Source organism: Anolis carolinensis, chromosome 2 (assembly GCF_035594765.1).
Source record: "Anolis carolinensis isolate JA03-04 chromosome 2, rAnoCar3.1.pri, whole genome shotgun sequence".
Lineage (NCBI taxonomy): Eukaryota > Metazoa > Chordata > Lepidosauria > Squamata > Dactyloidae > Anolis > Anolis carolinensis.
Genome location: NC_085842.1, coordinates 167,937,892 through 168,054,603, shown reverse-complemented (window position 1 = coordinate 168,054,603; position 116,712 = coordinate 167,937,892). Strand labels below are relative to the sequence as shown.

Below are 116,712 nucleotides of genomic sequence, written 5' to 3'. Positions count from 1 at the left end.
TGTCTTCTTTGATTTGCAATTTCCTTAGCTCTATATATACTTAAAGAAGTTGGAGGGGCTGCAGATCATGTGACTGGTTCAGTGACAGTTTAGAATTTTCAGTTTTAAAAGAAATGACAGTTGGGGCTTGAGTCAGTTAGAGTAAAGAAGCCAGTGTTAGAAGTTAGAAGAAGTTGAGGCTTGAGTATATTCGTGTGCAGAAGTCAATGTTAGAAGCTAGAAGTCAGTTGAGACTTGTTTTCTTGGAAGTAGACTGTTGTTAAAGAGAGCTGTACAAAGCAATGTAGTTTTTGAAGAGACGGTTAAGGATTATAAGTTAAAGATACGAATTGAAATGTTTTAAAGTTTAACCTGACAAGAAATGCACCATATATTTAAATACATGAAGTTATGAGTAAAACAAATATATTGTTTTAAAGAAGTCTACTTGAATCTTTACCTGCTGAAAGCATCGAATAGAAACAAAATATCTACGTGTCCTGTGATTATCCATTACTCAATAAACTAAAGGAACACTTCCTGAAACTCTGTTACCCATTAGGTTATGATCCTAACAGGTCATAATCCATCATCCCAATAGGACATCCAAGAAAATGGGAAAAATACAAATAAAAGAGGCTGGGTTTTTAGCTGAGGAATTTCTAGGTCCTCCAGTATGACTCTATGGTCAACTTCCATCAGAGTCATACTGGAGGGTTCGGGGTTTCCTAGAGAGAACATTTTGATCAAATCCACAAATAAAAAAATCTAATTTTGAAAAGTCAAAACTGTAAATATGTAATGCCAACTTTATTTTACAAATGATATATTGCTCTTAAATAATTCTCCAAGGGCATGTAATAAAACCCCCCATATTATAACAATGTCTTTTTTTGTTATGAGCTTCATCCCATGCTGGTCCAGACTATCATTGATGGATATTTTGATTTTAGTAAAGAAAATGAAGCGGAACCGAGAAGCAGACAATACATTTACCCTTGATGTAAAACTGGTGTACTTTAAAAAATGGAATATGATGGATGGGCTAACGTTTCATAAGGAAACGAGATAGTCTGCCATGACCATTTTCTCAAGGTGGACAGTGGAAGAACCTTTTTACTGTAAGAGTTGTTTGACACTGAAATGGATTGCTTCAGAGGGTGGCGACATCTTTGAATATCTTTAAACAGAGGCTAGATGGGCATCTTTCAGGGATGCTTTACTTAATGGCAAGGTGGGAATAAATAGGTCTTGAGGTTCCTTCTATGATTTTCTGAAGGTCCTGTTCTAAGTGAACATTGTGAAAGAGATTTAATTCTTAAAGTCCTGGAATGCCCTGGTTGCCCTTCCTTTGGCTGAACTTCCCCTTTCTCTTTTTAAGGAGCAGCAAACAGGAACTAAATTGTCTTGCTTTCTAAAAAGAGTTACTCAATTTGTTGCCCATGTTATAAACACCATAAGGAAGAGAAACTTGAAGACAAAAGCAAGATGGTTCAAGATACTGTTCCTTACAAACAACAGGAAAACACAGACCAAGAATCTCCGGAGGGAACCTGGACAGTCATGGAACCAGGAATAAGATGTTCACTATGGATATGACTTGGGCTTAAGGGTGAGGACCAATGTATTGTAAGAAGGGGGAGTTTTGATGTCTGCATTAAGCCCAGACAACATTTTTAGCTTCAAAGTTGAACTGTGAACTGTGAACTTGATGTACTGCCTCATCAAGAAGCAGTTTGAAAAACAAAAAACAAGTCTGTTCATATGCCTTTATATTCTTGACTTTGGCGGGCAATCTGTTCTGTAGGTTGCTCTTATAGCAGCTTATCCCCAGTTCTTATCAGGAAATTCCTCATCTGGGAATATGCATTTTGCCATTTCCTTTAAGAGCATAGTTCTTCTGTTTCTCTCCCAAGGCATTTGCCTCTGTAAGCAAGATTTGTGACTTTCTTATATACCTTTTATGAATTGCTGCTAAAGTATTTTCATGAGCAGTTTCATTTGGGCTTTTGTCTCTACCTCTATAGATCTATCGTCTGTCTGTCTGTCTATTTGCTGCATTTATGTGCTACCTGTCCCCCTGTTTGGGGTCCATGCAGGGCCAGCCCTAGGTAATTTTCAAGTGTAAGCGAACAGAATTTTGGCACGCCCCCCCCCAAACCAATCACTGAAAAATAAAAGCTTTGGATAAGTGAAAATATTGGATAATAAGGAGGGATTAAGGAAAAGCCTATTAAACATCCAGCTGCTTCACCCGGCAGGAGGCAGCCTCGCCAGAAGCGGTGGCGCATGCGAACAAAAAGTTGGCTTTAGGGCACTTGGAGGCATCTCAAGAGATGCCTCAACTGCGCCCTCCAAACGATGGCGCCTGAGGCAACTGCCTAAATTGCCTTACGGTTGAACCGCCCCTGGATCCAGTTCAAACTGTGGCAGCCAGACTAGTTACAGGTAGTTACTAGTTACATCCAGGAGTGAACATATCAAACCCATACTAAAGTCATTCCACTGGCTGCCAATTAGTTTTGTACCTTAGTAGATCCAGGAGCATATGAGAGAGAGGTAAACACCTGATGGAGCTGCAAAGGTTTCCATCAGATCTTGTGAGTAGAGTTGGAATCACACAATAACAGAGTCACCTGCTAGATTTGGTCACCAACTTTCATTATTTTCATGTTTCCCATGTATGGGCATCTTAATTTGTGCAATGCACATTATAAACATCCTTGGTTATAATTCCTGTGAGCTTTTGTTGTCTTCTTTCCACATTCTGCATTCATTCTCTCCCAAAAAAAAATGATCTTACCATGTGTCTTACTGTAGAAAATCACCTCAACAGAAGTTCTTCTCCAGCATGAGAATGTGTAATACATGTCAGAGTTATTTCTCTGTTGCCACCTGCTGGCATTTTGCAAGAAAGCACTCTAACTCTTTCTAACACCTTCTGCTCTCATGAACTGTCCATTAGGAGCCTCTGATGGCGCAGTGAGTTAACCCTTGTGCCAGCAGGACTGATGACTTGAAGGTTAGATTACTGATCTGAAGATTGTTGGTTCGAATCCAACCTGGGGAGAGCGCAGATGAGCTCCCTCTATCAGCTTCAGCTCCATGTGGGGACATGAGAGAAGCCTCCCACAAGGATGGTAAAAACATCAAATAATCAGGGCATCCTCTGGGCAACGTCCTTGCAGATGGCCAATTCTCTCACACCAGAAGTGACTTGCAGTTTCTCAAGTTGCTCCTGACATGAAAAAAAATTGTCCATTTGCTATATAAACAAAGTTGTTTGCATTTTTATTTTATTGTGTGAAGAAGCTTTCATTACTTTTCCTATTACACCTTCCTGTAATCTGTATGCCAGGCAGACCTATTTCCATCTCAATATGAAACTCTAAATGTTGTCTTCTTTTTTGTAATTCAAATGATCTCCCTAGGTCTCGCTGCTTTCTGACTCACAGAACTGTTTCACAGTGGATTGTATAGCCCTCTGGTTCTCTGTGTGAGCCTATCTGCCCCTTGTTTTCTGACTATGATTTCCATACTCTTTTTTGTAATGGCTGAAGCTGCTGCAGAGAAAGCAATTTGCATTTGAATGTTTTCCTTCCTTTAGAGCTCAGTGTGATGCCTTTCATTCTATTCATTTCTACCTGGTTCCTCTGACTAATTTTTTTTTCTGCTCTTTTATAACTGCAATCAAAATGGAAGAAGATTTTGGATTTCCTTATATACCCATTCCAGAACCAGTTCTTACCTTTGGCTGTGGTCATAATGCTACTTTGCTATCTTATATAAATATTTTTAAAATATATTTTGATAGCTCTTAGAAATATTAACATACTCTTCTCTGTTTTCACAAATTTTGAACCAAAATGAGAGGGGGACATCCTTAGTTTGGTGTGAATATTGCCAGTTCCTATATGTAGTATTTCTGCACTATGGTTTCAGTAGCATCATATCTGTACATAAGCTGAAAGTAAGGCTGTGAGTACAAACCTGCTTTTTGTATCTCGATGACCATATTATTATTGTATGATACAGCAAACAAGATAGATATGTGGATTTCGTATCACAAAATCACAAGTCGAACACTTCCCAAGTGTCTAGGACTGTGTGATGTATTTTCGGATGATGCGTGCAGATCCCAGTAGGGTGGCCTTTTGCAGTTGGCAGATTGTAATTTTGTCAATATCTATTGTTTCCAAATGCCGGTTGAGATCTTTTGGCACGGCACCCAATGTGCCGATCACCACCAGGACCACCTGCACTGGTTTCTGCCAGAGTCTTTGAAGTTCAATCTTGAGGTCCTGGTAGCGGCTGAGTTTTTCCTGTTGTTTTTTGTCAATGCGACTGTCACCTGGGATGGCAACATCAATGATCCAAATCTTTTTCTTTTCCACAACTGTGATGTCTGGCGTGTTGTGTTCCAGAACTTTGTCAGTCTGGATTCAGAAGTCCCACAGTATCTTTGCGTGCTCATTTTCCAATACTTTTGCAGGTTTGTGATCCCACCAGTTCTTTATTGCTGGGAGGTGGTACTTGAGGTGTAAGTTCCAATGAATCATTTGGGCCACATAGTTGTGCCTCTGTTTTGTAGTACCATATTATTATTATTATTATTATTATTATTATTATTATTATTATTATTATTATTATTTCCATATTTATACCCCATCTTTCTCAACCCCAAAGGGGACTCAAGGCGGTTTTAAACATAAGCAATTATTCAATGCCTTAGAATAGCGTTTCTCAACCCGGGGGTCGGGACCCCTGAGGGGTCGTGAGGGGATGCCAGAGGGGCCGCCAAAGACCATCAGCTTCTCAGTTGACCATGTTGGTTGTGTGCCAAGTTTGGTCCAGATCCATCATTAGCTGAATTCAGTGCTCTTTGGATGCGGGTGAACTACAGCTCCCATATGCCAAGGTTAATTACTCCCAAATCCCGCCTGTATTCACAGTTGGCCACATTGGGTCTCTGTGCCCAATTTGGTTCAAATCCATCATCGGTGGGGGTCACAGAGTTCTCTGGATGCAGGGAGAACTACAATTACCATCATGTTGGGTCAGCCCCCCCCCCAAAACCCCACCAGTATTCAAAGTTGGTCATATTGAGTATTTGTACCAAGTTTGGTCCAGATCCATCAGTTGGGTGCACATTGCACTGTCAATGTGGGTGAACTATAACTGACATCAGCCCTCTCTAACCCAACCAGTTTTCAAAGTTTGGCATGTTGGGTATGTATGGCAAGTTTACTAGTTCCATCACCAGTTTGGTACAGAGTGCTCTCTGAGTGCTGGTGAACTACAACTCCCAGAATTCAAAAACAGCTCCCCCCCCCCCCAACCCCACCAGTATTCAATGTTGGCCATGTAGGTAGTGTGGCAGGTTTGGTGCAGATTCATTGTGAACTGGGTCCAGAGTGCTCTTTGATTGTAGGTGAACTATAAATCCCAGCAACTAAAACTTCAAACAACATAGAGTTAAGGGAAAACTGCATACCAATATATACATACGATATAGTAAGCAATCTCAATTATATACATAACAAATAACTAGTATAGGAGGCTTGTAGAAGGTTGCTACTTCCAACAGGCACAGTGTCAGAAAGAACTGGAACCATTCACCCCACATGGACATCCTACAATAGCCAATTTGAGGCCAGAGAGTGGCAAGTCAAGGCCTACAGTTCCATTCTGGCCCAAAAAGAGAAAAAGAGACCATAAGTAGACTCCTGATTTCTTGGATTCCTTCCACCTCTCTCGCACGCTCTTTGTCCCACAACATTTAGATTGTAAAGTTTGCACTTTTCTCAGAACATCTGTGTTGCTTCCTTCCCTCTTTTCCCCAACTTGTTTCATACACTTTTGTCAAGATTTTTTTCACTTTCATTAGCATGTTTATTTTTCTTTTCAAAGTTTCATAATAGTTTTTCATGGGCACATGTATTTTTTTTTTAAACCTGCTCTGTTAGACTAGACTTACTTTGGTTTTGACAACATCCCGGTAGCTTGAGAAACTTGAGAACTCACTGAAGGACATACTGGGTTCTTGAAATCAATATAAATTCACTTATTTGTTTAAACCATGAGTTTTTTGTGTGTCAGGAGCAACTTGAGAAACTGCAAGTTGCTTCTAGCATGAGAGAATGGGCTGATGTTGCCCAGGGAACCCCTGTATGTTTTGTTCTTTTCCCATCCTTGCGGGAGGCTTTTCTCATGTCCCCTCATGGGGAACTAGAGCTGACAGAGGGAGCTCATCCACTATCCCCAGATTCGAACCAGCAACCTTCAGGTCAACAACCTAGCCTTCAGGTCAGCAGTCATACCGGCACAAGGGTTTAACCCATTCTGCTACTTGGGGCTCCTGAACCATGATTATATCCTGTTATTTAAACTGAAAGCCTTTTCCACAAAAGTGTCTTTCCTCTGTTTCCAATCCATTTGAATTCCCATCTAAGTACTACCCAGGCCTGACCATGCTTAGCTTCCAAGATCACACAGGATCCCATATCTTTAAGGTATTTTGGCCCTGAAGGGAGCCAAATTTGAATACGCCTTGAGTGACTGCCTGGCTATGCAAAAAAGTCTTTTAATGGAATATGATGGGTCCGTTTGTTATTTTTCATGAGATGTTTTAAAAAGACATTAAATTGATTGTTTTAACATGGCTCATTTTAATTCTTTTTATTAATCAATCATTTAATTTATATCCCATCTTTTTCCAAGACTGGGACTCAATACAAGTTTTGTTGTTGTTGTTGTTTTTAAAGATATTGCTTATTATAATTCAAGCTGTTGTCCAACTTGGGCCACATGTCCAGAGAAAGGCAGAAATCCAATTAAATAAGTGTTCTGATTTAGATCCTCCATTTCCTGATAAGCTGTCTCAATTTTCATATTATAAAGCCTCTCAGGATAGGGGAAGTCAAAGCACAGAGAACAATGGCTTCCCTCAGCACTAAAGTAAAGCAGCATGAAGTACATCATGTTCAGCTGGTAGAAACCAAAACAATCCTATGTTATAGACAAGGAAAAGTTTGACTTGATCTACAATATGTACTGAAGGCGTGGGTACATATATTGCATGTATTTACTTGTTTTTTCCCCATTTTACCTTTTTAAAAAATCTACTAAATTCCAGTTTCTCTGTTTAAAACAGTAAAAAAAGAAAGAAACCAAAACAAACCTGGCACTTTGAACAGCAGATAACAGTGTCAGGTTGTCTCAAAGCTCTGTAATAAAGGGAAAAGCGAAAAACTTGCAGAGCAATGAGGCAGTGGCATCCTAATTGCAAGTAAAGGGATTCCACCTGAACATTAGGAAAAACTTTTTCACTGTAAGAATTGTTTGACAGTGGAATAGATAGGAGAACTCTCATCTGGAAGTCTTTCATCAGAAGTTGAAATGACATATTTCTGGAATGCTTTAGTTATTTATTCCTGCCTGGCAGGGAATTGAATCCCTGGTGGCACAGTGGATTAAACCCTTGTGCTGGCAGGACTGATGACTTGAAGGTCAGGTTGCTGACCTGAAGGTTGCCGGTCCAACCTGAGGAGAGCACGGATGAGCTCCCTCTGTCAGCTCCAGCTCCATGAGGGACATGTGAGAAGCCTCCCACAAGGATGGTAAAAACATAAAAACATCCAGGCATCCCCTGGGCAACATCTTTGCAGATTGCCAATTCTCTCACACCAGAAACAACTTGCAGTTTCTCAAGTCGCTCCTGATACGAAAAAAGGGGAAATTGAATTTGATGACCCTTATTGTCTCTTTCAATCCTATGAATCTATGGTTCTGTTATTTATACTGAGCTAAATGGATGGATGATGTGATTGACCAGAGTGAAATTTTGTGGGAGAATGCAAAAACAACAACAACAACAACAACAACAACAACAACAACAACAACAACAACAACAACAACAAAACAGCTTGGCAAGTCAGGTATGTGTCATGATTTCCCATATGTGTTAATCGACAAAAAAATTCCATTTGCTGAAATTTTTACCCCAGCAGATGGCAGCATAACCAAAACAATGCCCATAAAGGATGGCCATTTCCCTTGGTTTCTTTTTTATCATAGTTATTCAGAATTTAGCACAAGGCCAGTGAAAACCCACTGACTGGCCTTGGGCAAGTCACCTTCTCTCAGCTTCAGAAAAAGCCAAAGCAAAACACCTCTGAACAAATTTTGCCAAGAAAACTCCATGAAAGGTTTGCTTTAAGGTCACCATATATTGGAAACAACATAAAGGTAGAACCTGAAGGTATCCAACAAAAAGTTTGTTTGTATGCATAGTTGCCACCTAGCCAATCCAAAAGGTCTGTTCAGTTGGCCAATTGCAAAAACTGGTGTTTAAGGGGAAAGATCATGATTCAGGGGGCAGATCACATGTTTTGTTGATACTATCTCGAGAAACTCCAATTAGAAAGGAGGAAAACTCCTACTTGAAACATTAAAAGCCCTTCAGTCAGGGAAGGCAATACTGATGAACTAGCTCTTCTGACATTTATACTTAAACCTGGAGCACATTCATCTCTCTGCTGAATCTGGAGTCACCAAATTCCATTGACCAGTGGCCAGGGAGCCTTTAAGAACCACTTGTTTCTCATCCCTAATGTAAACAAACACACATGGAAAAGGTAATTAAGCAACTTGGGACAAGTTGTATGTGTATGTTGCTACACCATTCCTCCTCTGTCAGAGTTTTCTTAATTAATTAACACCATGCTGTCTACTGGTGCATCTACACTGCAGAATTAATATAGTTTGACACCACTTGAACCACCATGATGTAATGCTATGGAATCATGAGGAGTTGTAGTTTTCAAGTTTTTAGTTTTCTCTACGAAAGCATTTTGGTGCCTCACCAAACTAAAAATCCCAGGAGAAACTGAGATGTTTTAAAAACAGCTGAAAAGGTGGCATGGCAGAGGAATAATCTAGAATTTCCCTGCTAAAAACCAGGAAGGTTGGATGGTACGTGATTTTAGTGAGTAGGTAAAGTGTGGGCCATTCAAGTGCAGGCCATGCAGAATAGAAAATCATCTGAATGCACATTAATGGCAGGTACCACAGTGTCCTTAGCCCCTCCCGGAGAATGCCATAGTGTTTGTGATACCTCATGGCCCTGAACTGATGGCAATATATGTCAAGATGCAGAGCCAGGGGTCAGGGTGCGTGTTGGGTGGGTTTCTTCAAACACCATCAATCATCTGCTCCGCACCAGCACCCTGATGAAATTGGTGAAACTTCTGCCCTCACCAATTCCTCTCCAATGTCAGACTCAAAGACACCTGCAGTCTGAAGTTCAAACATCTATTTAATATTTACAAAGATATTTACAAACCGCAGCAAAAGCCATCGCTCAAAGCTGGCATTTTTCTTTTGCCTCTCTGCACGGCAAACGCAGCTCAACAGACATAAGAAAGCACATTCCTTAGTCTGAAGGAAGTTCCGACCTCCAAGGCCGGAATTCATGTCTCATAGGTCACAGCAGGCTGTCAGTCAAACTGGCCTGCTGTTAACTGTTTCATTGCTGAAACACACACTTGCAAAACAGCAGAAACACTTGATTTACATTTCATACACACACAACCAAAAATCCAACAATATAATCCTTGCTTTCCAGGGAATTATAAGCGCAATTGTTCTACAAGGAGACATAAGGCATCCTTGAACAGACAGCACTCACTAGTTAAACAAAATTAATATCTTAAGACTACTTTGGTGGAATCAATGAAGTTCTAGTGTGGTATAAAGGCAAATTTATAATAGACCAAAATCATGCTGTAGTACTGTAGGACTAGCATTACTTATTTGTTCCTTTAGATGGCAGTAGAGGATCATCTGCCTCCACAGCTCATAATACACTTACAAGGCCTAGGACTGGTATAATGGTCAAAAACTGCACATTCTAGGACACTGGAAACAATGTACCTCAATTTGCAAATGAATCCATTTTGTTCTCATAGTCCTCACATCATAACGCATATACCCACACACACCTACACACTTCTCCCTCCAAGATGCAGCAAAAATACACTTGGCATGAGATGCTGGGTTGGAAAACATGTAACTGGTGAATTCTGTTGACGGAGGCAGAAGTGGAGTTGTGCATTAAGAATGCAGACAGCAGTTGCACATAGTTCACTGCTCTGTGTGCATCATATACCAGCCTTCATTCATTGGCCTGTGTTGTGCAAAGTTTTTATTCTGCATGAGGATTGTGTTGTGTCAACATAATCTATCTCTGGATGTGGATATAGTTGGTCCTTTGTATTCACAGAGAGTGCACCATCCTCCACTTGAAAATATTTTTGAAAAATTAAAACAGCTATTTTTGCCTTTTTATATAAGAAACATCGCTGTATAGAGTGGGACTTGTGCCTCTATGGATTTTGGTATCTTATGGGGGTCCTGGAACCAAATCACAGCAGATACTGAAGTCCCACTGTATTTACACTATGCTGAAGAGGATGTTGGATTGGAGCCAAATAATATAGAACAGTAGAGTATTCATGATGTCACTGCAGGGAACAAATACTTCCTCCATTCAGCCCTTATTATTTGTAATTATCTAGTTGTCAATATCACATTTTTCAAGTCAATGCCTCTCTCCCTCTCTCTGTCACACACACACACAGAATGTTCTCTCTTGAAATCACCACCTACAGTTAAGCAGCATTGTGGGACTGGCAAAAGATCAGGCAATTAATTTTCCAGACACATTAAGATTTCCAGTTTATAAACCTTTATTCTGATCCACAGAAATTGCACTGAATCTTGACTCAAATTTAGAAGCTCTTTCAGATGAATTAAAACCAAGAATATGGTTATCGGGACATATATGACACTAAAAGCTAAGTACAGCCTGTTTCCTTTCCCCAACACTACTAAACACATTATTTTATTTCATTTTACTTTTCGTTCTGGCTTGCAGAATTTGCTCTACTCTCAAGACTAGGAGGGCATGGCTTTGGATCAGACTCACCAGTGAAGCAATCGAAGGACAATGAAGATGGATTGATGGCAGTGCTTACAAGCAGCCCTGTGAATGGCCTGAATCTTATTAATAATCCTAACTGAAGTAGAGCCATTTAATTAATAAGTTTGCTTTCTTTTGTCTTGCCTCAAAGTCGTAGAATTATGGCATTGTAGGGATTGTCAGTGACATTCAGTCCAACCCCTGTACACAGGAATACATACCTGAAGGACTTCTGAAAGATGCCTGCCAATCTTGTTACAACTTTCAGTGAAGTGTCCACTATCCTCCAAAGTCAATCTATTCCCCTGTTGAAAACGTCATATCACCATTAGGAAGTTCTTAATAATGTTCAGGTGGAATCTCTTTCCCTAAACAGTGAACCCATTGGTTCATCTTCTAGTCTTTGGACAAGAGGAAAACAGGCTTACTCCATTTTCTGCAGTAATTCAACAGTTGGTTTAAAGGGTCTCTTCTAGTTAAGACAAACCAAAGACATTAAGGCCAATGTTGTGAAGGATGCATCTTGTAGAATGCTAGGTGCTGAGGAAAACTGTGTTTTTTAGGTTTGAAAGACAGCGAAAATAATAGTTTTATCAAGATTTTGTTATGGGCAAGCTAGCTGTCAAGGGTTGGCATAGTTTGACATGTACTGAATTGAGAGATCCATAAGGCAATCCAGAAGTTAGATCTTTTTTATGTTTAGGTCCACCTCACTGCTGTTGCCAGCTATTTTCCATTCCACTTTCTAGCTCAAAAGAATGAGCTAGTGGCCATCCAAGAAGAAATAATAGAAAACAAAAACCTGCTAGCCCCCTAAGTAATCACCACCTTACTCTCTGTCAATGTGCATAATAAAAAGCCATATTATTTGAAACTACCCACTTGGAGTTCAAATTAAGTGGGGAAGATACAATGATGCATGTCAGAGATAGAGACCTTTTGTACTCCAGATCTTTTGGGCTACATCTTCCAGAAGCACCACCCAATATAGACAATGATAAGCAATTTTGGGAATTGTGGGGTGGTTTATTTGTTTGATATATGCTAGTTATGATAAGCATGGCATGTGTGCTAGCTTTTTTGGAACTTCATGGAAGAAAGGAAATGGAAAAAAAGATAAGAGAGCAATAAACTAAATTTGGGATACATCTTGACACAAATGTACCAATGTCTTCATTCTGTTGGACCACATTATAAATGGATATTACAGACACAATAAAAGTTCTAAACATTTAGCAGATCTCTATACACCATTTTTGTGGGGGAAATTGTAATATTTTTGCTGAATCTGGTACATATACAGTTTCAGCATCCCAGAAAACACCATTGTAAGACCTACTTATACAAGAAATCGTACTGCTCCATGATTATTGGAAGGAACCTCAGAGTCCCTCCCACATGCTAAATGATATAAAATAGACATGAATAAATAACACACATTCCACCAAAGGGAATTTATTCTTCCTTTCCCTCTGGAAGAATCCAAGGTGAACACCTAATTTATATTCTTAGCAAACAGCTTTCCTCCACTCCACCCATACCCTGGTAGTCCTTTCCTTAACATTCCCACAAACACTGAAAGAAACCAACAAGGCATAAAGGCTGCAAGCTTCCATTTAAACTTCAAAGGAGCTATCCAATGTGCTGAACCATGTCCCCAAAAGGTTTACTACCTTGGATAGTTAAAGTCTAAACCAGTGGTTCTCAACCTGTGGGTCCCCAGGTGTTTTGGCCTACAACTCCCAGAAATCCCAGCCAGTTTACCACCTGTTAGCATTCCTGGGAGTTGAAGGCCAAAACATCTGGGGACTCACAGGTTGAGAACCACTGGTCTAGACCAAACTTGAATGACATAGAAATCACCAACTGCCACTGAATATCACATTATATGAGACAATGCCTTGCTTCACAATGTCTGTGTATAGCCCTAGATTTATCCCACTCCCTCTCAATCTTCAGTGGTAAGCAAACTCCAAAGAGGTACATTAAACCAAACACTTCATTTCATTCCAGCCAATCAGTAAGTACACTTTCACATTTGAATCCCTGTTTCAGCAGCTACAGGCAGAAGCAAAACACAATATAGTAAATCCACCAAGAAGCAGAAAAAAGAAGATAGCAGAAGCAACCTGATTCATAGATGGAAGATGGTCAAGCATTTATTGCTTCAAGCATGAGAGAGACAGTGCATTTTATTTATTTATTTATTTATTTATTTATTAGTTTCTACACATTTAGAATCTTCACATCACACATTACAACTATATTACAAGTACAAACACTTAATACAATCCATTACACGTGGTAATGGATTGTAGGAACTGAAGTCCAGCAACACCTTGAGAATCACCATCTCAGTCCTTAACTTAAAGCATAAACTTCCTCAAATGGATAGGTGGACTGCTTAAACAAAAGTTGCATTCTTTATGATCTACAGATTCTTTCAAGATGGCAGACATAAAACCACATTTCAAAACCATAACCCCCATTAGTAGATACTTGGGACTGCAGTTAATTTCAAATGACAAGAAAGAAGGTTTTGATTAAACATTAAGAAGAATTATCTCACAGTAAGAACAATTCTAGTGTGAAACAGACTACACCAGAATGCAATGGACTTGCATTACTGAAGTTTTTAAAAACCAAATGAAGTTAAATGTCTGTAACAGGTTTACATTAGCTAGATGTTGAGAATTCAAATTTTGTGCTGACAAATTGGAAAGTAGTGTCTCAACAAGTCATTTGAAAGAAAATATTCACTTAGAAATCGTTGCTACACAATGGGGCCTACAAACACATTGTACATACAAGCATTAACATTTCTACACACCTTACCCATTAGCATTAGCACAAACATTAGCTTTAACCAACCTAAGAGCAAGTGTTCTGTAGCGATTTGTGCCTCTATTTCTGGTGACCTGGGTTCAAATTCGCACTTGGCCATAGAAACCCACTGGGAAGGAGGCTGAAGCAACCTCACACTGAACAAATCTTGCTTAAAAAGCCCTGTCATAGGGTTACATTAGATTAGTCATATGTGAGAAATGACTTGAAATGAAACAACAAAAACAACAACAACATCTCACGATCCCAGGAACACAGAATCTTTCATACTTGTACTTAGGACTATGATTTCATTTTAACTGCCATGACTGTATCCTATGAAATCCTGGTATTGAGGAAGAACCATTTAGAATCCTTGGCCTGATGACTCCTCACCAAACCACAAATCCTAACCCAGAATCCTATAAGATGGAACCATGGCAGCAAAGTGCAATTACAGCACCACAACCATATTGCCAGAGTTGAGGGTTCCTAAAAAGAGGTTGGAGAACCATCTGTCAGAAATGCTTTAGCTAGGGCCTTCCTGCATTGGCAGGACACTAGCTCCCTGGAGTACCTTCCAACTCTACAGTTCTATGATTCCATGATAATCATTTATTTCCACAGCAAGTATCTAAACATTGGAATTCACAGCCAGGCTAAGGAATCTCCACCCAGTGGATGGTGTCTCCAAGGTCTGGTGGGTAAAGGATCTGTAGAAAAATGTTAAACCCTATACCCCAAAAAGTTTCACCATAGAATCATAGAGTTGGAAAAGACCTTGTGGGCCATCCAGTCCAACCCCTTGTCAAGAAGCAGGAAAAATGCATTCAAATCACCCATGACAGATGGCCATCTACCCTCTATTTAAAAGCCTCCAGAGAAGGAGCCTCCACCACATTCCAGGGCAGAGAGTTCCAGTGCTGAACAGCTCTCACTGTGAGGAAGTTCTTCCTAATGTTCAGGTGGAACCTCTTGTTGGATTAAAGACTAGGCTAAAGCCCTGAGTACATTCAACTAGCCCACTTCCTCCAGCTCTCCAGATATTTCCTGTTACAACTCTAAGCTATTCATGTTATGGCCATGCTGTTTAGTGCTGTGCAAGTCAGAAGCATCAACATCAACACAGCCAAATATTTCTTTCCTCTGCTGCATTCTTTGGAATCAACAGGTCTTGCTTATGAGTACAGTGTTCCCTCACTTATCGCTGGGGTTAGGTTCCAGGACCACCTGCAATAAGTGAAAATCCGCGAAGCAGGGACACTATATTTATTTTAATATTTATACATTATTTTAGTAGTTATACACTATTTTAAGTCTTTATCAACCAATCGTGTGTTGATACATCACCTCTTTTTATTGCGTATTTATTTGATGTTGACATTATTTGCCATACAGTCAATTTCAGTTAAGGCAAACCAATGGATCAGACAGCATGGCATAGTAATTTGAATGTTGGGTTAAGACGCCAGGAGACCGCATTTCAAATCCCAGCTCAACCATGGGAGCCTACTGGGAGACCTTGGCAAGTCACACTCTCTCAACCACAGAGGGAGGCAATGTCAACATTCCTCTGAACAAATCCTGCCAAGAAAATGCTGTCTTCTTATTATTCTATGTCCTCAAGTTTTCCAACTGAGAGTTAATTTGAAAGCAAGAAACAATGAATGAGATTTCTCCAAGACACCCTGTTCTTATCAGTCTTGTTCAAATATTATAAAGCTAGGGCTGTGGTTTCCTTGAATCAATTCACCTATAACAGTGGTTCTCAACCTGTGGGTCCCCAGGTGTTTTGGCCTACAACTCCCAGAAATCCCAGCCAGTTTACCAACTATCAGGATTTCTGGGAGTTGAAGGCCAAAATATCTGGGGATGTTTCAATTGGCCACCTTGATTAACTTTGAAAAGCCTTTCAGCTTCAAGGCCTGGCTGCTTACTGTCTGGGGGGATCCTTTCTTGGGAGGTGATTAGCTGGCCCTGATTGTTTCATGTCTGGAATTCCCCTGTTTTCTGAGTGTTGTTCTTTATTTACTGTCCTGATTTTAGAGTTTTTAAAATACTGGTAGCCAGATTTTGTTCCTTTTCATGGTTTCCTCCTTAGAATTGTCCACATGCTTGTGGATTTCAGTGGCTTCTCTGCCATGGTGGTTGTTAGAGTGGTCCAGCATTTCTATGTTCTCAAATAATATGCTGTGTCCAGGTTGGTTCAATGTAGGAGAATTCTTTCCCCCACCCTGGACCTTCCGCAGATATATAAACCCCATTTGACTGGTTTCCAACAGACCTCATAACCTCTGAGGATACCTGCCATAGATGTGGGCAAAACATCAGGAAAGAATGCTTCTGGAACATGGCCATACAGCCTGGAAAACTCACAGCAACCCAGTGATTCTGTTCATGAAACCTTAGACAACATTAGGAATTGAGCATTTGTCTCCATGTCTCTAGTTCTGAAATACAGCCTAGAGAGCACCTGATGATCTCCCATCCCAGTACTAACCAGGGCTCACCCAGCTTACCTTCCAAGATCAGGCAGGATTTGGTGCCTTTAGACCAGAGAAATATTAGAGAAATAAAATGGTGAGGGGGGTGGGATAGTGATGGAGCGAATCTGAAGTCATTATGTTTTCATTATTATTTAGAAGGCCAAATTCCTACATATAAAACCAGCCTACAATAAAGTTGGGTTGCTGTGAGTTTTCCGGGCTGTCTGGCTATGTTCCAGAAGCATTCTCTCCTGACCTATGGCAGGCATCCTCAGAGATTGTGAGGTCTGTTGGAAACTAGGCAAGTGGGCTTTATATATCTGTGGAATAATGTCCAGGGTGGGAGAAAGAACTCTTGTCTGTTGGAGGCAAGTGTGAATGTCGCAGATTGTCACCTTGATTAGCATTGAATGGCCTTTCAGCTTCAAAGCCTGGCTGCTTCCTGGGGGAATCCTTTGTTGGGAGGTGTTAGCTACAATAAAGTTGATCTGACCCTCAGTTTTGCAGCCTGTGTTCTCTCCTCTCTTAAGTGTTCTGTCTGGAATGGGCCTGGGTGCGTTTCCATGCAGGTGAGTGAGTCCCAACCTGGCCCTGATGGGACTGACTCCGGATCAAGGTTGCCCCCGCCCTCCCTCCTTCCCTCCTTGACAGGCGGGTCTGTCAAGGGGAAAATCCCCCGTGTTGTGTCTGGTGGGGGATCCACTGTGCGTACACTTCCCTTCTCCACTCGGATGTTAGCTTGAGACAATAGAAGAGAGGAGGGAGGCTCGCCCACCCAGCCTCTTCGCTCTCTCCTCCTCCTCCTTCTCTCCTTCCTCCTCCTCCTCCTTCTCCTCCCGGTCTTTTCCTCCGCCGACGGGACTCAAAGCCAGCCACGAAGCTCGGTAGGTCGCGAGTGGGGACCCGAGCAGGACGGTGGGGTAGACATCGGGGAAAGGGGAGGTTTGCTCCGGTATAAGAAGAGACGTAGAAGGAGTCGAGTGTGAACACTTGGGATTCCTCCGGGATTTTTCGCTCCTCCGCGACACAGACACGCGTGGGCTGCTGGCTCCTGAAGGGCGAGGGAAAAGCAGCCTTCTTCCTATCCGAGCCGTGGGTTTTGAGTCTCTTCCCGGCCGTCTGGTCCTCAACCTCACAGGTTAGGGAACTGAGCCTTTCTTTTCCCACTTCTATCGCGCGTTTCGGTTCAATGTTACTCTCTGGCTTCTACCCCAATTGCTTAAAATGTGTTTTTAATTCGAGGAAGGATCTGTCTTGTTTTGCTAATAAAAAAAATGGATTTCTTACTGTCTTCCTCCCTTTCTCTCTCTAATGCCTCTTTTACACTGCTGTATAATCCAGATTTTTTTTTTTCGTGTCAGGAGCGGCTTGAGAAACTGCAAGTCGCTTCTGGTGTGAGAGAATTGGCCGTCTGCAAGGACGTTGCCCGGGGACGCCCGGATGCTTTGATGTTTTATCATCCTTGTGGGAGGTTTCTCTCGTGTCCGCGCATGGAGCTGGAGCTGATAAAGGGAGCTCATCCGCGCTCTCCCCGGGTGGGATTGGAACCTGGCGGCTTGCAGATCAGCAACCCAACCTTCAAGTCACAAGGCTTTAATCCACTAGGCCACATTATTGGGTTGCTGTGAGTTTTCCGGGTTTTATGGCCATATTCCAGAAGCATTCTTTCCTGACTTTTCGCCCACATCTACGGCAGGCATCCTCAGAGGTTGTGAGCTCTGTTGGAAACTAGGCAAGTGGGGTTTGTATATCTGTGGACAGTTCAGGGTGGGAGAAAGAACTCTTGTGTGAAAGTGTGAATGTTTCAATTGGCCACCTTGATTAGCATTGAATAGCTTGGCAGCTTCAAGGTCTGGGTGCTTCCTGCCTGGGGGAATCCTTGTTGGGGGGTGTTAACAGGCCCTGATTGATTCATGCCTGGAATTCGCCTGTTTTCTGAGTGTTGTTCTTTATTTACTGTCTTGGTTTTAGAGTTTTAGAGTTTGGAAGCCAGATTTTGTTCATTTTCATGGTTTCCTCCTTTCTGTTGAAATTGTCCACACATCTTGTGGATTTCAGTGGCTTCTCTGTGTGGTTGTGAGAGTGGTCCAGCATTTCTGTGTTCTCCAACAATATGCTGTGTCCAGGTTGGTTCATCAAGTGCCCTGCTTTGGCTGACTTCTCTGGTTGAGGAAGAAACCATGAAAATGAACAAAACCTGCCTACCAGTATTAAAATAAAACTCTAAAATCAAATTAAGACCACCACTCAGAAAACAGAGGAAATCCAGACAGGATACAATTAGGGCCAGCTAACACCTCCCAACTGGGCCCCTGGCGGCACAGTGCGTTAAAGCGCTGAGCTGTTGAACTTGCAGAGGTCCCAGGTTCAAATCCCGGGAGCGGAATGAGCGCCCGATGTTAGCCCCAGCTCCTACCAACCTAGCAGTTCAAAAACATGCAAATGTGAGTAGATCAATAGGTACCGCTCCGGCGGGAAGGTAACGGCGCTCCATGCAGTCATGCCAGCCACATGACCTTGGAGGTGTCTACGGACAACGCCGGCTCTTCGGCTTAGAAATGGAGATAAGCACCAACCCCCAGAGTCGGTCACGACTGGACTTAACGTCAGAGGAAAACCTTTACCTTTACCTAACACCTCACAACAAAGGATTCCCCCAGGCAGGAAGCAGCCAGACCTTGAAGCTGAAAGGCTATTCAATGCTAATCAAGGTGGCCAATTGGAACATTCACACCTGTTTCCAACAGACAAGATTTCTTTCTCCTACCCTGGACATTATTCCACAGATATATATAAACTTCCCTTGCCTAGTTTCCAACAGACCTCACAACCTCTGAGGATGCCTGCCATAGATGCGGGCGAAACGTCAGGAGATAATGCTTCTGGAACATTGGCCATACAGCTAGGAAAACTCACAGCAACCCAGTGATTCCGGCCATGAAAGCCTTCGACAACAAATCCAGATTAACTACTTTGAACTGGATTATATGAGTCTATACTGCCATATAATCCAGTTCCAAGCGGATAATTTGGATTTTATATGGTAGCATAGAAGAGGCCTAACTCCTAGGCCTAAATCTGGGAGGTATCCCAAAGGCACTCTGGAGTGTCAGGGAAGGGGAGGGAGGGAGAGGGAATAGGCGCGGAATTCACAGCCAAGACTGCAGAGTGAAGCCACTTGAACTGCTCTGCTTCCATGGCACCAGCCGTCTTTGGCAAGGAAGGCTCCAACCCTTGTGAAACTACAGCTCTCGTGATCCAGTAGTATTGAGCGAAGGCAGTTCAAGTGGGGTCAGACTGCGTGCATTCCTCCACAGTGGAGATGCGCCCAGCGACTGGTTGAGGAGATGCTTAGGAAAGAGGCGCTCCGGCCAGCTTCATTGTGCTTCTCCAGAGCCTCCAGCTCCCACACTGCCATGGTTCCTAGATGACCAACGTTGAGGGGGAAACCAATTGCCAAACCCAAAACTCCTATTGTGTTGATTCCCCTGCGATTGTTGTCTGCATTCAGGCTGGAGGGAGACCCTACCGTGGGCTTTCCTTGGCAAGAGTTCTTCTGACTGGCGTTGCCTCTGCCTTCTTCCGAGTGGCACCCACCCAAGGGTTTCCATGGCTAAGGGGTGAATTCAAGCCTGGTCTATTATTCAAACCCATACCCGCCCCTTATGGGGTTTTCCCAGGACCTGACCCTCACATTTTCAGTAGGAACTCAGCCCTAAAAACACGTAGGGAAATGTACGCTGGCAGAACTTTGGTTTAGCTTTTTGAGAGGAGAACTCTCCTTTTGTTTTGTCGAAGGCTTTCATGGCCGGAATCACTGGGTTGCTGTGGGTGTTCCTGGTTGTATGGCCATGTTCCAGAAGCATTCTCTCCTGACGTTTCGCCCACATCTATGGCAGGCATCCTCAGAGGTTGTGAGGTCTGTTGGAAACTAGGCAAGTGGGGTTTATATGTGTGTGGAAGGTCCAGGGTGGGAGGAAGAACTCTTGTCTGTTGGAGGCCATGTTGTAATTAATCACCTTGATTAGCATTGAATAAGGAGCCCCAGATTCAAACCCCGGGAGCGGCGTGAGCGGCCGCTGTTAGCTCCAGCTCCTGCCAACCTAGCAGTTCGAAAACATGCCAATGTGAGTAGATCAATAGGTACCGCTCAGGCAGGAAGGTAACGGCGCTCCATGCAGTCATGCTGGCCACATGACCTTGGAGGTGTCTCCGGACAACGCCGGCTCTTCGGCTTACAAATGGAGATGAGCACCAACCCCCAGAGTCAGACATGACTGGACTTAACGTCAGGGGAAACCTTTACCTTACCTAGCGTTGAATAGCCCGACAGCTTCAAAGCCTGGCTGCTTCCGTGAAAATCGTTGGGACTTATTTCAACTGCAAGCGCCCTCCACTCAAAGCAGACTCTGTCCTTTTACTTCCTTTGCATCTCTCTGTCTCTTTCTCATCTATCATTCTATCATATCTCTCTCACCTATCAATCATCCATCTATCTATATTCCATCTCTTTCTCTATCACCGATCAATCTATCGCCTGTATCTGTCATCGATCGATCAATCAATCTATCCCTAATCAGTCAATCGATAATCTCTCTATCTCTTTCTGTTTATTTATTTATCAATCATCTATCTTCAATCAATATCTATCGATATCAATCTATCTAACATCTCTTTCTCTGTGTGTTCATCTCTCATCTAGCAATCTATCTATTGATCTGTTGTCAAAGGCTTTCATAGTCGGAATCACTGGGTTGCTTTGAGTTTTCCAGGTTGTCTGGCCATGTTCCAGAAGCATTCTCTCCTGACGTTTCGCCCCCATCTATGGCAGGCATCCTCAGTGGTTGTGAGGTCTGTTGGAAACTAGGCAAGTGGGGTTTATATATCTGTGGAAGGTCCAGGGTGGGAGAAAGAACTCTTGTCTGCTTGATGTTGCAATTGATCACCTTGATTAGCATTGAATGGCCTTGCAGCTTCAAAGCCTGGTTGCTTCCTGCCCGGGGAATCATTTTATCTATTTATCCTCTCCCTCTCTCTCTCTCTCTCTCTCTCATAGAATCATAGAGTTGGAAGAGACCTCGTGGGCCATCTAGTCCAACCCCCTGCCAAGAAGCAGGAAATAGCATTCACCTCTCATCTCTCTATTACCAATCTATCGATTATCTCTCCATCGATTCATCTATCATTTATCTATTCTCGGTCAATCATCTCTATCTATATCATTGATCAATCTATCCACCATCTGTTCTCAATCAATATATCATCTATCTGCCTGTCCTCAATCAATCATCTCTCTATTTATTTCTATCATTGATCAATGGATCCATCAACTATCTATTCTCAGTCAATATATCATCTATCTATCTGTCTACCATCTATCTCTCTACTACCATCGATCAATCTATCATCTCTCTGTCTCATTTACCTATCCAGTATCTATCTAGCTCTTTAACTACTAGGAAGAGGGAAAGGCACCCTGTGCATTACCTTGGACTGCTCTGCCCCTTGAACTTTTGACTTGGACAAGGAGACCAAGTCTGCCTCGCCTCAGGTGCCAACAGGGCTTGGGTCGGCTCTGCTTCGTCTCCTGTCCTTTTTTCAAGCGAAGTTCCTTCCAACTGGAAGGAGCGAAGTAACGCCCTTCCTCCCGTTTTTCTCTCACTCTTTGTGGTTGGGACTTGGGGAAAGCAAGGCGTTTGAGGAGGAAAGAGGCTGCCGCCTGTTTGAAGCTCCTGCTGAGCCTCACGGGAGGAGGTTTACTTGAAAAGTAGGGTGGAAGACCCAGTCTGTTCTGTCAAGACGAGGTGGGACTTCTTGAAGAAACATAAGCCCTGGGGAAGGTGAGTTAGTTGTGCGTGTGTTTGGTCGGCTGTCTTTCTTTCAAGGAAAGAACCTTCTTCACCACCTCACTTTACATTTTGAAAATATATATAGATATAGAAGATAGATAGATAAATAGATAATAGATAGATAGACAGACGAGAGGGAGATATATAGATATACATAATGGATGACAGACAGACAGGCAGGCAGGCAGGCAGACAGGCAGACAGACATAGATTATATGTGTTGTCGAAGGCATAGATTATATGTGTTGACGTTTCGCCCACGTCTATGGCAGGCATCCTCAGAGGTTGTGAGGTCTGTTGGAAACTAGGCAAGTGGGATTTGTATATCTGTGGAAGGTCCAGGGTGGGAGAAAGAACTCTTGTCTGTTGGAGGCCAGTGTTAATGTTGTAATTAAACACCTTGATTAGCATTGAATAGCTTCAAAGCCTGGCTGCTTCCTTGAAAATCGTTGGCACTTACTTCAACTGCAAGCGCCCTCCACTCAAAGCAGACTCTGTCCTTTTACTTCCTTTGCATCTCTGTCTCTTTCTCATCTATCATTCTATCATATCTCTCTCACCTATCAATCATTCATCTATCTATATTCTATCTCTTTATCACCGATCAATCTATCGCCTGTATCTATCATCGATCTATCTATCTATCTATCTATCTATCTATCTATCTATCTATCTATCTATCTATCTATCTATCCCTAATCAGTCAATCGACAATCTTTGTGTTTACCTATTTATTTATTTATAATCTATCTTCAATCATTATCTATCTATCGATATCAATCTATCTAACATCTCTTTCTCTCTGTGTTCATCTCTCATCTAGCAATCTATCTATTGATCTGTTGACGAAGGCTTTCATGGCCGGAATCAGTGCTGTGAGTTTTCCGGGCTGTATGGCCATGTTCCAGAAGCATTCCCTCCTGATCTTTCGCCCACATCTATGGCAGGCCTCCTCAGAAGTTGTGAGGTATATTGGAAACAAGTGGGGTTTATATATCTGTAAAAAGTTCAGGGTGAGAGAAAGAACTCTTATCTGTTGCAATTGGCCACCTTGATTAGCATTGAATAGCCTTTCAGCTTCAAGGTCTGTCTGATTCCAGCCTGGGGGAATCCTTTGTTGGGAGGTGTTAGCTGGCCCTGATTGATTCAGGTCTGGAATTCCTCTATTTTTTTCAGTGTTGTTCTTTATTTACTGACCCGATTTTAGAGGGGGGGTTTTTAATTAAAAAAATACTGGTGGACAGATTTTGTTCCTTTTCATAGAAATTGACAGTTTCAACAGAAAGGAGGAAACCATGAAAATGAACAAAATCTGGCTACCAATATTAAAAAAAAAACTTTACAGGACAGTAAATAAAGAAGGACACTCAGAAAACAAAAGAATTCCAAACATGAATCAATCAGGGCCAGCTAACACCTCCCAACAAAGGATCCCCCCCTGCAGTAAGCAGTCAGACCTTGAAGCTGAAAGGCTATCCAGCCCAGAAAACTCACAACAACCCATAGATGATATGGATGGATGAATTGATGAATAGGTAGACAGAGCTCATTATATGTGCCAAGAAAATGTAGGGGGGGGGGGGTTGGGGGGGGCTGTTCGTTTAAAGCAAATTTATTTCTATTGTAAAATGAAATAGAGACAAATAATAATGATAATAATAATAATAATTTGTTTTCATTATGGGAGGAAAATGTTTGTTCAGTAGTCATCATAGGATCCCAAATACCCCAAAGGCACCACATTCCGTCCTTTTCGGGCGCTCAGCAGGGTCAGCCCTGGTTAGTTCTTGGATGGGAGACCCCCAAGAAATCCCTGGTGCCATAAACTATATTTCAGAGGAAGGAACTGGAAAATCCCCCTTTGGGTATTCCTTGCCTAAGAAGACCCCGTGGGGTGGCCATAAGTCGAGAGGAAAAGTGAAGACAAAGAGAGAGAAATGCTGTTCAATATCTGAGTATCATTGAACTTTCATGGCCATAGTTTTAAAATGGGAAAATAAGTTGCCCAAATCGTTGGCATTTCTATGCTATGCCATTGTGTTGCTATAATTCCTCGCTCAGTGGCTGTATTTACAAGCGGCCGCCGGTTCGTTTTCTGGAATGTCGGATCAAAATTAAACCAGAGCTCCAGTTATGTTCATTTTTTAAAGCTTTTGTGCGCATTTAGAGATGCAAGTCCCAGGGAAATCCATTAGGGAACTGGGCAATTCCCACTCTCTCAGCCTCAGAGGAAAGCAAGGGCAAACCCCCCACCACCACCCCACCCCACCACCCCTGAAGAAATTCCTCCCAGAAAAACCCAAAATAAGTCGCCATAAATCTGGAGTGAAGGGCACACAAACATGCACCCAGGGCTGTAGGGTTTCTAGTTTTAGACTTCACTCCATGTAAGCAGCAGCATTTCACCTGACGTGACAGCATGCGCGATGATTCCAGTTTCTGCCACTCAGTCCTCACTGAACTTGGTGTTTTCGAGTGACCAATAACAAAAAGGAGAGCAATTCTGAGGGACAAGTTTCCAGCGAGGCTTCCCAAGCAATTTTTCTATATCTCCCCATAAATCAATGCCGCACAACTGGATGGTACACAACAACAACAAATCAACAAACTACTCGTGGAAGTTGTTGTTGTGATTCGCCCGGAAAGACTTCAATATTTACTAAACCCACCCCTCCTTAAAAGGTTCTTCCTCTTCTTCTCCTGTTGGCCTCCTCCTCTTCCTTCGTTTTCTTCCTTCTTCTCCTCTTTCTTTCTTTCTTTCTTTCTTTCTTTCTTCCTTCCTTCCTTCCTTCCTTCCTTCCTTCCTTCCTTCCTTCCTTCCTTCCTTCCTTCCTTCCTTTCTTTTTCCTTTCTACCTCTCCTTCTTTTCCTCCTATTTCTTTCTTTCTTTCTCATTTCTACCTCTCCTTCTTTTCCTCCTATTTCTTTCTTTCTTTCTCCTTTCTACCGCACCATCTTTTCCTCCTCTCTCTTTCTTTCTTTCTTTCTTTCTTTCTTTTCTTTCTCCTTTCTACCTCCCCTTCTTTTCCTCCTATTTATTTCTCCTTTGTACCTCTTCTTCTTTTCCTCCTATTTCTTTCTTTCTTTCTCCTTTCTACCTCTTCTTCTTTTCCTCCTCTTTCTTTCTTTCTTTCTTTCTTTCTTTCTTTCTTTCTTTCTTTCTTTCTTTCTCCTTTCTACCTCTTCTTCTTTTCCTCCTCTTTCTTTCTTTCTTTCTTTCTTTCTTTCTTTCTTTCTTTCTTTCTTTCTCCTTTCTACCTCCCCTTCTTTTCCTCCTTTTCTTTCTTTCTCCTTTTTAACTCTTCTTCTTTTCCTCCTCTTCTTTCTTCTTGTCTTTCTCTGCCTCTTCTCCTTCTCCGTGTTTTCCTCCTTCTCTAATTCTACTTTTCATATTCCTTTCTTTGTCTTCTTTTCTTCTTCTCTTTGGCTTTCTGCTCCTCCTCTGATTCCACTTCCCATACTCCTTTCTTCTCTTCTCGTTGTCTTAGGGAGCTGCCCTGGCGAAATGGGTTAAAGCCTTGTGCCAGCTGAACTGCTGACCTGATGGTTGCTGGTTGGAATCCGCTAGACTAGGTCTAGAGGCTAATTCTCTCACACCAGAAGCGCCTTTCTGACACGATAAAAAAAATCTTTGCCTTCTCTTCTCCATTTGTTTTCCTTTTTTTTCTTCTCTTTATGTTCTTCTCTTCTCCTCTTCGAATTCTACTCAATTTCCTTTTTCTTTCTTTCTTTCTTTCTTTCTTTCTTTCTTTCTTTCTTTCTTTCTTTCTTTCTTTCTTTCTCACCCCTTCTCCTTCTTTTCCCCCCTTCTTCTTTTTCTTCTCCTCCTCCGCTTTCTCCTCCTCTAATTCTCCTCACCGTTTCTGTCCTCTCCTATCTTTGGTTTCTTTTTCTTTTCTCTTTCTCCTCCTCTTTCCACATTTCCCCAGAAATAAATGGGCGCAGCTTTCCACACAGCCATATAACCCAGAATATCAAGGCAGAAAACCCCACAATATATGCTTTGCACTGGGTTGTCTGAGTCTACGCTGTCATATATCCCAGTTCAAAGCAGAACATGTGGGATTTTATTCAGCTGTATGGAAGGGGCCTCAGTTTAAACTATGCAGCAAACACTATTAGATCTACTATCTACTAAGTGTGTGTCTATGTTAGCTGGATCAAAAGATAAGACAAAAGACAGTCTGGGAAACGGATGGACAGGTATTCAATTCGGAGTTTAGATAGATCTGGTCTTAATAATGCTACGGTAGTAATCAAGATGAAGTACTTTGCCCACAAAATGAGAAGACAGGAAAGCTTGGAGAAGAGAATGATGCTGGGGAAAATGGAAGGAAAAAGGAAGAGGGGGCGACGGAGGGCAAGATGGATGGATGGTATCCTTGAAGTGACTGGCCTGACCTTGAAGAAGCTGGGGGCAATGGCCAGGGAGCTCTGGCGTGGGCTGGTCCATGAAGTTACAAAGAGTCAGAAGTGACTGAACGAATAAACAACAACAACGTAATAATAAGGGTATATGGGTCAAAGATAATTATGCAGCAAACAGTATTAGATCTACTATCGTGAGTATGTGTCTATTCTATTAAATAAGCCTTTTAGGTTTGAGTGTTGGACTAGGAAAAATCAACTCCGCTGGGTTGTGGAAACCCGCTGGGTGACCTTGAGCAAGTCACACTCTCGCAGCCTCAGATGGAGGCGAGGGAAAACTCCCTAGGAATCAGTCTGCGCCAAGAAAACCCAATGGGGGCCTTAGGGAGGCCGTAAATCAGATAGGGCTTGAAGGCACACAACAACAAAGAGATATGGCCTAGGAAATAGAGCGTTTGAACCTGAAGCTTATTGGTCTGGGAAGGCTTTGAAAGGATTTGGCCCCAAACAGAGATCCTGTTTATTTGTACAAACGCCATTACTATATAGCAAGGGTCCCCAAACTTTTTAAATAGGGGGCCGGTTCACGATCCTTCAGACCGTTGGAGGGCCGGACTATAGTTGGCCACCGAGCAATAATAATAATAATAATAATAATAATAATAATAATAATAATAATAATAATAATAATTATTATTATTATTATTATTATTATTATTCCAGCATATCTATCTTGTTTGCTGTGTCATACAATAAAATAATAATAACAACAACAACAACAATAAAAAAAGGGTTGGAAGAGACCCTTTGGGCTATTGAGTCCAATCCCCTTCTGCCTTTGTGCACCGAAAGCACAAGCAAAGCATCCCTGACAGATGGCCACCCAGCCTCAAGTTTTATTATTATTATTATTATTATTATTATTAATAATAATAATAATAATAATAATAATAATAAAGAGGGTTGGAAGAGACCCCTTGGGCCATTAATTCCAACCCCCTTTTGCCTTTGTGCACCAAAAGCACAAGCAAAGCACCCCTGACAGATGGCCACCCAGCCTCAATGTTAATAATAATAATAATAATAATAATGTGATTTTGTGATACAAAATCCAGCATATCTATCTTGTTTGCTGTGTCATAAAATATAATAATAATAATAATAATAATAATAATAATAATAATAATAATAATAATAAGGGTTGTAAGAGAAGAAGAGATCCCTTGGGTCATTTAGTCTAACCTCCTTCTGCCCTTGTGCCATGGGGGCCGGATAAATGGCTTTGATGGGCCGCATCCGGCCCCCGGGCCTTAGTTTGGGGACCCCTGCTATATAGTATGTGCTTTGGGTTGCTGTGAGTTTTTCCGGCCCGTATGGCCATGTTCTAGAAGCATTCTCTCCTGACGTTTCGCCCACATCTATGGCAGGCATCCTCAGATGTTGTGAGGTCTGATGGAAAACTAGTCAAGTGGGGTTTATACATTTGTGGAATTTTCAGGGTGGGAGAAAGAACTCTTGTCTGTTGGAGGCAAGTGTGAATGTTGCAATTGGCAACCTTTTTGTAAAAAGCGAAAATCTCTTAAGCACCCATCGCTACCAAAAGAGGTATATATATTCGGATAGACTAAATGAGGGTATTTTCCCCTGAAAGAATAATTCTAAATCCTCTCCCCAAGACCTCTTCTGCATTGCCATATAAAATCCAGATTATTTGATGGATTTAAGGGCAATGTTGTGTCAAATAATCAATTTCAAAGCAAATAATGTATATTATCTGATCTGATAATCTGGATTATAGGGCAGTGTAGAAGGGTTCCTCCAGTCCCCTCATTTTCTAGCATTGGGTTTAACCCAATTAACTAAAGAGAGGATTGGCGACGCCGCTCCCAAAATGGGCTGTACGAGGGTGCATCTACACTGAAGAATGAATGCATTCTGACGCTACTTTAATGGTCCTGGCTCAGTGCTATGGAATCCTGGGAGTGGAAGGCTCAAGACCTTGTGAAATAGCCACTCTCAGGATCCCATAGCTTTGAGCCTTAGAAATTAAAGCGGTGTCAAACTGTATAACTTCTACAGTCTAGATGCCTCCTGAATTTCCAAACTCTTCAGAAAGGGAGACTTCGAAGGCGATGCCTTTTGCTTAAGCCTCCTTGAGAAAGCCGGGTTAGAAATAAAGTCGATACTATTAATATTGATATTATTATTATTATTATTATTATTATTATTATTATTATTATTATTATTAATACCAATATTAACAATAATAATAATAATTTATTAATAATACCAATACTAATACTACTATTAATATTAATAATAATACTTTCACTATGTAACACGATTTTTGTTCCTGGGTTATAAATGTCATTTCCCAATAAGTTCTATCATAAAAATATGGAAAAGGTGTATTAGACTGCAAAAAACTTTGTTTTTGCGGGACATCCTGCAGCACATTTTGCTATAGTTTTTCAATGGATATCTCCTTGTCACAACCGATTCAACTTATTTGGTAGCAGCCACAAAAACAAAGTTTCTGGAGCGTAACAACTCCTTTCAAAGAAAGTACCGCAGAATTAAACAGGAAATAACACTTTTAAACCAGGAACAGCACGTTTTTCAAATTTTATTACATAGTGTAATAATAATAACAACAAGATCGGGACTTCCCTTTAAAGCATTTCTCCTTCAAATTTCTCTCTCTTTGTTTTCTGTTCCTTCCACAAAATCTTCTCAGAAATAAGTGTGACATGTGAATGTTTTCAATATATGTAATGTATACCCCCTTGAGTATCTTTGTGAGAAATTCATAGATACTCAGCTTTGTTCAAGGCTTCCTAATGCTTCATTTCCCCGCTTTTGTGTGTGTGTGTCAGGAGCGACTTGAGAAACTACAAGTCGCTTCTGGTGTGAGAGAATTGGCAGTCTGCAAGGATGTTGCCCAGGGGATGCCCGGATGTTTGATGTTTTACCATCCTGAGGGAGGCTTCTCTCATGTTCCCGCAAGGGGAGCTGGAGCTGACAGACGGGAGCTCACCCCACTCCCCGGATTGGAACTACCGACCTTTGGGTCAGCAGTCCTGCCGGCACAAGGGTTTGACCCATTGCGGCAGGGGGGTCGGTTAGCTTGACAGCAGCTACACCCTACTTTAGTTTGACCCCACTTTAGCTGCCATGACTCCTGGGAGTTGTACTTTGGAAGACAAGGCTGAAGACCTTGTAAAACTACAACTCCCAGGGCGCCATCGGATTGAACCATGGCAGTGGCGTCAAACAGTGTGGATGCGCCCTGGCTCTTCCAGGAATTTGAATGTGAAGCCTAGGCTTCCCAAAAATTGTCACCGCTATAAACCTCCCGCTGCTTGCTTTATTCTCTTTTTTCCTTTTCTATATTTATGGTAGAATCACCCCAACTGAAGGTTATTTTTGAGCCTAACAGCTCAGATTCCCCAGCACTTTTCATTTCTCTTCCTCTACTTACTACCTTTGCTGCAAAGCCGAAGGAACAAGTATCCCTGTTGCGCAGGAAGATTTATCCTTAGCTGAGATACAAGGATGGTGCTTACAAAGGGCCCTTCCACACAGCCAAATAACCCAGAATATCAAGGCAGGAAGTCCCACAATATGGGTTATCTGAGTCCACACTACCATATATTCCAGTTCAAAGCGCACAATGTGGGATTTTATTCAGATATGTAGAAGGGGCCAAGGAGTTTGATATACTGGGTGGAGGTGAGTTTTCCAGGCTGATGTATTTGATGTATTTTTGCACAGTGCAGATTTCACAAGAAATGCTAGGATCCCATTCCCATGCACTCAGAAACAAGGTCCGCTTTTTCATGGCGTTCTCCTCTCCAATAACATGGTTGAGCGAGCTAGACAAACATGTTTATTTTCCCATTAGGCGTTATGTATGTATGGATCATGATATCCAGAAATCTCCTCTTCCTTCGTATCGATTTGACTTTGCTTTTTCATGAAACGGGAGCCGCTGATATTTCAAAACAATCGCCTTCGATTCAGTATAAAATCAAGCTCCAGTCGAAACAAGGAATGGAATGTTTCAAAGAATTGGGTTGTTGTGAGTTTTCCGGACTGTATGGCCATGTTCGAGAAGCATTATCTCCTGACGTTTCGCCCACATCTATGGCAGGCATCCTCAGAGGTTGTGAGGTCTGTTGGAAACTAGGCAAGTGGGGTTGATATATCTGTGGAAGGTCCAGGATGGGAGAAAGAACTCTTGTCTGTTGGAGGCAAGTGTGAATGATGCAATTGGCCACCTTGATTAGCATTGAAAGCCTTGCAGCTTCAAAGCCCGGCTGCTTCCTATTTGGGGGAATCCTTTGTTGGGCGGTGTTAGCTGGCCCTGATTGATTCCTGTCTAGAATTCCCCTGTTTTCTGAGTTTTTTATCCTAATTTTAGAGGGCCTTTTATACTGGTATTGATACTGGTATTAAAAAAAATAGTTCTCAGATTTGAATGGATAGTGGATGACTGAGATGTGCAGAAAACTAAACATCAAAAAGTGTTTTTGCGAACGGTTTTCTAACCGTGCTTAAAATGCCAAGGGTAATTTCTCCAGGTTTTTAAAAAAATTAAAACTAATTTAATTCATTTAGGTTGTGAGGTCTGTTGGAAACTAGGCGAGAGCAAATAGTATCCCGAACTTCTAAAACTAGTAACGAATGAAAGAAAACAAAATCCGGGTTTTTGTATTGTATTGTATTGTATTTTTGTGGTTTTTAACTATAAATGAATTTGAATGGAATCTATCAATACCCCGATTCATTTTTGTGGGCGCTAGAACTCAATGTCCAAGCAGGGTAGAAACGACGGGGCACATCCAACAACAGCAACAACACATACCTTATGGAAGTTGGATTGCTCTGAATTTTCCGGGCTGTATGGCCATATTCCAGAAGCATTCTCTCCTGACCTTTCACCCATATCTAGGGTAGGCATCCTCAGAGGTTGTGAGGTCTGTTGGAAACTAGGCAAGTGGGGGTTGTATATCCGTGGAATAATGTCCAGCGTGGGAGAAAGAACTCTTGTCCGTTTGAGGCAAGTGTGAATGTTCCAATTGGCCAGCTTGCTTGGCATTGAAAAGCCTTTCAGTTTCAAAGCCTGGCTGTTTCCTGCCTGGGGGAATCCTTTGTTGGGAGGTGTTAGCTGGCCCTGATTGTTTCTTGTCTGAAATTCTACTGTTTTGTGAGTTGTTCTTTATTTGTTGTCCTGATTTTAGAGGGTTTAAAAAAATACTGGTGGCCAGATTTTGTTCCTTTTCATGGTTTGCTCCTTTCTGTTGAAATTGTCCACATGCTTGTGGATTTCAATGGCTTCTCTATGTAGTCTGACATGGTTGTTAGTAGAGTGGTCCAGCATTTCTGTGTTCTCAAATAATATGTTATGTCCAAGATGGTTCATCAAGTGCTCTGCTATGGCTGACTTCTCAGGTTGAATCAGTCTGCAGTGCCTTTCATGTTCCTTGATTCGTGTCTGGGCAAAACTGCTGCGTTTGGTGGTCCCTTTATAGACTTGTCCACAGTTGCTTGGTATACGGTAGACTCCTGCAGAGGTGAGATGATCCCTCTTGTCCTTTTGCTGAACGTAGCATTTGTTGGATTTTCTTCCTGGGTCTGTAGCTAGTTTGTAGGTTGTGTTTCTTCATCAGCTTCCCTATGCGGTCAGTGGTTCCCTTGATGTACGGTAAGAACAGTGTATTGTCGAAGGCTTTCATGGCCAGATCCATTGTAAGTCTTTCAGGCTGTATGGCCATGTTCAAAAAAAGCTTTCTCTCCTGACCGTTCACCCACATCTATGGCAGGCATCCTCAGAGGTTGTGAGGTCTGTTGGAAACTAGGCAAGTGGGGTTTATATATATATATCTGTGGAAGATCCAGGATGGGAGAAAGAACTCTTGTCTGTTGGAGGCAGGTGTGGATGTTGCAATTGATTAGCATTGAAAAGCCTTGCATCTTCAAGACCTGGCTGATTCCTGCCTGGGGGAATCCTTTCTTTGCAGGTGTGAGCTGTCCCTGATTGTTTCATGTCTGGAATTTCTCTGTTTTCAGAGTGTTATTCTTTATTTACTGGTACAAACACTTTTCCTCTGGGTGGATCTTTGTCTTGTGGCTTGTTCTTGGCTTTGTTTTCTTTTTCTTCTTTTCTTTTCCTCTTTCTCCTTCTTCTTTTCCCTCACACTCCTATCTTCGTCTTCCCTTCTCCTTCCTTCCTGGTCTTGTTTTCCTTTCTCTCCTCCTCCTTCTCCTCACATTCCTTTCCTCTCCTTTCTTTTTCTCCTTCCCTTCTTTCCTTCCTGATCTCTCTCTTTTTTCCTCCCCTCCTCCTTTTTATTTTTCTCCTCCTCCTCCTCATACTCTTTTCACCCCCTTTCTTTTGCTTTCCCGCCTTCTGCTTCTCCTTTTTCTTCGGGCGTTCCTTGGCGAGGCGGCGTTGCTTTGTCTCCGCGACAATTTTTCCTTCTTCGCTCCACCAAGGAACGGCCTCTGCGCTCAATCAAGCTTCCTCGCCTCAAGCGCCTTTTAAAAACATTTCTCTCTCTTTCCTTTCTGGGAAGACAAGGCAAGAAAGATATTCAGGTGAGAGCAGGTAGACAAAAGACCTTGGTCCCGTCGAGGCAACAGACCGGGCCCAGGGGCGCTTTGGGGTTTTCTTTCTACCCGCTATTCAGACATTTCTCTCCCGCCTTGGTCTCTTTGGCTCCTCTCCCACGCTCCGTTTTCCCGCCTTTTTCCTGAGGCGTCTGGACACAGAGGGACAAAAGCCTGCACCCAAAGAATGTATACTTCTAGGTTGCTGTGAGTTTTCCGGGCTGTAAAATGGTGAGGGGTGATAGTGATGGAGCAAATCTGAAGTCATTATTATTATTATATTACAGTAGAGTCTCACTTATCCAACATAAACGGGCGGCAGAACGTTGGACAAGTGAATATGTTGGATAATAAGGAGGGATTAAGGAAAAGCCTATTAAACATCAAATTAGGTTATGATTTTACAAATTAAGCACCAAAACATCATGTTATACAACAAATTTGACAGAAAAAGTAGTTCAATACGCAGTAATGCTATGTAGTAATTACTGTATTTACGAATTTAACCCCAAAATATCACGATGTATTGAAAACATTGACTACAAAAATGCATTGGATAATCCAGAACGTTGGATAAGTGAATGTTGGATAAGTGAGACTCTACTGTATTATTATATTACAGTAGAGTCTCACTTATCCAACATAAACAGGTCGGCAGAACGTTGGATAAGCGAATATGTTGGATAATAAGGAAGGATTAAGGAAAAGCCTATTAAACATCAAATTATGTTATGATTTTACAAATTAAGCACCAAAACATCATGCTGTACAACAAATTTGACAGAAAAAGTAGTTCAATATGAAATAATGCTATGTAATAATTACTGTATTTACGGATTTAGCGCCCAAATATCACGATGTATTGAAAACATTGACTACAAAAATGCGTTGGATAATCCAGAACGTTGGATAAGCGACTGTTAGATAAGTGAGACTCTACTTTATATTATTTTATTTTATGACACAGCAAAAAGACAAATATGCTGGATTTCGTATCACAAAATCACAAGTCAAACACTTCCCAAGTGTCTAGGACTGTGTGATGTATTTTCGGGTGATACGCACAGATCCCAGTAGGGTGGTCTTTTGCAGTTGGCAGATCGTAATTTTGTCAATGCCTATTGTTTCCAAATGCCGGCTGGGATCTTTTGGCACGGCACCCAATGTGCCCATCACCACCGGGACCACCTGCACTGGTTTCTGCCAGAGTCTTTGAAGTTCAATCTTGAGGTCCTGATAGCGGCTGAGTTTTTCCTGTTGTTTTTCGTCAATGCGATTGTCACCTGGGATGGCAACATCAATGATCCAAACCTTTTTCTTTTCCATAACTGTGATGTCTGGTGTGTTGTGTTCCAGAACTTTGTCAGTCTGGATTTGGAAGTCCCACAGTATCTTTGCATGCTCATTTTCCAATACTTTTGCAGGTTGGTGATCCCACCAGTTATTTACTGCAGGGAAGTGGTACTTGAGGCATAAGTTCCAATGAATCATTTGGGCCACATAGTTGTGCCTCTGTTTGTAGTCTGTCTGTGCGATTTTCTTACAGCAGCTGAGGAGATGATCAATGCTTTTGTCAGTTTCCTTGCACAGTCTGCATTTTGGGTCATCAGCTGATTTTTTGATCTTGGCCTTAATTGCATTTGTTCTGATGGCTTGCTCCTGGGCTGCAAGGATCAGGCCTTCTGTCTCCTTCTTCAGTGAGCCATAGCTAGGTCTTCTCCTTGTCAGCGTTTCCTTAAATTTTGTTAAGGAACTTTCCATGCAATGTTTTGTTGTGCCAGCTGTCAGCTCTAGTTTGTAGTGTGGTTTTCTTGTACTGGTTTATATTATTATTATTATTATTATTATTATTATTATTATTATTATTATTATTATTATTATTATTTAGAAGGCCAAATTCCCAGCCTACAAAATATTGGGTTGCTGTGAGTTTTCCAGGCTGTATGGCCATGTTCCAGAAGCATTCTCTCCTGATGTTTCGCCCACATCTATGCCAGGCATCCTCAGAGGTTGTGAGATCTGTTGGAAAACTAGGCAAGTGGGGTTTATGTATCTGTGGAATAATGTCCAGGGTGGGAGAAAGATATTTTGTCTGTTGGAGACAAATGTGAATCTTGCAATTAATTGCCTTGACTAGCATTGAATGGCTTTTCAGTTTCAAGGCCTGGCTGCTTACTGCCTGAAGGAATCCTTTGGTGGGAGGTGTTAGCTGGCCCTGATTGTTTCCTGTCTGGAATTCCTCTGTTTTCAGAGTGGTGTTCTTTATTTACTGTCCTGCTTTTAGAGTTTTTAAAATACTGGTAGCAGAGCACTTGATGAACCAACCTGGACCCAGTGTATTATTTGAGAACACAAAAATGCTGGACCACTAAAAAAAAAAAAAAACATCATGTCAGACTACACAGAAAAGTCTTTGAAATCCATAGGCATGTGGAGAATTTCAACAGAATGGAGGAAACTGCTTTGGGTCCCATGAGGGAGAAAAGCGGGATATAAATAAAGAGTTGTTATTGTTGTTGTTGTTATTATTATTGCTATGAAAATGAACAAAATCTGGCTGCCAGTATTAAAACCTCTAAAATCAGGACAGTAAATAAAGAACAGCACTCTGAAAACAGTGGAATTCCACACATGAAACAATCTGTGCCAACTTATCACCTCCCAACTAAGGATTCCCCTAGGCAGGAAGCAGCCAGGCCTTGAAGCTACAATGCTATTCAATTAGGAAATGACATTTATAACCCAGGAAAAAAATTGTGTTACATAGTGCTATCATTCATTTGTTGTTGCTGTGTGCCTTCACGCTGACCCTAAGATGAACCTTCCACAAGGTGAGAGAGTGTGGGACTTGCCTGAGGTCATCTAATGGCTTTACATGGCTGAGCAGGGATTTGAACCGTGGTTGGAAGAGCTGTGGTGCCCAGCAACTCAAAACACTATGTCACACTGGCTTCACTCCAGAATTCAGAGCCTCCCTAAGTCAAAGCCAACCTGACAGCCATTTAAAACAACAAATGCAGTTCCCAAACTAAAAAAAAACTGCCATTTAAAGCCTGAAATCATTAAGAGCCTTTAGATAAACTAGGCATTGTGCCACCCTGCCTCTCTTTTGTCCTGCCTCACAATGCAGTCTTTGTCTTCTCCCAAGCAGTTTCAATTTCAGGAGGGCAGTGAAGCTGCAACAGATTTTAATGCAAACCTGAGAGGAACTCTCCAAGGTGCTGAATATAAGGGCCGAATAGAGTAGGAACTTTGGACAGTTCCTCAAAGTTCAGACTAAAGCCCAGAGTGAATTTGCCACCCCAATAACCTGGATATTGCTTCTTCAAGCTCTGATGAGTTCAGAAGTACTGTACTTAAAAACATGTACAGGGTTGCAGATTTAACAAAGCAAAGCTGTAAGGCTACCACCATGCTGGCATGTGCCACACAGGAATTCTCTAAAATTCCTCCAGATTTGGGCCTTAAAACTAATGTTACTCCATCCTCATCTATATTTCATATCTTTGCAGTGGTGTGAAAATAGTATGTGATAAGGAATGGTTAAACAAATCATGAAAATCTCCTATGACTACAAGGATCCCCATCCACATTAGAGACTGTTTGGTTGCATTTCTGAATGATGTACCATTCTGGTTGTGCCTTAAGATGGGTCCAAGACATCTTGCTGTCTCAGGCAAAGGGCTCACCTCCACCATCCTGCTTACGAAAGCGAAATCCAAATTCAACACTGGTGATAGGAAAGGACCTGACACCACAATGGAGAACAGAAGTCTAGCCCAGGAATCGAAGAACAAATTGCTTAGAAGCACACAATTCTGTCCGCCTAGCAAAAGAGGACAGCCAAATTGCTACTGTTATTGCTTCCCTTGTCATATCATGCCCATCACTCCCCACCCCCATCCCCAACAGATATTTTATGGCCATCTTATAGTAGGGCCAGCTCATCATTATTGCTGTTGTGTGCCTTCAAACTAACTCTGACTAATGGTGACTCTAGCACAGAGAGTCACTTCCTTCAAGGCAGTTTACCATTACTTTCCTCTTAGGTTGAGAAAGTGTGACTTAGCTGAGTGGAAAGTTGAACCCTGGTCTGCCGAAGTCCTAGTCCATCATTTAATTTACTACGCCATGCTGGCTCCTCAAGCCAACATTGCATCTTTCCAACCATTCTGTGTGAGAGACAGAGAGCTAGTATGAGTCTGTAAACTTGCCCTATTATTAAGTGAAACACTGGAGCATTCAGGCATCCTCTATGCAGGGGTTGGGAGACTCGCACAGGAACACTTTTGAGAAGACTTCCTGATGCATCTGTATCTGAGATGCTGTTTTCAGTCTGCCACTTTTTTGTCAAAAGACAAGTCTAGAATACAATGCAGAAACAGAGATGGTAGGTTCCTTTGAGAGTGAGAAAAGTTCTTATTCTTATACACCATGACTTCGTTTTCATTCAAGAAAAATATGTCTCGGTTATTAGAAATTTGCAGATCTTTTTCTCTAGAGACAGGAAAAATAGCAGCCTATCCTACAAAAATGCAGAAATAATATTTATCTCCAAACTCAGAAGATAATCACTAGCTAATTCCTGCAGACATCAAGCTACAGAGGGTTGTCCATTCTAGTTTTTCTCCCCATATTTAGACGTAAAGATGAAGACTGGAAGAAACTGCCTTGTCTAAGACCATCTGTTAAATTCATGAAATATCTGGGAGTTCATCACTCCTAATCAGATATTCCAACTCTGTCCAAAAGCTTGTTTTACAATATTATGAGACATATCTAACTCTGCAGAGTGCAAAAAGACTTTTAAAAAGGTTTAGAAAGTGTAAAGTTGATGGTGATCTCACTAAGATTGCCAACTATTTTAGCAGTACTTGCTCATATGCCTGAAACAATGGCTTGTTCTGCAGACATTAGTATGAAAACCCCCACTGAAGGATTTCTGGCACTCAACCTGCTGTCAAAAGCATAGGAACAGGCTGTATTGGTTTTTTCTGGTAAGTTGACAGGTCCTACATTTGAATGTATCTGACTTAGCTTTACTGACTGGACTTTTCATATGAAGCAGGGCTAAATGTTATGTTGGGGAAGTGCCTACTGCCTTTATCAATTCCCTCATAACTTTATAACTGTTGCAGATTCAGTAGGAAGGAAATTACCACAAAAGACAGACCAATAAGGAGTTCTTCATACAACCATGAATCGAGCTATTCTTCCCTGACTATTTTTTAGATTATTTTCACCTGTAATTTATTTTATTTATTTATTTCCATAATTTCTATCCCTAATTTCTAATTCTAATAACATATCTATGAGACAGTGGTTGTGACTCTCTGATGAATCCTAAGACCCAGCCTTGGAATATTATGAGCAACTAGAAGATCCAGTGTGGTGTAGTGATTTGATTATTAGACTGCAACTTATTATATCCAGGTTTGAATCCCTGCTCAACAAAGAAAACTCACTGGCTGGCTTTAGGCAAGTCACACTTTTTCAACAGAGGACCACAAAGGCAACCCCCTCTCAAAAAATCTTGCCAAGAAAACCGCATGATAGGTTTGTTCACATTAGGGTTGCCATAAATCGGAAACAACTTGAAGCAGACAACAAACTATATAAAGAAAGAAATGTTTCTGTTCATATTCAGAGTGCCCTTTCCTCCACAAATAATCACAGACAACAAATATGTCCGGCATTAGTGACAAATGTTTCTACTTATGAACCACCACCCCGACACCCCTAAATTAAATGCAGGTCTTGGATTTGCCAAGACATGATGAAACTGATTTATATGGCAACATTTGTGGAGATGCAGTTCTAGATTAATGAAAAGGGTGCATGCAATATTTCCTGATAAATAGCCAAAATTGTGAGATAAGAAATAAGTATAAGCTGTTTTAAATTGCTTTCCTGACTATGAACTCTTTGGCCTGTCATTATGATTGCTTCATCCCAGCTATACTATGGGGAATTGCATTATGGATCTATTTTGCAGAATACTTCTGAGGTCTGTTGTGATAGTATTGGCAATTGACACACACACACACACACACACACCCTAAAAACAGGGCTCATCTACTGTTGTGGATTTAAAGTGATGCCTTTCCCAGCATGTTGACTGGTGTTATTTCTGGCTGCTGTTTATTGATCAGGGATGGGCAACATCTAGCCAAGTTCTGGAGGCAAAGTGATCAGGTTTGTAGTGGCTGGACAACATCATAATTGAGTGGGGGGGGGGCGTTATCTGGACCCATTTGAGACTTGTCTCAAAACAGATTTCAGTGACAAAATAATATTGTTTGCCCATAGTCATTCCTTGCTCAAAGTTACAGTGTGCGGATGACACCTAGCTTTGCTTCTTGTCATCAGAGACAGATGAGGCTGTGAAGGTGGTAAAACAGGGCCTAGGTGATATAGGGGGATGCATGAGGACCAATAAATGTATGCTGAATCTAGATAGGGTAAAGCTTGTTTGGAGAAATAATGCAAGTCCAGGAACTAGATGTGTGACTTGCCCTAGATGGAGATGTACTTCCCTTTGAAGGACCAGGCACATCGAGAGGGTCCTTGATATCTGCTCATGTTTAATATCTACCCTCCCCACCCCAAATGGATACAAATATCAGTGGATAAAGACCCACTATATACAGTGGACTAATAAAATGGTGCCCCTTATATATAAAATGTCAAAATCTGGATTTAAAAAAATATTTTCCATTGATGGCTGAATGAACACATGCCTAATATCTGTTTGAGAGGTCTTGCTTTGTGTTTCACCAATGAGGGAAAATGTACTTCTGGTCCACATTCATGTTGCTGGTAAATACCTGAGATGGTTTTACTCTGGCACTGGCTCAGCTGTTATTAGCAATTATTTCATTTCAATACCTAGTTAAAACTGCCTCTTTTTGTTTTTATAGGATTGGGATTATAGCATGTTTATGATCTATAGGCCCTGAATGTTTTGTCTTCTTAAAATAATTTTAAATTGATTTAAAAATTTGCACTGTTTTGAATTGTCACATAATTTTGTGTCTTTTTTAATGTTGCTAATGACCTGCCCTGTGAGCTTTGATATAAGTGGCATATAATATTTAAACATATACATGCATGCATACATTCTTATAATCCCTCAAGAATAAGTATGACTAATTGGAGCTGTATTTTTAAAACGCACAGCTCCAATTAGTTGCTCACCTTTATCATTGCCCAGTTTGCTGTTACCACCAACAAAAGAGCAAAACAGTTTGGGGACCCAGGTTGGGATAGTGTAAATATGGTGCTGTGGGCATTCTAGTGTAAGGGCGAGAAACTTATAGCCATCCACATATTTTTAGACTACAGTTCACCATTGGTCTGGGTTGATAAGCACTCTAGACCAGCAAAGGATGAATGGCCATCCTTTATTCTAGAACAACTGATCTAATTCCCTGTCATGGAATTGTATGAGAGCCATAGTTTGTCTCTAGATGACCAAAGATGGCAACTACTCCTCAATTCTCAAAATAGCCTTCAACCAACTATACTGAAGCATACTGAGCACCACTTTGGGAGTTTCCTTGTTGGCAAGATCTTTAGGAGGGAGAAAATGGATCTGTGGAGAACATAACATTTTCTCCTCCTCTTCCTTCTTCTCCTTCAGGAGCTGCTGCCAAACTCCCTTGTCTTTATCTCTCCTGCTTTTATAACTAGCTGTGTCCTTTCTCCTCTTGGCAGGCCCATCTTCTGCTGCCAGATCTGGAGGATGAAGACTGAAGAGGCCCCTTCTTGTTTGCAGCAGGCCACACCAGTCCTGGGCTATGGTGAGTTTCTGAACTGGGAAAAGCTATGTATTTGGAGCTATAAAAGAAAAAGTGTGGGGTTTCCTGTGTAGTCAAGGAAACTTTGTAGCCCCATTTCTGAAGATTGGCTCTGCATCTCGTAGTGCCAGAGCGCAGTAAGTTCAGCGCCTTCCAAGTCACCCAGTCTTCTGTGTGCCCAGGAGGGAGTCTCTCATCCGGTGTCAGCCATGGATTGAGGTTCCAGGTTTTAGCCTGCCACTTTTGGACTCTCATTTGCTGAGGTGTTCCTGCAGGTACCTCTGAAGATCTCAGAAAGCTATTTCTTTGATTGAAGTCATTGGCATGCCAGCTGATATCTAAACAGAGGATGGGCCAGAGATGTCACTTCCTTGTTACTTTCATTATTGGCTGCTACAAATAGTGCAATACTGGCTAAACAGCATAATTTCTCCAGTGGTGTAGGACATAGACACTCTGCAATAATGTGGCATGTCTCATTGAGAGTGATATCACAATGTCTAATGAATACACAGGATAGAAAGGTTCAGAGGCAGTACTAACATTAATTATTTTAAAAATCCAGTCATTGGCAAAACTGTCATATTATGTATTCTGTATTAACATTTTAATTTTAATTGATTCTTATTTTTACATCCCTTTCATTCAAAAATACAGCAAAATTGCCAGAAACTTTCTCTGTATCCCAAACAGCAGTATTATTTAAAGTTTTTTTTAAAAAAAAACAACCCAAATCCTAACCATAGTTATTGCATATTTTGTTCTTCAAAAAAGTGCTGTGAAAGTTTTGAAGGAGCAAGTGAATTGCACTATTAATGTCATCCATGTTATAACGTTGATAAAGTACCTTTGTGTGTATGTGTATTTGTGTGTGCTTTCTCACACAAACACACATACTTGTGACAACCAAATTAACTTCATAGGGGTTTCTTTAGCAAGAAATACTCAGAAGGGTTTTTTTTTTTTACCAGTTCCTTATTCTGAAATATCGCTTTTGGCACCTGGTATTTGCTAGTGGTCTCCCATCCAAGTATTAACCAGGGTGACTCTGCTTGGTTTCCAAGATCAGACAGGACTTCCTCCCATGAGGGTTTTGTTGCTTGAAAATGAAATCATGAACAAATCCACTTTTCAAGCTCTGACACAAGGGATGTTTCCCTTTCCATATGACTCTGTCAGCACACCTCAATGTGGTTGAGACCTCAGCTGAGCTGACCTTCTCACAGGACAAAGTGAGGCAAGCACCTTCAGGATACAGATACTGAGATGGCATATAAGAACAACAGAAATGTGGATGCAGTAGAGAAATAACACTGTTTCATACCCCCTTCATTAAACAATAACAACATCTCTCTTGTTCATTGTTTGTATGAGGCTATATTTCAGAAAAAGAAACTGGCAAAACTACAACTGAGTATTCCTTGTCTTTTAAAAATGATATGAAATTTATGGGATTGCTACAAGTTGACAGGTGACAAAAACATATGGAAATGTTCAAAAACATCTTTTAAAAAACAAAGAGAACAATGTCATTCTCAGGCACTAGCACTAGCCAAATTCAATAGCTGCAGCTATTTTGAGTAAATGGAGGAAAAGACTCTCTCTGCTTGCCATGCAGCTGTTCCAAGAAATGGAGACTGGAAAGAAAGACAGGCAGGAAGAAAGAAAGATGGGAACCTTAATTTTGCACCACAGGCACAGTGGAATAAAAGTGTGCATGGTCAGGAAAGGCTGCCAGTTGGAGGATTTGAATCCTCCCATCTGTGATATGTTGGGGCATGGCAATAAGCTAGCTAATCCAGCTACCCCAAGCTGACAACAAGGCAAGAATTGTTACTAGTACCAGGCTGAGGATACTGGGAATAGCAATGTTCAAGACTGGTGGACTGAATGTTTTGCTTTATTATTAATGTTATTCAGATGCTGTTGGCTGTATTTCAGAGGCAGGAACAGGCAAATCTATGAGTATTCCTTGCCTAAGGAAACCCTGTGAAATCCATGGGTTCACCATAAGTTGGCAGGCAACTTGAAGGAACATATATAAACAGTGATGTCAATGGAGCATATTTACTTGCTTCCTTACTTAATAATGCACAACATTTATTCATTACTTTAAAATACCAATAGTGCCAAATTTGCAGTAACTGCATTGTTGGTAGGCTGTTGTTTTGGAGTTCACTATGTACTTACTACTTGGTGATGTTGCTGGGGGACAGTAGAGAAAGCTGAAGATCACTTTTGTATTTTTAATATGAAATTCCTTTTAAAAAAAACTAACACACTACACAACATATTACTCTTTGCCACTAAATGTTACATTTTAGCTGATTTTTAAAAAAAGCAATAACTTTTAAAGTGCAAAATTTCCACAGTCCAGTTAAAGGTGAATGATTTTATGTTAACTATTTGCCTATGAGTTGCTAGTTGTCTGCTATGCTTTTTCTTTTATGTCTTTTATGGTGGTAGTGGTATTTTCAATTGTTCTTGCAATGACTTGAAAGCAGATTTCAGATAGAAAAAGAGATTCACATTATAATAGCAAATAAATAATATGGCAAACAAAACGTTTTTGTTACTGAAGTAAAATCAAAATGTCTGTTACTGTTTCAAAATAGTAACACAAAGAAAAGATCTATGAAGATTACACTGCAGTGTTCAGGGTAATAAAATACTGGTAGCTGGAGGAAGTGTACTTGTTATCTATACTCTTAAAAACTAACACAAATAGGTAATTTATCACTGAAATTATGATACTATAAGTTCATTAATATCCAGCTTATTAAAACCAGGATTTATTTTTCAAAGATAAGTAGTAGGTTTTCTGATTTTAGTGCCTGGTACCAAAGCTTCTGCAAACACAATCAAAACATTTTCAATGCATTTTCTGAATAAATATCAGGGCTAGAAGCCTGAGAAAAACCAATCACTGGAGACAAGATTTTCAAAATCATAGTTTTTAAAATAAAGTGGTTCCCTGTGAAAAAAAATGTAAAGTGAAAACCTATGTCATCATTGATAGCAGCAGTTTTAATATATTGCTCAGTGAAATTACATTCCTATTGCTGTCTTATGATGAAGAGTAGTGACCTTCCAGGGCATGTTTACTGCAAACTATTTCTCCCATCTGTATGCCTGTGTTGGGGAACCCACACCTGCTTTGGTGTTGTTGAACTTCAGTTCCCATTAACCCAGCATTAGAGGAGTAGGATTGTATGGTGATAAGCTAAGAGACTAGTAGTTCATCCACACTGGAGGATGGGGAAGTTTCCCACCATAATACAGTATTTGCAAGGCCAGTATCTATGGTTTCATTTCTGTATCTGACAAAATATGTCTTCTCCTGGCATTTTCTAGATGATCACAATTCTGTGGGATTCTTGGATTTGGAGTCCTTTATTTTAAAGGGGTTCTCTATTTCCTATCCCTGCAATTTGTGTATATCTGTTTTTACTTATATGTACATACAGATATATCTTGTGTATTTAGATCTGCAATCGTTGGTTAAGTGAGTCTGTGTTTACTGTTTATGTATGTGTAAGCATTGTTGTAGTTCTTTATTTGAGTTTTTCTGTTAAAATTATTAATTTTAAAATGGGGAGATATATCCCCCATTGCTGGAGGATCTAGAAAATTTCTGGAGGGGACATATTTTGTTAGATAGATGTATTTATTTATTTATTGTGTCAGGAGCGAATTGAGGATACAGTTAAAATGTATTTAAAAACACCAAGTTAAAAACTTGGCATTATGCTAAATTCCCTTTGACCAGAAGCTGGCCACTTGGAGTGCCTCTGGTGTTGCTGTAAGAAGGCCATGTGCCTGTGCTAGGGCTCAAACTGCATTGTAGTAGGTGGTCTGTGGTTTGCTCTTCTCCACACTTGCATGTCGTGGACTCCACTTTGTGGCCCCATTTCTTAAGGTTGGCTCTGCATCTCATGGTGCCAGAGCACAGTCTATTCAGCATCTTCTAAGTCGCCCAGTCTTCTGTGTGCCCGGGAGTCTCTAATTTGGTATCAACCATGGCCTGAGGTTCCGGGTTTTAGCCTGCCACCTTTGGACTCACGCTTGCAGAGGTGTTCCTGTGAGTATCTCTGTAGATCTTAAAAAACTATATCTTGATTTAAGGCATTGGCATGCTAGCTAATATCCAAACAGGGAATGGGACGGAGATGTCAATGACTTGGTCCTTTCATTACAGGCTGCTACTTCTCGGTAGATGTCAGGTGGTGCAATACTGGCTAAATGGTATAATTTCTCCAGCAATGTAGGGTGTAGAAATCTTGTGATAATAGATAGATGAAACCATGGATACTAGTTTTATCATCTTACAATTTCTATGGATCTTTCTCTCTAACACTGCAACAGAAAAATGGAGAGGGCTCCTTTTTCAAATCTTTTTCTTCAAGATTTGCGAAGAAGCATGGATTTCAGCAGGTGCTGTTCATCATCCTGGTTGCATGACAAGCAATACTTCCAAAAATCCCCTTTTCTACACAGCCAATAAAAACTGGAGCACTAGTTTTCATTCTGGCAACCCAGAATCTCATTTAAGAGATGAAAGCTGGGTATAAATAAATAAATAAATGTAATAATTGTAACAACAACAATCCTAGGTTAACTATGAGAAAGGGTGAATGAAGATATAATTCATTCAAAGGTTCATGGCGAAAGATGGCATTTCAGCATCTTTTATTATGCACCCATGAAAAGCTCACCATTCTTCTGAATACCTTTTTTAAAACAAAGCATCTATGACATGCAATTATTTTAGTGCAATTAGAAAAAACATACTGGAAAGTAAACCACCTGCATGTGACCTGAATCTTTGTGTCCTCACTCTGCAGCAAGCCTCCCTCTATTCAATAAGACTTACTCCTTCAAAGTAACTGCTCAAGTCAGAGCCCAAACTGTTCCCTTGGTTTGCCTATGCAAGCAACAACAAGGTCTAAGGGGAAAATATATCCCTCTTAGTAACTTTCAAATAAACAAATGGAAAGCAACTAATAGATGGAAGTGAGTACAGAGACCTTTGAAATGGTATCTGTGGGACAATTATGCCACAGGGTTTCCACTAACGCAGCAAACCTCGGCGTCCTGCAGTTAAATAAACGGGAATAATGCAGCACCAGAGAGGGACTGTTTTCAAGGAGATCAAACCATCTCCATTTCTTTATGACTTTTAATTTCATCATAATTATGTGCACACACCATCTGAAAGGGGGGTGAAGCACATGGGGAAAAGGTCTTGCTTCCAAACATCACAACCACAATTTTTGAGTGTGCCTGTGTGTATTATATCTGCCAGTCAAATGTAAAGAAATATATAGCAGGACATGCTAAAGTGTGGCTTTGAAGAATTGCAAATGCTGGTTTTGTGAGCGATACAACCTTTATTCTTTATTTATGCTGTCATCTCAGTGTCGTTCATTGAAACCTGGATTTGTTCCGTAAAGAAATGAAATCTCTCTCTTCCTTTCTTTCACCTTCATTCTCTTTATATACAGAGCTCTGAAAGGTTATTTGAAAACTACAGCTGTTCCAAAAGTTGTATTTCCAAGTTGTCTCCTGTATCATTGAACACATTATCTAAGAAATGGATGGAGGTGAATAACTGTTATGCAGCCATTCCCTCCCCATGTTAAAAATCTGTACTGACGGTGGGTGAAAGGTACTGCATGTCAAAAAGAAAAATAATTCAATTTGACCCATTTGTCTACCACACCATCAAAATTTGTGTGCTACTCCCTCCACCAAAAAAGGCAAATTTCCACTGAGTAATATAGCTTTCATTTTTAATTTAATATTCCAACAATTGAAATTTTAAATCAAATCTGCCTGCTAATATCAAAATGTGTAATTCTTTTGGTCACTGCACCTAAGCCAAACATTTTTGTTTTCTAGTAATATGAATCCCAAAGCATTTTTAATAACTATACCATGTAGCATGTTTGCACCATAAAGCATGCATGTATAAGTGTTTTATGCATGATGACGTACATCTGTAAAGCAAATGCATGGAAACATGCAGAATTTTTGATTGAAGAAAGCATTCAACAACTGAGGAACAGGACAGATCACCAGCCTTTAAATAACTGAAGATACTTTAATGAAAGTAAACTAATCGATTTCCCAAGGAGATCTGTTGTTCAGGGATAACGAAAAGGAATTAAAAGCAAAATTCTTCCTCCCAATTTCATACATTGCTAATTACTACTAAAGGCTGTCATTTGGTTCCCTTCATGGATATATTTCCATACAAAATTTAATTTCAGTGATGATATAATACCCATTCTATGCATTGTGCTATTTTATTATCGCCACTGGTATAAATGCTATTAAAAACCAATCAGAGTAGCAAGAAAATGTTGCAGTCTGAATCATTCTGCTTTCCCTGCCAGCCAGGCATACTCTTCTCCTATGATGTTTTGTTCTACCTACTTTCCCTCTCATTTGTCTTCTATTTATTTCCACTAAAAGTCATTATGTCATGTCCATTGCACTTGCTCTGTCTTCAGCAAGCTGTTTGGGGGATCTCTCACCCCTTAAAAGATATTTTGTAGTTTTGCATGCACAAAAGGAGCCAATTTGCCTATATAAGGCTCTCCAAGCAGCTAGTGAGTTTGCCACTGGGAAAATATAGCAAGGTAATTATATTTAAAAACTGAAATAAATATATTTACCTATACATAAATTCTATTGAACTCAGTGGCACTTACTTAGGATTGCAATAGCATTGTTAAGCATACAGCTCTAATGAAAATATTTAAGCTTTCAATTTGAATTCCTCTTTTAATTTTTTAAATGGGAAAGTTTTTTTGTTTAAAATGAAAAGCAACATCAACTGCATAGAACACTGAAATTATATATCATCATTTGGTATTTAACAATTCAATTAAAATCATATTAAAATGTTCCAAATATGCATATTTATCATTCTAGAAATTTAATAAAAAATCATTTCCCCTTAAATAACATTAGCCTTCATCCCTTGCTCATATGTATTAGCATTCAACATGATATTTGGTTTTTATATTTTGAATTTGGTGGTGGTGGGGGTGTGGACTCCAGATAATGAATCTCAGAAAACCTGGAATTTGGCTGCACAACCAGATTTACCAGCAAAATCCAGACTGTATTCAATGGCTTATGTCCAGTTCTATGGGACCTAATTTTTCATCAGTCATTTTGAATGCACTACATTTTTAAATTTTTTTTGCATTTGTGTAATTGTGCACCCTGGAGATATTGCCCAATATCTTAGCATAGAAACTAAGCCATATGTATTCAATAGCTTAATATAAAGCTTGTGGGATTTTATGGGAGTCTTTTGACCAATTCTGAATAAGTACATACAGGCAATGTCAAAAATAACAGTTTGGCAGTATATATTGCCACAAACAGGTTACTATAAAATAGTAGTGAGCTATGATTGGTATTATTTGAAGAATCATTCTCCTGTTTTTATTTATCCTTATTACACCTTTCTTTTAAAAGCTCCTGGATATGTTTGAGTTTCCACAAATTTGTAATATCTATAAGAGTCAAACTCTGGTTTTGCTTGTAGAAATGGAGCTGCACTGGATTAGAATAATAGAATCATAGAGTTGGAAGAGATGGGTCATCCAGTCCAACCCCCTGCCAAGAAGCAGGAAAATCACATTCAAAGCACCCCCAACAGAAGGCCATCCAGGCTCTGATTAAAAGCCTCCAAAGAAGGAGCCTCCACCACAGTCCAGGGCAGAGAGTTCCACTGCCGAACAGCTCTCACAGTGAGGAAGTTCTTCCTGATGTTCAGGTGGAATTTCCTTTTCCGTAGTTTGAAGCTGTTGTTCCATGTCCTAGTCTCCAGGACAGCAGAAAACAAGCTTGCTCCCTCCTCCCTATGACTTCTCACATATTTATACATGACCCTCATCATGTCTCCTCTCATATTTGTGCCTCTCATATCCTTTGTGCCTGTCATATTCCCTAGCCATTAGCATTTACAGCAGCACCTCTAATGCCTTTCACGCAACATAGTTATAGCTCTATGGTTCTGCTTTAACAGCTAAGTTTTCCTCATATTGAATTCTAGGATCTCAATCTCTTTGACTCCCAGATTGTATAGGATGCAGCGATGGCAGCTGAAATGAAATCAGAGGGCTATAACTGTAAAGTGTGAAATGGCCCCAGGAGATAACAAATGTCAGTCGTGACCATCAATCGTCTTAGGCTGCATGAAGCATCTAAGAGAAAGAAAAGAGAAAGCAAGCTGCAGGCTGAAATGGCTGGACTTGCTTAGACCTCACATTCTGTTGCCACGTTTTGTTCTGGAGACTTCTGAAGTTGGGAACTTCAACTGCACTAGCAGAAGCCAGTGGTGGCTGGTTGCTTCCAAGTCAGTGGCATAGTGACTATACTCTCAATTTTAGTCCAAATTCTTCATGGTGTTGCAGCTAGACCAGTGGTTCTCAACCCGTGGTTCCCAGATATTTTGGCCTTCAACTCCCAGAAATCCTAACAGAAACCCTACCACCATCCATCCGTCCATATATTGACCAATAAAGAAATAGATGGTAGCTGTCATTTATCTTTCCACTTCTTGCTTCCAAGTTTCAACCTGATTCTATGATAGAGATGTACAGTAATTTTCTCATCAAAGGAAACAATGTGTTAGTTTAGCAATTTTCTTGACATTCCAATGAAGTTTTCAAAAATGATGTCGTTTTCAATGATTAATTGTGTCCAAATCTGGGGAGGGGGGATCAGCATTTTTGACACAGAAAATAATATTTTGTCCCAAAATTTATTGTGCATGTCATGTTTATATGTTGTTTGGAGTTTTGGGTTGTCTTTTTTGGGTCTTCTCCCTCTCTCCCTCCCTCCTTTCCTTCCTTCCTTTCTTGGTGGATGTCCATGTTATATGTTTTTTCCCTTTGTTTGGTTTCCCCCCTTTTTTTTCTTCTTTTTTTCTTTTCTTTATCTTCTTTTGGTTTTATCTTAAATATAATGTAAGCAATGTTTAATAAAGATTATTATAAAAAACAATTCCAAATTACAAAACTGTTGTCAGTCCAGAATTTTCTCATCATATTTCCTGACACTTGAGAAATACAATTTTAAAACATTTTTTAAAAAATGAATATTTTTTTCATTGTTATTTTGTACACATTTTAGCCACCTTTTGGTGCTCACAATCAGCAAAAGACTGGCATTTTGTACACCTTTGAAATGGTTTCTTGTGGGTTAAAATCAAAAAGTGAACAAATTAATCAATCTATCAATAAATATTGTTTGCTTTGCTTGCTTTTTAAACTATGCATTCAAAAGCTAAACTTGTTTCATGTGTGTTGAATACCATTTTGAACCATACTCTCTTTTTCAGTGCACTTCGGGAGAAATAAAGCAAGTGTTAAAGGAAATAAACCTCCCTATTCTTTCATCCTTCCTTGAATGATTCAATAAAAAATAAAAAATAAGTTATTTGGGACAATCGGGCTTGCTATCCAACAACCCTTGAAGTGTGACTCCAAGCCTAATAATTTATGCCCTGTGCTGTTACACAGTTCATGTGCTTGCTGCTGGGTAAAGAGCAATATATTGTTGACATGGCAGGCCCTGGTCACATACCATAAACCTTGGCAACCAATTCGCTTAGTTACTTCACCATGTAATTTAAAAGCTGTTTCAGCTAGGAGAAAGGAGAAATTTAAAATATTCAGTTTGAATCAAGTTAGACTTGCAAGTCCTCTGTTTTTCCCTAAATAGGCTATATTATTTTAAAAAGAAAGATGATATCATGTATTGAGTATGTTGGCTCAACTAGCACATTGCATCAATCTAGACCTGCCAGATTGAAAATGGTAAAGGGTTCCTGTAACTCTAATGGTTGTGTAGAAAAGAGAATTTGAGTAGATGATGCTTTTCTTATAACCAGATAACAAGCAATACCAGCTGAATTTCCTTCTACACAATCATTAAAGGTAGAGGAGCCCTCTCCAGTTTTCACTTTGTAAACTCTACCAGTGACAGAGGCAATGGAAAGGAAAGGAGAGCCAATACTCCTTCATGGGAAATTTATTTATTATTTATTTACCTTATTTATACCCCGCCATTCTCTATCCTGAGGGGACTCAAGGCAGCTAGCCATTTGACTTGAGTCTCTGAAAGTCAGCTGAAAGGATTGTAAGAAGGGAAAATAGAAGAGCTTTAAAAGTTGCCCATCACCTGGATAGCAGACATAAATTTCCATTCAAAAATATGTTCTAAATATGGCATTAAATCCAAAATGGTAGTCATAGATAGCCAATAGGAATTTGGTAAGTTAAATCTAAAGTAAGCTCCGCTGATTCAATGGTCCTACTAAGCTTGGGATTAGACCTGAATCTTTGCAAACCTTTAGGCCCACATTTGGATTGTTTGAGGAACACAGACTCTAATTTTCCACATTTTGAAAAACAATATATTTTGAAAGCTACAAAAGTGCCATTAAAAATGCAAAGAACCCCCAAAGTATTATTAAATCCAAGAAGAAAACACTTTTAAAAAATCAAAACCAAACAGCATTATAGTCAGTGAAGCTTAAAGTTAAAAATTCAAAAACAAACAGCATTATAGTCAGTGAAGGATAACACGAAAGGAGCACAAAGTTAAACTATGGGTCCATCCCAGAATGTTTGTATAGCTGGGTTTTGTGCAGTTCAGCTATTTGACATCATTCTGGCACAATGGTGTTTTCTGAGTGTTCCTTCTTGTGTACCAGATACTCCCTCAAGTAATTTTGTTTATTCTTCATGGTTCACAAGCTTGCTCAGCATCCCCAAGCAATGAGCTAGGTCAGCATGGCTTGACTAGAAATGACCAAAAGTAGATGTAAGTGAATTTCCTCCTGTAAAACGTATTTCTATGAATTTTAAACAAAGATTAAAATACAGTAAACACAAGACATGCATATAAAATTCATAGTTAAAACTGACTAGGTATGTCTGCCAGAAGAAAGAGGTCTTTAGATGAGTTTTATATTCCAACAGCTCACTTAGCTGTCAGATCCCTTCTGGCAGGTCATTCCACAGTCTTGTTGGGGCAGCTGATAAAAGGTCCTCTGGATGATGGCTGCCAGTTTTGTTCTGGCAAGCTGGAGTAAGCATCTGCTAGTGACCTCAGTGTCCGGGGCGGATTGCATGGGAGATGGCGATCCTGTAGGTACTACCTGGACCCAAACCATGTAGGGCTTTAAAGGTCAAACCCAACACTTTGTATCTTGCCCAGAAACGGATTGGCAACCAGTGGAGTGACTTTAGTACAGAGGTAATATGCTCACTCCTTGATGTTCCTTTAACTAGTCTGGCTGCTGTGTTTTGAACTAATTGCCAAACTTGAAACAGAAGTACCTCAAAGTAAGGCACACAGCAGAAAAGCCCAAGGAAACAAGCTTCTTGCTGCAGATGAGTTAATAGAATATCAAAATCTCTGCAGGGTTTAGCCCAAACTGTGAAAGGATTGACCAAGGTGCTGTACCTATTTTTAATATTATACTTTAGATAGCTCCTTTGAAATTCAGATAAGACCTGGGGCAAATTTACTGTCCCACTGACATGCAAATACTGGCCACTTCTGGATTGAGGATTCTGCTGTTTGAGAGGTTATGATTCCCCTCTTTTCCTCCATCAGCCATGTTTCAAGTTGTAGAATGACTTTCATTCCCTTCTAAGATACCATCTATTTTTATCTCAAACATAGAGATAAACCCTCTCATTCATGTAGCCCATTGTTTTATTTTAGATTTATTTTACCTTTCTGTCCTCTGAATAAATTTAATTAAAATAATTTGTGTTGCGAGAGGGAAGGCAGAGATGCAAATTACTATTAAAAAAACCTATGTAAACATATGCACATCTGACCAACAGTTTAATCAATTAACTTATTTAAAGTTATGCATTTAATTAAGTTGCAATTAATTTTCGGGTGTTTTTCTTAAAACACCACATATAGCTAGGGACCACACATTCCCTTAGAGGGATGTGCCACCATCTCCTTTTTGTTAAATATTAAAGGAGGCAGCATAAAGCAACTCATACTCGTTTCCTCATTGACTGTTTCCTTCTATCATGGAAAGGAGCCCTCTTGGCTGATGACATAATTAGACTGACATGATATAGCATCCAAACTCTGGTTTGCAGGGGATCGTAATACATTGAGCCCCGATTAAACAACAAACAACTAGGGAAGACCGACAGGAAATGAAGAATGCCTAAGGAAACTCAGCAACCTTTACAAAAAAAAAGGGGGTCTATGGTGGGAGGAAGAAGGAAATCCACTCAGCAAGCAGATGCTGACACTCCCTAATATTCACTTCAGTTCTAAGGCAAACCCACCGCAGCAGTTGGGATGTTGTTTATTGCCCACCTGCGCTTCCCTTATCTTTTGTATTCCCTGCTATAGAGGCCTTTGAAGGGCTGCCATAGATAGATGCACTGATAATCCTGACCAGTTTCACATCATACACACACACTGTTTGGAACATGTTATCTCCTGGCTGAGCCAACGTGAATCAGACAGGCCTGGCTCTGAGATACATTGCTGCCTGGAACAAAGGAGTCAATTGTGCCACTTACTTTTCCATGTAAAGAAGCCAATTGCACACAGAGTGAACTGGAAACTGAACGTTCCTGAAGGAAACTGGGTATCAAACAGACCAAGTGGCACACCTCGGTCTCATAGGGGACCGAAAGGATAGGGAAACTCAAGAGAAACAACTAGGAGGCCTGTTTCTGCTGCTCCCTCCACATAATATTTGCCTCTTGGGACAGTTGTCTCTTCTGCCTATGGGCAGGGGCAGCTATGATATGAGGAAAGGACATTTTCCCAGGTCAAGATCATCACCCAAACACTAAGGACTGGAAATTCATGAGGCTACAGTGGCATCCCGTGGCTTTGATTTCAGCAGGGCAGTTAATTCCACTGTAGTGATGCAGCTACACTGCAAAATTAATATGGTTTTATTACTCAAACTGCCATGGGGGTGTAGTTTGATGAGGCCTGGCACTGTTTGGCAGAAAAAGCTAAAGAACTTATAAAACTACAACTATGATGATTCTATAGCATTGAGCCATGGCTGTTAAAGTTGTGTCAAAAATGCATTAATTCTACAGTGTTGATTCTCCCTAGGATTTAAATTGAACCTTAAGGGATTTATAGAAGGTGCTAAATCCTGTACCTCACATAGACACATTACCTTGGAAAACTTCTGTAATGTTTGGGTCAAACCCCAAAACAACCTACCAATGTAGAAGCCACCAGTACCATGGATAAGGAAACAAAACAATGGATGCTTCCAAGTGATGGAATCCCAGTGCTATGAATCAGAAGACACTGTGCAGCTAAGTGTGGAGTTTGCTCCCAAAGGGTACTAAGTTCACCCAAACAAATTTTGCAGGAATAAAAAAACCTGTTGAGGATGTGCATACTTTTGCTATAAAATGCAATTTTCCTAGATCTGCATCGAAGTGATTTTGATAGTTTTGATCTGTACATCATTTGCTGCTCCTAGCCAACAATGTGCTGCCACCTATAACTAATTTTTCAACTTTATGGGCTTTGGTACCTTTTGGAAACAAACTACACAATTAAGTTTTTATTTCATAATGACTTCGTTTTGCTTTTAGTTATGGTGGGAAGGTGGGGGAGAGATAGAAGAAGTGGTGAGGAAAAACTAAGTTACAAATGGAGGACAATGACTTCAACATCTGGAAGCCATCCAGCCTCTTATTGAATTGCTTAAACAAGGCAGGAGGAATTCTAGAGATTTTATGAAAAAGTTTAAATCAGAGTTCAGATCAGGAGTGGGAATCATGTGGCCTTCCAGATATTATTGGGCTGAAGCTTCCAGCAGCCCCATCTAACATACTTGCTTCCAATCTTTTTTATTAAACCCAAACTGTGGGATGAGACTTTGTACCTGGTGGGATATAAAATAATATGGAGTCTGGGCTCCCAGAGAAGAAATATGAAGATGAGCAGCCCAGGAAATAGCATGAAGGCACTTCCCATACATTGCCAGGGGTCAGGGGTAGAATGACATTGTGCCTGGTTGCTGTCCTGCAGCCAATGCTCTATCCCAAGCAAACGTTTCATGTGTGGAGGTACTTCATAATTCCTTACCTAAGATCATGAAAATTTGATTGATGTGTACAACTGCATCATGCTGTCATAAAGCTCCAACAGGATTCCAGCCATGGTGTTCAAATAAAAAATACCTTTGTACAACTGCACACACAGAATGTACAATTTTTAGCAATATGTGTCTTCTTCAAACTCCGCTAAGATGTTCTTCTGCAACAGTCCTCCACATTTAGTATACAATCAGCCCTCCATATTTGCTGGAGTTAGGGATATAAGACACCCATGAAAGCGAAAATCCATGAGTTAAAAATGGCTATATTTTTGCCTGAGAGAACCCTTTTCTTTGAATTTAAGTCCTCCTACACAATACCATGGTCAATATCTGCTGAAAGCTGTCAACAAATAATATTTTAATCAAATCTTTGAATAATCAAATCTGTAAATGTCAAACCCGCAAATGTGAAGAGTCAAATGTATAAACACATAGCCAAGAGTAAGTTCCTTTTGGATGCAATAAAACTCATTTCTTGATAGATGAATAAAGAACTGTACAAACAGACAATTCTGATTTATTGTGTCCCCAACCTTCAGTCTAACTGGAGCACTGGAATATTGCTTTTGTAACTATAGTTCACAGAATACCACATTCCAGCTTGGTATGTGGCCATGCTGTCTATGGATTCTGGGAGTTGTAGTAACAGAAAAGTAAAATCCACAAGTTCTGCCCCACCCGACCTTTATAAGGCTGCAACTCATTTTTCTTTTTGTCTTTTGTCCTTCCTCCCTGTCACCTAGGCTCAGAGTCCAAAATGCGGGAAGTCTGTGCCGGATGCAACACCCCAATCTCCGACCGCTTCCTGCTGAGGGTGAATGAGCGCTCCTGGCACGAAGGCTGCGTGAAGTGTGCGGCCTGCCTCCAGCCCCTCTCAGGCACATGCTACTGCCGCAACAGGCAGCTGTACTGCAAGCATGACTATGAAAAGTAAGTCACTTTTACTTTTTGGCTTCCTCCTGTTTGGCCAATGGATTTATCTGGGCTTGAAGCTGCATGAGTTGCATGTGGTAAAGTCTCTTGTTGGAGGACTATCCTAGCAGATGGAGAAGGCTGATTTCATGAACTTTGTTATCCACATGATGGTGTTTTAATCCCCCCCCTTCCGGTTTGGTTGTTTCCACAGGTACTTGTGAGTGGTACCTGGGAGCAAGTGTCTGATGTTATCTGATGTCTCTGCAGAATTCAGTAATGTTGTCCTATTGGTTGCCATGTGCTTAACTGTTGTGATGTCACCATTGTAAGGGATATCACTGGGCAACTACTTAGGAACTAGAGAGCTTAGAATTTGCTTCTCCAATCAAGAAGAATATTTTGATCTATTCATGTCGGATATTCCATAAAAGGCTACATTGTTGGTGCAAATAGTTTTATTAAATTCCATCAAGGAGGTTTGGGGTGTTTGGGGACGGATGATATTTGTGATGTGGTTGCTGATTTTATCTGTGAGAGGGAAAAGCAGAATCTTTGCCTAGATAAGTAATTTGCAAAGAGAAGAAGAATCCCAGAGAATGAAAATACTGGCATATGAAGAAATTGTTAACAGACTGTTGAAATCCAGTTTGTGGTGGTTTAATGAACAGTGTGCTTAAAAATATTCTGCTAACAGAAAAGCCAATGTTGGGCTGAAAGAAAAGATTATGAGATGAAAATAATACTGCTGAATACTTTAGGCATGCCTTTGGCATAATTTAGTCTCTTGCCTGAAATTTGATTTTGAAAGAACTATTTGGCAAGATAGGGAATATCGGGTGTGGTGGAGTGGGGTGGAGAAAGAACATGGAGACATTTTCTAGCCTTAGAGACCCTGAAACATCCCTTTTTGTTAATAAGAGCTATTAATAAATATCACAATTCCATGTCAGATGGCAAACTCCTATGTTTGTATAGAAAAACCATGGATTCATAAAATGTGTCCACAGTGGATGTTAGCTATTAGCTAATCAGCACTATTGTCTAGATATGGTGAGATATTGATAGGACATAAAGCAAGTCTCATGGCCAGTGAATGGCAGGGAAAAATTATTGGAAATCCATCTTCTTTCATGTATCCTATCGCGTCTTTTTTCTCAGTACTTCATTTTAATGTAGGTCTCCCTATTGCTCACAAGACTGCCATTTCACTTACATTGTGGTTTCACTTACCTGCATCCAATAAAATGTACCACAGAATTGCCTGAATTCTCAAGGAGGTCGCGAGAAGGCCTTACTGGTATTGTTATGTTTATTCATATCATGATCTGATCACCATGCTCAATATATCCCCTATGCATGGGGGTATTTGGATAATGATACAAAAGGTTTGCTAAGGTAGATCCTCTCTCACTCAGCCCCCCCCCCCCCGAATCCAAATCCTGGCTACGGGCCTGCCTGTAGGTAAAGGTAAATGTTTTCCCCTGATGTTAAGTCTATTCATTTCCAACTCTAGGAGTTGGTGCTCATCTCCATTTCTAAGCTGAAGAGCCGGCATTGTCCATAGATGCCTCCAAGGTCATGTGGCCGGCATGACTGCATGGAACGCTGTTACCTCTGTGTCCCACCAGCAGAAGCAATGCATTTGTGGGAAGACATAGAAGAGGGTCTTCTCTTTGGTAGCACCTCAGCCATGGAATTCCTACCCACTGTAGACCTGATGGTGATGAAATCATTTGAATGCCAAGTCTAAACCTTGGTTTTCTTTATTAAAGCCTATGGTTCTAAACTGGTTTTATCCAGACTTCCCATGTCTTATGGTTGTATGTGTTTATTGCTTTCAATAGTTTTTAATTGTCTGATTCTCAATAGATAAGCTGCTTAATATACCTTTACTATTTCAAATTTTTTAGTTATTTGCTTTAATTTTTTTACCTCAACTTTTTCTCAATATTGGGATGTTGTTGTTGTTGTTGCTCTTGTTGTTCTAAATAGATTTTTATTGAACCCCACCCTGAGGTCTTCAGATATTGCGCAGAAGATAACTATTTTAATAATAAAATAAATAAACATGGATTGAGAGGTTATAAGATATTATGTCACTGTGCTTATTCCCTGTTCCATTCATATCTTGCCCCTGATTGCTCAGTTTTATCAATTCCTCCAAGTTTTCTTTCAAAATACAGAAAGTCTTTGTACTGCTCAATAGCAGTACAGGTGAAAAAGATCTTGGAATCCTCGTGGACAGGAAGGTGAATATGAGCCAACAATGTGATGTGACGGTGAAAAAAGCCAGTGGGATTTTGGCGTGCATAAATGAGAGAATAGTGTCTAGATCCAAGGAAGTCATGCTACCTCTTTATTCCACCTTGGTCAGACCACACCTGGAATATTCTGTTCAGTTCTGGGCATCTCAGTTTAAGGGAGATGTTGGCAAACTGAAAAGTGTCCAGAGAAGGGCAACTAAAATGATCAAGGGTCTGGACAACAACCACCCATGAGGAGCGGCTAAAAGAGCTGGGCATGCTTAGCCTGCAGAAGAGAAGGCTGAGAGGAGACATGATAGCCATGTACAAATATGTGAGGGGAAGTCATAGGGAGAAGGGAGCAAGCTTGTTTTCTGCTGCCTTGGAGACTAGGACGCAGAACAACAGCTTCAAACTACAGGAAAGGAGATTCCTCCTGAACATTAGGAAGATCTCTTCCAACTCTATGATTCTATTATTCTTCCAGTATTGCATTACAGCAGTGTATCAAAATGCCCTCATATCATGCATCTGTCTTAGTGTCAGTGTATCCAATGTTCGACAGGTGTTTCTAATGAATAGAGCCACATCAAAACTCCTGGGTCCTCCTGATGTGTTAGACTACAACTCCCATGGAGGCTGTGGCTAATGGCAATTGTAGTCTAACCATTTTGAGAGAGCCAAGTTAAGGAAGGCTGTTACAAATTTTCAGACAACAGATCTCATATGAGACAACTTGAATGGAAAGAGTTAAAATAGCCCTAGACGACAAAGGTATTTGTTGCCATGGTGTTGAGAAACACTGCTCCCGGATGTGTGCAGTGGATTTAAGTCAAACTAACTAGCAAACACAGCAGACTTCAGGAATTTTTGAGACAGCATTTTTTGGGTGAGGGGGTATGTGCCCAAATTGTAATAAGCCAGCCTCATCACAGTTGGAGGCCCTCTTGTACTACAGTATATTCTGTTGAGAGGATCTAGGGCATCTGTCCCAAAGTCTTGTTGTGATGATACACAGCAACCACACCAATGCCAAAAGTATGTGCAATTTCACTTATTCACATCCATCCCTTTTAAACACTAGTGTTCTTTCCTCACAGTTGTCCTCCATGTTCATCACTTCCAAGACCAAAACCCCAGGAGGCAGCAACCAGATTTAAAGTGGATCCATGCTCTAGTGTGATGAGGTCCCAAGTTTACCACCTCATCACATTGAGAGGAGAAAGCATGGGTGACCATCCCTTTAAGAGTATAGATTCACCCCTCTTATATCACCAGCAGTCCCATTTCTCGTTCTGTCTCCCCACACTCACATGCACACATGGACACTTAAGAACTGGCAATACATTCATCTTATATTCATCACAAAGTCAGTATTATTTTTTTGTATTTAATCAGGAGAAACAACAATATTCAAAAACCAAGAGATCCCTTGTCCTGCCCAAAGCCCCTTACATTAAAGAAGTCTGGCAACAGTTTAAAACCATTTCTTTCAATCAAAGCCCATAGAATACAAGAAACAGTGATCCATGTTAAAACAATTGCTTTCCATGGGATCCTATGGTTCTGCATCATACCCCATAGGACACAAGAGACTGCTGATGGTTGGGCAATGAAACAGGATGGGAAACTGTGATGGTTCACATCGTACCTGTTTTTCAGTTGTAAACATGTGAGTAAAGTGTGATATGAGGCAGGAGCTCTGAACATGGTTGCTGACCCATGTTCAGAGTTCCCTCCTTTCATGACATTTCTGCATCTTTTTAACCCTGGAACATGTGATGAACTCTGTGCCTCTCCATGTTTGAAAAGAGGCTGAAGGGTCCGACCAGGGGGAAATTTCTTAATGTGATTAAGTTGATTGCCGGAGTTTCTGCCTTTCAGGACAATTCTACCTCTTTTCAACCAGTGAGCACTATGCATAACAGACAGGAGTACTTTAACTCATGTGATGAGCTCAATGCTTCTCTATGCTTGAAAAGAGGCTGAAGTGTCCTACAACTGGAAAATTTCTCAGTGTGATAAGGTGGTTAGACTGTTTGATTTTTAGGGCTTCTCTTGTTTGCATTATATACAACAACCATTTTACCTTAATAACAGGAAAAATACTACAAGAACGTATCAACCTTCACCAACTTGCCATCCTCCAGATATGCTAGACTTTACCCACCCACCTCCAATTATACTATGTAGGGCAGCGGTTCTCAAAGTGTACTCCGTGGAGCCCTTGGGGTTCCACAAAACATACTGAGGGGCTCCGTGGTTCCCTCCCCCTCCTCCCCCTCCAAGCTTTCTCTCCAATTTCCTGCTCCTCCCCCTCCCCATCTCCATCATCCCCAGAAGCCTTTTTTCATAGCCTCCCTCCACCCAAAAGCCTTTCCCCTCAATCCCCTTGCCCCCAAAAGCCTTTTCCCTACCTCCCTCACCCTCCAAAAGCCTTTTCCCCTCACCTCCCTTGCCACCTAGATCCTTTCCCCCATGCCTTCCCCTTCCCTCCAAAACCCTATTTCCCTCCTACTGCTCAGGGGGTGCTTTGATTGTGTTTTTCCTACATGGAAGAAGGGGGTTAGACTGGATGGACCCTGGGATTGCTGCTTTTATTATTGCTGTTGTTGTTGTTGTTGTTGTTGTTGTATTATTTTATTATGACACAGCAAACAAGATAGACATGCTGGATTTCGTATCACAAAATCACAAGTCGAACACTTCCCAAGTGTCTAGGACTGTGTGATGTATTTTCGGATGATTCGTGCAGATCCCAGTAGGGTGGCCTTTTGCAGTTGGCAGATCGTGATTTTGTCAATGTCTATTCTTTTCCAAATGCCGGCTGAGATCTTTTGGCACAGCACCCAATGTGCCGATCACCACCGGGACCACCTGCACTGGTTTCTGCCAGAGTCTTTGAAGTTCAATCTTGAGGTCCTGATAGCGGCTGAGTTTTTCCTGTTGTTTTCCGTCAATGCGACTGTCACCTGGGATGGCAACATCAATGATCCAAGCATTTTTCTTTTCCATAACTGTGATGTCTGGTGTGTTGTGTTCCAGAACTTTGTCAGTCTGGATCCGGAAGTCCCACAGTATCTTTGCGTGCTCATTTTCCAATACTTTTGCAGGTTTGTGATCCCACCAGTTATTTACTGCAGGGAGGTGGTACTTGAGGCATAAGTTCCAATGAATCATTTGGGCCACATGGTTGTGCCTCTGTTTGTAGTCTGTCTGTGTGATTTTCTTACAGCACCTGAGGATATGATCAATGGTTTCGTCGGATTCCTTGCACAGTCTGCATTTTGGGTCATCAGCTGATTTTTCGATCTTGTTCTTTTAGGGTGCTTTGATTGCGCTTTTCCTGCATGACAGAAGGGGATTGGGCTGGATGGCCCCTAGGTTTCTGCTGCTGCTGTTGTTGTTGTTGTTATATATAAACATTTCTGAGGGCTCCACAATAAACTTTTGCTTCAAAAAGAGTTGAAAAAGGTTTAGAACCCCTGGTGTAGGGGTTGTACAGGTTATTGTAGTCTATTGCAGTGGTTCTCAACCTTTGAGTCGCCAGATGTTTTGGCCTTCAACTCTCAGAAATCCTAACAGCTGGTAAACTGGCTGGGATTTCTGGGAGCTGTAGGCCAAAACACCTGGGAACCCACAGGTTTGGAACCACTGGTCTATTGCATCTCAAGGGTGCCCCGGTTGGGGAAGTCTGTTGCAGGTGACCTTGCAAATGTCCTCCCAGCTGCTTGGGTTAAATTCTTATGGATTGCTATTAGAAGGGCTTTCAGATAATGACTATGTAAACAAAAGGAAAGCCAAGGGCACCCACTGCCTTGACTGTGTTTCCTTCAAAACATCTAGGCATAGTGATAAGCTGGAAGAAAAACTGTAGGGTTTGCTCATCCTTAACATGTTTTAGAATGATTAACCAGCATGCCAAACCCATTCTGTTCTGCTGCCAGATGAAGTATTGGGCTGAATGTACAAAGCTGGAGGAGAAGTGGGAGGTTTATACGCCTCCCGATACCCAGCACTTTGATCGTGACTGCAGAAATTGAGAGGGAAAGTGTCTCCTTGTTCCACCCAGTTTCACACTCCCGTCACCCTCGGAGGAAGGTTACATACTTTGGGCTTTATGCTTCAAGGCTTCAGCAACACCGCTGAAGGTTGCTCAAAGAGGCCTCTGGAAACTCTTGCCAGAATCAGACCTTTGGAGGTGTGATGGTCATGAATCCTATTTTATAGAGGACAATCCTCTATTTGAAGGCACTCTATTTCAAGAGTGTAGAAAAAAAGTGCTTTCCATCTGTTTCTGGACAATCACAGCCTTTTCCCTTGGTCATGATGGCTGGGCCTTCTGGGAAGTCCAAAATATGTGAAGGGATGACAAAATTTCTTCACCCCTGCCATGTTTGAAGACAGCCAGACTAAAGGCATGTGAAGACTAAAAAACATGGGATAGAGGGTAGATAGAGGCCTTGAAATTGCTCATCAACTACTAGAGCTTGGCAAGAGACTGGCGATGAAGGCACATAAGTCTCCTCTTAACAGTCACACATCAACATCTCACATGCCAATTCTGGTGAGGTATATTCTGTTTTCTCCTTTAAATCCAATGCAGCCTACTTGGCAAGTTTGGTGGGGCTGCACAAACATCCCACCCTACCCCTGCTTCCAAAATGGGGGGAAAGCAAGAAAGAAATGGCGCAGCAGGCACTCGCTTCTGATTTGAAAATAGGGGGAGAGTAAAAAGAGCTTAGTACAATGTAGTAATTTGAGCACTGGACTATAAATGCTGAAGACCAAAACTTTGAATGCTCACTTGCCATGGAGAACCAATGGGTAACCTTGAGTAATTCACAGTCTCTCAGTCTCGGGAGAAGGCAATGGCATACCCACACTGAAAAAATCTTGCCAAGGAAATCTCATGTTAGAGTCACCTTTGAGCATTTTCACCATGGCAGGTGGGCATGTTAAACTCAGAAGACTTTTTTTTAACAACAAGCCATGACTATAAGTCACTTGCCATTCATTTCTTGTTTCATAAATCACCTTTCCTAAATCTAAGCTTGGGGGTAAAACAATTTCTTATCCCTCTGGAATTATGTAAGTTGTGTACAGCCCACAGCCCACACTTTGTTCGTCTGGCTTTACATCTTTCCTGCTATGCCTCACCTGGTTTTTCCCCCTTACACACAACGCTTTATCTTTTTCCCTTCCTTCCTTCCTTCCTTCCTTCCTTCCTTCCTTCCTTCCTTCCTTCCTTCCTTCCTTCCTTCCTTCCTTCCTTCCTTCCTTCCTTCCTTCCTTCCTTCCTTATTTTTTGAAGCCTAGAGAAAAGTTCCTGAGAACTGGAAAGCTTGCTGGCTAGCTTATATTTGTGTTGATTGCCCCAAATAATCAGTGCATAAACCAAAGGGGATTTCTGTATGTATGTGTGTGTGTGTGTGTATGTGTGTGTGTGTGTTCCCTCATTACTTCACAGTTCACTTTTCGTGGATTCGCTGTTTTGCGGTTTTTCAATGAACTCTAAAACACTATTATAAATCATAAAAATTATAATTTACAGTCTAAGGAAGGGAGGAAGGGGAAGCCAAAGGGAGAGAAAAGAAGCCCAAGAAGCAACTGGAGAAGGAGGCGATTTATCAACACACGATTGGTTGATAAAGACTTGAAATAGTGTATAACTGCTAAAATAATGTATAAATATTAAAATTAATATAATGTCCCTATGTCGTGGATTTTCACTTATTGCAGGTGGTCCTGGAACCTAGCCCCATGATAAGTGAGGGAACACTGTATATATATGTGTGTGTGTGTGTATAAAACATTATTATAGGTTAACAACAGTGGCTATGACATTTAGTGTAACCAGCAAATTCTTCTGGTCATTCTTTCTCTTTAGATAGGCTTTTCTTCTTCTGTTTCCCAAAATAAATGTGAAAACGGCACACATTTCAAAGTGAATGTTGTTCTTAATAAAGTAGTAAACACAGCCACTTTAAAAACAGAAGAGGCACTAAAATGGGAAGATACTGTTCCGGGTGAAGTATGTTTCCTGCACAACCCTTCAAAGCAATGAAAGGAGGTCCAATCTTCATAACCCCCTACATTTCAGTCATTGGACAGTTAAGACTGACATTTACAATGTAGCACTTCAGGCACTTCACCTGAACATTGCACTTCAGTGGTGTTCAAAGTGGGTACAGAATAAGTATGTGGCATTTGCCCTTTGAAATAGTAATGAAGTCTTCCTCAAATGTTCAGCCTCCAGATGTATTGGATACGCCATCCAGCATATCTGAGGTGTTCTTTGGTTGGCTGGTGTTTCTAGATAGTTCAGCACATAGTGTTGTCTTGTCAGTGGAGGTTTTTCTGTCTATAGCAGTGGATCTCAACCTGTGGATCCCCAGGTGTTTTGGCCTTCAACTCCCAGAAATCCTAACAGCTGGTAAACTGGCTGTGATTTCTGGGTGTTGTAGGCCAAAACACCTGGGGACCCACAGGTTGAGAACCACTGGTCTATGGAATATAGAGGGTTGAATTCAATACATCTGAAGAGCACACTGGTTGGTGAAGAATATGTGAATGATATAAATTATTTGACTTATAGATGCTCAGATTAATAAAGGGCATACCATCTAAGGGTGGTTCCAAAATTACACAGTAGTCAGACTTTTACACTTGGACTGTGGGAGACCAGAGTTCATATTCCCAACATCATATTCAGTCAAAAAGGTTTGCTAGTTGGTGGTGAAGGTGATAGATGTCACAGCCACATCTGGTATAACTGAAGTTGTTAAAGAGTACTCTATAGAAATGGAGCCTATGTACATTAGCTGAATTTCAGCTAATGTACATAGCTGAAATTGCTATTATTATCTCCCCCAAAGTCAAAAGGAAGCCAGTGTGATGTAATGATTTGGATATTGGACTAGGTTCCTGGGAGACCAAAGTTCAAACTCCCAATTACAGATGGAAACCAATTGAGTGACCTTAGGCAAGTCATACTTTCTTGGCCTCAAAGGAAAGCTATGGTAAACCTCCTCTGAATCTTGCCAAGAGAATCCTGTGACAGAGTCACTATAAATCAGGGTAAACTTGAAAAGAACATCTAATAATGATAGAATGGCAATTCAACAACCTCTGGCTGCTTTGATTGGTGGAGATTGTGTTGTTTCAGAATGATGGCCACTGTAATTTGAGGATACCAAGCACATGTGTTCTTTGGGCTTGATGGTATTTCTGGCTCAGCACATCTGAGGTGTGCTGAATGGAGAAATGCTGCTGTAACTTATTAAGCAGCCTTTGTATTGTGAGGCGGAGGGATGACAACTGCACTGTTTTGAAAAGGGAGAGCTGAGGCCCTCCTTTGGCAGCCGGCCCTGACAGGAAAGGAAATGCAGAGACAGCACTCAAGACTTTGGAGAAGCTTTTGGGAAGAGTTTGTGCATTACTCAGGAGAGCTGGCTGAATCTTGGCAGTCTCCTTGAAAAGTTTTCTTTTAACTGTCCCATCTTATCTCTCTCTTCAGAAGAGAGAGCGCAGCCTCCTCCGCTGCACTGTGCTCAGCCACTGACGCAAAGCTTTGGCAGCAGAACTGGACGGGGGTAATAAAAATACCAGCGTTTACCCATTTCTCAGTGATGCATAGCCAGAGGTCACGAGAAAGGGAGGGAGAGACACAGGCAAGAAACACACAGGGCTTTGGCTGCCTCACTCTTTAAAGTAGCCTTTGCAGGGAGTTGTAAATGGATCGTAAAGTCTGCCATGTTGATGAAAGAAAATCCAGAGGAACTGTTTCATTCAAAATCTGAATTCATGCCTTAGGCCGAATACTCAAAGAAAGATGTGCATACATTGAAAAGGCAAACAATAAAAGAGATAACAAGGTTGAGGTCTCTAAAGACAAAGTTTGGAAGGAAACAAAACCTACAATCACACCGGTTCTATGATGCTGAACTGATTCTGCTGATTCCTCTTCTTTTCCAGATCCTGTTCTGATCTTGGAAGCTAAGCAAGGAGAGCTCAAGTAAATACTTGGATGGGAGCCTGACAACAAATGCTGTAGGCTATATTTCAGAGAGAAAAATGGAAAAATCCCCTCTGAGCATTCCTTGCCACCATACATTGAGAAGTGACTTGATATGTAATTTCTACCCACTGCCTCCAAAAACACTCTCTCAAACACACACAAATGCAAACACATGCAGAGTAATACATGCAAGAAGCTTTTATAAATACATCAAAATAAAGCAGTGATAATTTTTGTGGTGATCTTGTGAAAGCCACAGAGTGACTACATCTTCATAGGGAGGGGGTTTAAAGGTAAAGGCTACTCAGAGGTGATTTTGCTCATTCCTTCCTTTGAAATATAGCCTACAGCACCAGATATTCATTTGCTTTCTCCTATGCAAGCACTAACCAAGAATGGATCTGTTTAGCTTTCAAGATCAGTCAGGATCTGGTGCCTTCACACATGCTATTATTATGTTGTTTTGGTTTGAGAGAGGCTCTCTGATTTGGTCTCACTGTTGTGGTGTTTACTATCAATACAGCAGCAGTATCAAGTACATGCAGCTTGAATATGAGGGTGATTTCTTTGCTCCAAATTACCTTACAGTGAAAACCTCAAGGGTTCATGACATACAGGGGAGGACAGGGCTGCCTTTAGAGCCATATAGCTCTCTCACCAATGACCGTTATCAGTCCCAACTTTTATCTGTTTTTAAAAAAAATGCTTGTTATGGTTGGTGTATATCTAATTTTAGTGATGTTCAAAAAAAATTGGCAACACTTCACACTAAGGCCATGTGCTACTGGTTTTTTTTATCTAGCATAAACAATATCAAACTGGAAACAGAAAAAAAATACTTTAAGGCTTGATGCCATGAGTTCATTTTTGTAACCATGGAACTTGTGTTATGTGATTTCAGCTCTGCTAAAATCAGAGTTTCAGGGTCCAGAGTGCCCAGTCGTTGAAGGCAAAATCAGAGGCATTTATTTTCCTTGGCCAAAGAGGATGTCAACAGAGTCTGGCAAAAAAAAAGTAAAAGTATGCAAAGCATGCAGAGAGTGACAATACAAAACAGCAGCAGCCAGTAACAAAACACAATCCCTGTAGGCTGATAAGTAAATTAACAACTCCAGCATACAAGAGGATATCACTGTTTTTATTTTAGCCCAGATCAATAGAAACACACTTCCTTGGTTCTAATTCAACTATTGCATAGTGGAGTCTCCCTCTGAAATTGCTCTGATAGAGGAAGTTGGAGAGAGCCATAATAAGATGCTGTTGGACTCTTTACTGTGCGAGAAAAGGGATGTATGGCAGGAGGCAGCTTGCTGTGTTGAAGCGAAAAAAAATCTAGACTATTTTAAACTCTTCTACACACATTTTTACACTGCACAGACACTTTATCTTTTTGTGTCTCTGAAGGATACAACAGGCTCTCCTGAGTCAAGGGCCTTGACTCAGCCTTCTTTAACTGGTGGTTCAGATGTATTAGATTACAGTTTCCAACCTCCTGAATATCGATAAGGAAGCTATCGTGTCAGAAGTGAATGGATATAAATACAGCTATAATGTTTTGAAAAACACACAAGCAAAGTTCAGATCAGCTTACACATTAAAGCAATAACAATATACAATATTTATTTATCATGTCAGAAGTGAACCAAGGGTGCAAGTTGTAATGTACAGTAGAGTCTCACTTATCCAACATTCTGGATTATCCAACGCATTTTTGTAGTCAATGTTTTCAATGCATTGTGATATTTTGGTGCTAAATTCGTAAATACAGTAATTACTACATAGCATTACTGCGTATTGAACTACCTTTTCTGTCAAATTTGTTGTTAAACATGATGTTTTGGTGCTTAATTTTTAAAATCATAACCTATTTTGATGTTTAAAAGGCTTTTTCTTAATCTCTCCTTATTATCCAACATATTCGCTTATCCAACGTTCTGCCGGCCCGTTTATGTTGGATAAGTGAGACTCTACTGTATTTGAAAACACAAACAAAGTTTTAAAAAACTTGGCATTATACTAAGTGTCCTTTGACCAGAAGCTGGTCACTTGGAGTGCCTCTGGTGTCGCGGGGAGAAGGTCCTCCATTGTGCAAGGCTCAGGCTGCATTGTAGTAAGTGGTCTGTGGTTTGCTGTTCTCCACACTCACTTGTTGTTTACTCCACTTAGTGGCCCCATTTCTTAAGACTGGCTCTGCATCTGTGGTACCATAGTGCAGTCTGTTTGGTGCCTTCCACGTTACCCAGTCTTCTGTGTGCCCAAGACGGAGTTTCTCATCCACTGTCAGCTATGGATTGGAGTTCTGGGCTTTAACCTGCCACTTTTGGATTCTAGCATGCTGATGTGTTCCAGAAAGTCTCTCTGTAGATCTTAGGAAGATTTTTCTTGATTTATGGTGTTGGTTTGCTGGCTGATATCCGAACAGAGGATGAGCTGGAGATGTAAATGTCTTGGTCCTTTCATTATTGGCTGCTACTTCCATACAGATGTCAGGTAGTGCAATACCGGCTAAACAGTATAATTTCTCCAGTGATATGGGGCGTAGGCATCCTGTGATGATGTAGCATGTCTCATTAAGAGCCACATCCACTGTTTTAACGTGGTGATATGTATTACACACTGGGCATATGTATTCAGCAGCAGAATAGCAAAACGCAAGGGAAGGTGTCTTCACTGTATCTGGTTGTGATCCCCAGGTTGTGCCAGTCAGCTTTTGTATATTATTTCTAGTTCACACTTTTTGCTTGATAGTCAAGCAGTGCCTCTTGTAAGTCAGAGCATGGTCCAAAGTGACTCCTAGGTATTTTGGCGTGCTCCAGTGGGAAGGATGATCAGAACTGAAAGCTGGATTATATTAACTAAGTATGTTTCCACAGGGTTTCAGACCTGGGGAAGTTCCTATCTGGCCTTCACATGCAAAGCCTGTTGTCTAATAATGAGCTGTATTCCTTTTACATAAAGTTTCATTTAGGAACTATGGCTTCCAGAATCTCCTCACCAGCTCAGAATTTCTAGTCCCAAAAATGGACTTTTCCCCAGCTGTCCTCATTCCCCAATCAGCTTTATTCCTCATTAAACCTACATATTTCCACAAACTACCTTTTCTTTTTAAAGCAGCTTTTTGGAAGCCTAAGGAAATGTTTTAGGGGGGAGAAAGATAAAGCTGACAGCTGCAGCTGGATGCGGGGGAAGGATAAGAAAGAAGCCATGAGATGAAATGTTTAAAAGGAAGATGGATGCTATTCTGCAGTCTGGCAGCTTCCTAGGCTTGGGGTGCAACTTGTTCTCTCTTTTCCCCTCCTCATTCCACCTCACCCCACCTTTAAGTCAACCTCTTCACCGCTCCCACTGCACCCCACCTCACAGCAATCCTGGCCATTGGCTCTGGGCACCTGTCTTATAAATCCTGATTCATCAGGGGAGGAAACATGCTGCCTGGCCCCATGATAAAGTGGATGCAGCTCCTCCAGCCTGGATGCTTTGAAGTTTTGATAGAAGGACAGGTGAAGGCGGGGGAGCCATCAGATAGGGCCTGAGTGGAAGGAGGGACCCTCCAGTGCCAGGGAGCATCCCTTCCTCCTGCCCTGCCTTCCCCATCCCTCCTGACTGTCCCATGTGGAGCTGATTTCCTCATCCAGGGTGAACTTGGCTCGAACCTGGTTCATCCTGGCTAATCCTAGAGCAGGAAGCTGATAGAAGGAGGACAGCATTTAAAGAAGGAAAACTAGTACAGAGTGCAAATCCTTTGGTTTGTACAAAAGCAGCCCTTTAAATTAGAGAACATGGCTTGTGTGACCTTTCAAATAATTCTGGACTGCCGCTCCCAGTGTTCCTACCTGTTGCTCTGCTAAGTCTAGCAACTGGGACCACACAATTCCCATCCTTTGTTTACATCATAATAATAAGACCCTCTATTGTGAAGGATTCCAGTTTTCTTTAAAAGGATTGTAATTTTTTCAAAAGTCCCCAGTGGTGCAATGGGTTAAACCCTTGTGCCGGCAGGACCGCTGACCAAAAGATCGGAGGTTCAAATCTGGGGAGCGGAGTGAGCGCCTGTCAGCTGTAGCTCCTCATGTGGGGACATGAGAGAAGCCTCTCACAGGATGGTAAAACATCAAACATCTGGGCATCTCCTGGGCAACATCCTTGCAGACAGCCAATTCTCTCACATCAGAAGCGACTTGCAGTTTCTCAAGTCACTCCTGACATGAAAAAAGGATGAAATTATAACAAGTCATACCCAGTGTCAGAGGAGGGTAAAAACTCTTTGAGCAAATCTTGCCCAGAAAGTGCCATGATAAGTTCACCTTAGGGCCACCATAGTTCATAGAGGAGTTGAAGGCACAAATCAACAAATACAGACTCAGCTACATTATCTTTTATGTTTTTCACAGGTGCATCTGCACTGTAGAACAAATGCTGTTTAACACCATTTTAAGTGCCATGAAATCTTGGGGGATAGTTGTGGTTTGTTGATGCACCAGTACTCTTTGGCAGAGAAGGCTAAAAACCTTGTAGAACTTCAACTCTAATGCTCCATACCATTGAAACGTGGAAGTTAAAATGGGGGCCCTTCCACACAGCCATATAATCTAGAATATCAAACCATAAAATCCCACAATATCTGCTTTGAACTGGATTATCTGAGTCCACACTACCATATATTCCAGTTCAAATCAGATAATGTGGGATTTTATTCAGCTGTGTGGAAGGGGCCTCAGTCTATAGTACAAACCATTTTGCATCACATCAACCCCACTTTTACCATCCAGCTTCAAAACACATAAGGGGTTGATAAGCATATAGGAGTAAATAAGGCCACTTTACCAAACTCTGATGCTAATGTATATGTGCATACATACATGCCAGGTGGGAATAGAGAAGGAGAAGGGGCAATTTGACTTCCAGGGAAAGCACAAAGCAGCCTGACTGTTTGGGATGACTAGCAGAAAACAGTCACCCAACCGCCCATTGGGGCTGCTGCTGTTGCTTTTGAGGATTGACATAGTTTTTACAGTGTTACTCTCTTTGAGTAAGCTCTTTGCTTACTACCTATTCAACCTATATGTTTGTAAACAAACAGCTGAGATCAAAAAACAAAACAAAATGCCATGTCCACAGTCCAATCCAAAGTTAAGCATGCTTAAGCCCTTTAAAAATCAATACACCTAAAGTGTGCTTAACTTTGCGTTGGTTGAATTGTGATCCATCCACTTCCAATACCTACACACCATTTGACCCTTACAATAAGCAAACTGCCAACTATCCTTCCACATGGGAAAAACAAAGGGGGAAGGATAATATGCTACATTTTATTTAAAAGTGAAATTCACTCCTTTGGTCATTTCACAGGAAGTAACATGTTTCTGAATAACATCTCTGGCTCACCTGAAAGTGTTTATGTTTGGGAATGGTGTGAACAAAGAGAGAAATAAAATTGCATTTAATTAACATCATTAATCATGAGCTTGATGGTGTAATGATGTGAGATATCTTTAAATCCTCTTGTGTCTAAGTGAAAGGAGGATATCTGAAGCATCAGGGAAGGATGTGGATTGTTATTATTATTATTACTGTCTGATGCAGGAGTTTGCAACAAGAGCAAATTTGCTTGCTCAATGGGTCCCTTGTTAAAGTTAAAAGCAGCAGAGTTTGAGACAAATCCCCAGTAAACTGCCATTCAGGTCTGTGCAAACTCGTCCCAGGTTGCAAACCAGAGTGCAATTTCCATGCAACCATTTCTTAGGCTCAAAGAGTTTTGTGTAAAAACAAAATCCTGGGCTTCAAACTAGGCTTCACTTTTACATTTCATAGGTTCAAATAAACTCATCTTTGGACAGTCATCAGAGATGACCTTGCAAGCTGCATCCATGCCAAGGCCAGAGGTTTTCTATTCCTGCTTCAAAGTCACTTGCACAATATATTTTAAAATATATTATCAATATTATTAGCATTGCATGCTTCAGAATTCATTGCTTAGCATGTATACCTGGACTTGGCTGACATCAGTGACAGATTACAAAGCAGCCAACTACACAGAATCATGTACATACAGTGGGCTTTTATAGTATCTGCTGGGAATGGAGTCACTTCACATCCCGTTTCTCTGTTAAAGAACATATTGAATGACCTTAGGCCAGTCATTCTTTTTAAACCATATTTACCATTCTGTTTGGTGTGATAATAGGATTTAAATGTTTTGTCGAGACATAATACTTTTACCTTTTGTGCAATTTGATTACCTAACGGCATTAAACTTTGATTCTGGATGATGTGTTTTAACATTGGAATGTATTTTAATTATGCTATTATGTATGCATTAATTTTAATCCAATTTTATCTCAAATTTAAGTTTTTATGCCTTAAGGCACTGTATAAATACCATTTGTAAGCCGCCTTGAGTCCCCCTTGGGATAGAGAAAGGTGGAGTATAAAGAAGGTAAATAAATAAATGATAAATAATACCTAAATTAATGATAACTTGATCAGCAATAATTTGAAGCCCAGAATTATGTTTCAAATATCCGCTGAAGACCTAGGAAGTAGTGTTGGAACTCTAGATCATTTACACATTGGACATTGGGGAGATTGCTCAAGTGACAGGTCAGTTCCCTGATTTACTTGCTTGTCTGGTAAATAGAAGCCAAAAGACTAAAGGGAGGGGTGGACTCACACAACAAGTACCAAGCAGCGAGAGGACAATAATTGCAAATAAACAGCTAAGGGAATTGTCCCACGGGCTCAGATATCTTTAAACTAATGCCCAGAGCATGGGAAATAGACAAGATGAACTGGAACTTTTAGCACAACAAGATTGTTATGATGTAATAAGCATCACTGAAACCTAGTGGGACAAGTCCTATAATTGGAATGTAGCAATGAAGGGGCATAAATTATTTCAGAGAAAGAGACCAAACATGAGAGGGGGTTGAGTAGCATTATATAAAAAATATTTACATCTGAAGAGTACTGAATAGGTGCAGTCCTGGAAAGCAGGTTGAGAGCATCTGGATAAGAATTAAGCCTGCAGAAGAGAAGGTTGAGAGGAGACATGAACGCCATGTATAAATATGTAAAAGGATGTCATAAGGCTTGTTTTCTGCTGCCCTGGAAACTAGGACTCAGAGCAATGGGTTCAAATTACAGGAAAGGAGATTCCACCTGAACATTAGGAAAAGCTTCCTGACTGTAAAAGCTGTACAACAGTGGAATTCTCTGCCTCGGAGTCTGGGAGAGGCTCCTTCCATGGAAGATTTTAAACAGAGGCTGGATGGTCATCTGTCAGGGGTATTTTGGTTGAAATTTGCCACCTCCTGGACCCAGGTATGAGAATTTTAGGTAATTCAGTTGCAAATGAAGTAAAGAACAGGCACTTCAATGAGAAATTCCACATGCAGGCTTTTTATCGCCTAATTACTTTAAGTAAACAGCCATTCAGACAAGGTCTTAGTTGAGCATTTAACACCAGGGGGTGGTATTCATTCTCTTTCTATATAAACATAACAACCACAAAGTCTGTTAAAGCTTATCAATTATTATGGTTTTGTTCCTTTTCTTTGAGTCTCTGGAGTATGGGGTCTGCATGTAGAGCAATTCTATGCACAGAGATTGAAATCTTATCCATACTTAGGATAAGTAGTAGTTGAAATACTTTGTGGACATGGCAAGATATATTGCAATGTTGTGGGGATATTATTATGTATATGTAAGTAAAAGGAGGGGAAAGCTATGGACTGCCACCTCTCCTCCCATCGTCCTCCTGCCTCTATTCCCTGTCAGACTGCAGCAATTTGTGCATAATGGGATTTCCTTGTAAATAGACACAAATCTTTCTAAAGATTTGAGGAATTGAATTATAAGGTTCAAATCTAGCAAGGGTTAGTGGGAGGAAGGACAACAGTGGGAGGAGAGGTAACAGCCCATGTCTACGTCGCAGCCTTGTTTACTGTATTGGACTCCTTCATGTTGTTTGGTACTGTAACTGTGTTCATTTTAGATTGAACTGTTTTTACTGCTGTTTTATGATATTATTTTATTATGTTTGTTCATGCCATTGTATGTTGTTTTGACAACTGACTGTTTTGTACATGCTGGAAACTACCCTGAGTCCTCTAGAGGAGATGGAGTGGTATATACATAAAGGATTATTATTATTATTATTATTGGTTTTCCAATTGTTTATCTTTTCCATTTTTTTCCTTTTTTAACCAAAAAATACACATAAATTTATAATTAAACTTTCCCCATCGCCACACCACTGGAAAATTTGCAAGATCTGTTGGATTACAATTCCCATCAAGAAACACAGGAATTGAATACAGTAATGGGATTTATCATTTAGGGAGGGGTTTTGAAAATTCTCTAGTGACTCACTAAGCTATACATCCCAGGATTCAACAAGATGCAGCCATTGTACTTAAAGCGATATGTACCCTCTCCTGGTCTGACCACAACACACTTGATAGAAGTTATTTGCCCATTTGCTCTGGTAGAGTGGACCTCCTTTTTCACATGAGTCTGATGCCTGGTAAAGAAGTTACAATTACCACAATCATGATTAAGTAATGGCCATAAGTATTGAATTACTTTGGGCCCTTCCAGACAGACCCTATATCTCAGGATCTGATACCAGGTTTTCTGTTTATCCCAGATTATCTGCAGTGCAGACTCATATAATTCAGTTCAAAGCAGAAAACAAGGAATCAGATTCCTGGGATATAGGACCTATCTGAAAGGGCCCAGAGTCACAATTGTGATATTATTTCTCCAGTTGTACCTCTCTCCAGAACTTACTTTACCAAGCACCAGCTGCATTGAAAAAAGAAGGTTCATTCTGATAGCAAACAGAGCCTGTATCAATGATGACCAGGTTTGGTGGAGTCAGGCCAGAATAGGTTACCTGGTGCTGGCTGTAGCCTATAAAGCCCTAAAGGACTTGGGCCTAGCCTACTTAGTTGACCACATCTCCTCCTATGAAACCACATGAGCCCTGAGGTTTTCAGGAGAGGCCCTTCTCTCTGTCCAACCACTGTCTCCAGTGCGACTGATGGGAACGAGAGAGAGGGCCTTTTCAGTGGTTGCCCTGCAGCTCTGGAACTCCCTTCCTAAAGAGGTTAAAATGGCTCCCTCCTTGCTATCATTCAAGAATCAAGTTAAAACTTTCCTGTGGAAACAGGCCTTCCCTGAAGGTGAAGAGAACACCAGATTTATGTAGTGGACCTCCGGCAATGGATTTGACAGTGGCCTAAAAGAATGGACATTAGTTTGTGTTTTTAATCTATTCTATGTTTAAATTGTGTTTTTGCTAGTTTTGTACTACTGTATGTGTTTTATCATTTTTTATCAAATATGTTTTGGCCTGATGTTTACATGTTTGTTTACACGTTGTTCACGATTTTGAGTCCCAATCTGGGAGAAAAACGGAATAGAAATAGATAAATAAATAACTAGTTAAATATACTTGTTAGCTATACTTAACTAATAGCTAATGTAGAATAGAGGCCAATTTTATGCAGGAGTTTTTTAGGACCTCTAAATTACTGCAGTGATTTCTTTGGGGTAAAAAAGTTAAATCTCCACTCAGTTATGAAACTCAATGGGAGACCTTGACCAAATCACACTCTCTCAACCTTAGAGGAAACTAATGGCAAAACTCTTCTGAACAAACCATGCCAAGAAAACCCTATGGTAAGTTTGCTATGGGTCAGAAATGACAAATTATTGTTGTTGTTATAATGTCCTGATTTTATCTCGAATGAAACACAAAGTTGCTCATGACATTAAAAAACAGATGACAGCACACAACAAAAAGTTGAGAGTCATTGCTCCAACCACTGTACCACACATTCTCAGGATACTACTGCTAAACTACAAATGATGAGGAAGCAATCATAAATATAACCAACACTATGATATCTAGGAAGGTTCTTTCACCACCCAAATAGTTGATCCTCGGGGACAGGACCCACATTCCCAATGAGACTCAGAGTCAAGCATTTTCCCTCAAATGCAGAGCTTATTCCTTCTGCTGCCATTCACTGCTGTGCTGATTGTACTCCTGCTCTGCTTTGGCTGAGGGTGAGAGCACCTCCTATCCATCACTGCCTTGTTGGAGCTGTTCCTGATCTCATTTGCTCAATCCACTCTTTGGTGTGCAGCAGTCACTTTTCATTAGCCTTTTCCCTAGACTGTAGGATGTCTAGGGGACCCAGTAAGCAGATCAAGGATTTAATACAAACTTTTGCAAGGGAGGGAGGGAGGCAGGAATTATGTTTAAAAAATAGAAGAGGGTTTGGCAGGTAGATCAAGGACGTTCAGGTGGGAAGAGTTTTGCTTAGCAAGAAATTAAGGAAGCAAGGGATGGCAGCAAAATAATTCTAAACTAATATGGAAAATGGCAAATCTGCTTCATTCTCGTGCCCCAAATATAAAAATGTTTATTTGTTTCTTTGAATAAAATTATTTGGTGACCCCTAAATATGCAGAGATGCATTATATTGATTTCAGCCTTTTGTTAATTGATGGAATGTGTAAATAATTCTCAGAGAAATGAAGTGAAGAAACTGTTCAAATTAATCTTTGTTCTCTGACAAGGATACCTCTCCAACAGTCTAATTGCTATCTGTTGTTAATGTCTTCAAGATGTTCTCAACTCATGGCAACCCTATGGTGAAATTATTGTGGCTATTTTTCTTGGCCAAATTCATTCAGAGGGATTTTCCTTTGAGGCCGAGAGGATGTAACTCGCCCATGGTAACTCAGTAGGTTTCCATGGCCAAACACTGGTTTCCAGAGTCATATCAAATGCTCAAGCCACAGCACCATTCCTCAGACACGAGACTGCACAAAAACTTGCATGTCAACTTCTACAAAATTGTATACAAAACTGAGCAAATTTTGGCAAGCTTCACTTAAGCTTGTGGTCCCAAACAAAAGACTCTTATGAAGAACCCCCAATTTTAAAATACACCAAGAGGCAGGCCAGCAATAATGATAAACTAAGCCAGAGTTATTCCTATTTCTCTCTTTGTCCAAAAAATCAGGATTGCATAACTCATCCTGACTTATTTGTCCCAGTGATTGCAGTGGGTCTGTGCTAAGCATAGTCAAGTCAGGATACAATACTATTTGGCTATATATTGTTTAACACTTATGAATCACGTCTTCTGTCTATCAGCTGTCAAGGGTCATCTGCAATAAGAGCAGAATAAATCTAAGTAGAAACAGAGTAAAAAGGAAATGAAAGTATTAAATTTCAAACAGATCACAGAAGAAGATAGAACATTGAATAAACCACTGAGCTACTGAACTTGCTGACTGAAAGGTCAGCAGTTAGAATCTGGGGAGCGGGGTGAGCTCCCACTGTTAGCCCCAGCTTTTGCCAACCTAGCAGTTTGACAACATGCGAATGTGAGTAAATCAATAGAATCATAGAATCATAGAATAGTAGAGTTGGAAGAGACCTCATGGGCCATCTAGTCCAACCCCCCGCTAAGAAGCAGGAAATCGCATTCAAAGCACCCCCGACAGATGGCTATCCAGCCTCTGCTTAAAAGCTTCCAAAGAAGGAGCCTCCACCACAGTCTGGGGGAGAGAGTACCGCTCCAGCAGGAAATAACAGCGCTCCATGCAGTCATGCTGGCCACATGACCTGGAGGTGTCTATGGACAATGCTGGCTCTTCAGCTTAGAAATAAAGATGAGCACCAACTCCCAGAGTCGGACACGACTAGGCTTAATAGCAGGGGAAAACCTTTACCTTACTTTGGAAACTTTAAATGTTTTGGATTTCAGGACCCAGAATTCCTAACTGGTTGGGGCTTCTGGGAGCTGAGGTACAATACACTTGGAGGACCCAAGTTTGGGAAGCACTGGTATCATAATTTGTGATACACTCAAAGCATCTTGAAACTCAAAGCATCTTGAATAAGCGCAGTCTGCAGGAGAAAATTCTATCATCTGTTCATGGCAATGGTCTGCTTTCCCTGGGAGTTCTCCGAGGTCCTGAAGGGAATGCGGACGTCTTGCTATTAGACCCTGCTCAACTCTACTGCCTTGCTCAGTAATACCTGCTACAGTAGAGTCTCACTTATTCGGGCTAGCAGAACGTTGAATAAGCGAAAATATTGCATAATAAGGAGGGATTAAGGAAAAGCCTATTAAACATCAAATTACATTATGATTGTACAAATTAAGCACCAAAACATCATGTTTTACAACAAGTCTGCCACTTGTTTGGGAGCTTGGCTGTACTTGTGTTGTTGTTGGGTGTGCTGGCCTGCTGCGTGTTGCTGCCTAGAGAAACAACTGTGGATCCTGACGGGAGGCAGACTGTGTTTGGATAATACAGAACGTTGGATGAGCGAAGGTTGGATAAGCGAGACTCTACTGTAAAGTGGGCAGTTTATGGCACCCACTACAAGCTTTAGGAGGAATGTGAGATAGTCTCCTCTTGGCACCAAAGCAAATCAAACTTCCTTAAAACTATTCTACTATGATTGTTATTCTGTGCTCCAAGAACATGCTAGCTGTTTTAATAAGACTTGTTAGTTTGCTGATGATGATTCCTCCTCCTCTTCTCCTTCTTCCCTTTCTCCTTCTCTTCCTTCTCTTCCTCCTCTTCCTCCTCCTCCCCATCCTCCTCCTCCTTTTTCTCCTCTCCTCATCCCCTTCTATATATTTATATCTCACTTTCTCTCTCCGAGTCTCTTCTAAGAAAGACAAACGTGAGATATGAATATATAGAACAGTGATTCTCAACCTATGGGTCCCCAGATGTTTTGGCCTTCAACTCCCAGAAATCCTAACAGCTGGTAAACTGGCTTGGGATTTCTGGGAGTTGTAGGCCAAAACACCTGGGGACCCACAGGTTGAGAACCACTGAAATATAAGATGGATAAGAAAAAGAGGAAGAGAAGTGGGAGGGGAAGAAGGAAGAGGAACAGGGGGAGAGGTAAAAACCACCCAAAACACTATTGAAGGCAACCCCATATCTGCCCTTGAGAAAGAAATATTTATTGGTGACTTTTTAGGAGGCTTGTTTTATATATCTTTGCATATATAAAACTGTTGCATGTTTTAATTGATTTTAATTGTTTTCAAACTGTATTATAAATGTTTTAACTTAATAGTTTTGGAAGCTCCTTTTGGTCTCACTTTGGGAGAAAGGCAGCAAATAGATTAAACAAATTGATTAAATAATAAATAAGGTTTGAACAGGCATTTCCCAACAGACATGGAAAATGTGTTCAAAGCAGTGGTGATTCTTAGGAGAAACTAATAGGATTTGTCATTATTCATAAATTCCTTGGTAAAATGTAAGAGCATTAGTCTGCCCACTTTGCAGTTTTTCAGAAATGTGTGTCATAGATACTTTGACCTGACTTTCACCATAGTGGCACATTAAGCTTTATGTCACAGGACTATTCTTGCTGACATTGTTGCCATTAATGCTGTTGTTATTATTCTTTCAATTTTTAGTATTAGCATATGTACCAAGTTTGGTCCAGATCCATCAAGCCATGTGGGAGCCTTCGTGGTAGAAACAAACAAACAAACAAACAGACTTTGACTATTTTATTCATGTAGAACAGACACAAGCAAACTTTGGCCCTCCAAGTGTTTTGGACTTCAACTCCCACAATTCCTAACAGCTGGTAAACTGGCTGGGATTTCTGGAAGTTGAAGTTCCAAATGCCTGAAGGGTCAAAGCTTGCCTGTGTCTGATGTAGAAGAGTCATCAAGCCCTACAAAATGAATAAGGTCCTTTCTCAAATGGGCTAATATTATCAACACAATTTGTCAGGAGTGTGGCAGCTGGAAGCAAACACAAAGAAAAGCATCAGAGAAGTTCAAAAACATTCTATTCCAAAATCCAAAGATTAAATTAAGAAATTGTATTCATTATGCCCAAGAAACAAGAAGAAACTTTATACATATCAACACATGTATACATATATCTCATATGAAATTGTACTGTTTCCAAATTGGTTTTTAATGTACAGTAGAGTCTCGCTTATCCAATGTAAACGGGCAACAGAACGTTTGATAAGCGAATATGTTGGATAATAAGGAGAGACTAAGGAAAAGCCTATTAAACATCAAATTAGGTTATGATTTTACAAATTAAGCACCAAAACATCATGTTATACAACAAATTTGACAGAAAAAGTAGTTCAATACGCAGTAATGCTATGTAGTAATTACTGTATTTACGAATTTAGCACCAAAATATCACAATGTATTGAAAACATTGACTACAAAAATGCCTTGGATAATCCAGAATGTTGGATAAGCGAGTGTTGGATAAGTGAGACTCTACTGTATATGTTTTAAATTGTTCATATTCCTGTGCATGGTTTAATTCTGTTTAAAATATGATCCTTTCTATTTAGTAATTGCAGTACAACCCCCAGTATCTGCAGGACTGTAATCTGATTTATCCATAAAGGTAAAGGTAAAGGTTTCTCCCTGACATTAAGTCTAGACATGTCTGACTCTAGAGGTTGGTGCTCATCTCCATTTCTAAGCTGAAGAGCCGGCATTGTCTGTAAACACCTCCTTCCCACCAAGGTGGTACCTATTGATCTACTCACATTTGCATGTATTCAAACTGCTAAGTTGGCAGAAGCTGGGGCTAACAATGGGAGCTCACTCCGTCCTGTGGATTCAAACTGCCAACCTTTCTGTAGTTTAGTGGTTTAACCTGCTGCATCATTGAGTTTCCCATATCTGACAGAATATATCCTCTCCAGGTATTTTCTAGAGCCTCCAGCATTACTGTATGCCATTCTTGGGTTAGAAGTCCTTCATTTCATTAGGATTTGCTGTTATGCATGGTTTCATGTATCCACACAATGTCTGTGAATGTCTTCTTCTTCTTCATTCACGTAGTCATTTCCGACTCTTTGTGACCTCATGGAACAGTCCACCCCAGAGCTCCGTGTCAGCCGTCGCCGCCCCCAGTTCTCTCAAGGTCAAGCCAGTCACTTCAAGGATACTGTCCATCCATCTCGCCCTTGGTTAGCTTCTCTTCCTTTTTCCTTCCATTTTCTCCAGCATCATGATCTTTTCCAAGCTTTCCTGTCTTCTCATGATGTGGCCGAAGTACTTCATCTTTGCCTCTAATATCCTTCACTCCAGTGAGCAGCTGGGCATTATTTCCTGTATGATGGACTGGTTGGATCTTCTCGCGGTCCAAGGCACCTCAGGACTTTCCTCCAACACCAGAGTTCAAAAGTATCTATCATCCTTCGCTCAGCCTTCCTTATGGTCCAGCTCTTGCAACCATAGGTTACTATTGGGAATACCAGTGCCTTAACTATGCGGACCTTTGTTGCCAGTGTGATGTCTCTTCATTGCCAGTGTGATGTCTGTGAATGTATCCCCCAGTAATATGGGGGTCATATTGTATATTGTTCTTGCTTTAATATGTAAGCTGATCTGAGGTGGGGCATAAATAAAGCAGCAACTTTTTAAAAGCGTATATATGTCATATATTCCTTTGTTACTCCCCTCCAACATCTATCCTCTAGACTGTTCCACTTACATATGTCCCTGTTCCCTGTGGTTTATTCCTTTGTCTCTCTCACCCTGAGTTTTATCTTTGTGTTCATGCGGCCCGCCCTTGTTTTTATTGTTTCTCTGACTTCTTGTTGTAATGTATATTATTATCTATTGTATTGTTTTAATTGTGCTATGATATGTTGTTTTTATATTTTGTTATATTGTATTGCTCTGTGCATGGCCCCATGTAAGCCGCCCCGAGTCCCCGTTGGGGAGATGGTGGCGGGGTATAAATAAAGTATTATTATTATTATTATTATTATTATTATTATTATTATTATTATTATATAACCAAAGAAATATCAGTACATCAAAATCAAAATGATGTGCAGACTGAAGCAGCCTCCCTGTGATGTTCACATTCATCTTCTCTTTTCTGAGAAGATGAAAAGTTTTCAGAAAAGTTTTCATCTTAAGAAATATATTTTACTTTAAAGCAGTTACAGGTTACCTTTACTATCTATAATAACTTGTGTGGCAGTCAAATACCCTTATTCAATATTCCTTGCCTAGTTCCAGATATAACCTTACCACCATTGTGCAAGTTATTGTAGTGGGCATATTATTTAAGACTTTAATACACAAGATTGGAAAACCACAATTGCAACAGGATAATAGTGTGTTTGGCTGATACTTATCAGACATACATACATCTCTCCTGTTACTGCTTTGTATCTCAATCATTAGTAAAACACTTCTTTTCATTGATGGGGAAAACCTAGCAATGGCTCCCAATATTGCTGCTGTTCCTATACTGCCTCAGGTGTGATGAGTCCCTTTCACTGGAGTTGTGATATTATGACACCTACATAGTATGAATGGATATAATTCTTGTTATTCCCAAGCACGGTGAGGTTATGCATTGCAACGTCATCAGAAAAGCTGGTTCAGTGTGTCTATTCTAGTGTTTACTAACCATGTCTTTATTTCTGCCCTCTGGCTGCTGAAAACTATAAAAAGAGTTAGTATAGTTTTCATGAATTTCAATCCATTTTAAAGAATCACAGAATTACAGCATCTTAAGTCAGGAGGGACCACACTTTGTAAAGATACTCAACCAACTTTTGTTTAAAAACATCTAAAAATGGAGAACCCAGTTAATTCCACTGATGAATAGCTCTTACCAACAAGATGTTCTTCCTAATGTTTAGGCTGAATCTCTTTTCTTGTCATGTGAATCAATTCGTTTAGGTTTCAGGCTCTGAAGCAGCAAAAAACAAGTGTGTTTCATCTGCTACATGACATCCCTTCATGTAGAAGGAACCACGGTGGCACAATAGGTTAAACCCTTGTACCAGCTGAACTGCTGACCTGAAGGTTGGGTTGCTGACCTGAAGATTGGCGGTTTGAATCCGCGAAATAGGGGGAGCTCTCATCTGTCAGCTCTAGCTTGCAGGGACATGAGAAAAGCCTCCAAGCAGGGTGGTAACACATCTGGGCAATGTCCCCTGGGTAATGTCTCTGTAGACAACCAATTCTCTCACACCAGAAGCGTCTTGCAGTATGTTCTCAAAGTCACTTCTCACATGATAAAAACACCCCTTCATACATTTATCGATACTAGCTATCATGTCAGCTCTCTGTCTTCTCTAAGCTAAGCATACTCAACCTCCTCAGTCGTTCCTCATAAGGCTAGGTTTCCAGACCTTTGATCATCTTGGTTGCCCTTCATTGCATGGATGGAATACAATTCCCACTCATCTGATTTGTACAAACTTCTGCAATTGAGGTCAGAGAGAAATAGGCTCCAGAAAAAAGACTGTTGTAACACATTAGTTCATAAACTAATTCATCTTAAGAGTGCAGCAGCACTTCTATGTCATTTTTTCTTTCCTCCTCCTAATATTTAACTTTCTCATGTGAAGAGTGATGTTTTGAAACTCCAATGCCATAGCTGCTTATACCTTGCCAGCAGGTAGACCAAACAGACTTTCTGTTCCACTGTTCTCCATCTGTCCTCACCAAAGAGCAAAAACGTACTGTCTTAGAGCAAGTCCTTCCTTCCATGACTACCTTTTGACACTTATATATATCTACTTTAAAACAAATCATCATTTTATCATCAAAATTAAGATAGAAAACAGAACCCCATTCTCTTACTTGTTCTTTCCTCAGTTAATATGACATGTATCATATCTAATCTCTCTCTCTCTCATTCTCTCCCTCATTCTCTCATTTTCTGCCCCTCCCTGCTCTTCTCCCCTTCCCAAGCAAAATTTAATTAAATAATTCTAATGAATGTTTAATGATGTTCTTTTGTCATTATTAAATCTGTAATATAAAAAGGAGCAGCAGTAGCAGCAGCCGACAATGTCTCGCCACCCCTTTTTTTCGATAATCTCCCCCTCTCTCACTGTCCCCTCTTTCTTTCTCTCCCCCCCCCCCCCATTTCTCTCTGACAACGGCTGGCATTCAGGCCCGCAAACAGGAAATGAGAAAGGGAGAAACAGGATATTGAGTTTGAATACTATCTGGATCAGTAATATCACCCCTAGCTACTGGGAGGTGGGTGGGGAGGGAGCCTTTCCCCATGCCGAGAATATTAATATAACCCACCGCAGCTTGGCACGAAGCGGCAAAGAAATCAATAGGAATTGATTAGCTCACACAGAAATTCTCATATCTTGGAGGATGATCCTAGCCTGGCTTCCTGACGACCCTATAGCTAAGAACTTGCGAGGCAAGCCTTTGGGGGTGGGGGGGTCATGCAATGGGTGGAAAGAAGGCCTTGGAGAGATCTTGCTTGGATATGAGATCAGTTTCCCCCTCCCCATTGAGTGGAGAAGGGAATCTTCAGGACAGTCTTGCTCTCTGAACAACTGTTTAAGAAAGATTCTTCCTGAGCCAGGGATGGGCAGCTGGGGTGGCTCTTTGGGCCAGTTTTCTGCATAGTTTCCACACAATATGAACCAAAACAACAACAAAAAGCCCTAGAGGTGTCCAGATGTCCTGTTCTCATTTTAACAAATGTTTCTTTTTCAGGCAAGCACAAGAGTCAGAATAGTGTGGTGGTTTGAGCAATGGACTCTGGTGGCCACTTTGCCATAGAAACCACTGGGTGATTTTGGGTGAGTCAAACAGTCCCAGCCCCCAGAGTCCCCAGTGGCACAGTAGGTTAAACTCTTCTGCTGGCAGGACTGCTGACTTGAAGGTTTCCTGTTTGAATCCAGGGAGAGTGTGGATGAGCTCCCTCTATCAGCTCCAGCTCCATGCAGAGAAGTCTTCCACAAGGATGGTAAAACATCAAACACCCGGGTGTCCCCTGGGCAATGTCCTTGCAGATGGTCAATTCTCTCCCACTAGAAGCGACTTGCAGTTTCTCAAATCGCTCCTGCAGGAAAAAAAGCAACCAAGAACTCAATGATACATTTCACCTTAAGCTGACTGTAAGTCGAAAAGACTTAAAAGCACACAACAAGTGCAACCTCTTATGTACAACAACTGAAAACCCTTACACAAATTATTTGTCACATCTAGAGGTTTCCAAGAAAGGCAGCTAAACACCTAAAGACTTCTCTTAAGGCTGGAAGAGAGTGTAATCTCAATGGCATCAACATTATGCCCATGCAGCTACTCACAGAGTTCTCTTGTCCATATTTGGGGAAACAGTCATGTTGGTGGAAGGTGCGGGCTATTTAAGATTTCTAGTTCCGTCCAACATTTTAACAAGTCTGGAGAGTGACCTGAGTTTACATGCCCTCTCACTAACATCCTATTTTCACATGTCAAGAGACATGGTGGTTTCACCCTATGTCGAGTTTGACAGAATATGTCTAAAGAAATAGAATAGGACTAATGTGCATGGCTTTGAGCAAATAACAACTTCTTCTTCCAGTATTTGAAAAATGGGAACAGTGGACGCCTTCCTTGCCCCCAGAGGAGAGAATGGCAGAAGTAGTCCAAGTACCTAGACTAAATACACACATTCAAACTCCAAGCTACCTGGTTTCAAACTTTTTTGGGCATTCTTGCTACTATATCCCTTTATCCATCACTTTATATTTATGCCATCCTTTTATAATCACAGAATCATAAGTTGGAAGGGACTATAAGGGCTATCTAGTCTAGCTAATGACATTCAGGGTATACCTGAAATATAGTCATCCAACCTCACTCCCAAAGAAAAAGAATCCACCGTCCTCTGAGCCAGGATATTCCACCATAGAACATCTCTTACTGTCAGGCAGTTCTTCTTGATGTTTAGGCAGCATCTTCTTTCTTAAATCCATTGGTTTATGTTCTAGTCTGAAAACAAACTTGCTCCACCTTTAACAGGGCATTTCTTCAAGTATTTAAAAATAGCTATCATATCATCTCTAAATCTTCTCTTCTCTAAGCCCAAAATTCCCAATTCCGTAGATCAGTGGTGTCAAATGTCTGGGAAATTCACTTAAGCATTTTTGAGAAGTGTGCTGCCAGAATGTTTAAAGTGGGATCCAGGAATGCAAGAACATGACATTTCACATTGTTTTTTGTATATTTCCTTTTTAATCTATGGCTTTTGTCAGCCACCTTGAGTCACAGTTCAGGTCAGACCTCACCTGGAGTACTGTGTCCACAACAATTCAAGAAAGATATTGACAAGCTGAAATGTGTTCAGGGGAAGCTGACCAAGATAGTAATGGAATTTCAAAACCCAAGTCCTATAAGGTATGGTCTAGGGCAGAGGTGTCAAACCTGTGGCCCTCTAGATGTCTGGTCCTCCAATGCCCAGAAGCTTTAGCCAACTTGTCCAATGGCCAGGAATTCTGGGAGCAGAAGTCCAAGAAACATGAATTTCCCTTCAAACCATCCTGAATGGAAGAACCGTCTTGCACTCTTTTAGTGCCTGATGTTATCTTAAGCTTTTCACTCAAGCGGTGTCCTTCTCTTCAGTATTGGTCTCTGAAAAGTCAGGTCACAATGGCCCAGGGGGACAATTGGGTGGTCTGCAGTAGTGAACAGGACAAGGAAAGCTCTGTATCTCCAACCTCCAACCTACCCTCCCTTCCTTTTCTGTTACATGCTCAGGCAGCCAGCTGGGAGGATGGATATCTGTCCCTTCCCCTGACTATAGTCCTTTGAGACTGTGCTGCTTACAAGAAGATCAATATTCCTCCACCCCCTGGCAAAACTATCACTTTGTTGAGTCCCTAAACTTTGTATTGTATTGTCGAAGGCTTTCATGGCTGGAATCACTGGGATTTTTCTGGGCTGTTTGGCCACGTTCTAGCAGCATTTTCTCTTGACGTTTCACCTGCATTTGTGGCTGGCATCTGTGGCAGATCCTCTGAAGATGTATTCTCAAAAATGTGCCTTATTCAATTTGAGACTGGTGGTTCCCATGTCAGTAGAGAGATAATCTGCTCCAGAATTTAATATGATATTTTAAAAAGCTACAGCATACAAGGTGTTACCCTGTTTTAGGAATAGGATTTGATCACTTTGGTTACTGTTTGATGATTCAGATTTAAGCCTATTGGAAGTCACCAGATGACATTATATTATTCTAACAGTATGGTGGGACAATGGTTTGGTTTTGGTTTCAGTTTAGAGATTGCTCATAATTTAAGGTCCTAAACTGTAGCTGATTTAATGTGTACACACATCTGGCAATATTATTATAATTGGCAACCTCACATCATTTGAATCATTTTACACCAAACTGCCTTCATCAAAGGACTTGCAACAAAATGTTGCAGGAGGAGAACTTATTCCCAGATAACAGGTGCAGTCTCATTAATGGCAGTCTATTCCATTTCATTCTTCTATTGCCCAAATAAAAATGGAGTACCATAATCTGAGCCTTCTGAGCATGTTCAAACCTCATCCGGGAGGGTGTGGGTCTTTTTCATTGCCCCTCTCCTTCAAATCTAAGAATTCCCTTGAACATGCTGATATTGCCTTATTGCTTCTCAATTTCAGTTTTCAAAGCGGTGTTCATGTTAGTTTCAACAAAAGAAAGGAAAGGCACATTTTGTGACATATTTAAAATAAGCAGGTTTAATGGCACATATTTCACTTTATATTAAACAAACTTGTTTCTCCATATTTTAATGCAGGGGTTCTCAACCTGTGGGTCCCCAGATGTTTTGACCTTCAACTCCCAGAAATCCTAACAGTTGGTAAACTGACTGGGACCTCTGGGAGTTGTAGGCCAAAACACCTGGGGACCCACAGGTTGAGAACCACTGTAGTAATGTCTTCTTATATAGTCCAACCCCTCTGTTTGCCGGGATATATTCCAAGACACAAATTTACTGACACACACATACACATACACACATGTTTATCCGAAACTGGTGGTAATAGCAAATCCTATGTTTTGACTACACCTGGACTGGAAACATACCCTAGAGGTTCACTGGAAAACCTAGAGACTTCCAAGGGGAAATTGTGGATATAAAATCTGTATATAAGGGAGTTGTGCTAAAACTCTGTCCAATTCTCCCGTGTTTCACTGATGCAAACTGGAACATTAGTGATCAAAATGACAAAGTAATAATTGGAAGAACAAACAAGGAAAGGCTGCAGTGGTTTTCTTTTGCCTGAGCCTCTTGGGGAGGGAAAGATTCTGCAACCTCCACTTCTCTCCTTCCTGTTGAGATAATTGAGTGCAAATATATTTTGCATTTTGCACTGAGTTTGCATCAAATGAAATAAGTTTGTGACACAGCCATATAACCCAGAATTTCAAGGCAGATAACCCACAATATCTGCTTTGAACTGGATTATCTGAGTCCACGCTGCCATATAATTCAGCTCAGTGTGGATTTTATACATCTGTGTGGAAGGAGCCTGAAACAGCTGAAAAAGTGGATTACATGGGACTATGGCTGCCAAATTGGGACAGTTTGAGAGCATGTTCTGTTCACAGCTGGAAGGAAAACAAGGCTGTTACTAGCATATTGGATGGAATATCTTCATGGGGGTGATATTTGCAATCTGGAGTAAAATGAAGGAATAGCACAATGCAAGTTTGAGGAAGCTGTCTTGAGAAGTGGTGAAAGTACTCTGTTTTGTTTTGGGTTTTTTTTTAAAAAAAGAAAGAAATCAAAGCCTCACAAATATGGTTCAAATGATGACGCACCCACCCACCACAATTTCATTATTCAGCTTCTTCGCCTATCCCACAATCTGGGCAACTTTTCCTCACATGGATTGTGTTGCTGGCAGAGATACGTAGGGAGAAATATCCACACAATTCCTCCCCCCGCCCTCTGGTACTTTCTGTGTTTGATATGACAGGAACCCTATGCATTCTGGGAGATTTTAATAAAGAAGACAGACCAGTGAAATTTAATAAAAGAGTTCATCAGATTATACGGTGATGGCTTCGTGCCACCGCACCGGCAATAATATCCACGCAGCAGGGGGGCTTTAACCCCTTGAGGGGCGGCATGGTAGCACCGTATTAAATCTTTCACTGGCGTCAAGCTTGTGGAACTTTAATATTTATGAATCCCAGCAGCTTTGGGAACACAAGACCGGCAGTTTGTTTGTGTGCTGGGGTATATTTGTGTGTATGTGTTCCCACACGCACACCAACATCAAAAAAGTGCTGATTTTGTCACTGAAATGCGGAAAGACTTACATCCCAGGTGCTCAGTAGTAGAGTTTAAATAAACTTGCCCCTTTTTTTGGCAGGACTTAAGAAAGGTAGGATAAAAATCAGGCTGAAATCAAACTCTCCTCCTGATGTGGGGACTTCTTCCACCATATTCCCCATCTGGCTTAGTGGCTGCCTATAGCCAAGCCAGTGCAGGATGAATGGCACTAGGCTATCATACCAGCTTGAAAACACTCCCATCTTGACAGGCTTTCCTCACACGGATCATGTGGAGAATTTCCAAAGATCTAATCTTGAACTCGGTGCTCAGTGACTCTGCAGGAGACTATCCACATTGGAGCCACTAGCTATCACTTCCCACCACAATACAAAATACAAAACAGATCCTGTGGAAACTCTTTACTCATTTTAACTACCTCAGAGGCTGTCAGAGAGGAGGGAGCAAACCTTTTTTTCTGCTGGCCAAAAACATTAGGACCATGTCTAGATTTGGATTGAACATCATAAGGAAATTTTTGACAGTATGAGCAGTTTGGCAACAGAACCAATTACCCAGAAAGGTGGAGGAGTCTCCTTCTCTAGATATCTCCAGAACAAAGCTGGGCAGCTCCACACTGGGGATACTTTAGCTGGATATCCTGCACTGAGTAAGGGATTGGATTCAGTGACCCATAGAACTCTTTACAATGCTATGATCCTATACCAGTTTGAGCAGCCAGTAAGAAAGAGACATGTTTATTTGTTCTTTCTTACTTGTTCCCAATATTAGAACATGGGATCAAACAACAAAGCTGACAGGTGGGTGGTTCAAGAGAGGTTTGGTTTAAGGGAAATGGTAGGGTTCCAGACCTACCATGTATCTTCTCTCAAAGGCTTTTGTACAGATTATGACTTGTGGCCCATTAGTGTTCAAGGGTATCTGCTGTAGATCTGGGTTGGTTTCGTGCTGTTCTCACTCAGTCATGTCACTTGGGCTGAATTATTTCTAGACATCCCCGAAGTCTTAATTTTAGAACTTACTCTTGGCTCCTGCTCTGATCAGCAGCATCGTTCTAATGGGAGATTTTTTATTTAATCATACATTGAAGACATTCCTAATACTGGACTAATGTTCTGACTTGCAGAGCTTTGTTCAGGACCAGGAAATCTGTGACCTTACAGATTCGATTTCATTTCCCTTACTATTGGCATTGCTAAAGGAGGCAGGTGTGACTTTCAGTACTGTCCAGCTAGACTTGAAGGGCCATAAGTTCCCCATTTTGATTTAGACACAGAGGCATAAATCGAGAACAAGTTGGGTTTATTTTAGTGGGATGCTGATGTACTTCTGAATGATAGAACAGACACTTGTAGTCCTGAAATCAAGAACTGGATTTATAAGTGAGAGTTCCCTTCAGTAAAGTTGAGCATCTAACTGTTCACTGATGAAGATGGAATTGATTATAGTTTGGGAAGGCACCATGTGTCACCACATCAGTCCCATCCAATGTTAGAGAAGGATGAGCATTGCAATCCCTTGTTGGGAGGGTGACATATTCCTCTTTCTTGTGTTCAGTAATTAGCTGGATTCTGTAAATCCTGATTATAAAAGGCAAGGTAAATGTCTAGAGAAGCCAGTTATCGAGGACTGACATTGGTCATTATTTTGATGGAGGATTTCCTGATCTTTTACTCTTTTTGCAGAGATGCAAAATATAATATGTCTATATTTCTTATTTTGTTTATTTTTTGTGAATTGCTCCTCCACTCCTGAGTGATTTAAGTGATTTACCAAAGGAAAAGAAGGACTGATATTAGTAGGCTTGTGGCAAAAAAACCAACAAAAAAAAGCAAGGAGAAATCCTCAGGATCAACTCCTCCCCCAAAAACATATTTATAACTACTAACTACTAGACTGTATGAGCTCAGTGGGCATGGAAGGCTGATTAACTATTGAAGCAATAGCTGAGGTTTCCCATGTCCCAAATGAGCATCCCTGAATTTGCACTGTTTTGTTGCAGTACCCATTTGTAGCTGTAATATTAGTAGCAGCAAGGCAAGGACTGTTGCTGCAACAGGAGCTTTTGTGGCTTGATGACAATGAAAAAAGCAGACCATGAGTCTGAGGTGAGTGGTGTTTCTTTTTAATTGGCTCACCTACTCCCACCTGCCCACCCTTAATTAGTTTTCTAAAAAGTCCTTGGTAAATAATCACTGGACTTAATCCAAGACCACAGCTACCCCATGAGCAGCGCTTCCAAGTTTCCCTTGAGGAACGGAAATCAAACCCTGGATGGGGGATATAAGAGCTCAGTCTGGCATTGGACTTCATTTGTTGCACCAGAACTCATTCAATTCAACCAATCTTGCCTGGTTTCAGAGGATCAGCAGGGCAAGATCTAGGGATTACTGGGATGGAATTCTGCTAGGAAACCCAGGGATCTTCACACAGGCCTTTGGATAAGAACTGCCTATCTGTGTGATAAATTTTGTATCGGTGTCCACTTTCTGATTAGTTGCATTTTTGCTTTGTTAATTTTTCTGATATAGCCACTGGGTCCACCCTACTCCAAATCTCCCATGGTTTTGTAGCACTTTATCAACTACCTCATGTTTACAAAGCTCAGCGCACTTTTGCCCAGTTCGTTTTTATGATCCTATTGTTGTGTTTTAATTCATGTTTTACTAATGTTTTTGCTAGTTTATTTTTATGTTAATGCTTAATGCATGGTTTCTGTTATTTGATGGGTTTTATGTTTGTTATTGTATTTGCCTGGGCTTTTGCCCCATGTAAGCCACACCGAGTCCCCTTGGGGAGGTGGAGGCGGGGTATAAGAATAAAGATTATTATTTGTTATCATCTCAAAGTAGGACTTGGAGAAATCCTGCCTGGAGCCACAGAGAATGATCTCCCAGGCAGAATTGACAATACTAAATCAAGTAGGTGGTGGGTGGCCTCCTGTGTTTTTATTGCACCACTGTGATGCTCCTCGGGAGCTGTCCCTGGTCCTGCAGGTTCTAACCAGCATCCTAAAGCAAGCTTTGCTATTTGAGATTATGTTTGGGGCTTCAGCTCTCAGAAACCCCATCTAGCATGGTCAGTGATAAAGTGATGGTCCAAAATATCTTGAGGACCAATATTTGGGAACACTGGTCAAGGTCTAGTGAGAACTTGAGATGCTCTAAAACTAAACCGTAAAAAGGCATAGTTAAAGTTGAGTCCCTATTAGATGTTTGAGGCTGATCACTTGGCCAAAACATCTCTACCTCCAGAATCAAGGGCTGTTGAGACAGCACCTGATTGCCAAAACAAGATCACACATGTATTTAGATTGAATAAAGTACTGGTGGACCATAAGTCTCAGTGTAATTGCTAAAGTCATTCTCCCCTGAGTGTTCAAGAGCAGCCGGAGACTCCCATGGACAATTCCATCCCCTAAGCTCCTGATTTTACATAGGAGTCTGCTGGGTGTATTCCAGCTCATTTGTACAGTTAGAGAAGAAAGAACCATCTCCATCCCCCATTACAGCCAAAACATGGCCAGTTGCACTTTCCACCATCAAATGGTGGCTCAGCCTGGGAGATCCTTGTCTGCTTGGCTGCTGTTACATATTCAGGAAAGGAGCCTCGAGGAAAAAAGATGCAGCTGAGCCTCCATTATGTGGAATTCCAAAATACACTACAAAATCCAAAACATAGTTGGTTGAGGAAGTGGCACCTGTGCTTTCTTTTAAAAATATTTTTAATTAAAATTTCAACAACAAAAAACACAAATAAAAAACAACAGTACTTATGGATACATAAGCACAGATGCACGTAAACGACAATTACATAACATACATCTCTACTCTAATTAAATATGTCTAAACTACAAACATAAGATACATAAGTTGATTTTAAAAGTGGATTTCCTGCTGCAGCACTTGTGCTTTCTGATGGTTCAATGTCCACAAGCTTTGCATCCAGCAAATTTTTTAAAAATATTGTGTATAAAACTGCCTTCAGGCTATGTGTATAAGGTAGATATGAAACATAAATGAATTTCATTTTAAACCCAGGTCCCAAATCCAGGATAGTTCAATATGTATGTTTATGCAAAGAGTGGTGTTCCAAAATCTGAGATCCAAAACATTTTTGATCCCAAGCATTTCCAAGCTACCTAACCTATACTGAATATTTCTTGCTGTGAGACCCCCAACCAGGGACATGTCAGAATATCTACAAGAATTGGGCCTTGTAGTTTTTATTCGAGGATGTCACAAGCTGTTTTCAAGCATACATTTTCTACTATTCAGTCCAGCTTTTGGTAACATTTGAATCATGGATGGCTTAGACAGACACTGGCTTTATCAATGTTGCTTCACTGTGAAACTAAGGGGACAAAGGCAGGGATGGTGCAAGTGTGTGAGTGTGTGAGAGAGAGAGAGGGGGGGGAGAGATTGAAAGAAGGGGCAGAATTAATTGAAACTTTAATCATCAAAGTATCATGGTCAATAGGCACTCCAGCGAAATCTCCTGGAAATAAAGAAAGGCATATTGCTTTATTTCCCATCTCCCAGCATCCCTTACACCCTCTGGCCCCAGCCACAATCTGGAGAGCAGCTTTCAACCTTCCCACTTCAATATTTCAGGCAGTGAAGGGTGGATTTTGGAGCTCAGTGCTGAGTAAACAGACCCTCTCTTAAGCTAGGGACTGCTTCATTTTGACTAAACCCTAAATAAATAAGGCGCCTTCGTGAAGCAGGGACCCAAGTAGCCTTTGAGGTGGCTTCAAGTCCCGCTTCATTAACACCTTTTAATCCCACTGGTACAATTTTATATTCTCTAAATTACCCTTCCCAGGCTGAGGTCAGGGCCCTCCATGCTGTTACAACAACTGGGCCAAAGGACTTCACAATAGTTCCCGCTGTTCCTTCGAGGCACTTGAGGAGTGGAGTTTCTTCATTTAATCTTTGCTGCTTTGGGCCGAGTTTTTATTCAAAACAATAAGAGTACAGAATGAGGAAGCTACTTTTTCCCCTGGACTCATAGAAATCCCATGATGAGTCAGGATTTCTTAGAGCTGTAGCCCCAAAAGTAGTTTTCTAAACTCTCTACTGGAAATTATTTTTTAAGTCTACAGTTCTTAAGAGTCTTTGCTGAAGGCCACCAAAATAAGATTCCCTTCTATCAGAGGAAACATATTTAGGATGGAAGAGATAATTCAAAAGATGCTGTTATTTGTTTTTCACAAATCCAGCAAATGAGGATTTTTCCCTTACTCCTTCTTTCTTAAAAAGATACTGTCTTTACGATGTCTGCAGTGCCCATATCCATAGGGTAATTTTTCTGATGCTGCCATCAACCATTGCCTTCACACTGATCTTATGCCAAGTGTAGATTTGCTTATCTGCACCCTTGTGTCCTAGCTGACTTTGGATACTTTGTTGTTGTTAGCCATTGTGGAGTCAAGTTTGACTTATAGTGACCCAATGAATGAGAGACATTCAAGATACCCTGTCATCAACAACTCCATTCAGGTTCTGCAAACTCGGGTCTATGGGTTCCTTGAGTGGATCTATCAACCTATAATGTAGTCTTCCTCTTTTCATACTGCTTTCCACTTTTTGTTGTTGTCTTGTGCTTTCAGACTTATGGCACCACTAAGGCAATCCTATCATCGCTATTTCTTGGTAAGATTTTTTTCATGGAGATGTGGCCTTTACCTTACTCCGAAGCTAAAAGAGTGTGATTTGTCCAAGGTCACCCAGTGGGTTTTTATTGCTGAGCAAAGATTCAAATTCTGGTCTCCAGGGTTGTAGTCCAACCTTCAAATCACTACACCACATCGGCTCTTCTTCCACCTTACTAAGCATTATTCTTTTCTAATGAGTCATGTCTTCTCATGATACTAGCCATATTCGCCAAATCAAAATCTGCTCAAGTGAGTTTGTGTCATTCCATACATTCATTTTTATTAAACTTTATTAAACTTGTTTTCATGGATATGACTGCATTTGTATATAGGTGTTGCACCTCTATTGCCCCTGTGTGGTGTAATTGTGGAAAAGTCCATGTTAATAACTGGAGATTTACATAAATGTGTAGTTTTGTGTTACATGGCTGTGCTTGGGTATTTCCTTTGCATCCATTCTCCCTTTCCCACACACTGCCTCAATTTCTCAGTACTGACACTCACATTGCAGCAATTGCTTGTATAAATCACTATTGGGACATAATTCATATTATTTTTTCTGTGGCCACAGCATTCAGAAAAGAAAAGGAACATTGAGCAACACACACTAGTACTCACATATACCATGGCTATCAAAATATTATAAGAATGAACTTCCAGGTTGCAATAAGAAATCAGTAGTGGAATTCTGGAAACTGACATTTCGAAATCAGAGCAGGAAATTAATAGGCTACCGGTATTTAGTCTCATGCTTATTTCAATCAGAAAACACTAAAATGAGCTTTACACATTAGGAGGATGCTTTTCATTGCTGGGGCCCTTTGCTGAGTGGGACTTACTTGTAAGTAAGCATTATAGAGGGATCCTAGCCATGAAAAGAAGGATTGTGAGATAATCCACTGCTATTCTTGGCACTTGTGTGGAACCTCTGTCTTAATTCCAATTCCACAGAAAATAATACCTCGGCATCATGGCAGAGCTCTAGCTTGAAAGCAACCTCTGCTGTGCTACCCAAAATAGTGGCTGCCCCATCTTACAGGTAATGTACAGGCTCTCTCTGTTACCACGTCTGTCAATCTGGCACCAATAATAAACCAGTTTTCAATCCACCGGTGGCTAAGAGAGCTGCCTTCAGTTCCCATGGTAACCTAAACAATATTACCAAGGCTTAAACGGATTCGGACGATATTAAAAAAGCAGCCTCTTTAGGAATTCCTGGTGCTGAGAATTTTAATTTTGCGTAATGCGAGCTGACACCATGTTTATGAGGCACTCGCTGCCTGTTTTCTTCAATTAGTGCCAAGAGGAGTAGATTTGTTTTCGGGGCTTAAGGGGGGAGGCATTATTGAGTTACGAAGTGAGGAGAAGAACCGATAGACACAGGTCACCCTCTCACCACTATCACTCCCATAAGATGTAAATTCAGGGGAGATTTTCTGGTAAATGCCATGATTTTTTTTTAGACCTGCGAAGCTAACGACCGCATCTCAATAAGCAATAGGTTCGCAGTTCTGTGTAAACATCTACAGAGACCTGATATAACTTCATAAAAGATAAAACAACAATACGACCGGAAAGAATGACAAAAATAGCCACACTGATCTAAGGAAAAATAACAAAAAATCTTCCCAAAATTCATAACTAGATACTACCAGCTATATTGTGAACAGGCAGGAAGTACTACCCCCATATACACATGGGCCCAGTGTGCACAATTTCATATACCCTATCTAACAAAATAGGTCATCCAGAGACATTCTATGGCATTATTATACTGGAAGCCCTTCATTTCAATAGGATTCTTTATTATGTACAGTGTTACATATCATTATCCACACAAAGTTCAGGAATATATCATCTGTGGACACAGGAGCCATACTGTAAATACAGTTGAGAAAAAATGACAAACCCTTCCACTGTAGGTGAAAAGTCAAAGATGCAAAACTCCCAGTTAGTCATCATCTGCACCAAAGGCTTAGACCAACTGGAACCAGGGCTGGAAAACGGTCCTGACAAACCTACCCACCTTTTAAGCAGGGCATCAGCAGCCCCGCTGGGCTTGTAAAACAGACTGAGTTTTGGAATGATACTTTTGGGGACTACAACTCCCACAATCCTCCAGATAGCATAGCCAGAATAACTAACAGGGAGAGAGTGGGTGCAAAAATAACCATATTTTTTAAAAAATGAGGCCATGGCTACAGGGGAATCTGGGTAAAGGGTCTTTCCCATAAAGCAAGGGCCCAGTAAAAGCCAGGCTATGGGCTGCAGCTCCCATAACTGGTGTTGCTATCTGGAGCTGATGGCAGCTGCAATCAAAGGGTTCTGGACTATAAGTTGACAACTAGGACATTAAATACACACTACATGGTAATGCATGTAAGATAACTGTATCATTGTTGGGGGCAAGCATAGGGTATTTAAAAAAAACACTGCTTTACATGACTGAAGCAGCTCTAGGTTTATCCTTATACTACTATTATCACTTCCTAAGCCTAGACAAGAAAGGCAGGGTAGGAATGTATACCACTCTGTATTGCAGATGCTAGAGGAATCTGTTTTTAAAAACCTCCCCATGTAAAGTAGAGATGGGAAATTTTCTATCCCCAGAACCTGCCATGGGCTGCCGCTTACAAAATAAACATGGAGACATATCCAGAAATGCACATCCATTTTTCTAAGGAAAAAAATGCAAAGAATGTCATAGGAAGTTTGTAAGGGAGAATTATTGCCCTGGAAAGCTTCTAGAAATGCTGTTTCTCACCCTTCCTTACACACAGATTTTTTTTTTCCAGGAGGGCTTGTGAGGGAGCTCTGTGCAAAAACCAATGGCTTTCAAAATGGGATACATGGGGCATCTGCTCATGATTTTGACCCTGGATGCAATTCCCTGGTGATGGAAATCCTGCACAACTGGCTGCACTACTCCCCAACTGGTTGCTACTGTGCTCGATTTATTTACTTGCAGGGATTTACTGATAGAAGAAAACATCAGAGGGGAATGTCATCTACCTTGCATTTTAGACTAAAATGGCCTCATCTTTTGCATCATTTTTTTCCTGTGTTTGGCCCAGCAGTGGTTGCCTGCCTTGCCTAATTGTAGGGCCAGCCCTGAATCTGCAAAGGAAGGAGGAACCACAGGGCCTTCCTGGTGTCATTAGACTGCACCTCCCAGCATTCCTTGCTGGGGAACGCTGCCTTTATACACTGCTGTATAAAATAACAACCTGCAGGGAGTGAGATGGAAACATATTTTGGAAAGGGCATCTTCATTTCCTCTAAACTGTAGGATTACTGCAGTTTGATATCACTTAAACTGCTGTGGCTCAATGCTATGGAATCCCGAGAGTTGTAGTTTTACAAGGTCTTTGGCCTTCTCAATCAAAAGGGTGCAGTTGTCTCACCAAACTACAACTCCCAGAATTTCATAGCATTAACCCATGCCTGTTAAGTGTTGTCAAACTGCATTCATTCTACATTCTAGATATACCCTGAAATAGTCTGCCTTATATTCTTAAGTGGCTGGACTTCAGGCATGCTATGTTTCTAACTGTGATTATTACACGAATATCCACTATTTCCCTCCAAGCCCATAAATTGCTCATCTTCACAGTAAGCCTTCATTTCAAAAGATTGCCCTGTCTCCTCCTACTCAGGAAAGGGATTGCATAAAGCTTCCCATTTTTCTCCCACCAAGCTTGTAGAGGCTAAGATGACTATGGCTGGAGAGCAAAGCATACAGCAAAGATCATGTAATAAGCAGATTTTAAAAAATAGTTTACATATTGGAGTAACTGGGCCTTCTTTCAAGCTGGTAGAAACATAACCACACATCAGCTCCCTTGGAGGCTTAGTAAGGGCAGTAGGATTGGCAACCTGGCACTCGTTGATTTGGCTTCTGAACAAAATAAAGCACATTCAGCTACTGAAAGCGACTGGTAAAAGAAGCAGACATAAGCAATTGTAGCAATTGATTGTAGACCAAAAAGGAAGAAACCTGTGCATGAACTTCTGATCTCAAAAACTCCTTAACAGTGACAGCTTAACATTTCAGTAGCAGTCAGTAGATGTAAATTTATCCTACAATCCACACTTTATCCTACAATCCACACTTTGAAATTATTCACTGCCAATCATCCCTCTAGATTTCACTCTTTTATACATCTAACTTCCTTACTGGTTGCAATATCCTTGACTCTTTATTTTGCAGAGAGGTTTTATGAAGTGCTCAGGAAGACACTGAAGGAGAAACCTTGGACACAGAAATTAAAAAAAAACAAATCTGGTGTTGATTCCAGAAGTTGGTAGCATTCCTTTACTACAGAAAATGATTATAGGTAATTAAAGGGTCCTTCTAGAGTGCTGCTCCCAGTTCCAGACTTTAAGATTTGCTTCCAAGGGAAGGTATTTCTGCTTATTTCCTTCTTGTCATTCCACCAGCAAGAAAACGCCTTTTATCCCAGTGTTTTTGGCAACCAATACTGCTAAAAAAGATTTTTAATGGGTGGTGTGCCGTGTGTGTGTGTGTGTGTGTGTATACACATACATATACACATGCATAACCACATATATGCACATAACTATAACCACAAATACAAATACACACACATGTGCACATTCTTTAGAGTGCTTTTTAACTTCTAATATTCTAGCTTGTTCTACTGCATTTTAACATTATATTTTTGGTATATTTTCATTTCTACCTCTTATTAAGCTTGTTATCCATCCAGGAATGAGGAAAAAGGTGAAATATAAATCAAATAAGTAAACAATTAAATTCATTTTCAAGTTAGTGCCTCAGTGAATCAGTTGGCCTTGAAGTCTATCCATTCACCCCTTATATATTTTCTTTCAGAACTGAAATGAATGTGCAACTCCATTTACCTACTTCATCTCCACTCTTTAAATGCTGTTGGTAAATATTTAACAAATATTTAATAGTCAACACCAGTATTCTTTTTTTTTTTAAACGTAACATAATCAGTATTCTAATACCCAAGGATTCAGAGGGTACGGTCAACACCTAATAGCACCTAAAAGCTATCATGCAGTAGTATATTTAACAGCACAGGAAAGGTGACATGCAGCATATTATAGTATTTGACAACATCAGATTTGACATGTAGTAGCAAATAGTGTTTGATGACATGCGACATTTAGCAAGTCATGTTCCAAGCACCTCATAAGCTATCACAAAGTGACAATCTGTTCTCAAGAAGCAGCAGTCAATATTTTATAGTATTGTAACAGTTCAGCTTCATTGAACCCACTCAAACAATAAAAATCACTGTTGTGCCAAATATCACATTTTAAAAACTAATTGAGAGATCGATACCTAAGATGCAAATATTGAACACTTTGTACACTGGGCTCTTGGTAGCCACTGGGGTGTGGTTCCAGCATCTCCCCATGAACACCCAAATCTGTGAATACTCAAGACTCAAGTGGTATAGTAAAAAATGTTTGATATGAAAAATGGCAAAATCAAGCTGTGGGTAGTTGAATCCGTAGCTATTGAGGGCCAATTGTTCTTCATTTCTCTTGGAAAGAGGAATTTAGACTACAGTGCCAAGAATCCTCCAGCCACCATGGCCAATGTTCATGCCAGTGAGGATTCTAAGAGTTGTAGTTCAAGAAGGTCTTTATTTGAGATCCGGCATTGGTCTTAATCCAACCCGCACACTGGCTTTATTGGGGTGCAGAATGAATGCTGCCATGGCGCAATGCTACAGAATGATCACAGTTGTGAGTTGACAAAATCATTAGTCTTCTCTGCCAAAGAGTGCTGGTGCCTTTCCAAACTACAGATCCCAGGATTCCATAGCACAGAGCCATGACAGTTAAAGTGGTGTCAAACTACATTAATTATATATACTTCTTTGTATTCTCTCTCTCTTTCTCCTCATTTATTCACCTGCGTGCCTGTCCTGCTCTATATGCTTCTCTCCCTCTTCCTCTCTAATAAATCCATGAAAGAAAGGGGAACATGGGCAGGAATCCGGCCCAGCCCACCCACTCCAAACAGCCCCAGCCTATTCAAGCCAAAGTGCAAATCCAGGCAGGGTGGTATTAGGGAAAGGATGAGCCATTCCTCAGTCAAATCCCCCTCCATCCTTTTGCTCGGCAAGAGTTTGCTAGGAGGATTAACCCACGTCTTGTTCTCAATCCCAGTTTATGAGTTTCCCCGCTGGCTGGGAGGATCCTGTGTGTTTAAACAACAGCCTAATTAATCCTCATTTTATTACTTTCGCTTGTCAAGTGGCTAAAGAGAAGCTGTCAGCCCGGTGAGCCGCCCCACTCACGTTTGTTGAGCTCCCAAATTACTTCATCAGAACCATCTGCTGCAAACATCTTGACCGGGTCTCTATTTTTCTATTCAAACGCCTCTCCCACTCTTTCTTTCTTTCTTTCTTTCTTTCTTTCTTTCTCTCTCTCTCTCTCTCTCTCTCTCTGTCTGTCTGTGCTGGGGAGTGAAGGCTCCGAAAAGCACTTTAGGGTCATGGATGCAGGGGATGTTGGAGTGTATGAGCCCAAGCTTTTTAAAGTATAAATATTCAGTGGCAAGAAGGGCTGTCAAATTGGTTGGCCATGCAGCCTCAGGTGGAGCCAGCCTGCTAACAGTCCAGAGAGAAAGAGCTGGACTATCGAGGCGCATCGCTTGCCAAAACAGAAGGACTTTCCCGATGGTTTAACACAGAAACCAAAATCCAAGTCTCCAGGACTGCATTTTTTCCCCAAGCCCACAGTGGGTGAAGCCTAGTTTATCCAGCTGGACATTTGGAACTACATCTCCAACCCTGTTTTGTTTTCTTTCCTCCAAGGCAAGGTGGCACTGCTTCTCAATTTTGTGAAAGAAGAAAAGAAGGAAGGGGAAAAAAGAATGAAGGAGGGAGGGAGGGAACCCATTTACAAAGGGCATAATGCTTATGGTGACTGTGTCACAATGAAAAATAGGCTTTCCAGAGTATTTATCATATCAGAAGCTAACCAAGGGTACAGTTGCAATGTATTTAAAAACACAAAGTTTAAAAACTTGGCATTATCCTAGATTTCTTTTGACCAGTAGCTTGCCACTTGGAGTGCCTTTGGTATTGCTATAAGAAGGCTTTCCATTGTGCATGTGGCAGACTGCATAGGAGTAAGTGGTCTGTGATTTGCTCTTCTCCACACTCACATGTCGTGGACTCCACTTTACAGCCCCATTTCTTAAGATTGGCTCAGCATCTGGTGGTGATGGAGCGCAGTCTGCAGTACCTTCCAAGTCACCCAGTCTCCTGTGTGCCCAGGAGGAAGTCTCTCATTTGGTATCAGCCATGGATTGAGGAGCCATTTACCTCCATCGCAGTTTTGCTGCCTTAAACTTGTGAACTGCATTATCTTTTGAAAACTAATCAGTAAACAGAAATTCACTTTATTTCTGTAGGAGGAAATGCAACCAGCCTGATCTCTGCCCTGTTAATCTGTTCATGCCCTTCTTTCCTTTTCATATCTACTATACAAAGGGATGATCCATTTGCGTAGACTAGTCCTGCTAACATTTTGTAGCTGTCCATGGAGAGGGTTTCTGGTTCACTTCTCTCACCATCACAAAGAAAGAACTCTTTAAAACATAGTGAAGAAACACATTTATTTATTGCATTCTAAAATTCTCACTAAGCAAGTACTTTGGATGGTGTACGGTATATTAAAAATATAAAATATAGCAATAAACCGATTGGGAGAGACAGCAGAATATAAAACCAAGATTAAAAAGCAACAAATAAGATAAACATTACAGCATATAAAACCAAATTAAAGCTATAACCAAATTAAATTCCCTTTGTAGAAAGCTTTGATCATTCTTCCCCAGCAAAGTTTCTTTACTAATTTTATGCTTTTTCCATCTTTCCCCATTTCTCAATGTTTGGAAGTTTTAGGGTTGTTGTTTTTTAAACAAAACAAAAAACACAACCATTACTTAAACATGTCATGCACAAAAAAATCTTTCATTGTATTGCTTCTACTAAGGTACCTGTTGAATTAATAAGTTCAAATTTAGTATGTAGTAATGAGTTTTAGATTGAGAATGCCTGGGTTCAAACCAATTACTTCTGTGTGCCTTCAAAACATTTCCAACTTATGGTGATCCTAAGATGAACTTATCAGAAGGTTATTTTGACAAGATTCACTCAAAAGAGCTTTGCCTTCCTCTGAGGAGGTATCTACACTGTCAACTTACTGCAGTTTGGCACCACTTTCATTGTATGTTCATCCTTAGTCTCCTAGCAGACATTACTATGATTGAAATCCCGCATAAAAGCCAGTTCTTGCATCTTTGAGATTTCTGATATGTGTTTCTGAAAAGCATCATCCATCACTTCAACTTGGTTTGGTGGCCTGTTGTAAATCTCTACCACATTGTTGTTTATTTCCGTTATCGTGGTCCACACTTTCTCAACCAGCCCAGTCTGATCCCTCATGGGGATTTCTGTACAAGTAAATTTGTTTTTGACATATAATTCTGCTTCTTTTCTTTCTTGTCTATCCTTTTTGAACAAATTATGTCCCCCAGCTGTTATATTCCAATCATAGGAACTATCCCACCAAGTTTCTGCCATACTTATGCAGTCATATTTACCATCCTGCACAAGGACTTCAAGCTCATCTTGTTTGTTTCCATAACTCTGTGCACTGGTACATAGACATCGTAATCTTTGTTTTTGTGCATATTTTATTTTATTGCAAGTTTTACTGTGACTCCTATCCTCTCACACACAGAGAAAGCAAGTGGCAAGACAGTGTTCTCTCTGACATTTGCCCTCAGAAGGAATTTGGTGACTACTAGATGGCAAAACAATCAAATAATGAGCAGCAGGGGAAAAGATAAGCATATGTAATATAAGATAATAAAATGTAATCTTCAAAGCCAAAGTAATGGCCAAGACAAGGAGGAGGACATAGGAAGAGAAAAATAGTAGAAGAAAAGAAGTAGTAAAATGAAGATGGAAAAAGTTTAAAATAGAAAGAGGGGACCATTGTAAGGTAAAAAGAATAACATCAAGTATGCTGTTATAACTGTGAGGGGAATTATCTCAGTGGCAGTCATGTGTCTTTGTTAGGATACATAGACCTGGTGTCCTGTTGGTGAGCTGTAAGTAGAGTAGATCCATTCAATCAATTGTTCAATAGTGAGACAACACATAAATAAATCTCAGGGGATGCATAGATTTACTCAGGGCTAAAAGAGAATTTAGGTCCTAGTCTAACTAGAGTTTTTGCATTCTTGTACTAATTTCCTGCCCTTTTGAAGAACATGTTCTTTCATATACACCCCTTAGATCCCCATTTTCTTTTCTGTTTTAAGAAGAGGTAAATTATATTCCCATCACTTATAACACGTACACACAACTGCAATACCTTTCCAAGTACAGTAGAGTCTTGCTTATCCAACATAAACGGGCCAGCAGAACATTGGATAAGTGAAAATGTTGGATAATAAGTAGGGATTAAAGAAAAGCCTATTAATCGTCAAATTACGTTATGATTTTACATATTAAGCACCAAAACATCATGTTTTACAACAAATTGACAGAAAAAGCAGTTCAGTACATGATAATGTTATGTAGTAATTACTGTATTTACAAATTTAGCACCAAACCATCACAACGTATTGAAAGCATTGACTACTAAAAGATTGGCTACAAATAAAGATAGAATTACATAAAATGAACTTACATAACAACATTGTCAGAAGTTAAATCCATTAAAAGTTCAGTACTTGATACCTAGAGAAACAGCTGTGGATCCGGGCGGGAGGCAGATTGCATTGGATAATCCAGAACGCTAGATAAGCGAAGGTTGGATAAGTGAGACTCTACTGTACTGAAATCTCAGGAACATTTCATGCAATGAAACAAAAGCAATATTTTATGTACAAATACGCTCCACATTTCATCAGGATTTGTGAATAGATAATACATTAGATCCTGTCTGATTATGAAAGATAAGCAGGGTCACTCCTGGTTAGTTCTTGAGTGGAAGGCTACCAACAAATACCAGCTACTGTAAGCTTTATTTCATAGGAGGGAACTGGCAAAACCACCTCTGCATATCCCTTGCTTTAAAAACTGTGACATTCATGTGCTCACCATAAGTTGTCACATCTGTATAAAATTAATGCAAAACTGAGTGATCTGACATGAACCCCACCCTCCACCCCTTTTTCTTTTCCCAGGCTCTTCCAAACCAAATGCAGTGGTTGTCTCAAGGCTGTAGCTCCATCTGAGTTCATCATGAGAGTGCTGGAGAACGTCTACCACGTCCACTGCTTCTCTTGCTGCGAGTGTGAAAGGCGGCTCCAACGTGGCGATGAGTTTGTGTTGAAGGAAGGACAGCTGTTATGTCGCAGCGACTATGAGAAGGAAAGGGAAATGTTGAGTGCCATCAGCCCAGCTCCCACTGAGTCAGGTGAGAGGGGCAAGGCTGCATGGAGGCCCACTCTGTAGGCAGTGGCAGCGGGTGACACATGTGTCAGTGCAACAATCCATCCACAACAAGCAAGTGGATTATTGTAGTTTAGAAACTTGCTATTATACATGGTTGAAACTCAAGAAATAATTCAGTGCAGTTATAAGACTCTTCCCATGTACTATCAGGTGCTGCATAGTTTTGTACAGGCACTATTGCAAAACATTGTCAAAATTTTTTAATGTTTTAAAAGATATGGTCAGCTCTAATTAATATTGAATGGGAGACTGTCAGAGACTACCAGGTGCTGTATGATATAAGGAATTGTCAAAACTGCCTTTGACTACTTCCTTGCCTAATAAAACCCTATGAAATTCATAGAGTCACTATAACTGGAAGACACATACACGCATATACAATAGATACATGCATCTAATGAAAGAGATGGAACACTATGAAAATTTATGTTACTAACCTCTTTCTCTCAATTAGTCATTACCTTAGTCATGTAGCAGAAGTCAACCAATCCCATTCTTCCATATCTGTTATGCCTGTTGCTTCTTTAATGCTTCCTCTTCACTGGGGAAGGTCTTTCATGCTGACTCCAAGGGTCCATCCAGAGGCTCAAAAACTGGGACATGTCTCGGTTTTCACCAAAGCCATCCCAACACCGCCTCTGGTAAAAACAAATTAATTTGGAACAAACCAAGATTTCCCTGGTTTGTTCTGTATTAATTCAATAGTCCATTAGATCTGGGCCTTTCTGAAAGGCTTGGGTCTAATGGGGTATTAGATCTGTGGAGACTCACTTCAAGGTAATCTCGGGACTACCCAGGGATGAGTCTCTATTGCCATCACATACCTTTTGGACTCTGGAACCCAAAGATGTGGGATAGCATCCACCCCTCCTGCCAAGCCCCCAATTTCCCCCAAAAGTTAAGTAAAAGGTACCTGGCCACCATAACTTACCTCCTCGAGTTGTCCTGATGCAAGGAAATAATGCACGAGGAGACCGGGGGGCAGGGGAGCAAGGAGGGATTTTCCTCCTCACCCCTCCCATTTCCTCAGACATCATTTCTTCACACCAGGAGGATGTGAGGAGGGAAGTTATGGTAGTCAGTTACCTTTTACTTAATGTTTGGGAGGAAATTGGGGGGCTTTGGGGTGGCTGCATGCCATCATGATAAATAAAAAAAAGTGAACGTTGAAAAGGACAAATACCTTTTGAAAACCCAGATTATCTATACCATATTTTCTTGCACAATCACCTGTTGAGTAAAGGCTGAGCATCCCTTATCTAGATTTCTGAAATCCAAAATACTCCAAAGTTTTCCACATGGAGAGCTGAGGTAGTGACACCTTTCTATTTTGGTGGTTCAATGTACCCAAACCTTGCTTCATGCGCCAAATGATTTTTTAAAAATGTATATAAAATTACCTCCAGGCTATGTGTATAAGGTGTACATGAAATAAATTAATTTTGTTTTCCTTCATAGTGAAGAGCGAAGATGAGGATGGCAACCACCCACATGGCAAAACGGGTGAGGAAGGGAAAGACCACAAGCGCTCCAAGCGTCCCCGGACCATCCTCACTACCCAACAGCGGCGAGCTTTCAAGGCCTCCTTTGAAGTCTCCTCCAAGCCCTGCCGGAAGGTTGAGTATCATTTGCTTCTTCCTACTCTCTCATAGGAAGCACCCAACCTAACTCTGATATTTAATTACTTATTTGGTCAGTTAGAACATCTATTATCTCCCTTAACACAAAAAGTCTCCCAAAGCAGCTTACAAGGGAATGGTTCCTGCAACAGGGTTGCAATTTAAGTTTCAGGACTATCACATGATAAGTTTGTCCCATGATTTCACTGACTTAGTTCAATGTTTCATCTTTCCTTATCACACAACATTATAACTCTCTCCATTGTTGTATTGTATTGTATTTCCATCACATTGAAAGGAGAAGCCCATTACTGGCCCCAGTATCACTGCTGTTCAGCTATTGTGTTTCATGACATCATTTCATTCCATTGCAGTTCCTATATTCCAGAAAGTCATCTGGTGTGAGTGGACATAGGTCTCCTCTTCTCCCCCTTCCTCTCGTCAAGCAGGGAGGAGTCATTGCTTGTACACTAATATCTGGATTTTATTTTATCATTCGTTTTTCCAAAATTGTGCATTCTTATAGAGCAGTGGTTCTCAACCTGTGGGTCCCCAGATGTTTTTGCCTTCAACTCCCAGAAATCCTAACAACTGGTAAACTGGCTGAGATTTCTGGGAGTTGTAGGCCAAGACACATGGGGACCCACGGTTGAGAACCACTGTTGTAGAGTGACATAAGAGCTCAGCAACACCTGTACTGGATTAATTTTCTTCAAATTAACCAATCCTCTTCTCCCCAATGGGCAGGTGAGGGAGACGTTAGCAGCTGAAACTGGCTTGACTGTTCGTGTTGTACAAGTTTGGTTCCAGAACCAAAGGGCCAAGGTGAGTGACGGCCTCTAAAGTCTTGCACAAAACATCTCTGAGAAACAGAGCTGGGAGTCAGATTCCTTTCTGGATGCCAGAGTTTTGCCCCAACCAGGTCTTCTGGTTTGAACTTAAAGGCTCATCAACAACACCATTTTGTTATTAATGTTTGTTGCCTCAATACCACAGACAATACCATGCCTTTTGGGCCCCATAAATCTCTCTAAACCCCACTCCACAACAAATCTGAGCCCCAGCAGTTTCATGTGAATATTAATCAAAATGCGGCACAGAATCCAGCCTTGAGGGACAGCATAAACTAATGGCCAGACTGTCAAATAGACATCCTCCAGCACTACCATCATGAGTCCACCATCTAGTAAGACCACAGCCATAGTAAAACAGTGTCCCCTGAGACTCATCCTAGAAAGGCAACCCATAAGGATGCCATGGTATCTGGTTTGAAAACAACTGAGAGATCCTACACAACCAGCAAGGACAGATTCTCCCTATCTACTATCCTGCATAAGTCATCTACCAAGATAACAAATGCTATTTCTGTACTACAGCCAGGTCTCAAACCAGATGGAGATGGTAGATAGCCAGTTTCAGTCAGGAACCCTGGAACTGGGAAGCCACCTTGAGCTCTAGAACCCACTTTTGTAAACCTTTTCAAAGTGAAAAGGAATTTGTTTAACAAGGAATGGACTCGCATTAGAAGTTAATGCCACAGCTTGCAGTCAGTGGGTGAGTGGGGGGGGGGGGCTCTAAAGTTTGTCCATCTTAAAGACACAGGAACAGTTCACAAATAGAATCAAAGACCCTTTTTTATCATGTCAGAAGCGACTTGATAACATACTGCAAGTCATTTCTGGTGTGAGAGAATTAGCCATCTACAGAGACGTTGCCCAGGGGATGCCTGGATATGTTAGCTGGGAGGCTTCTCCCATGTCCCCATAAGCTAGAACTGACAAACGGGAGTTCACCCCATCTCATGGGTTCAAACCAGCAACCTTCAGGTCAGCAACCCAACCTTCAGCACTTCAACCAGCACAAAGGTTTAACCCATTGCACCACTGTGGCTCCATATGTAAGATTTTGAAGCAGTTCTTGAATGAGCACAATATGAAAATGAGCAAAGGGGTGCCAACTTTAAAACGTGTGGCTCTCTGTCTTTAGAAGTGGCTGGCCTTTCCAAACCACTTCTATGCTTATTGCACATTTGTAAAAAGCTTTACTATTATTGTGTTGTCGAAGGCTTTATATTATTATTGCGGTCCTGTCTGTTGACCATCCTGATCAGTAGTAGTAGATGATGGTAAACAATGGGCTTGAAGGAGAAAGCTGAGATCTCCAAAGCAGAGGCAAGTGGCAGAGGGGAATCCCCCTCACCCCAATTTAGGAGGGGGATTCTGTCCTCCCTTCCCCCTTTTGTTGCACCCCTACCCAGGAGCATCCATACTCCTCATTACAGATGAAGAAGATAGCCCGCAGGCAGCAGCAACAGCAGCAGCAGCAGCAAGAGCAGGAACAGTTAGGAAATCCTCGTTTGGGCAGTGGAAGAGGGAACGGCCGGAGCAGCAGGCAGAGCAATGAGGACAGCGAAGGTAAGGACCCCTGAGCACAATTCAGCGGCAGCCCCGTAGGGCAGTTGGGCCATTTTTAGACAAGTTATTTGCACAAGAGGCAAGAGATGTCTGTTTGTCATTGCACATTGCTATTCCTCTAGCACATTTAGTGTTCTTCTTTTGAGATTGACCATGGGCGTCCTCTTTGTTGGCTTTCCATGGCTAAGCAGGGGTTTGAACCCTGGTCTTTGAACATGTTTTACCCCTTCTTTCTTTCTGCTCCTCAATTGCAAAACAGATGGTGCCAGCGTGCATGGGATAGATGGGCTCATGGTGCCATACTCCAGGATCGCCCAACAGCAATTACTGCCCTTGGACCAGAACAGCTATAGCACAGACTTGTATCGGCAAGGACTCACACCACCCCAGTTGCCCGGTGACCATCTTCACCCCTATGGTGAGCCAACTTCCTCCAGACCTCATTGCCTATCAGCACTCCCATTCTGTTTCCCTTCTCAAATACTCATGCACTAAATAACCCTATTCGGATGCATCCATAAAATAGATGTGGGGTACACAACATATGAAAGAACCCCAAGTGGCACCGTGGGTTAAACCGCTGAACTTGCTGACTGAAAGGTTGGCAGTTCAAATCCAGGGAATGGGGTGAGCTCTTGCTGTTAACCCCAGCTTCTGCCAACGTAGCAGTTTGAAAATATGCAAATGTGAGTAGATAAATAGGTACCGCTCCAGCAGAAAGGTCACATGACCTTGAAGGTGTCTATGGACAATGCTGGCTCTTCAGCTTAGAAATGGGGATGAGCACCAACCCCCAGAGTCGGACACGACTAGACTTAAAGTCAGGGGAAAACCTTTACCTTTACTTACACAATACATGAACTGTTTACTGTAAGTAATCCCCTTTTGCCTTTGTGTTTTCTTCCCCATATACCGCTATGTGATGAGACAGTTGTAAAACCAACCCCACAACTATTGCATATCCTTCAACTGTCTTGATTAAGCAGCCACAATCCCAGTGAATACTCTAACACCCCACTTTTTCAGATGCTCTTAAAATGTCTGTCCCCTACTTTCACTTCCCCCTCTTCATCTTTTGTTATTGTGTTCTTCACATTGTCTTTGACTTATGGTGACCTTAGTCAGTGTTCCCAATGGTGGGGAATGCTTGGGTTTGCAGTCCAAGAGCATCTGGAGAGTTGCATGGTTCTCTCTTTAGCCCTAGATGGAGGTGAAAGGAGATTTCCTTTGACTTAAATACTCTGGCCCATCTTGCAACTTTCATTCTTTCCTTTCTCTGTGTGTCACTCTCTTTCATTCTCTCCTTCCCACCTTTAGATTCAGAAGGTGTCTTCCACGACATGGACAGCGACACCATTGGTCACTTGGGGGATTGCCTGTTGTCAGCTGCAGAAGCCAACCTCCTGCAAACTCGAGTGGGAAACCCCATTGACCGGCTCTACTCCATGCAGAGCTCCTATTTCACCTCCTGACCATGGGGACATTTCTTGGCTCTCCCACCTGATGTATGCCTCATACTGGGCTTAGAAGGAAGGGAATTGGCATGGAGAAGCAAGACCTGAATGCATATCTGTTTGGAAGAACTCTTTGGACCCTTCAAAGCCAATAAGGCGTATGAGGCTGTCATACAGGCATTTGAGTGCTACCTCCTGGGTATCGACCATAGAGTCTCAGAGGACTCAGCTACACTGCCTCTCTCCTCCCTTCGCCAACATGATATAGATGGACAATTCTTCATTGTATAGCTGTACTTATCAGTATGTTTTTGTGTTTAAACTGTAGGGCATTAAGGTCAAGTTGACTCATTAGCAGCACCAAAAGAAGAAGGGAGGTCTGACTTTTCTTGAGGATGAAATTTCCAAGGCTCTTGTGCTGCTTTTCATGATATTGTTCCATTTGATTGTTCCTTGTCAAATTTTTCCAACAGTAGTGAAATAGATGTTTACTTCCCATGAACTGCAAACTAGGAGGTGAAAATAGATTTGACATTAAAGAAGGAAGCTTCCTATGAAATAGGATTGCCAGATTGAAAACTAGAGACCACTGCTGTCACTTTAATAATTGTGTATTAGAGAGAAGTCCAGCAATGAAGAAGCTGTACCTGCTGAAATTCTTTCTCTACAACCATTAAAGATACAGGAACCATCTCCAGTTTTCACGCTGGTTTCCCTATAATAAAAAAGCATCTTAGAGATACTTCTGCATTAGAAAAACTAATAGTTTTGTGTCATTTTAACTGTCTATCTCTAACTCTGGGAAAGATGCTGAGAATTCTGTCCAAAGGTCTTCCTGACAAGGTTTATTCTGAGGATTTCCTGTTCTGTACTGTAGAGAGAGAATGACTTGCTCAAGAACACTCAACGGATTTCTGTGGCTGGGCAAGAATGTCAGTCCTAGTTTCTTGGAGCTCTAGTTGAAAGCTCAAATTACTATTCTACACTTGCTCTCATCTCTTTTATAACGTGTGCTACATATTTTGCATTGGCCATTTATCACAAGCTGGATAATTCATCTGGAATGGCTTCTCTTGTGAGATCACTTTAGTCAGGACAGCACAGCAGCCTAAGAACAGCATGTTATTGGGACCATTTTGTCAAAAGCTCCTCTTCCAAAACTCACCTACCTGTGGCACATTCATATCAACTTCTAATACACTGCAAAGTTATGAAGCAGGATGAAGTCCTTTTCCTTATTGATATACTATATGGTGTCATGAAATAGTCAAGACTATTTCAGGACCAAAACCTGTGGGTTAGGGGATGGCCCTTCACTATGCCCCAGGCCAACTCCTGATGATGTTATTAAACATGACACATGAAGTATTGACACAATTACACAAGACGTGCTATTCAATTTTTTTAAATTGGCTGTAATTCACCATTGTTCTTACAAATGTACATCCTAGAGTTATGTATTCATTGCTGATTGTCAGCCATTCAATAATGTAAGGACTATGTAGGGATTGTAAAGGCCTCCCAATCATGGTTTACTGGGCATCAGCTGCTGTGAGGGCAGCTTGTTCTCCTGTCGATCCAGACACAGCAGATTGATATTGCCATCCTTTTTCCACTAGCGATCTCCAGCATGAGGAGGAATTGCAACAAGATAGCTTTTGATAGTCCTGTTGGAGATCACTCACAGAAAAAAGAGTAGAAATGTCAGACTGCTGCATCCTGATTGACAGGACAACAAAACACTGTTGCTTATAGCAGCCACTGCCACTAAGTCTTTGGGGAGTCAGGCTAGAACACACAATTTTGCTACACAGCTAAGGTAGTTATGTATTAGTTATGTAGCTCATTGGCCACAAAGTCAAACTAATAATTGTAAAAAAATTTCAAGGCTGTGTTCTCCCCCTAAGATTCCTCTGCCCCAACCTGAGGCCTGGGGAAAGTAGCCAGGTCCAGAGATCTGGGAACTCTAATTAGTAATTACAGCAGGGACACCTCTCAACAATAATATTATTGCTGGGAAAATGCATTGCTCTCTCCCCTATTTATCATGGCAATTGCAGCTAATGCTGGAGGGGACAGGGAAAGGGAAAAGTAGCAAATGACTTCACAAAAAAAATTCTGGCACTTTGGTCTTGTAGTATCTCTAGCTCCACCCAAGTAATGGTTCCTAGTCCTACCTTTTGATTAGGGGTAGGAAAGGAGAGTTAGTTGTGTGTTGTTGCGTGCTTTCTAGTTGTTGCCGACTTATAGCAACCTAAGGTGAACCTATTACCTTAGGGTTGCTATCTTTCTTGGCAAGATTGTTTCAGAAGAGATTTGCCATTACCTTCTGAGGCTGAGAGAGTATGATTTATCCAAGGTTACCCAGTAGATTTCCACATCCCCATGGAAGCGGCATAGAAGACTGATAAGCTGATAGATGTTGTGTGGTGGAGAGGAAGCACAACTTTAACTTTCTATGCACTCAATTCAAGTAACATGGAAGTTGTGTGCCCCTCTCAGTATTCCTGGATTGCAATTTCCAACAGCTCTATCCAGTATAACCAATGGCAAGAGATGATGGGATTGGCAATTCAACATTTGGAGGGCTACACAGTTCCCACATAATGAGGAAAGAGAAGGATTCAGCCAATGATTTTCAGCTATAACCAAGATGCAGAGTTCTGGTTACAGTGAACACATGAAGAAAAGCAATCTGAATCTTCATTCTAGGAGCCATACACATGCTGGATTGAGCTAACTAGAGAAGACACACGTAACAGCAAAGAACTCTCACACATGTCCTTCAGCTGGACAGTGTGCTTGCGTTATAACTAAAATTATTGACACATTAGCAACAAATTGAATGCTGGCTCTGCTATCCGTTTTTCCCTTTTCACAGCTTGACCACTTTTTAATAATTATTGGATGAATGTTTGTGTTAACTATTTATGCCTTCTTTTATCACTGTTTTTATGATTTCCCAAAGTTATTTTGGATTTATAACTACAGTAGAGTCTCACTTATCCAAGACTAGCATATCCAAGATTCTGGATTATCCAAGGCATTTTTGTAGTCAGTGTTTTCAATATATCATGATATTTTGGTGCTAAATTCGTAAATACAGTAATTACACCATAACATTACTGCGTATTGAACTACTTTTTCTGTCAAATTTGTTGTACAACATGATGTTTTGGTGCTTAATTTGTAAAAGCATAACCTAATTTGATGTTTAATAGGCTTTTCCTTAATCCCTCCTTATTATCCAAGATATTAGCTTATCCAAGGTTCTGCCGGCCTGTTTAGCTTGGATAAGTGAGACTCTACTGTACTAGCAAGTTTCAGTGGGCATCCATTTGTATTATTATGGACTAGAGTAGCTGGGCCTTGAGATTCATAGTCATTTTCCAGACTCCCAAACCTGCAGAGGAATAGGCTCAGAGAAATAGATCAAACACAGTCAGAACACATTTAGAACAGTAAATATAACAGACATATAGTTTATCCACATGACACCGATATTCAGTCAAGGTGCTTCTCTTTTGACAAAACTGTAGCCACAGGTCCAACAGACTGTGATTTGATCAAGCAAATAGACAAACATGCACTGGTTCTTCCATGTGAAAGGCCTGGGCAATCCCACTTCTCAGAAACCAGCTCTTGCTAGAGTTCTGCATGACCATTGCTTATTGTGATCTGCTTCCCATCATATCTATAGCTCTACTGCAGTGATTCCCAAACTTTGGTCCTCCAGGTGGAGACTCTAACTCCCAGCAGTCCCAACTAGTATATTCAATGGCCAGGAATTCTGGAAACACTTGAAGGGCCATTGCTTTGGGAACTACCACTTCTCTACTGTTTCTAGTGAAAGAGAATGCTCTAAAGTAAGGAAGGAAAACATACCCAGTTGTATCAACACTGCAGAATTATAGCAATTTGATACTACCTTAATAAATATGTTACCATTCTACAGAATCCTGGGTTTACATTATATTACGGCTCTCTGAGAAGGCCCAAACCTTACAAAACTATAAATCCCAGAATTCATTAGGCTAGAACCATAGAAGTTAAAGTAGAATCAACGTGATATAATTGTGTGGTGTGGATACACTCCATAACACCCATATCTGCAGTTGATACGTTTCTGGCTGGACTGTGGTTGCTTAAACCATTCCATTCTCAGCATACCAGACTTCTGATCCCAGTCACTGGACCTAAACATTCCTAGAGGGGTATCCTCTTTAGGTATTGGCTTGGTCCTCAAGGGCACCTCTATGGTAACTTCTGGTGGAAGTGTGCCATAGAATAGCCTAAAGGATCTAGCACATTTCTAGAGAGACTATACTCTCCAGTCACAAGTAAGTGGAACCACAAATATGGGTTCTGTGATTATTGGGTGGGGGGGGGGAGTGTCTTGCTATACAAAATCCCATTAATACCTTGTTTGACCAGGACACTAAACCTGAAAATTACATTGGTGCCATCAATCTGAAAATCTAGATGAACTTTTGAATATGTCTATTCATTCTGAGATCTTTCCATGAGATTTGGAGTAAAATGTTCATTTCAAAAGCATTTCTATGATGAAAGTGCACATTGTGCCCTCCAGATGCCAGGCCTCCTGGGAAAAATGTCACCTTTTTATGCCCGTTGTGATATGTGTTTTGTTGTGCTGATGTCTTTTGCATGTGCATTTGGAAATTAAACAGCGAACATCAAATGCCAAACTTCCCTATGAGAAACTGTCTGCACTTCCGGTTGTGTATAGTACTGAAGCTGAGCCGAGGTGAAATCCTGTATAAGTGTTCATCATAATGTTCATTACCCTCACATCATCAAACAAGCAAGGGCTGCCCCATTGAAGTGGAGAAACTGCAATGTTTAGATGTTAAAGGAGAGAGAGAGAACTTTCTTCAGAGAAAAACTCTACAGCTTGAGTCCCTGCAAATTAATCTCAGTCCACTAGCCATGCCTCATGGTTCAGAAGAGTTCTGTCAGAGAAAGCTACACTTATAACTTTCTTAATACTACAGTAAGTCCTTAACTTTCGTGCTAGGGTTAGGGACACAGTTCCTCCCTGAAACTATGAATTAAAACCCCCACTTTTTTATCCTTAAAGAACAGCTCAGAAGAAATCTCTAGGTTCCCCAGTGCGACTGTATGGTCAGCTTCCACTAGAAGGTTACCATAGGGTTATGCTGTAGCAGTGGTTCTCAATCTGTAGGTCCCCAGGTGTTTTGGCCTACAACTTCCAGAAATCCCAGCCAGTTAACCAGCTGTTAGGATTTCTGGGAATTGAAGGCCAAAACATCTGGGGACCCATAGGTTGAGAACCACTGTGCTAGAGGAGCGAAAGATTCCCAGGGAGGTGTACTCTAGGAATCTCTAGGTCCACCAGTATAACTCTATGATCAACTGCTGGTGATGTTGTCCATAGAATCACACTGGAGGACTGAGAGATTCCTAGAGGTCATATGAATCAAACCCACAAAATGAAACTCACAAATGATAAGGGTCATATGTACAGGGGTGGGTCAATTGTCAAGCCATTGTGCTTTGAGGGATGAAACCTTCCACCAGAAGGTTACCATAGGGTTATGCTGTGGCAGTGGTTCTCAATCTGTAGGTCCCCAGGTGTTTTGGCCTACAACTCCCAGAAATCCCAGCCAGTTAACCAGCTGTTAGGATTTCTGGGAATTGAAGACCAAAACATCTGGGGACCCATAGGTTGAGAACCACTGTGCTAGAGGAGCAAAAGATTCCCAGGGA

General features: G+C 41.0%; 1 protein-coding gene and 1 long non-coding RNA gene across 6 annotated transcripts; one reads left to right on the top strand and one right to left on the bottom strand.

The window, feature by feature from the left end:
• Positions 1 to 17,011: 17,011 nt before the first annotated feature.
• LOC100557305 (LIM homeobox transcription factor 1-alpha) lies at positions 17,012 to 111,703 on the top strand. Of its 5 annotated transcripts, none has more exons than XM_062971044.1 (9): positions 17,012 to 17,407; positions 40,815 to 40,900; positions 55,793 to 55,979; positions 105,204 to 105,436; positions 106,933 to 107,090; positions 107,841 to 107,918; positions 109,351 to 109,507; positions 109,767 to 109,925; positions 110,825 to 111,703. In XM_062971044.1, exons 2-9 carry the CDS (start codon positions 40,843 to 40,845, stop codon positions 110,977 to 110,979), a joined length of 1,185 nt encoding a protein of 394 aa, XP_062827114.1. In that variant the 5' UTR covers positions 17,012 to 17,407; positions 40,815 to 40,842; the 3' UTR covers positions 110,980 to 111,703. The 5 variants fall into 5 exon arrangements, with proteins under 5 accessions (XP_062827114.1, XP_062827117.1, XP_008112650.1 ...); XM_062971047.1 differs by having other exon boundaries at positions 17,014 to 17,153; XM_008114443.3 differs by having other exon boundaries at positions 17,014 to 17,407; positions 109,375 to 109,507.
• Positions 102,601 to 106,937, bottom strand: LOC134296346 (uncharacterized). The gene is made up of 2 exons (XR_010003059.1): positions 105,936 to 106,937; positions 102,601 to 105,380 (listed from the first exon to the last, which is right to left on the bottom strand). It is a non-coding gene; the product is annotated as an uncharacterized LOC134296346 (long non-coding RNA).
• Positions 111,704 to 116,712: the final 5,009 nt, after the last annotated feature.

Excerpts from the sequence above, each read along its gene's own strand:
- LOC100557305 (XM_062971044.1), top strand. The coding sequence starts at position 40,843 with ATGAAGACTGAAGAGGCCCCTTCTTGTTTGCAGCAGGCCACACCAGTC. Across the intron at positions 40,901-55,792 it reads CACACCAGTCCTGGGCTATG|GCTCAGAGTCCAAAATGCGG; the intron begins GTGAGTTTCTGA and ends CCTGTCACCTAG. Across the intron at positions 109,926-110,824 it reads TGACCATCTTCACCCCTATG|ATTCAGAAGGTGTCTTCCAC; the intron begins GTGAGCCAACTT and ends TCCCACCTTTAG.